General features: G+C 43.0%; 2 protein-coding genes across 2 annotated transcripts; one reads left to right on the forward strand and one right to left on the reverse strand.

Moving 5' to 3' along the window:
* Nucleotides 1-30,895: 30,895 nt before the first annotated feature.
* Nucleotides 30,896-119,274, forward strand: LOC120920365 (protein SIX6OS1-like). Its single transcript, XM_040332402.1, has 15 exons — nt 30,896-31,009; nt 45,533-45,622; nt 61,410-61,597; nt 61,684-61,726; nt 65,548-65,578; nt 73,121-73,197; nt 82,322-82,458; nt 82,559-82,644; nt 88,587-88,660; nt 88,732-88,784; nt 105,806-105,870; nt 107,665-107,861; nt 111,559-111,685; nt 116,563-116,617; nt 118,750-119,274. The coding sequence occupies exons 5-15, from the start codon at nt 65,567-65,569 to the stop codon at nt 118,944-118,946; spliced, it is 1,080 nt and encodes a 359-aa protein (XP_040188336.1). The 5' UTR covers nt 30,896-31,009; nt 45,533-45,622; nt 61,410-61,597; nt 61,684-61,726; nt 65,548-65,566; the 3' UTR covers nt 118,947-119,274.
* On the reverse strand, nt 34,780-37,080 carry LOC120920364 (tigger transposable element-derived protein 1-like). Its single transcript, XM_040332401.1, has one exon. The coding sequence runs from the start codon at nt 36,945-36,947 to the stop codon at nt 35,310-35,312; it is 1,638 nt and encodes a 545-aa protein (XP_040188335.1). The 5' UTR covers nt 36,948-37,080; the 3' UTR covers nt 34,780-35,309.
* Nucleotides 119,275-144,179: the final 24,905 nt, after the last annotated feature.

Below are 144,179 nucleotides of genomic sequence, written 5' to 3' on the forward strand. Positions count from 1 at the left end.
GCTATATAATGCTGATGAGAAAAGGTATTTAGCAGTATATATTTACTAAAATAAATTGCATTTCCATGTTCTGTGTACTGTGGGAGACCAGATATAGTGAATGCAGGGTCCTGGGTTTATAACACGATCACCTAAAGCAATTGTTGACTATGATTTACTTTAAAATAAATGTATTCTTTGCATTAATGGGCAAAACTTTGTCATAACGCTTTTGGTCTGCATCAGACATGCCCTTCATAGTCTTAGAACAGCAAACAGTCAGTGTATATATTATCAGAACTCACCCTCCTTGCAGAACTTTGCATTGACACTCATAAAAAAAAGAAAAAAACCTAAAAAGCAGCTCATAATCTGCTTTTAAAATCTCCAGAACAGAGATAGGTAGAATTCTGCAATAATATTTGCTGAAATACTTGCAACATAAGTAGAATAATTTTTTTGCACAACAACTAGATTTTCACGTTACCATTTATGTGTTAAATCGGCTATTCAACCAATTAAGACTGTAATACTGGCATAAAAATACATATAAAAAAAATGTATTCATACAGAATGCGGTAAAGGAGTTTGAATTTTCTTATGCGCTCCTTGACCTGAACAAAAGCAAACTAAGAACCATCAGTATGAGCTGATCACGCTGTTAAATAAATATATTAGGCCAATTATAAAATTCATTATGGCTTTGTGTGTAGGAAAGAAGCATGTATCCTTGATAATTAAACCGAACAACTAGCAAATACATTTTTTGCCATATACCCGATGTCTTCCTTTTTAAAACAGCCCTGACTTTAGCTATCTGTGAACTTAATTCAGGGCATACATTAAGTAATTTAAAGCATGCCCCTTTCCTTGTGAATGATAAATGTTTAGTAATGTGTTCTGTGCTTTTAAAATTCCGAAAAAGGAACCTTTAAACCCTATATATTTTGCTTTCATTATGTTGCACGTGATTTTATTTTCATAAACCATTATAAATGATTTTAATAGTGTGTAATAGTTTGTGTACTAATTTGTGGAATACAGTAAAACCTTGGATCCAAAGCACTTGTATATCAAAGTGAATTTCCCTATAAGAAATAATGGAAACTCAAATGATTTGTTTAATTCCACAGCCATTTATTCATAAGTCCTTCAGTTTATAGTTCATATAAAAAGATTATAGCAATGGGACCAGGTTGTGTAACCATATAGGCCCAGATCCACAAAGAAATTACGCCGGCGTATCTATTGATACACCGCGCAATTTCTACGATGCCCCGTCGTATCTTTGTTTTGTATCCACAAAACAAGATACGACTAAATGTGGGCTCGATCCGACTGGCGTACGTCTTAGTACGCCGTCAGATCTTAGGTGCATATTTACGCTGGCCGCTAGGTGGCGCTTCCGCTGATTTCTGCGTAGAGTATGCAAATTAGCTAGATACGGCGATCCACAAACGTACGTCCGCCTGGCGCATTTTTTTTCGTCGTTTACGTAAGGCTTTTTTCGGCGTAATGTTACCCCTGCTCTGTGAGGCGTACGCAATATTAAGTATGGACGTCGGGCCAGCGTCAAATTTTCCGTCGTGTACATATATATATATTTTTTTACAAAGATTTCTTTTTTTGGGGGTTGGGAGGGGGGAGTGGACAGTGTCAGTATTTATTTTATAATTTTATTATATTTTTTCCAATTTTTTCATTTCATGAAAATTTCATTTATTATTTCCTCTTTTTATTTGTATTTTTTATTCAATCTTAGGGTGGGGGGCTTTGGTGAGATGTCAGGGGTCTAAACAGACCCCTGACATCTCCCCTTTGGAAAGAGACTGAGGATACAAATTCCCCAGTCTCTTTCTCAGCAGCCTCAGCTCCACTGAAGATGAATAAAGAGGAAACAGTGGCTCCTCTCCATTCATATATGGAAGCATTGTAAACACAGTTTACAATGCTCAGTTATGAATGGACAGAGTCAGTGATCACGACTCTGTCCATTCATAAAAGGAAGAAGCCAGTAAATGACATATTGGGACGGGGGTGGACAGCGCACAGAGGGGGACCGGAGAAGGACGGGGGGGACTGGAGGAGCGCACAGAAGGAGACTGAAGGAGGACAGGGGGCTCTGCTTTATTATTTATTTATTTAAATCCACACAGGAAGATCAGTGATTATAACTTCCACGCCGCCTCACCGATTGTTCCTGAGTGTTCAGGTATCGAACTAGGCATCGGGAACATTTGCAAGTACTCCTGCAAATACTCAGTATCGGGAAAGATACCAATACTAGTATCGATATCGGGATGACCCTAGTTAAAATATGGGTTCTCTCATATAGCTTACTTGCTTGACAGGGACAAGGTTACATTTAGGTATCATGAAAGCTAGAGACAAAACTTCTGCTTTTAATTAATCTGCTTTTAATTTTAGTGATAAGGCCCAGCTACTACCCTTTTGTGTTGTTAGGCAGATAAGGTATAATAAGTATCACTTGTCATGTCCTGTTCATGCACTATGGATTATCTTGTATAACATATGGGGGGTTTTGGGAAGTACCCCCATTGGTGGAAAGAAGTAATATTGTCCATATGTTTTTGTATACGTAAGATGCTGTGACATTTAATAAATTTGAATATTGCCTTCAGCATACATTGGGGGTTATTTACGAAAGGCAAATCCACTTGAACTACAAGTGCAAACTACAAGTGCAAAGTGCACTTGAAATTGCACTGAAAGTGCACTTGGAAGTGCATCCGTTGTAAATCTGAGGGGTAGATCTGCAATGAGGGAAAGCTCTGCTGATTTTATTATCCAATCATGTGCAGGCTAAAATTTTGTTTTTTAGTTTCCTTGCATGTCCCCCTCGGATCTACAGTGACTGAAATTCCAAGTGCACTTTGCACTTGTAGTTTGCATTTGTAGTGCAAAGTGGATTTGCCTTTAGTAAATAACCCCCACTGTGTCTGAGCGCATTATTCCAGAGACCCTCGTGTTATGGTGTAGAATGGAGAACACAGGTAAGAGGCGGCATTACTGAATATTGATTCTTATAATTGGTGTCAGAAGTGGGATTCAAACCTACGCCTCCAGAGAGTGTGAAACTTTAAAGTGGAGGTTCACCCCAAAAAAAATGTTTTAACATTACATTCAGCCGAGTTGTCCTAATGACAATCGGCTGTTTTTTTAATCTTATCCCCGTACATACCGTATTTTCACCGCTGTATGTCTTCTGCGGGACTGGGCATTCCTAATTGATTGACAGGCTTCCGACCGTCGCATACTGCGCGTCACGAGTTGCCGAAAGAAGCCGAACGTCGGTGCGCAGGCGCCGTATAGAGCAACCCGGAAGACATACCCGGAAGCGGCGGTGAAAATACGGTATGTAGGGGGATAAAATAAAAAAAACTGCCGATTGTCATTAGGACAACTCGGCTGAATGTAATGTTAAACATTTTTTTGGGATGAACCCCCGCTTTAAGACAGCGTGAGCAGCACCAGAGCACACTGAGCAGCCTACACTAGCCGATCATGACTATATGTTAAGCAGATAGCAATTAAATTTACCTAGGTGTCGCTCAGTTAAGCAGAGAAACCAAAAACTATGATACACTCATCCTAGCACCTACCTAGGAGGGTGCTACAACTAGATACAATAAATCAAACATGCGTATTTGCTCATGGACTGAGCAGTGTGTAAGCAGGTTGTGTTTATGCTGGCTCAGTGAGTTAGCGGCTGGCCCAGTCTGGGGGAAAGGGTTAAGTAATTTGTGCTCAATTACCAGGCTTTTTGGTCCAAGCCAGCCCACCTGTGATGTAAAAAGGGGAAGGCTGAGGCTCTTGGGCAATTATACCTATAGTGGCCTATAGTATCAGGACTGCTGCTTCTTTGCAGTCCGCTAAAGGCACTGGGGTTTTTTGAAGACATCTAAGCCATGGAGAATACCAGCATGGACTATCACCTCATGGAGGTATGCCTAGGCAGCCACACAACTGTAGTTAGGGTTAGAATTTGGACATTGTTCGTATTGGACTGTAATGTTAAAGTCTCTCCAGTACAAGTTACATTAACTGTTCCAAGCCTGGTCTGAAATTATTAAAGGGGTGCATGTTGGTTCAGGGGTGTCAAAGGAACCTGGGTCTATAAGGCACAAAAGGGCTATGAAGACAAGGAAGAAGGAGTGTAGCGTTAGGTGTAACCAAGCACAAGTTCAAGACACCAAGCAACCAGTTGTTGGGTGTGGTTAAAGTGACAGGTCCTTCAGCAGCAAGGGGTTTGATATGCTGGCTTCCTCCCTAGCAGTCAGTATCCAATAGCAACTGATCTATGGTCTGGTCTTGAGGTAGGGGAAGTAAGGAGTTAATGAGCATGCACGTGCTCGGTGTGACCCCATTCTGTTACATGTAGTGAGGTAACAGATGTATGCTGGACTGTTCTAATAGGAGCGACTCAATCCACAGGGATGCTTACAGCCCACAGCTCTTTGTCCATGCCGCTCCCAGAAGGCTCTGGCATGCTGGGCTTTTGAACAAGCCTCTTGGCGCCTGAACACAGGTGGCCCGCGTTGCACACAGATCACTAGCAACCACTTGGCCCTCCCACTATCCATGTCTCATTTGGACAGCAAAAGCGCGCTCCCGGCGAGCGCACGCGCCGCTGTCATGGTGGTGCCCAGGAGACGAGGAAGGGGGGGAGAGATTACTGGGGGCATTATTATGGACCCCTGTATGCGTATTGTGGCATAGCCTGCAGCAGGAGTTGAGGGGTGTATAAATTTGACCGACTTCACTGAGCTTGTATCCTGGATGGCTATGTAAGAAAAAAACAGGTTTGTACTTACTCCTTCCAGTGGTGAGAACCAGGAAAGACATCCTAATCATAGAAGATAATATACAAATAAAATTATCCTCTTCTTACCTTATCCACACCACAGGAAAGCTACTAAAAGTAGTTCCAGCTTTCACCCATCACGGCGGGCAAGTTGTGCCAACCTTCAGGTTTATTAAGGGTTCTATTAGAGAAAACCTCATACCTGGACCTGTAGAAGACTCTCCCAGAAACTTGTCATGCCACAGATGTATTAGAACACCAAAGTCTGGATCCCAGAGCCCAGACCTCCGCAGAGAGACATTACAGGCAAACCTTGTTTCTTCTTTACACAAGGCCCGGGTACCAACCATCTTAAGCTTTTGATATCGGCCCGAGGAATAGATCTGGTTATAGCTCCTAGGTCTCCACAGCCAGGTCATCAAAAGAGCATGTGACCAATCACCTTAACCACTTAAGACCCGGACCATTATGCAGGTTAAGGACCTTGCCCCTTTTTGCGATTCGTCACTGCGTCGCTTTAACTGACAATTGCGTGGTCATGCGACATGGCTCCCAAACAAAATTGGCGTTCTTTTTTTCCCCTAAATAGAGGTTTCTTTTGGCGGTATTCGATCACCTTTTTTTTTTGCGCTATAAACAAAAATAGAGCGACAATTTTGAAAAAAAATCAATATTTTTTACTTTTTGCTATAATAAATATCTCCCAAAAATATATAAAAAATCTTTTTTAGGCCGATACGTATTCTTCTACCTATTTTTGGTAAAAAAAATCGCAATAAGCGTTTATCGATTGGTCTGCGCAAAATTTATAGCGTTTACAAAATAGGGGGTTGTTTTATTGCATTTTTATTAATAATTTTTTTTACTACTAATGGCGGAGATCAGCGATTTTTTTTCGTGACTGCGACATTATGGCGGACACATCAGACAATTTTGACAAATTTTTTGGACCATTGACACGTACAGGTACATGATTGTGCCCAGCCGTGCCATTCTGCCAACATATATCGTCGGTAGGGGGTCCTTAAGTGGTTAAACACTGGCGAAAAAAGGTACTCTCCATTTGGAAGGGGTTATATAGGGAAGAAACTCATTTTAATTGGGTTTGCCAGTGTCCAATCACCTGTGGTGACTACATAACCCATTAAGTAAAACAATGAGGACATGAAAACAGCACTGCATTAAAGGGGTTTTCCACCTTTTTTTTTTGTTTATTAAAAGTCAGCAGCTACAAAAAGTGTAGCTGCTGGCTTTTAATAAACTGACACTTACCTGCTCCATGGCTCCAGTGACGTGCCGGCCGGGGCTCAGCTCCTTGCCCCCCCTCGCCGGCCGGCGTCTTCATTCTTAGTGTGGGCACCCGGCAGTGACAGCTTTCGGCTTCACGGCCGGGCACCCACTGTGCATGCGCGAGCGGCAGTGCGCATGCGCGAGCGGCGCCGTCCGATTGGACAGGCGCTCGCCTACAGGAAGGGGCTGTGAAAAGGCGATTAAGCTAATCGCCTTTCCAGCCCCTCAGCGGAAGGAGGAAGTGGGACAGGAAGTCCCCTTCTCCTGAAGCCCCCACTCCCCCCAAAAAAAATTACATGCCAAATGTAGAAGCAGTTACAGCTGATTGACATCCTCATCTCTGTTCCTATGAGCTGTGTGAAGGGGGTGCATCCCTTCCCTCCAATCAGCTCTCAGAGCTTTCCTCACTGAGCTCTGCAGAGTCCATTACTCCATCCTCTTTTTTCTGAATGGTCAGACAAACTTTATATTTCTGGACTTTAAATGGCTGTAGAAAAGAGAAGACCGCAGATAAAGAGGTACAACCGATGTAGGAGGATTTGTTTAATCTCTGTGTATCACCTGAAGCCAGTCACTCCTCTGGGTATATTCTGTATAAGGGTTTACAACTGCTTTAAATTCAGAAGGATGGTGTAACAGGCACTCCGTGCGCCTGTTTCTTCTGTAAAGCGTTCCACCGTGGAACACGGAAGTGCGTCGCTCTATACGGCGCTTCTTTCAAATCACTGAATGTATTACAGCTGTCTGGTACCTGTCTCCTGCCTATAAAGGCATTCACCTGGTACACAGACAGCGTTCTATTATTGTCAGCCACGCTACTCATCCCAGTGCCATCGCTCCCCATGCTGCAACACCGCTCCAGGCAACAACTACTACTTTGGTGCAGTTGCACCTACTGCAACACAGAGCCTTTACTGGGGACAACCTTTGAGGCCTTCTTGCTGAACACCCTACACCACGGAATCCCTATTTTCTACATTGAACCCTGCAAACGGATAATTAGCTATTGTATCACTTGTAGTGCTATAGGAAGATCTGCTGCTTGTGTTCCATCTAATACATTTGTTGTTACTTAATATGCCTTGTGGATATCAGCATACTATTTGGGATATACTGCTGTGCTAAGGACTGTTTGCTAAGGAATACCTTAAAGAATCAGCTACCCTGAAATTACCTGTGCAATATTCACCTCATATATGCAACTATAATTACCTGAGCTATATTGCCTCTTATATGCAACTACTATTACCTGAGCTACATTGCCTCTTATATGCAACTACTATTACCTGAGCTATATTGCCTCTTATATGCAACTACTATTACCTGAGCTATATTGCCTCTCATACGCAACTACTAGTTGTCACTACAACTCCTATTTACTACGAGCTTGACATAAGTACAAATCCCTTATAGGCCTTGTCCTAATTGTTTGAACATGTTCGCTCTAACCTTTCTATGCTAGGGGTTGATGATATTTTATACCATCTCCCTTAGTGGCCTAATATATCCCTATATGCTCAAAGTGATATGATGTAGAGAACCCCCAAACTCCTGTTTGTGTGGAGTGACGCCTGGGGTCCCGTACTGATAATCACTTGCATATAGAGGTGTATTGGAATCTTGATCTTAAAGTATACTATATAATTTTAAACACTGAGCTCTGGTCGCATGTTGTAATGCGTCCATCCTTAGTAGCTCAACGCCTTTCTTTATGTGACAGAGAGATGATGTGGAGATCCCCCAAACTCCTGTTTGTGAGGAGTGACACCTGGGGCCCAATACTGAGTTGTCACATAAAGAAGCGCATTGAAATTCTTGCTAACTGCAGTTGTGGTTCGCTCGGTTCACCAGTGCTGTTACAGATGGAAAACCAAGTTCAGTGAATACACCGATTCAAAGATTATTGGAGTAATTTTTTTTTTCATCAGTGTAAATAACATGATGCCTTTCACTTACTTTGTGGAATGCAAGTTTAGTTCTACTGTCATCACTTTATTATTATTATTATACAGGATTTATATAGCGCCAACAGTTTGCGCAACATAAGACTTTAATTAAAATACTACAATTTGACAGCAAACACCATTATTCAACAGCAAAAAACAAGATATAAAAAAAAAGTATACGTTTTATGCTTGGAAAAACCTGAGAAATATCCGGTGTACAATGTAATACCACAAATACAAACTTTGCCACCAGCAATCACATTGTTCAGGAAATCTACGTTAGGAGGCACTTAAGGGTGTGAACTAAGCACATGATCTTTTAAATGCCCAGGGACAGGGTCAGAGACTTTTCAAATCAAAGATCATGTTTTAGCTTCTTTTTACAATTCACATTCATGTATCAGAGCATGTGTAGTACACTATGTGCTAAAAATTGGTGGGTGAGTTTGCAAATGCAGCCAGCCAAGCATTCACAAATAATGTTCTATCTTTACCAACAAGCGTGTAGAAGTTTGTGGATATTTATGGAGCTAAAAGACGTTTGTGGATTTTTATGCTTTGGAGCTAAGTGATGCCTGTGGACTAATCAAAAACATTTTTTAATGCCGCATACAGACGATCAGGCTTTTGCCCGGCCAAATCACATCGGAATTCCAACGGAATTCCATCGGAGAAAAATAGAACATGTTCTATATCTAAACTCCGATGGAATTTGTCAGAATTTTTGGTGAAAAAACTCAGATGGGGCTACACACAATAGGAATATCCGATGGAAAAAGTCAGTCGAATTCCGATCGTGTGTACATGGCATTAGACTATTTTTTTAACTAAGCATTTTTTGGGGAATTTACGAAAAAAATTTAACCACTTAAAGGGGTTGTAAAGACAAAAATATTTTCCTCTTAAATTAAAGTCTGACAGTAGCTGATAAAGTAAAAAGTAATGTTTTGCATTATAACTAGTTTGATACCTGTTGAAATCGAGCTGTTTTATTCACCTCCGTCACTCCTGAATCATTATTCTTACTGACTTCCTGGTTTGCGGTGCACATTCATTCTTGCTACATCGCGGCCTAATGGGAACTACAGTTCCCATAAGGCTTAGCCTCCATGCCTGTGAGGGATAAGAGAGCATCTTCACGCAGGGCTGTAGTCACAGGGAGGGGGTGAGCACATTCTGCTTTCCACCATGCAAAACGGCTCAGGAGCTGGTGGAAAGCAAGAAGAGGAGAGACAGGAAATGGCATTTTCAAACCTGGATTACTGTATTTTGGAGGTCAAAAGGAAAAACGAGGTAAGTGATATTTAAATGCTCTAGCTTACAGCAATCAATTGATCTAATAAAAAACAAACCTTTAGTGCTCCTTTAAGGACCCGCTCACGACTATATACGTCCTGTTTTTAAAGATGGATATCTCGGTAACGGCAGCAGCTGCTGCCACAACCGAGATATCCATCTTTTCCTTGAGCGGTCCTGTAAATGATAACGGTGGTCTCTGCTGCGGATTCGCCGTGAGATCACCGTTCCTTAGGTAGTAAGGAAAGAAGGAGAGCAATATAGGATGGTGTTAAGTTATAATATTCAGGAGCTGTGGTGGCTCAACGCGATTGGCACTGTGCTGACAAGCCATTCACCTCTGCAGCTAGGGTCTCGGATCCCGGTCTCGGCTACATGTGAATTGAGTTTGGTGGTCTCAGCCCAGCTCCCGGTGGGTGTGCTATGCGAGGTAAGCCTGCGCTTAGTACGCCCACCCCCCTCCCACAAAAACCACCACACTTACACACACTCGAAATTGGGTTAACATGCACGCACTTTGACCACGCGGTCTCTAAAAAAAGAGAGGCGAAGGACTAACGGGGCTGGTTGAGCGGGCTAGATCCTCTCACTCTCTTATAGGGAGTCCCTCTACCCTGTTGGCTTCAAAGCAGAGCAGGTAGGGCAGGCTCACGTACCCGCCATTGCCACCCGGGGCATGGAGAAAGATGGCAGATTGCCTCTGGGGGAGGCCTGCCTACTCCCAAACTCCTGCAGTCCGGCTCCTCTTTAGAGTACACGCACACAATACACTTAAAAAAAAAAAAAAAAGTTAGAATATTCAGAAGAATACGATTTAGAATATAATTAAAAAACACTGGAATGTACTACTGAGAGATAAAGTATTGGGAGGTGTTCTCCCTCAGTGTACTTCATTTGTGTACAAAAAAGCACCTAATCTGAGAGACATTTTAGCGCCAGGAGTGTTAGACCCCCCCAACAAAAACAACCAAACAGGTACCCTGACTCCCTTTCTTACAGGCTTTTACGCTTGTGGGAGATGTCTGGCGTGTAGGACCACGAAAGGGAGTAATGTAAAGAAGAAAAGTGAATTTATAGCCATAGCATCAGGAAGAACACATAAAATTAAAGATTTTATAACTTGCTCTTCAGAGGGGGTGGTATACATGTTGGAGTGTTCCTGCAAACTTCAATATGTTGGTCGTACATCTAGACCTCTATTGGTTAGAGTGCGGGAGCACATCAACAATATTAAAAAAGGAAGAATGAAATATTGCGTTTCTAAGCACTTTAGAGAAATTCATGATAGGAATCCCAAACAACTTAAATTCTGGACGATTGAGAAGGTGAAGTATCACTGGAGAGGGGGCAACTTTATAAGACAATTGAGCCAGTGCGAGTCTGCCTGGATATATGAGACCCAAACGCACAGTAGATTTTATTAACCACTTAAGCCCCGGACCAAAATGCAGGTAAAGGACCAGGCATCTTTTTGCGATTCGGCACTGCGTCGTTTTAACTGACAATTGCGCAGTCGTGCGACGTGGCTCCCAAACAAAATTGGCGTCCTTTTTTTCCCACAAACAGAGCTTTCCTTTGGTCGTATTTGATCACCTCTGCGGTTTTTATTTTTTGCGCTATAAACAAAAATAGAGCGACATGTTTGGAAAAAATTCTATATTTTTTACTTTTTGCTATAATAAATATCCCCCAAAAATATATAAACAAAAATTTTTTTTCCTTAGTTTAGGCCGATACGTATTCTTCTACATATTTTTGGTAAAAAATATTGCAATAAGCGTTTATCGGTTGGTTTGCGCAAAATTTATAGCGTTTACAAAATAGGGGATAGTTTTATTGCATTTTTATTCATTTTTTTTTTTACTACTAATGGCGGCGATCAGCGATTTTTTTTCGTGACTGCGACATTATAGCGGACACTTCGGACAATTTTGACACATTTTTGGGACCATTGTCATTTTAACAGCAAAAAATGCATTTAAAATGCATTGTTTATTGTAGAAATGACAGTTGCAGTTTGGGAGTTAACCACAGGGGGCGCTAAAGGAGTTATGTTTCACCTAGTGTGTGTTTACAACTGTAGGGGGGTGTGGCTGTAGGAGTGACGTCATCGATTGTGTCGATTGGGTAACCAGCATGCACCTCTCGATTAGCGCATTCGCGATGCTCCGCCGGCCGTAGCACCGATTATTTAGAAAATTGCCATAACATTGGCCGTCAACAGAGGAAGGTCCCACTGTTGACCTTTAGGCTGCAACATTGATGTGGTCCGCCTTAAATCGCGCCATTTCCTGTCGGGAAATAACACGATTTTTGCTCACAGTACTGCCCACTGACAAGCACAGGCGAGGGAGTAAGTGGTAAGGAGAGTGGCAGATTAGGTGCCACTACATAGCAACAGGGCGTTTCTGGTGAGTAAAAAAAATTCCCCCCAAATGTTTCTTAGACCCCTTTCACACTGGAGCGTATTGCAGGCGCTATAGCGTTTAAAATAGTGCCTGCAATCCGCCCTTAAACAGCCGTCACATTCACTCCAGTGTGAAAGCCCAAGTCTTTCACTGGATTGTTGCGCTAGCAGGACGGTAAAAAAAGTCCTGCTAGCCGCATCTTTGGAGCGGTGAAGGAGCGGTGTGTTTAACGCTCCTTTACCGCTGCTGCCCATTGAAATCAATGGAACAGTGCGGCTATACCGCTGGCAATGCGCTGCTGTAGCAGCGCATTGCGGGCGGTTTTAACCCTTTCTCGGTCGCTAGTGGGGGTAAAACCCCCCCGCTAGTGGCCGAAATGCGCCGCAAATCCGCCCATATCGTCGGCGGTAAAAATAGCAGAGTTTTACCGCCGACGCTATGAGTGGCTCAGTGTGAAAGGGGTATTACTACTAGTAAAGGACTGAATATGCAAAAAAAAATTTCAGGGTGGAACAAATTCATTCCTGACGACGCTATCATTTCCAACCTATCACATACATTATATATATATATATAAATATACAATATATATAATTGATATATTGAAATATACATATATAGAAATATAATATATATAGAAATATATATATATATATATGTATATTTCTATCTATCCACTGTATATGTATGTGTGTATATATATATATATATATATATATATACTGTATATATATATATATATATAATGTATATTTCTATATATCCATTTATACAATGTATGTGTGTGTATATATATATTAGTGGAAATATAGAAATATAGATATTATATATTGTGGCTATATAGAAATATACATATACAGTGATCGGTTAGTCAGAACCATACTTATCCTTTATATATACAACATGTTGATGTCAGTATTTTTTTCCAGGGGGGCACTAATGTCTGAAAACACTATTATTTGATAACACGTCTCTCTATGGGCTCCCTTGTATGTCAGCCTACCCGCCTTTCACACCTCAGCCTCCCTCAGGGAGTCATCCTGCATTTTCCCGCTCAGCTGCGGGCACGGGTCGCGTGGTGTGGGCGGATTCCCGATTCTCTGAGGTGAAGTAGATCTAGTGTGTGGTGACTCGGGCGGGCTCGGGGTTCGCTCCTGATACTTGTTGGCTGTCAGCCCGTGTTCCCCGGTAAAGCTCCGGTTGGGATATCTGGTAGAAGAAGGTGAAATGTTGTGGAGGAGGACGGTGCTATGGAGTGTTATGTGCCTGGTAGTGCATCTCATGTGTGCAAGGAACCTCATAAGGTAGTGAAGTGGGGGGACAGTCTGGACGGTAATGGTGGATTCTCAGGCTGAGGTGCCCGGTGAATGGGGGTGTCAATGGGCTTTTTCACACTGAGCTGGAGCTTACAGAGATGGGATTCCTTCCTTTGGCACCATGCTCTAATACTGAATGAGACCAGTGTGACATATTCTGCTACTTGACCTCCCAAACGTTTACCCCCCCCCCCCCCCCATGACCAGGCCATTTTTGTTTTAACTGACAATTGCGCAGTCATGCATCACTATACATAACATTTATGTCCACCCCCCCCCCACACACATAGCACTTTCCTTTGGTATTCTATCACCTCTCCTGTTTTTTATATTTTTTTGCGCTATACACAAAGAGAGACCAACAATTTTGAAAAAACAAAAAAAATATATTTTTTACTTTCTGCTATAAAACACAGCCAATAAAAAAAATTAAAAAATCGAATTTATTCATCAATTTAGGCCAATATGTATTCTGCTACATTTTTTCGTTAAAAAAATCCCCAGTAAGCGTAAATTGATTGGTTTGCGCAAAAGTTAGGGCCCTTTCACATGATCCGCTTCCGTGTGTCCGTAAGCTCAGCGGGGATCGCTCTGTATATCCCCGCTGAGCCGGCTGCTGACAGGGCGGTCCCCGCACACTGTGCAGGGATCGCCCTGTCTTTTATCCGCATTCCCCTATGGTCCGATCCACAGGCGGAAGAAAAAATAGGACATTCTTCCGTCTGCAAAACCGGATCTTTGCGTTGGTGGGTGATTACGGGTGTCAGCGGATGTTATAATAATTATAATAATTCTAACAGTTATAATAATGGGGGGGGGGGGGAGGGATGAACGCGTGGGTGTTTTTTCCTTTTTTTTTTTCTCTCTCTCTCTTTCTCCTCTTCCCCTCTCTGGGGGGGGGGGGGGGGGGGGTTGGGATACAAAAACACATATCATTTAGAAGGGAATGTTACAATTATAAATAAGAATACACATATAAATATAACATCTTAAACAAACTCAATAAGGGAGGTAAACCTAAATCACAGATAAATAAATATAAGAAGGCACAGAGGAAACATAATAAATATCACAAGTATATAACACTAGTAATACACATATATTAATACATTCTTTAAAGTCACAAGCGCCTTTTTGCGTTCTCCCCCCCCCTTTTTTTTTTTATTTGGGGGGGAGGACCGGAAACCACCATATGGTAAAGGAAGCTAGTATCGAGCTGCCTTTTAAGTATCAAGACATGTTAAAGCGGAGTTCCACCCTAAAAAATCTTTTCACCAGAAATCAGCCGCCCCATTCACAAAGCGCCGCGCCGCGCTGCTCGCACATGCGCAGTAGGAAATGGGCAGTGAAGCCGCAATGGCTTCACTGCATGTTTCCCTTACTATGGATGGCTGCGCCTGGCACACGCTTTAATATATTTTTTGGTGATTCCATATGGCTATGGAATATGCTTTTTATGTTTTTATGTACTTGGGTGCTCTATGTGCGTTCTGAGCCAATGTCAACAGGTTCACTTTGTCCGAATAAAACATATATTTTTTATACCTATACTGTGGTTTGGCCTTTAAAGTCCCATCTGGGGGGTATGTCTCTTTTTCTTATTAAAAGTCAGCAGCTACAGTGTTAGTAGCTGCTGACTTTTAATTTTTTATTTTTTTGACCGGAGCTCCGCTTTAAATGTTATATATGTAAAGAAAAATTGAATAAAGAAGAGATTAAACAAGAAAAGAACAGTTCCATTGCTGACAATAGGGTACGACTTGTCATGCGATTTGACCTGTCAAATCACATGACAAGTCGCAGCGGTGTGAACGGGGACTTAGTTATCCTAAGGTTTTATGCCCACTGAGCGTTTGCGCAGTTCCTCTAAATTACTTTTTTCCTGGTAGGAGAAAAGCTGCTATAAATGCTGATAAAAGCCGCAATGTGCACACGCGCTTATGCGCACTTGCGTGTGTTTATGCACATTCGTGCTTCTGGTGTGAACGTAGTCTATTGGCCAGAATATAAAATTATGATATTTTTTTCTGGCCTATAGAATGCATTAATGTGTTAACGTGCGTTTGCATATTTCTTTCTGCACAAAAGCTCCTCTCCTGAACACGCTGGTGACGTTTTTTTTTTTTTTTTTTAGCATGTGAATGCTCCTCTTCTAAAACGCATGTGTGCATGGACACACAGGCTAACATACAGGTACATATACAGGCTGAAAAAACAAACGCACGCCTGTAAAAGTTGTGTTTTTTTTCTGGCCAATGTGCATGAGGCCTAAAAGTGAGTGTTTATTGGGTGTAGAAATACATGAAGGTCTATGGCATAGTCTAATGACCTAAAGCCCAGGTTCACACTGGGTACGATTTGCTTCGATTTTAAATGCGATTTCACATGTGAAATCGCATCTCAAATCGGTGGCAATTGTCGGCAATGACACCGTCCTAATTGGTGCGACGCCGCATCTGCGGCGCTGCACCGATTTCAAAAAGTAGTTCCTGTACTACTTTTTGCGATTTCGGGCCGCGATTTATATTGACATCTGTGCAGAAACCTGCACAGATGTCTCTTAAAGGATCACTAAAGGAATTTTTTTTTTTAGCTAAATAGCTTCCTTTACCTTACTGCAGTCCTGGTTTCATGTCCTTATTGTTCGTTTTTGCTTTGAAGTAGCTGTAATTCTGCTGTGATCTCCACACTTCCTGGTTGTCTGGCTTCTTATAACCACAGCACTAGGAGCTATTCACGGTGGTCTAAGCTGTCATTACTGTGTGTCTAAAACTCCTCAGAACCAATCAGATTCATTTTAAAAACAAAACAAAACACTGCCCTGGATTTGTTTGTTTTTGTTCTGTGGGTCTCTTTACTTCACATAAACATGAAACCATTTTAAAACCGAAAGTGAAACTAGAGGTACATTATATGATTGATTTTAATCTATTTTTAATCATTTTTAAAAGGAATCAGTTAAATTTTATGTCTCTATACCCTGTAAACAGTCATTTCAGCAAAAAATTTTTTTTCCTTTAGTGACCCTTTAAATCGCGACCGAAATCGGGACTGCCAGCGGGAGTGAAATTGTGCGAGTTCAGCTGAACTCGCACAATTTCACTCCCGCAGCCCAGTGTCAACCAGGGCTTAGTGGAATTTCTCACTTTCAGTCCCCAGAGACCAACAACCATTTATATTTGTCATATTTCTGGGCCGTTATCAGTCTGTGTTACACAATTATCTTCTCCTGTGCTTTTGTAAGGAAAAATTGAAAAACAAGTCCTGTTGGAGCTCATGCACATGGGGGTGTAAGGTTTTATGTTGGATTTTGCTGGCAGCAAGATCCTATATAAAGGCAAGGTGTTTTGGGAGTGCGTGTTTTTGCATGCTTTTTGTTTGTGTGTGCATTTTCGCAATGCATACAAAGGTCAATTATTTCCAATTTAGCTAATGTAACTTTTTGGGCTTTGAGCTTTTCGCCTTTTTTAACCGCAAGTTTGGACACGTTTGTCATGCATTTTGAAGGGCACAAAAATGCGTGTCTGCTTTCCCTGTTTTGGGTTGCAGTACCAATGAATGGCACCGCAAGCACGACACGTATTTTCAGTCATTTCATTAATGCGCACAAAAACGCATATTTTGCATACGCTCATGGAACGCTCGGGTGTGAGTGCCATCAAATAAACTCTGAACTCATACAGACATTCACCCGGTATTTGTCTTTACAAGCTGAGATGCACACTGCTGCTTAGGGCTAACAAATAAGTAACAATGCAAGTAATTCTCCCCTGTTCCTTCATTCATTCTGTGCATGCGCTGCTGTCACATGAATGACTTATTTAGAGCTGACAAGTAATCGTCATTAGTGTGTAATCCGGAGCAGCTACGGCTTCACTCCACATGCAGGATTGTAGATGCTGATTTTTCTTCTTTCTTTCATTTTTCACAGCTGAACACACAGCTACAGAGGTGTTTGGGCCCATAGCATAACACACAGCTGCATTCTGCAAACCCCTTAGACTCTAGACCAGTGGTCTCCAAATTGTGTCCCTTTGCTCACTTTTATCCAGCCCTTGGGGCACTATTCCTCCCACTGACTTAAACAATGGGGCATAATTCCTATCACTGACACCAACAGTGGGGCACTATTGCTAACACCGACACCAGTGGTGGGTACCATTCCTGCCACTGACACCAATAATGGGGCATTGTTACCATTACCAGGACATTTTCTACTTTTACTCGCCAAAGTCCAGTCCCTCTAAAGTCTGAAGGATAAACTGGCCCTTTGTTTAGAAAATTTTTGGAGACCCCTGATCTAGAGAAAGCAGGATGGAGGCCCAGAGTGTACTGAATTGCAAACTCTGAATTTTTTTTCTCAAACTCCTCCTGCTATGCAGCCATATGCCAGTAAAGATGAGAGTACATCACAAGAGTATGTACATCACTTACAATACTGGCAATGTAAAACTGCTTACATACAATATAACCACTAGATCAGACTACCCGATCCCTCTGTCCTGTGACAGGCCTATACAGGTGTATAAAGGGGCCATCGGCATTCTCTTGGGCTTGGCATACCATTTGACTAAGTGTAGAAGTTATACTGCATAAAGCAAAAGTAGATCCTTTTAGAGATAAATGTGTCATGGAGCTCTGGTGATTGATCTATGCGGGGCGCTGTCTGCGCACCGTTATTCACGTGGACTTGCACGGAAAATTGCAGAAACGTTACCCACTTCATTTAAAGTCCCGGGGCGAATCCTTTTGTTTTGACTTTATGCAACAGGGATGGAAGTGTGTCACTGGGGACACCAGACCTTTCCTCTTTCTTCGGACTTGCACGGATTGTTTTCTGGAGAATTTATATAGTGAACAAATTTAGTTTTTATTTTTTTTTGTGATTTTTATCACACATTTGTTCGCTTTTTGAGAGATTTTTGAAAGCGGGCGTAACGTATCCTATTTAAGCTACGCCTCCGCAACTTTGACAGGCAAGTGCAGTATTCACAAAACAAAGTTGCCCGCCTAATTCAAATATGGAACATGTGGGCGTGTTTTATGTCAATGTATTGTGACCCCACGTAAATGACGCATGCTCCAAATTAACCCGCAAAAAGCCAATGCTTTCGACGTGAACGTAAATGACGCACAGCCCTATTCGCGAACGACTTACGCAAACGACGTAATCGACGGAAAATTAGACGCTGGCCCGACGTCCATACTTAACATCGGCTGCGCCTCATATAGCAGGGGTAACTCTACGCCGGAAAAAGCCTAACGTAAACGGCGTATCTGTACTGCCACGGCCGGGCGTACGTTCGTGAATAGGCGTATATAGCTGATTTACATATTCTAGGTGTAAAACAGCGTACACGCCCCTAGCGGCCAGCATAAATATGCAGTTAAGATACAACGGCGTAGGAGACTTACGCTGGTCGTATCTTAGAGAAATACTGGCGTATCTGATTCTTTAAAATCAGGCGCCAAGATACGACGCCTCACACTCAGAGATACAAGGGCGTATCTGGAGATACGCTGTCGTATCTCCTACGTGAATCTGGCCCAGTATAATATATTATTGTTTACATATGATTTACAGTACTTAGTAGCATGGCTTTCTAGTTGTTATATTGTTTGTACCATTGGAAAAGGTACTCCCAATGTACACACAGAAACTTTAAGGGCACAAATTAATAATTAGAAAATGTTATTAACCACTTAAAGACCTCAGGTGTTTTTCAGATTTGGTGTTTGCAAGACTAAAACATTTTTTTCTGCTAGAAAATTACTTAAAACCCCCAAACATTATATATTTTTTTTTTCTAACACCCTAGAGAATAAAATGGCGGTCATTGCAATACTTTTTGTCACACCGTATTTGCGCAGCAGTCTTACAAGCGCACTTTTTTTGGAAAAAATTCACTTTTTTGAATTAAAAAATAAGACAACAATAAATTTGGCCCAATTTTTTTATATATTGTGAAAGATAATGTTACGCCGAGTAAAATGATACCCAACATGTCACGCTTTAAAATTGCGTCCGCTCGTGGCATGGCGTCAAACTTTTACCCTTAAAAATCTAGATAGGCGACGTTTAAAAAATTCTATAAGTTGCATTTTTTGAGCTACAGAGTAGCTCTAGGGCTATAATTATTGCTCTCGCTCTAACGATCGCGGCGATACCTCACTTGTGTGATTTGAACACCGTTTTCATATGCGGGCGCTACTTGCGTATGCGTTCGCTTCTGCGCGCGAGCTCGTCAGGACGGGGCGCTTTAAAAAAAATTTTTTTTTGTTTTCTTATTTAATTTTATTGATTTTATTATTTTTTACACTAAAATATAAAAAAAAAAAAAAATGATCACTTTTATTCCTATTACAAGGAATGTAAACATCCCTTGTAATAGAAAAAAGCATGACAGGTCCTCTTAAATATGAGATCTGGGGTCAAAAAGACCTCAGATCTCATATTTAGGCTTAAATGCAAAAAAAAAAAAAAAAAAGGAAAATTTGTCATTTAAAAAAATGACAGAAAAAAAATTGTCTCTTTAAGAGGCTGGGCGGGACTGACGTTTTGACGTCACTTCCGCCCAGCAGAGCTATGAGGACGGGTGGGGGCCATCTTGCCCTCACTCAAGTCCTCACACACAAGGCGGCAGCATCGGATCTCCTCCGCCGCTACCGACGGCTCCGGTAAGCGGCGGAGGGCGCGGAAAAGCGGCGGGAGGGCCCCTCTCCCGCCACCGATAACGGCGATCTCGCGGCGAATCCGCCGCGGAGACCGCCGTTATCGTTTACACGGCCGCCAGCTGAAAACATGGATATCTCAGTTGTGGCAGCAGCTGCTGCCGTTACTGAGATATCCATGTTTAAAAAGAGGACGTATATATACAGTGGGTGGTCCTTAAGTGGTTAAACATTGTTAAAAATTTGGTACATACATCACCATATAGTATATAATGGTATAACAGAGCTGATTGGAATATAACGTTCTCCTGATACTGTGCCCGACATGTTTCAGGACCTGTGAAGAGTCCTTTTTTCTCAGGGGCATTCCATAAGCAGTTTACTAGCCAACACTCTAAAAAAAAACATAACATACGTTAGGGATCGTGGGAGCATCGCAGGAAGTGGGCTTAGAAACATACCAATCCAGCACAGCTTTTTTCTTATCTGTCAAGTTGGTAAAATAAATAACAACAGCAAGCAACGCCATCCGAGTTACCGTAGTATCCCTTTAGGAGTGTCCCCCTCAGGGCGCCATCAAAGCCTGTGTGGAATTTTGCAACTTATGTTGTTTGTATGTGTGTGCACGAAGGGTAAGACCTCATGCACACTGGACGTTTTTGAAAGTTTTACAGCAGCTGTTTTTGGCAGTAGACGTTTTTTTTCTACAGTCATTAAACTCTCCATCATGTTATCCCATGTGTCCATGCACACATAGGCTGTTATCAGCAGTTTTGGGCAGTGGCCTTTTTGAGCCGTAAAAAAACCCCAAAACTAATGGGTTCTGAGAGATGTTTTTCAGCTGCAAAAACGCTCTAACGCTGATAAACGTTGATAAACACTCAATAACGTTGCTCACCAGCGATTTTTTAACGTTTTTGATCCATGGAATTTTTTTAGATTTTTTTTCTTAAAAAAAAAAAAACGCTAAAAAGTGCTATTGCAAAAAGTTGAATATAAGTTGAAAAACTCACTGCAAAGCTACTGCCTTTTTTATAACGTTATTTTAACGTCCAGTGTGCATGAGGCCTAAAGCGCAGTAATAGCTGCAGCAGGGATATTTTGAATTATTTTTGCACATAGCATTGGTATTTTTATGGTATAAAACTGTTTATATATCTGTCTGCAGTGGCTCTCTAATTATTTTCTAGTGATGTTTTTAAAGTGGTAGTAAACTCTGTTTTACCACTTGTACCTACAGGAAAGCCTATAATAAGGCTTACCTGTAGGCACTGTGAATATCTCCTGAACTTGCACTGTTTAGGAGATATTCAGAGTGATGCAATCAGTGACATCACCGGAGCATGCACTCTGAAGGTCCGGCCTACCGTGCCATAAACAGAAGCTCCCGTACGCGAGGGACGTCATCAGGCCCCCAGCTACTCGTGTAGCCAGAGCCCGTGTACCTGGGAAGGAAGACTGGTTGAAGATGGAAGCCCTCTTAGGGGAGGGCTTTGTTTTAAGATAGGTCTCTCATAATGTGCTAGTATGCGATGTATACTAGCACATTATCAGATTGCCTTGCAGGGGATTTTTTTTTCTTCAACTGCGCAATACTATTGCTTTAAGACTGTTTTGGTATGTTTGATACTTTGTTCTCTATTTTCTCTGAGGCCTGGTTCACACTTGTGCGATTTCAGATGCGACTTGATTTGCACAGAATTGTATGACAATAGAAATCACATTATTTTCAAAGGTGCTCATCAGTGTTAATTTAGTTGATAAAAATATAATCAACGCCAAAATTAACACTGATGAGCACCATTAAAAACACAAAATTAACACTCTTTTAATCGACTTAAATGCTACTAAAACTAAAGCAATTCAGATGACTAAAATACGACTAAATCTAAAATGGTATTTAATCAAAAGTCTATGACTAAAGCTATATCAAAATTTGACAAAAATTATGCTGGTGCTCATTCACATCAATGCAACACATCATGGTGTGATTTTGGAAGTGGGTCCTTTGTTACTTTGATGCGATTTATTCCCCATAGAATATGCCAACCAAATTCAAAATGCAACCAAGTCATACAATTGTACATAATCGCACTGAAAATCGGATCATATCGCAGCCCCACTAGTGTGAACCTAGCCTAAGAGGAGAAGAGAGACCGGATTGCCAAGTATGAATAAGTCCCAAACCATGAAATCTGCTTCCAAGTGTTCTGTATCAAACTATATGAAGTTAGAGAAAAACAATATGAAAAATAGGAAAACCGACAACTTTTATCTTAACATTTTCATTCTATGTGTTAAAAGGAAGCTAGAAACACCTGGTGGTAACTTCGGTAGGAAACGCAGAACATGCTACAAGCTTCTGGCTGCAGATTAAGCTACCATGAAAACATGTTCCCGCTGACAACACTAACCTGGATAGTGTTTCATTAAATAGGATTCCCTGTGCCATGTAGGACTTTCTAAACCACATGTTTAGACATCCTGGTATACAACAGAGATTTATTGGGATCTTAGACCAATTATTTTGGTTCAGTGGCTAAGCTGCTAGATTTTCCTTTAAGCATATTGCTAAAAGACTTGTCCACAGCATGGACAATTCCTGGATGAATCGGCAACTGATTCTATTTAATGCCTGAGTTAGTCTGAACAAGTAGATGTTGGTACTTAGAACCTACTTTTATACTAGGCATAATCACTTCAGATGCAGGATTTTTTTTAAACAGTCTAGCTTCACAAACAACTTTGGATTGTGAATACATCAATGGTTAGTTCAAATCTGTTCATTTTTAAAGTTTATCTCACTATTCGACATTTGCTGATTTTGCTCCCCATGCTCGTATTGTATTTTAAGGTGGCTTACTTTATTTTCATATTTCTGTATCTTAAGTATCACAGTTGAAAATGAATGAGATGGACGTAAGCACCTTTGACAAGCTCCTGTTAGAAGCAGGTATGAAGGATACAATGTATTTGTTTGACATCAGTTTCAGATGTTACTGTTTTAATATGTGAATAAATTCTTTAGTTTTTCAGAGTGAACAAGAATCTCAGAAAAAGGAAAATGCCAAAGAATATATCCAGCGTAAGTCTGAAACAATATTAAAGTGTTACTAAACCCTTCTTTTTTTTTCTACATTTAAATAAACATGTCATACTTACCTGCTCTTTGTAATGTTTTTTTACAGAGTAGCCTGAATTCTTCTCTTCTCGGGTCCCATGCCGATACTCCTGGCCCCTCCCTTCTGCTGGGTGCCCCCACAGCAAGCAACTTTCTGTGGGGGCACCCAAGCAGGTGTGCTCCCGAGCCATTGCCCTGTGGGTCTATTCACACATGGAGCCGCAGCTCGGCCCCGCCCCCTCCTCCTGAATAGCTTACTGGCTGTGCTGCCAAAAGACACTAAGCCAAGGTTCTCGTGGACATTGCTGGATTGAGAGGGAGCTCAGGTAAGTATTTTGGGGGGCTGCTAGAATATACAGTTGCAAGAAAAAGTATGTGAACCCCTTCGGAATGATATGGATTTCTGCACAAATTGGTCATAAAATGTGATCTGATCTTCATCTAAGTCGCAACAATAGTAAAACTAATAACACACAAAGAATTAAATGTTACCATGTTTTTATTGAACACACCATGTAAACATTCACAGTGCATGTGGAAAAAGTATGTGAACCCCTAGACTAATGACATCTCCTAGAGCTAATTGGAGTGAGGTGTCAGCCAACTGGAGTCCAATCAATGAGATGAGATTGGAGGTGTTGGTTACTGCTGCCCTATGAAAAACACACACCAGTTCTGGCTTTGCTTTTCACAAGAAGCATTGCCTGATGTGAATGATGCCTCGCACAAAAGAGCTCTCAGAAGACCTACGACTAAGAATTGTTGACTTGCATAAAGCTGGAAAGGGTTATAAAAGTATCTCCAAAAGCCTTGCTGTTCATCAGTCCACGGTAAGACAAATTGTCTATAAATGGAGAAAGTTCAGCACTGCTGCTACTCTCCCTAGGACTGGCCATCCTGTAAAGATGACTGCAAGAGCACAGACTGCTCAATGAGGTGAGGAAGAATCCTAGAGTGTCAGCTAAAGACTTACAAAAGTCTCTGGCATATGCTTACATCCCTGTTAGCGAATCTACGATACATAAAACACTAAACAAGAATGGATTTCATGGGAGGAAACCACAGAGAAAAACATTGCTGCACGTTTACAGTTTGCACAAGAGCACCTGGATGTTCCACAGCAGTACTGGCAAAATATTCTGTGGACAGATGAAACCAAAGTTGAGTTGTTTGGAAGAAACACACAACACTATGTGTGGAGAAATAGAGGCACAGCGCACCAACATCAAAACCTCATCCCAACTGTGAAGTATGGTGGTGGGGGCATCATGGTTTGGGGCTGCTTTGCTGCGCCAGGGCCTGGACGGATTGCTATCATCGAAAGAAAAATTAATTCCCAAGTTTATCAAAACATTTTGCAGGAGAACTTAAGACCATCTGTCCACCATCTGAAGCTCAACAGAAGATGGGTGTTGCAACAGGACAACGACCCAAAGCATAGAAGTTAATTAACAACAGAATGGCTTAAACAGAAGAAAACATGCCTTCTGGAGTGGCCCAGTCAGAGTCCTGACCTCAACCCGATTGAGATGTTGTGGCATGACCTCAAGAAAGCGATTCGCACCAGACATCCCAAGATTATTGCTGAACTGTAAAGAGGAATGGTCAAGAATGACTCCTGACCGTTGTGCACGTCTGATCTGCAACTACAGGAAACGTTTGGTTGAAGTTATTGCTGCCAAAGGAGGTTCAACCAGTTATTAAATCCAAGGGTTCACATACTTTTTCCACCTGCACTGTGAATGTTTACATGGTGTGCTCAATAAAAACTTGTTAACATGTACCGTATTTTTTTTAGACCATAAGATGCACCTAGGTTTTAGAGGAGGAAAATGAGAGAAAAAAATATTCTGACCCAAATGGTCTACTGAAATATTTATTAAAATATAACAGAATAATAGTTCAACCATGTAAAGTGAACACTATTGGATAACACAGGCTGGATGGGGCACACCACTATAGCTGACTCGTATTAACCACTCACATGCCACAGCAGCTGCGGGATATGGCGACGGCTCACAACGGAGACACAGGCTGGCTGTATTACATAACACAGGCTGGATGGGGCACACCATGAATATGATGGAGGAGGGGGGGCACTGATTCCTGTATGATGGAGGGGGGCAGGGCCGATCCGAGACGGGGTGCACAGGGTGCACTGCACCCAGGCGCCAGAGGGGAGGGGGCGCCAAAGAATCAGGAGCACCGTTGGTCCCGAGTGTGTTGCCAATGAATTATGATTGTGCTTTTCCCGCAGCAGCTGCCCTGGTGGTGAGCGCCGATGTTTTTCGTCCTGGAGGAGTGGCGAGGGAGGGCGCCGTGATCACGTTAAGTTCAGGGGCGGACTGAGCCGAGAGGGGCCGCTTACCTTATTGATAAAACGCCCGCCGCGCTGCCTCAACCTGTTTTACTTTTTTTTTTTCAGACTGTGCAGTGCGGCGGCCGGCTTGCTGTAGCGCTACTTGTGCGTATCTTTATTGTGTATCATGCTTGGCCGGGGGAGGACGGAGCGCGGAGCGCTCTCCATAAGCCGCAGATGATGATGACTGACATTGTGGATTACAAATTAGACTGGCGGAGGCGGAGACTAATGCCCCGCCCACCCCCTTTGTGTGGCTGGCTGTTCATGACTGCATCCTCTCTTGGGAGGGGCTATCTGATGACATGAGGGGGACGAGGAGAGAGAGAAGCACGAGGGGAACCCCCTGCTAGGGAGAGCAGGTACAATTTAATATGCTATTGCAATAAAGTGATCCATGCATGCAAACTCATTAAACAGTCTCTCTTCAGTGAAAGTTCATGTTTTGAAAACTTTGCAGTACATGAACTTTCACTGAAGGTGTTTAATGAGTTTGCATACATGGATCACTTTATTGCAATAGCATGATCTGCATATTAATGAACTTTCAATGAATGTGGTCTGTTTAATGAGTTTGCATTGATTTCAGCATGTGCAAGTGTTCCATGCATGCTGAAATCAATGCAAACTCATTAAAGCGGGGGTACACCCAAAAAATAAAATTCTAACATTACATTGAGCCGAGTTGTGATAATGACATTAGGCTGTTTTTTTTTTATTTCCTTGCCGTACAATACCGTTTTATCTATATTTTTACCGCGGCTTCCGGGTATGTAATCTGCGGGACTGGGCGTTCCGATTCACATGTTAATTGAGTGACAGGCTTCCGACCGGCGCATACAGCGCGTCACGAGTTGCCGAAAGAAGCCGAACGTCGGTGCGCAGGCACCGTATAGAGTCGACTCGCAGTCCGGCTTCTTTCGGCAACTCGTGACGCGCTGTATGCGCCGGTCGGAAGCATGTCAATCAATTAACATGTGAATGGGAACGCCCAGTCCCGCAGATTACATACCCGGAAGCCGCGGTAAAAATATAGATAAAACGGTATTGTACGGCAAGGAAATAAAAAAAAAACAGCCTAATGTCATTATCGCAACTCGGCTCAATGTAATGTTAGAAATGTTTTTTTGGGTGAACCCCCGCTTTAAGGAGGTTGAGGCTGCACGCATTGCCACTGATTAGGCGGCACTCTAAGGCTACTTTCACACTGAGGCATCAGTGTAGCTGTAAGAGCGGTGTATACACCGCTCTTACAGTGCCTCAAAGATGCGGCTTGCAGGACTTTTTTTTACCATCCTGCCAGCTTTGCAGCCGCTATAGCAGCTGCAAAGTGCCTCAGTGTGAAAGTAGCCTTAAGCTGCACTGATAAGGCAGCACTGAAATGCTACACTGATGAGGCCGCACTGTTAGCTACTGATAAGCTGCACCGGTGAGGCTGCATTGATGGGCACCGGTGAGGCTGCATTGATGGGCACCGGTGAGGCTGCATTGATGGGCACCGGTGAGGCTGCATTTGATGGGCACTGGTAGGCTACAATTGGTCAGCAATGGTAGGCTGCATTTGGTGGGCACTAATAAGACTGCAATTGGTGGGCACTGGTAGGCTACAATTGGTGAGCAATGTTAGGCTGCATTTGGTGGGCACTGGTAGGCTGCATTTGGTGGTCACTGGTAGGCTGCATTTGGTGGTCACTGGTAGGCTGCGTTTGGTGGGCACTCATAGACTGCGTTTGGTGGGCACTGATAGGCTGCGTTTGGTGGGCACTGATAGGCTGCATTTGGTGGGCACTGGTAGGCTACAATTGGTGAGCAATGGTAGGCTGTATTTGGTGGGCACTGATAAGGTTGCATTTGATGGGCACTGGTGAGGCTGCATTGATCTCTTGTACCATGTCTGCAGTCTCTGACCATCTCTTGTATCATGTCTGGGGCTCTTTCTAAACAGACTCTCTAATAAAGGCCCTCTCTGTGTCCATTAGAGAGACCTCCCTTCAGGTCCAAGAGTACTCTGCTTCTCTTCCTGTATTTTGTTTATTGTTAAGAGATCGTGGGAGGATCCCAGGGCAACAATGACTCTTTAGGGGAGCATCTCTGTGTTTGAATTGTTGCCATAGAAAATTTGTAAAGGGGGAGGAGTTAGTAAGGTGACCACGCCCTTGTAGGGGCGCCAGAAATATTTCTGCACCCAGGCGCATGTGACCCTAGGATCGGCCCTGGAGGGGGGGCACTGATTCCTGTATGATGGAGGGGGGGGGCACTGATTCCTGTATGATGGAGGGGGGGCACTGATCCATGTATGATGATGGAGGAGGGGGGGGACACTGCCCCCTCTTCCATCATACAGGGATCAGTGCCCCCCTCCATCATACAGGGATCATTGCCCCCCTCCTTATTCATATTCATGGTGTGCCCCCATCCAGCCTGTGTTATGTAATACAGCCAGCCTGTGTGTCCATTGCATAACCCACAGCTGCTGCGGCATGTGAGGGGTTATTCCGAGTCTGCTATAGTGGTGTGCAGCAGCTCTACGCTTGGTTTCCTAGGTCTAAAAGCGGCGCATGCACTGTAGCGTCACCAACGAGCATCTTACACGGCGCAACACAGTCACGATGTGTGGGCGTGCATCCGCGCACTGCAAAGCTTACTGGTGGCTACAATGGCCCCCCCTGTCCCTACTGTTTATTACTGCTGGGAAAAAGATGCCGCAGATTAGTCTGCAACCCCCCCCCCCCGTGAGCTCAAGCTGATCGCGCTGGCTGCCTGCTATCTGCTGACATCTCTCTTGGACCACCGGTATGTTAAAAGGCAGGGAGGGGGGGGGGGGGGTGGACGTGGACATTCAGTATTCGGACCAATAGACCCAGGCACATTTTCCACCATATTTTTGCGGGAAAAAAGTGTGTCTTGTGGTCCGAAAAATACAGTAATTCTTTGTGTGTTATTAGTTTAAGCAGACTGTAATTGTCTATTGTTGTGACTTGGATGAAGATCAGATCACATTTTATGACCAATTTGTGCAGAAATCCATATCATTCCAAAAGGGTTCACATACTTTTTATTGCAACTGTAGAATGCATAAAGGTAAAAAAAACCTTGTGCCTTTACAACCACTTTACTAAAGTATGTGAAATATGAATAATCATAGGTTGCAAGGAACATTGCCATATACCTAGAACGTTTTATATATAATGTGCAACTGGTTAGTGAAGCATTAAGAAACAGATAATTATTTTAATATTTATGCTAAATAGTTTGAATAATTAGGAAGAAACTATTCATCAAAACCACATTCTGTTTGTGACATTAAAAACTTGTTTTTTGTCTGCTTTTAAACTTTTGGACACTGATTTCTCATGTGACTAGCACTCATGTCTTGATTAGATGAAGAAAATATTTTGCCATCCTAAAGCTTTTTTTTTTTTTACTGCAAATACAGCAGTTAGAGCAGAGCTGCCATTGTGGCTTACCTAATAAAGTAGGCACCATAATTTCTTCAAGCCTTTACTACATAGTAGCGAACAAATGATCTGGCTGCCTTAAATGGGCACTACCAACACATTTAACTTACTATGGTGATGGGCAGGTCTAAACAATCCAAACATTTTGCAGGAATACGAAGTGCCCATATCATGCAAGCACATCAGCTGTGGCAGTGTAAGAACTGCATATATGCAAATAACGTCCAAAACGGAATATTTAGACAATGGTTAGATTGTGTTAGCCCACAGTCACTTTCCCCAGCACCTAATACATACAGTACAGACCAAAAGTTTGGACACACCTTCTCACTGAAAGAGTTTTCTTTATTTTCATGACTATGAAAATTGTAGATTCACACTGAAGGCATCAAAACTATGAATTAACACATGTGGAATTATACATAACAAAAAAGTGTGAAACAACTGAAAATATATTTCATATTCTAGGTTCTTCAAAGTAGCCACCTTTTGCTTTGATTACTGCTTTGCACACTCTTGGCATTCTCTTGATGAGCTTCAAGAGGTAGTCACCTGGCACAGCACCCCATCACTCTCCTTCTTGGTCAAATAGCCCTTACACAGCCTGGAGGTGTGTTTGGGGTCATTGTCCTGTTAAAAAATAAATGATGGTCTAACTAAACGCAAACCGGATGGAATAGCATGCCGCTGCAAGATGCTGTGGTAGCCATGCTGGTTCAGTATGCCTTCAATTTTGAATAAATCCCCAACAGTGTCACCAGCAAAGCACCCCCACACCATCACACCACCTCCTCCATGCTTCACAGTGGGAACCAGGCATGTAGAGTCCATCCGTTCACCTTTTCTGCGTCGCACAAAGACACGGGGGTTGGAACCAAAGATCTCAAGTTTGGACTCATCAGACCAAAGCACAGATTTCCACTGGTCTAATGTCCATTCCTTGTGTTCTTTAGCCCAAGCAAGTCTCTTCTGCTTGTTGCCTTTCTTTAGCAGTGGTTTCCTAGCAGATATTCTACCATGAAGGCCTGATTCACACAGTCTCCTCTTACCAGTTCTAGAGATGTGTCTGCTGCAAAAGGTGGCTACTTTGAAGAACCTAGAATATGAAATATATTTTCAGTTGTTTCACACTTTTTTGTTATGTATAATTCCACATGTGTTAATTCATAGTTTTGATGCCTTCAGTGTGAATCTACAATTTTCATAGTCATGAAAATAAAGAAAACTCTTTGAATGAGAAGATGTGTCCAAACTTTTGGTCTGTACTGTACATAAATACATTGGGTTGATTTACTAAAACTGGTGGACTCAAAATCTGCCGCAGCTGTGCATGGTAGCCAATCAACTTCTAACTTCAAATTAATCAATTAAAGGGATACTAAAAGTTCAGTTTTTTTTTTTTTAAAACAAACATGCCATACTTCCCTCCACTGTGCATTTAGTTTTGCACAGCGTGGCTTCGATCGTCCTCTTCTGGGGTCCCACGATGGCTCTTGCGGCTCCTCCCCGCAAGAGCTAATCCCCTCTGGGAAGCTCTCTCCCAAAAGGGTTACCTTGCGGGCACGCTCCTATGTGATACACTCGGTGGCCATAGCCGCCAAGTGTATGACTCGGGCCCACCCCCCGTCGCGCTGTGTCATTGATTTGATTGACAGCGGCAGGAGCCAATGGCCGCGCTGCTAACAATCATCCAATGAAAAGCCAACGAGCTGGGGAAAAGCAATGTGGAATTGCGCCCATGGATATTCCGGGGCTCAGATAAGTAAAACGGGGGGGGGCGGTGACTGCAAGGTATTTTTTCACCTTAATGCATAGGATGCATTAAGGTGAAAAAACACAAAGGTTTACAACCCCTTTAAGCTTTGACAATAAAACATGGAAGCTGATTGGTTTCTATACAGAGCTGTACCAGATTTTGCACCATGCAGTTATAGTAAATAACCTCTATATAATCTTAGCCTGTGAACTTTCTAATACAAGTTTATTAATGTTAAATGAAAAGATGAGGGTGTTTTTGAGGTAATACCTGAGTTCCGATTCATTTAAAATCCGGTTCAAATCAGTTTTACGCTTTTGAGCCCCAAAATTGAGAATGCAAAGGTTTTGAAGTGACATATGTATGACACATTTTGTTTAATCATTGTTCCTGTTTTTTTGTATATTTTTTTTTAAAGCTTAAACTAGTCATTAATTTGTGCATTTTTTTCCCCAGGTTGCATTGCCAAATCATTGCAAGAAAAGCAACGGATCTTTGAATTACGAAAAGATATTAGCTTATGTGATGAAACTATATTGTATTTGCAAAAATACAATACAGAAAACAATGAAAGTCATAATAGGTAAATGTAATTAGTAGAGCTGCACAATTAATCGTTAAAAATATCATGACCTCGATTCAACCCCCCTGACGATCTCCAATGCAGAGTTTGCCGATTCTTTCAAATAACAAGTGGAGAGACTGTGGGCCAGATTCTTAGAGGAGATACGACGACGTATCTCCAGATATGCCGTCGTATCTTTGCGTCCGACCGGTCTTATCTATGCGCCTGATTCTTAGAATCAGTTACGCATAGATATCTATTAGATCTGACCGGCGTAAGTCTCTTACGCCGTCGGAAGGTAACTGCATTTTTCCGCTGACCGCTAGGGGCGTGTATGCTGATTTACGCGTCAAAATATGTAAATCAGCAAGATACGCAAATTCACGAACGTACGCCCGGCCGACGCAGTACATTTACGCCGTTTACGTTAGGCTTTTCCCGGTGTATAGTTACTCCTGCTATATGGTGGCGTAAGTGCGGCTTACCAATGTTAAGTATGCCCGTCGTTCCCGCGTCGAATTTAGAATTTTTTACGTCGTTTGCGTAATTCGTTCGTGAATGGGGCTGGACGTCATTTACGTTCACGTCGAAACCAATTACGTCCTTGCGGCGTACTTTGGAGCAATGCACACTGGGAAATTCCACGGACGACGCATGCGCCGTTTGGAAAAACCGTCAATCACGTCGGGTCAAGCCTAATTTACAAAACACACGCCCACCTCTTCACTATTTGAATTAAGCGGGCTTATGCTGGCCTATTTACGCTACGCCGCCGCAACTTTCTTTTAAGAATACGGCACTTGCCTGTAAAAGTTGCGGAGGCGTAACGTAAATAGGATACGTTACGCCCGCACAAAGTTACGCGATTCTACGTGAATCTAGCCCTTTATCTGCTCACTCAGCTGTCAAAAGAAAATATCAGGGCAGTCTTCAAAGTTCTTAACAGGAAACATTGTAACTAATGCTTCCTTCTTAGATCAAAGGGATTTTTTTTCTTTGTGTAAAGAAAAAATGCAGTCTGCCAAGTTTGTAACAACATGAAACATTGTAACTAACTTCCTTCTTAGAGCAAATGTCTGTGTGTAAATGCAGGAAGTTTAACCACTTAAAGTCTAAGGCCCGGATTCACAAGGGAGTTACGACGGCGTATCTCCGGATACGCCGTCGTAACTCTGAGTTGCGTGGTCATATCTATGCGCCTGATTCATAGAATCAGTTACGCATAGATTTCTATTCGATCCGATCGGCGTAAGTCTCTTACGCCGTCGGATCTTAACTGCATATTTACGCTGGCCGCTAGGGGCGTGTACGCTGATTTATGCCTAGAAATATGTAAATCAGCTAGATACGCGAATTCACGAACGTACACCCGGCCGACGCAGTACAGATACGCCGTTTACGTTAGGCTTTTCCCGGCGTAAAGTTACCCCTGCTATATGGTGGCTTACCAATGTTAAGTATGGGCGTCGTTCCCGCGTCGAATTTTTAATATTTTACGTCGTTTGCTCAAGCCGTCCGTGAATGGGGCTGGATGTCATTTACGTTCATGTTGAAACCAATACGTCCTTGCGGCGTACTATGGAGAAGTGCACACTGGGATATTCCACGGACGGCACATGCGCTGTTCGTGAAAAACGTCAATCACGTCGGGTCACAAGTTATTTACATAAAACACGCCCCCCTGTTCCAAATTTGAATTAGGCGGGCTTACGCCGGCCTATTTACGCTACGCTGCCGCAACTTACGGAGCAAGTGCTTTGAGAATACAGCACTTGCCCGTCTAAGTTGCGGAGGCGTAACGTAAATAGGATACGTTACGCCCGCACAAAATTACGCTGAACTACGAGAATCTGGCCCTAAATCTTTTTCTGATACTTGTTTCTTAAGTTAAAATCAACATTTTTTTGCTAGAAAATTACTTGGAACCCCCAAACATTGTTTGTATTTTAGCAGAGACCCTAGGGAAAAAAATGGCAATTGCTGCAATATTTTATGTCACACTGTATTTGCCCAGCGGTCTTTCAAATGCAATTTTCTCTTTTCGTCCATGGACGGACACAGCTCCTTTTGCCTACCTCATTGCGGTTTTAGGCCTGTCAGGAATGCGTCAGAGAGTCCTCGCTTGGAATTTTTTCCCCCCCGAGTCTTGCGGCTCGTTAGACTACCCTGAGGCGTGTGGCGCTTGATAAGCTGCGGGGTAATTTTTACCTGTCCTCCAGGGCTAGAGGTTTGAGAGATTCTATCCGAATCTGTTCTCCGTCCAAAAGATGGACGGGGTCCGTCTGATTTTGGGCTTCAAGGGCCTAAAATGCCTTTGTGAACGATGGGTAGTTCCGCACTGAATCCATTTGTTTGGTGGTAGCTGCGCTCCATCCGGGGGATTTTCTGGCGTCCTTGGACATCAAGGATGCATACATGCATGTCCCATTTTTCGCAAGTCTCAAAAATTCTGTGCTTTGATTGGGGAGGTCCACTGTCAGTTTGTGGCCCTTCCTTTTGATCTAGCGTCAGCACCAAGAGCTTTCATCGGGGTGCTCGCACTTATCCTAGCTTTGCTGGGACAGCGAGGCTTTGCCATCATGGGCTGCTTAGACGCCCTTTTTCTGAGAGCAGCTTCTGGCTCAGAATTAGTGGAGGATGTGTCTATAGCCATTGTGGACTCTCCGAAAATTCGGGTGGGTGTTAAACATTTTGAAGTCGGGCCTGGTTCCGACTCAAAGTTTAGAGTACCTAGGGTTGATCCGGACTCCTCGTGGCGAAGGTTTTTCTTCCCCTGGAGAAATTGCAGACTCATGAGTTTGGACTCTGGTGCTCTCGGTTCTTCAGGAACCTGCCTTTTTGGAAACCTCAGAGAGATTCTTCTCTTGACACTATTTTGGAAGGTGGCATTTTTAGCCATTACTTCTGTCAGAAGGGTTTCTGAGTTGGCGGTCTTGCCTTGCAAGTCACCATGCTTGATCCTCTATTAGGATTATGTGGTGGTGCTTCCGAATGTGGTTTTGGCATTTCGCCTGAAAGAGGACTTTGTTCTTCCATCCCTTTGTTCTTGGCCAGCGCATCCTAAGGAGGTTGTGTTTCCTACTTTAGACGTGGTACGCGCTTTGAGGGTGTACCTGCCTGCTACGGCTCCATTTCGGAGATCTGACGCTCCTTTTGTGCCGGTGTCTGGTCCACAAAAGGGCCTGGTGGTCTCGTCGACCACCATTTCTCGGTGGATCAGGCAGGCTGTCATACAGACCTATGCTCTTAGGGGGCGGGCGCCCCTTTTCCGGTCACGGCACTTTTGACCAGGGCAATTGGTGCTTCCTGGGTTTTCCGACATTATGCGTCTGTCTCACAGGTGTGCGTGGCGGCGACCCCTATTGTTATGACTTTTGCGCAAACCAATAAATATACGCTTAATGCGATTTTTATTTTTTATTTTTATTTTTTACCAAAAATATGTAGAAGAATACGTATCGGCCTAAACTGGAATTTTTTTTTTTTTATAGATTTTTTGGGGATATTTATTATAGCAAAAAGTAAAAAATATTGATTTTTTTTTTTTTTTTCAAAATTGTCGCTCTATTTTTGTTTATAGTGCAAAAAATTAAAATCGTAGAGGTGATCAAATACCACAAAAAACTCTATTTGTGGGTAAAAAAGGAAGTCAATTTTGTTGGGGAGCAACGTAGCACGAACGTGCAATTGTCAGTTAAAGCGACGCAGTGCCGTATCGCAAAAAGTGCTTATACAGCAACTAATGTAGAAGTTTTGGTTCCTTTTGGCCCACAATGCTATTACAGGCATACCCCGCTTTTACGTACACAATGGGACCGGGGCATGTATGTAAAGCGAAAATGTACTTAAAGTGAAGCAATACCTTTTTTCACTTCTAAATGTGTGCACTGCATTGCAATAGTCATTTACAAGCATAACTGATATGAATAATGCATTGATAACTAAAATAAACACAATATTCAAATAAAAATTGTAAGCTTACCCCATCTCATTGTTGTTGCAAGCCAGAGCAGCTGAGATAATTCATTGTGGTAGGAAGGGTGAAGGCATACAGGTATCTTCTGTTTCACTAGTCAAATCTTCAAAGGCGAGACGCTTTCTTGCTGGCGAAATGGGTGTACTACAAGAAGAAATCAGAGTAGGAGCAGGACTTGATGGTGATGTCAGAGCTGGAAATGGACTGTCAGTTATGCAGGTATCTTCTGTTTCACAAGTCAAGTCTTCAAAAATGAGGCGCTTTCTTGCTGGAGAATTGGGTGTACTACAAGTAGCAATAGGAGCAGGACACGGTGGTGATGTCAGAGCTGGAAACAGACTGTCAGTTGATGATGATCCGCGTGCTGGAGGTTTGAAGTGTAGCTCTCTTTTTCTCCCTGTAGATTTCTTTGTAACAGGCATAAGCCCCTGAGATGTTAGCATTGACTTTGGAACTTCTTTCAAAATCCCTATCATGCTTTTCAAATAGAGCCATGGCGCTATCAAGATGACGGAAAGCTTCAAAGAGAATTTTTGTTGTTAAACCTTCAGGCTGATGATCAATGATCTCAACCCCATCCTGCACATCTTCTTCTCTCTCCTCTTCAAGTTCTAGAAGATCTTCATTGCTGAGGGACTCTGTGTGGGACGCAAGCAGTTCAGCAACATCTTCTGGCTCCACCTCCAGCTCTAACTGCCTTGCCATATCTACAATATTTTCAGTAACAGTAGCTACATGGTCTTCACAGCCTTCTGAATCATCAACTAACTGTGGGCATAATTTTTTCCAGGCCCTTTTCATTGTGGTTTCCTTTATGTCATTCCAAGCATCTCTTATAGTTTTAATGCAATCCAAGATGTTGTAGCTTTTCCAGAATTTGGATAGGACTTCTTTACCTTCTCCTTCTTCTTTGTCTATTGCTGCAATACACTTACTGAATGTTCTTTTTAAGTAGTTTAACTTGAAGGCGGCAATGACGCATTGATCTATTGGCTGCAGTAGTGAGGTAGTATTTGGTGGTAGGAACTGCACTCGAATGTTAGGGTTCAGCTCATCTAGTGTTCGAGGGTGTCCAGGGGCATTATCAACAAGCAGCAAAATGTGGAAAGGGATATTGTTGTCCTTGCAATAGGCTTTCACCTCTGGAACAAAGCAGGTGTCAAACCAATCTTCAAAAAGGGCTGCAGTAACCCATGCTTTTTTGTTAGCTCTCCAATGCAATGGAAGCCTAGTTTTAACGTAGTTCTTCAAAGCTCTTGGATTTTCCCATCTGTAAATTAGCAAAGGCTTTAGCTTTAAGGTACCAGAAGCATTGCCACCTAACAGAAGGGTTATTCTATCTTTAGCTGGCTTGTAGCCTGGCATTGATCTTTCCTGTATTGCGATAAAGGTTCTTGCAGGCATCTTCTTCCAGAATAGACCAGTCTCATCCACATTAAAAATCTGATCCATGGAGTAGCCTCCATCTTGAATAATTTTGGCAAGCTCGCTTGGATAGCTTTCTGCAGCCTTATGATCTGCAGCAGCTGCCTCTCCTTGTATTTTAATGTTATGTAGGTTAGACCTTTTCTTGAACCTATCAAACCATCCACGGCTTGCAGAAAATTCTGCATCCTTTGCTGTCTCACCTTTCTTAGCCTTCAGGTCATTGAATAGACTTAAGGCTTTAGTTTGTATAATTGCCTGGTTGACAGGAACATGACGTGTAGTCTGATTTTCTATCCAAAGTATTAAGAGTCTCTCCATGTCTGCAACAATGCTATCTCTTTTTCGAATTGTTGTTGTGTTAACAGGTGTAGCACTCTTAATTTCTGCAAGAAGTTTTTCTCTGTTTTTTATGACGGTGTTAACTGTAGTCCGAGTGTAGCCTAGCCTTCGGCCTATTTCAGCTTGAGTTACACCTTCATCATACAACTTAATAATTTTAGCCTTCATATCCAAAGTAATTGATATACGGCTTTTTTTGGTACTATCTGCCATTATTCAATGCGTACCTGGCAAGCAATGCTGGGCTGGCTGGCGGACACCTCTGGGCAATGCTGGGCTGGCACCTCTGGGTCTTGGTGCTGGCTGGCAGGCACCTCTGGGCATTGGTACTGGCTAGTGGGTACCTCTGGACCTTGGTACTGGCTGGCAGGCACCTATGTGCCTTGATGCTGGCTAGCAGGCACCTCTGGGCCTTGGTGCTGGCTGGTGGGTACCTATGTGCCTTGATGCTGGCTGGTGGGTACCTCTGGGCCTTGATGCTGGCTAGCAGGCACCTCTGGGCTTTGGTGCTGGCTGGTGGGTACCTCTGGGCCTTGGTGCTGGCTGGTGGGTACCTATAGGCCTTGATGCTGGCTGGTGGGTACCTCTGGGCCTTGGTACTGGCTGGCAGGCACCTATGGGCCTTGGTACTGGCTGGCAGGCACCTATGGGCCTTGATGCTGGCTAGCAGGCAACTATGGGCCTTGGTGCTGGCTGGTGGGTACCTCTGGGCCTTGGTGCTGGCTGGTGGGTACCTATGTGCCTTGATGCTGGCTGGTGGGTACCCCTGGGCCTTGGTACTGGCTGGCAGGCACCTATGTGCCTTGATGCTGGCTAGCAGGCACCTCTGGGCCTTGGTGCTGGTGGGTACCTCTGGGCCTTGGTGCTGGTGGGTACCTCTGGGCCTTGGTGCTGGCTGGTGGGTACCTATGGGCCTTGATGCTGGCTGGTGGGTACCTCTGGGCCTTGGTGCTTGCTGGCAGGCACCTCTGGGCCTTGGTGCTGGCTGGCGGGCACCTCTGGGCTGGCAGGCACGATAGGTACCTGTAACAATGAAAATAACAGTGGGGGGGTCAGGGGCTATGATATGGGTCCAGGGCTGGTAGTGGGGGGGGGGTCAGGGCCAATAGCAGGGGGGGCGTACGGTACTTACGATTATGCAGACTGTGGCTGGTGAACAGCTCTGGGCTGGCGGCACCTCTGAGCAGCGCTGGGATTGCTGACAGGCAATGCTGAGCACCTATGCTGAGCACCTCTGGGCCGACAGGCAATGCTGGACTGGCTTGCTGGCAACGCGCAGGACGTTTTGCCTCTTCCCTCACAACTCTGGGCGGCAGCTCCGCCCTCCAGATCATACTGCAACTGCGCGGCGCGGGAATGTCTGTAATTGCGAGGCACTTTACGTACACTTGCGGGCATGTCCGTACTCGCGAGTGTACGTAAAGTGAGTGTCCGCAAAGCGGGGTATGCCTGTATTATGTAATGTGTTTTTGTGGCAATTTGTGTTTTTTAATCTGCCCAACAACAAATTGGGCCCAAAAAAATGTAAAATGCATTTTTTTTTTTTAAGGCTATTATCCGATTAATCGAAAACAATAATCGGCCAACTAATCTATTATGAAAGTAATCGTTAGTTGCAGCCCTACATACCTGTATAGCTTAAATGATCAGTTGATTATGAGAAAACACTCTCTCATACATTATTTTGTACATAAAATGTCTGCCTATTACTGTATTTGAACAATATTACTGTATTAGAAAGAGTTGCATACAATTTGCATACAATTTGTTTTGCTTGCCTATTTTAGATTTTTCCTTTTACATCTATGTTTCTGTAAATTTGTGATATTGTTTCTTATAAAGAACAGCAGTGTTCTTATAAATGTTATATTATATTTCATCGGCTTACATAATACATACAGTATGTGTAAAGGTGGTCATACAAAGATCATGATTGTCATACAGCATGAATGTTCTGACGCATACAAGTGATTTTCTCGTCATATTTGGAGCACAGTCTACGGTACTTGTGGACATCAGGAAACAGACTTTGAAATACATCTGTTGAAAGTGTTTTCCAACATTATATTAAAGCGGAACTTCAGTAATTTTTTCAACTTTCCATCTATTAAATCCTCTGCCCTTGTGCCGCTTTGCACCTGAAGGGCGCATATCACCCTACTTCAGCCATGGCTCCCATTGAACAGTTCATCACGGTCTTAATGTGCTGTGTTTCCCAACCCGTGCTTCCGGACCAGAACCTATGGAACAGTCTTTAACTGCATGTGCTTCAGAAACAGCTCCTATGGAATAGCCCACAATGGTTTTACCGTGTTGCGCCTCTCAACATAGGCTTCAGAACCGGCTCCTATGAAACAGTCTATAACTGACTTCCAACATGTGTTTCATAATCAATACCTCTGGAACAGTCCTCAACTGTCTTCCAGCATGTGTTTCAGAACCAGTACCTCTGGAACAGTCCTTAACTGTCTTCCAACATGTGCTTCAGAAACAGCTCTTTGGAACAGTCCATAATGGTTTTAACGTGCTGTGCTTCCGAACACGTGCTGCTTTGCTACTGGGTGACACACCAACTTCCGTGACGGCTTCCATGTCACCATTCCGTATATTCTTCTTTTTTCTGACATCTTCAGGGTGTAGTAAAGGCAAGGGGTATCCATTCACTCACCATTCACACACTCAGAGCAGCATATTAACCAGCTTTCAGATACAGAGTCTCAAGGAGGGCCTTTCTTGCCCATCTTACTAGCCTAAAATACACCGTTGTCACACTACACCATGACATAAATCAACCCATTACCATAATATTTACATATATGCATATGACCCATCAAATTACATATCCCGCTCCAAACCTTCTATAACTCTTTACTGTAAATATGGGTCGGGATTATGCAGGCTTGTTCACAGTGGTTTTTCCTACTGCAACTTGGCCTGTCTGCGGTACCTCAGGGATCTAAATTGGCAGCAAAGTCTCTAATTTGTACAAAGAGACCCTACCGTCAATTCGTCCCTCAACTTGCATAGATAAGCAGGAGAGCTATATAAGTTTTGAATCTAACAACACATATAAATCTCAAACAATGACAAAAAACCCACAAAATTCTATCCCTGTGGTTGGATTCCAGTGACCATGCTCAGAGTATATCCTGCACCTCTACCTACTGTTAGGTTCAAGAAATACCCTTGTTTCATGACTGACGTTACATCGGTATCCTTTAGGACAGGCATCACTAAATGGCGGCCCGCGGTCCGTGTCCGGCCCGAGCTGCTGCTCTTTCCGGACCGCGGCGATCTCGCCATTTAGCTGCCGCTTTTGTCCCCAGCCTTCTCCGCTATTTGTTAGCAGAGAAGAGGAGCAGACGGCGGGAGGCGGGACAATCCCGGACCGTGGGCGGGACCCGAGAGGTAGCTGCCTGTCATGTTAGATGGAGGTGATTGGTTGCTAGGAGGCGGTCCTAGCAGCCAATCACCAGTTCGCCGGAAAGTCAACCCGACAGCTCCCGCGCCTTCAGTCCACGACTGTCCCGCCTCCCACCCTCCGCTCTGTGAAAGGTAGGAGTGGAGAGGGAAGGGAGGAAAATGTATGAAAAGCGGGGCAGTGCTGTGTGTGTGTGGAGGGGGGGTCATGTAAAGGGGGCAGTACTGTGTGGGGGGGTATGTGATGGGGTAATACTGTGTGGGGGGATATGTGATGGGGGCAGTACTGTGTGTGTGGGGGGATATGTGATGGGGTAATACTGTGTGGGGGGATATGTGATGGGGTAATACTGTGTGGGGGGATATGTGATGGGGGCAGTACTGTGTGGGGGGGTATGTGATGGGGTAATACTGTGTGGGGGGATATGTGATGGGGGCAGTACTGTGTGTGTGGGGGGGTATGTGATGGGGTAATACTGTGTGGGGGGATATGTGATGGGGGCAGTACTGTGTGTGTGGGGGGATATGTGATGGGGTAATACTGTGTGGGGGGATATGTGATGGGGGCAGTACTGTGTGTGTGGGGGGATATGTGATGGGGTAATACTGTGTGGGGGGATATGTGATGGGGTAATACTGTGTGGGGGGATATGTGATGGGGTAATACTGTGTGGGGGGATATGTGATGGGGTAATACTGTGTGGGGGGATATGTGATGGGGTGATACTGTGTGGGGGGATATGTGATGGGGTAATACTGTGTGGGGGGGATATGTGATGGGGCAATACTGTGTGGGGGGATATGTGATGGGGCAATACTGTGTGGGGGGGATATGTGATGGGGCAATACTGTGTGGGGGGGCAATACTGTGTGGGGGGGATATGTGATGGGGCAATACTGTGTAGGGGGGTAATACTGTGTGGGGGGATATGTGAAGGGGGGTAATACTGTGTGGGGTGATATGTGAAGGGGGACAGGGCTGTGGTGGGGGAGATGTGAAGGGAACAAGCAGCTGCGCACAAAATGAGGTGCTGCACAGAAAACGTGAATGCACTAAAATGCAAAGTGCAATTTTCTGCACATGGAAATTGCATGGTACAAACGCATCATGCAGTTTCCATGTGGCTGCCTTTTTAAAAAGATGCCAGGACCTTTTCCCAGCAGAAACACAGGCGCAGCAGCCCATTCAAACGAATGGTGTGTCGTGCCTGCACCCCTGGGCTGCGATGTAAAGTATCGGGTTAATCGCACAAAACTGCGATGCGGACCTCGGCTGGAATAAAATTTTACTAATCGGACCTCCATGAATTTTAATTCAATACCCCTGCTTTAGGACAAGGAAAACTTGTCTACGTCCTAGATAATACCCAGGTGCTTCCTTCAAAGCAATGATCTCTCCATCCAGAACACAGAGTATTGTGTATTGACCTGGTATGCAGAGGACATCGTAGTCATGCTTTCAACAGAGGGAAATATAACCCTGCCCCCATCTTCCGTACTCTGACCACATGTGGGTCACTTAGCCACAAATGCAACAAGATATAATCCCCAGTCAGTAAGCCCATTGACGCCACAAAATATACAGACTGAGTCTGCACTTCTGTACATGGATCATACAGCACAACCTTTCACAATCCAAACCAGTACAGACCATCAAGGCATTTGACTACCACTTTGGATTAGTGTAAGCGACGTGTTTTGCAAAGTCTTACTGAGCGGTGATGCTAACTCATCAGGCCACTGCCCCTCATAGAGAGACTGTATAATCAGCTTAATGCTGGTCGATAACCTGGCCTGCCGCTGCGTGCACGCCAGAGCCAATGACATATATCTGTCCTATACCATCTCACACTCTCTACCAACCTCTCACCCTGGTTGAAAAAATCTTGAGCCACTATACACTGGGTCCCATTCCCCCCAATATAGTGCTGAATACATCCCTCCTCTTCCGGTTACTCCTCAGAGATAAGCGCCCTGAACCTCACTCTGTGTCCGCACATCTCTGGGAGCAAGCCACTATTCAGAGTATATTTAGCACATATAGGGTACTAGGATTCTATCAACCACTATGAGATGCTGAAGCACCATGTGATGACGGCATACTGTACCCTGGTAGCCAGCGTTTATTGCTGTAGTCACTAGCATTACCCATGCAGGGTTTCAACCTCTCAGGTAAGACATCAATTAGGTGTATCTCCCACATGTCCAGTATCCGAGAGCTTCTCTATAGGACTGCTAAGATTGAGACTACGAGGAAGTTTTCACCCCATTGATGTATCACCTGGCACCCTCTAGTCTGGCCAACTATTATGCATAAGTGTTAGCTTCCTAGGTACCTGCACCATATTCAGTTATGACAATACATCTAAACAAAAAAACATTTCCTTCTTTCCTAATAAAAAACAACATATTTTACAACTCTTGTTCTGAAGGATTGGATATGTTATATTCCTTCCCCAACCTCCAACCCATTGCATTTGTATTCATAGTCCGTTTGCATCCATAAATGACAGGAGAGACTTTGGCAAAATGTTTCACGCGTCCCGTTGTTGGGCAAAGTCTTTCAGATTTAGTATTAGTGCAAAAATTGTCCTTAAGAAAAGAAACCTTATATTTCAAGTATTAATCTGAATCTTTTCTCTCCTGAATCTTTTCTCTCCTGAACGTTATCAGAACAAATTTTCGGTGTGGTATGGCACAGGCAAACTGCCAACCAGATGAACATTCTTCATCTCTGTTCCAGAATCGTCTCCAATTTCGCTCCACCAAGATTCTGGAATTAAAGAACAAGAGCAGAATCAAATTATTATGCCTAATATCTCATAACACAGGAATTTGGTGTTCCTGACTTCTGAACAAATTATCAAAACAACCGTGACTCCTCTCAGATGAACCCATTCTAAAAATGGATCCCCATGGTACAAGCAAAAATCTAAAATAATAAAAAAAATGAATGTGAACGTTGCGTCTCAAAAATTCAAAATTTTAAGCATTAAAAAAAAACAATGCATTATCTGTACTCTAAGATCTATGCACTACTCCCCCTTTCAGGTGGATAAATCGCAAAATATTGGAATTCTTTCCACCTGAATGAAAAGAAAAACAAACAAAAGAAAAACAAAACACAATTCCAGCAGCTAAAATGGCTTCCTAATGTAGCCGGCTGCTAATTGAGGACATAATTCAACGACCATCTAGTCAGTTGCTAATGATCCTTTTCAGGTGTACTAAACCTAACAATTTTTCCACCTGAACAAAACAAAAATAAAATAGATACAACTATAGTAAAACAAAAATAAAAAATATAAAAAAAATGAGAAAGAAAAAAAAATTAACAAAAAAATTCATAATAAAAAAAATTTAAGAAAGAGAAAAAAAAGAAAAATGAATAATAATAAAAAAATGAAAAAAAATAAATTAATAAAAATAATAAAAAAATATTATAAAAATTATAATAAAAAAAAACTTGAAATGAAAATGAATAATAATAAAAAAAATTGAAAAATGAAAATTAATAAAAATAATAAAATTAAAATAATATAAAAAAATTGAAATAATTAAAAAAAAAACACGAAAAAAATATATGAAAATGAATAATAAAAAAATGTGAATAATAAAAAAATGACATGAGAGGAAATTTTTTTTTTTTTTTAAAGGTTAGATTAAAAAGAAAACTGAAAATAAGAGGCTTATCCTCGAAAATATACATATATCAAGGTCCTCTATGATTTTCCAAACATGACTGGCAAATCTCTAACTCACATCTAAATCATTATTCATAGCAAAGAAACGTTAACCCGAAAAATCTCACCATCCCTGCAGCTCTTTAAGGGCTGCTACTATTGTTTCCTCCCCTTTCTATATTTGAATGAACACGTGGCTCCTCCCCTTTATCATAATAGTGACTCCCCTGTCTTAATTGAGTATTATGGACCCTATGCCTAGGGTTACCACATCTCACAGAATACACTTCATAACGCCTTAGGGTAGTTTTGAGGTGTTAAGATCTTATTTTGATATTATTCGCCGCCCAACAATTTTTGGCAATGTGACCCCCCTTTTTACATAAACATTTAAGGGTTGGTCTCCCTGCATGGGCCCTTCTCTGAGTAAAAGGCGATGGAGACCCACATTGTTGCATAACATTACTCTGAACAGACTTAATACTTTCATCGTCCGAGGAGTAATCACTAGCGATGGACTCATCAGATGTCTCCACTGATTCAATACCAGAATCATTTTCTAATACGGTTACCACATTTCTATTTAAATTTTCAACCTTGATTTTTATCATATGACTATTACTTGAATTAACCATAGCATATGGTTTTTCTGCATGTTGCTTAACCTCTGTCTTTATTGTGCACTGGGCATGTGCTGAGGGTGTCTCTACTACTGCACTTTCGGCTAATTCTTTCCTGAGCAGTATTATAATACGCTCATTATCCAACTCTCTCTTATTCAAAGAGGCAATGCAACTATCTTTTTGCTTACAAGTCTTCTCTAACATACTAACCCTCTGTTCCAGTACACACTTCTCATTCACTAATTGTTGAATATGTTTACAAGCATCTGCCTCAGCCTTTTTAGCTATATTCATTATATTGTCTAAGATATCAATGATTTACTCGAGTAAAAGCAAGACTTTCCATTCCACATACCCAACTCAGTTTCAAGGATTAAAAGTTTACATACACCCCTCTGTGCTATATGATCTCATATCATGAGTATATTTGCATAAGTATAAGCTTTTTTGTAATACTCTTTATAATATGTACTGAGTTAGTATGCTGATGTTGTACTGTTCTCACAAAGTTATGTATATTCTCTTTTATTTACTTTCTTTTATGAATAAATATTTATAGATTTTATACATTTATCACTTGTATCGTCCAAAGTCCACTCTAATAGTCCAGACGACTAATTTCCATTTCCATATTATCGGGACGTTGGTACACTCCAACATTTGCATTCACAGTAGTTAGTCACCCTGTGTTTTATGCATGTTTTTGGCTAGATCCACTTAAAAGTACAGAATCACAGTATATATAAAATAATATGCAAAGTGAATGGAGGGAAGTTTCAGAATGGTAAAGATGTTTTTACTACAAATTATATGAGCAGACTGAAGTTCCTCTTTAATCTCTACTGATAAATAAAGAACAGCACTGATCATTACTGCCTCATGGGCTTTAATTGAGCATGAACTGTTTAGCTTTATGTCAGGTAAAAAGACCATTCAACAGATTGATCTTTTAATTTAAATAAATGATCAGATTCCTCAGTATATGGTATCTAAGCCTGAAGTTAAAGGTCAGTTGTATTAGTCTATGCTGTATCTAAAGAATATAAATGTTTAAAATCTTTTCTACACTTAGGTTTATATCTCTCTGCACAGTTCTTAACAGAGAAGAAGCATTACTGCAGAGCCAGTTGGAGAATTTAAAAAATCAATCTGAGAATGACAGGTACCGGCTGCATGTATCTTATAAAATTAAAGGGTTTGTTCACCTAAAACTCATATTTCAGTTTTGACGTGATGCCAGCTGGCTGAGAAAAAACATCTTGTGATCAGACACTGACAGAGAGATCTCTAAAGATACTTGAGGGGCATGTACTGAAGTGGTTTCAGAAAGACAGAAGATTCCAATGAAACATGAATTTTGGTTTGCATGCACAATTTAAAAATCTTTTGGGTGGACATACGCCAAAGTACACATTTATTCTGACAAAAGTTTAAATCATACAACCCGTGTTTAATATAACAACAATAAAACTAGCCATACATTATACAATTTTCCTATTCAATTTCTTTTAGATTTACCAACTATGTAGTTCAAGGGCCTGTCTGATTGCATACAAATGAAAAGTGACCTCATATTACATGGTTTTGGTAAATCTAAAGGAAAATTGTATAATGTATGGACTTACTTTACAGTTTGATAGCAGACCTGTGAAAACTTTTAGCTTATTGGAAATTATGAATAAGGAATGATTACTAGAGTATACGTCTCTTCACAGCCTTGCAAATAAATGTTCCCCTCAGTTGAGAATTTAAAAAAGCAAACATTCATACTCACCTAGGTGGATGCAGCATCAGTTTATGCTGCATCTGTCCACGGCTCTAAAACCACTGATTACTCAGCTCTAGGTCTTCAGCCTGCAGAAAGCTTGCCAGTCACTGGCTCTTTCCTTTGCCCCTCCAGCGTTTACTGGAGCAGTGGGCTGTGGAGGGGGTGGGAGAGACTTGCTCAGGCTCTCATTAGCTTGCTGAGTCAGATGCTGGTCCAGGCGTCTGGGTGAAGCCTGAACAAGTTGATTGATGCCAGCCAACAGCGGGCTTTAGTTAAAAACAGTTTGCAGTGAAGAACAAAGTGCTCTCCTGTGGCCAATAGAAGTATAGCCAAAATAGCTTTTTTTTTAAGGGCAGTTTATTTCAGTTAGGCTCTGTTCACACCTAGGCAACAGGTCAAAAGGTCACCAATATAAAAAGAAGGAAACGCCTGTAATCTGCCAAAAAAGAAGCTCCTGTACTTTTTTGAGCTTCGAGCATTTTGCTTCAGATGACAAAACGCTCATGCCCCATACACACGACCGGATCTATCCGCTGGGATTGATCCGCGGATCAGTTCCAGCAGATAGATCCGGCCGTGTGTATGGCCTAGCGGACATTTCCCAGCGGATAAAAATCCAGCCAACGGATTCCCAGTGGATAAAAATTTCTTAGCATGCTAAGAAATCTATCCGCTGGAATCCAGTCCAGCGGACTGATCCGGTCGTCTGTACAGACTCACCGGATCAGTTCGTCCGCTCCCATCCCTTGCATGCGTCGTAATGATTTGACGCATGCGTGGAAGTATTTACCTTCCAGGGTCGCGCACGTCGCCGCGTCATCGTCGCAGCGACGGCGCGGCCACGTCACCGCAGATGTATTCCACGGGGATTTCGATCTGATGGTGTGAACAGCCATCAGATCCAAATCCGCCAGAGGATTTATCCGCTGGAAACGGTCCGGCGGACCGTTTCCAGCGGATATCCTCTCGTCTGTACGAGGCCTCAGATATGAATGGGGGCCATTGAAATTAATGGGATTTGTCTTGGGTGTTTTTAGAGCTGAGGCTTACAGCAGAAAAACGCCTAGGTGTGAACAGAGCCTTAATAATTGCGAACACAATATTCAGTAAAGTCTGTGTGAATACATTCAGCATGGTATGCTTCAGATTATGGATTGATTTCCAAACTGTGGCCTGCGGGCTGGATGTGATCTCTTGCTAGCATTTACCCAGCTCTTGGGGCAATATTTATCCACTGATAGGAAGCACTATTCCTTCCACCAGTACCAATGACGAGGAAATAATTCTCCCACTGACACCACATCTCAGGCAAATAGGCCCAGCACACTGATGGAGTGTGCTGGGCCATCTACTTTGTGTTCTGTGATGGGGACGTTGAGATTCCCGAAGTCAACTCTTAATTTATCAAGATGTGCTGGGGACACACGGGCTGTTCGATTGACAAGAAGTCGTCCAAGTAATGGATGACTTCTCGAACACTGTGCCTGGTACAACAGTATCCAGATGAGGGACTGTGCAAAAGTGTCGAAGAACCAGGGGCTACTCTTAGAGCCGAAGGTCAATTTGGTCGCAAAGTAGTACGACTCTCTCCATTTAATGCCATGCCAGCACCACAGGGACGGGTGGATTGGCAGGAGCTTAAAGGCATCCGAGATGTCGGCCTTGAAGAGCCAGGCACCCGTGCCTGCTTTTGATAATGGCCTGAATTGCCATGTCTACGGACGCGTATTTCAGGGAGAACTCCTCAGAGGGAATTAAGGAATTCAGGCTTGGAATATGTGAAGAATGAGTCGCAGACAGGTCGTACACCAAACTGACTTTATTAAAGAACTTGCCCTTGACAAGCCCAATAGTGCTAACTCTCCAGGTGTTGAAAGTGGGCTGAGTGAAAGGGCCTATGACGAAGCCTCGCTCTAGCTCAGCCTGTAACAACTGGTCTATGGCCTGTTCGTCAGTGGCTGCTGAGCAGAGGTTCCTGCACTCGTGTGTTGTGTGGGGCAGAGAAATGAGACCGGTATGAAATCCTGCTGTGAATCCTTGGATAAGGAAGGTGGCAAGAGAGAGAGTGGGATGTGAAGTGATGTATAGGCCCAGCCATAAGATATTTACTCGGCCTAGTAGGGACTTTGTCTGCTGTTTGACTTGGTATAGGCTTTTTGGATGCGCTCTGTGGCATATGACACAGACGTGGAGCAGGTGGCATTGGCTGAAATTGCACGAACCGTAATTGAAATGATTGAAGATGGCTGCCCCCCTGCTGTCTGAACGGTGCTTCCGAACTTGTCCACCTTGGGCTTCAGTACGGGGGCCGACAGGCACTGTAGTGCAGTTGAGGTGGAGGGGAACTCGAGGGGGCGACTGACTGCTGCGTTGGCGCACCAGGTGGGGGTGTGGGTGGAGGACTGGCAGGTAGCGCATAGTGGTGAGCGCAGGCCGGCGAAGTGATGGCAGAACAATTCTGTGTCCATGACACTCCAGTCTGTGTCTAACTGGAATTGTGAAAGCCTGGCTGCTGCCTTGGCGATAGTAGTCGTAATATGAGAAGCCTCCGTAATTGTAACCCAGATCCACCACATTGTGCAGGTACAGGTCCAGCTCTTCCCTCCTGAGAAGTAGTGAGGGGTTGACTACCTGGCTGGCCGTGAGTATGTGACTGGATCGGATGGTGGTACGTGACGGTGAAATGATTTGCCGTGAAAGAGGCACATATGGTGTGCAACTAGTAATTGACTGGAGCGTGTGCTGAAAAATGAGGCAACAACTGGGGCGCACCGAGATGAATCGGTGCATTGTTGCTGCGAATAGATTTGAATCGGGCGCGGGTTGAGCCAGTAAAAATAAGTGAAAAACAAAATGATTGCTCATGACAGAGACGCAAAAATTCTCCTTTTTTTTTACTCTGGAGCATGCGCTGAAATGAGGCCAAAACATTTGGGGCACGCTTGAGGCGAATCTGCGCATGAGGGCGCGCGTGGATTCAAATCAGATGCATGACTGAAATTAATGACATACTTTCCCATGACAGAGGCATGAATCGGTGCGCCGCGAGTGCTACTAACAAGGACCGGACTCTGGAGCATGTACTGAAATGAGGCCAATGACAACTGGGGCACGCTTGAGACAAATCTGCACATGGGAGTGCGCGTGGATTTGGACCAGAACGTGATGTGTGACAGTGAAATGAGTGACACAACTTCCCATGACAGAGGCACGAACCGGTGCGCCGCGGGTGCGACTGGCATCGACCAGACTCTGGCGCATGTACTGAAATGAGGCCAAGGGAAAAGAAGGGAGAGAAAGATCAACCACTGGGGCACGCCGGGACGAATCGGTGCATAGCAAATGCGACTAGATTAGAGTCGGAGCGCAATAGGTGACAGTGAAATAAATGAGAATGATTGCCATTACAGAGGCTTGCATCGGTGCGCCGCAAGTGTGACTAACAACGACCGGACTCTGGTGCATGTACTGAAATGAGGCTAAACAACCGGGGCACGCCGGGACGAATCGGTGCATGGCGAATGCAACTGGATTTGAATCAGAGCATGGTGCGTGACAGTGAAATGAGTGAAATTATTGAAATGGTTTGTCATGGCGGAGGCACGCATTGGTGCGTGTAGTAGTACGATATAGAAAACAAGGGTTGTAAACCCTCCCTGACGAACATGTGCGATGCAGACGTGACTGGATTCAAATCGGGGTGTGATGCATGAAATTTGACGAAATGTTTGGTGTGACTGTGGCTCAAGTTAGTGGCTGATGCTTGCGGCTACGTGCAGGGTTTCTATGCGAAGACTAGTGAATTTGGTGACACAGACATCTATGCATGAAAATGAAATGTCAATGAAACCCTACCTGCGACAGCCGAGCCAGACACGTTGTAAAAAAAAATTCAAGGAACACTTTGAAAACATTTTAGATCTCAACGGGCAAAAATCTCATGCTGGATATCTATACTGATATGGACTGGGTAATGTGTTAGGAATGAAAGGATGGCACATCCTTTGATGGAAATGAAAATTATCCACCTACAGAGGGCTGAATTCAAAGACTCCCTGAAAATCAAAGTGAAAAAATTATGCAGCAAGCTAATCCATTTTGCTAAAATTTCATTGCAACAATTTAAAATGGTCCTCAGCAGTTTGTATGGCCCCCAGGTGATTGTATGCATGCCTGACAACATCAGGGCATGCCCCTAATGAGAAGATGGGTGGTGTCCTGGGGTATTTCCTCCCAGATCTGGACTAGAGCATCACTGAGCTCCTGAACAGACTGAGGTGCAACCTGGCGGAACCTGATGGACCGAAACGTAATGTCCCTGAGGTGTTCTTTTGGATTTAGGTCAGGTGAGCGTGGGGGCCATTCAATGGTATCAATTTGTTCATCCTCCATGAACTGGCTGCATGCTCTCGCCACATGAGGCCAGGCATTGTCGTGCACCAGGAGGAACCCAGGACCCACTGCATCAGCGTAGGGTCTGACAATGGGTCCAAGGTTTTAATCCCGATACCTAATGGCAGTCAGGGTGCCATTGTGTAGCCTGTAGAGGTCTGTGCGTCCCTCCATGAATATGCCTCCCCAGACCATCACTGACCCCCCCACAGAACCGGTCATGCTGAACTATGTTACAGGCAGCATAAAGTTCTCCGTGGCTTCTCCAGACCCTTTCACGTCTGTCACATATGCTCAGGGCGAACCTGCTCTCATCTGTGAAAAGCATGGGGCACCAGTGGCGGACCTGCCAATTCTGGTGTTCAATGGAAAATTCCAATCGAGCTCCACAGTGTCCAGCAGTGAGCACAGAGCACACTAGAGGACGTTGGGCCCTCAGGCCACCCCCATGAAGTCTGTTTCTGATTGTTTGGTCAGAGACATTCACACCAGTGGCCTGCTGGAGGTCATTTTGTAGGGCTCTGGCAGTGCTCATCCTGTTCCTCCTTGCACAAAGGAGCAGATACCGGTCCTGCTGATGGGCCTTTTACGGCTCTGTCCAGCTCTCCTAGAGTAACTGCCTGTCTCCTAGAATCTCCCCCATGCTCTTGAGACTGTGCTGGGAGACACGGCAAACCTTTTGGCAATGACGCGTATTTATGTGCCATCAAGGAGGAGTTGGACTGCCTGTGCAACCTTTATAGGGTCCAAGTATCGCCTTGTGCTACCAGTAGTGACACCGACCCTAGCCAAATGCAAAACTAGTCAGAAAAGACGAGTAGGGGAAAAAAATGGCAGACACCTCCACCTGAAAAAAACATTTCTGTTTTGGAGGTCGTCTCATTATTGCCCATCTAGTGCACCTGTTGTTAATTTCAATTAACAGCAAAGCAGCTAAAACTGATTAACAACCCACTCTGTATACACCCCCCCCCCCCTCTGCTACTTTACTGACTAGATCAATATCCCAGGAGTTCTGATTCAAAAGTTTTCCTGTTTTTTTGAGCAGTGTGTATATATATATATATATATATGTATGTATGTATGTATGTGTGTGTGTGTGTGTGTGTGTGTGTGTGTGTGTGTGTATATGTTATACTCTTTTATATCAGTATATATCACTTTTTAAAAAATTTAGCAATTTTAAATTTTTGAGGGTTTACAATAATTTCTTTGTAGCTGTGTGGTACTATACAAGGATAAATTATTGTTTTAGGTGTGGGAACACATGTCAGTGCAGGCAGCAGCCTATAAGTATTCAGAAATATATATATATTGATTGGATAATTGCACATGGATTGATTAATACCTGTGCTGTGCTGACACTATACTCATTTAATTATTTCCACGTCTCCCTAGAACTGTACATTTTGATAACAGTATTTGTATCAATGCAGCTGTCTGAATACTGAACACCATGCCAATATGATATTTATTTATTTTTTATGTACAGTTCATGAAAGCTATAAGTTCTTTCTCTGAAATCCTATATTTTGAAGTTATTTTGAAGTTGTACCAATTATTTTCCTCAATTTGAGACATGTCCTATTTCATTCTATAAAATATATAAGACTGTGCAATTTAAAACCTTTTTTGGCATGGGTCATCAGTGAGTCTCAGGAGGTTGATTGCCATAGAGGAATTGATGCAAACCACTCAGAAGCCTCTTCACTAGGGTACATACCTTTTCAAGTGAAAGGGAAATTGAATCCCAAGAGAGGCTGGATTTATTATGGAAAATGTATTTTTTTTTCTTTGAGTGGGCTACAACGATATTGAACTCTTAACATTTGCAATCAACTTTTGAAAAGCAGCGATTGATCCTAAAAATAATAACCGTACACTGGACAAGAGTTATGTACTGACACAGCACTCGTTTGTACACATGAGGACAAAGAATTGGTTTAGATCAACTAGGCTTTAAAAGTTTTCTAAACTTTGAAAACAATGGGATGCAATTTCCTACATTATGGTTTGAGATGCAGAACAAACAGTACATTTGAGCCAAGTTATACTTCAAAATTACTTAAAGGAGAAGTATAGTTTGTTTGGCTGTACCTCTCCTATTGATCACAGGAGTGCAATTCGTTTTGACGGTTTTCAGCAGAAAACTGGCTGAAGTCTGCTCTCTGCTGATGTCACAGAAGTCAGTCAAGGCACAGCGTCATCATGGCAATAAAGTCTGGATCCGCCAGGTGCCTGAACCGACACCCAGCTCAGCCTCTCAGCAAGCTGCTGAGAGACTGAGCCAGCCACCCCCGCCTCCTCCACAGCCCAGCGCTCCAATGAGTGAGAAGGGATCAGAGCAGAGAGCTGTGACTTAGGTGTACGTTTATCAAACAGAGAAGAGCTGAGATCCTGATGATCACGGGTGATCTCTCAGGTGTGCCAGTTTATGAAGCTGAGATGTTTTTCACTTCTCATCACAAGACACACCCTTCTGTCATTAACTTTTACACAGATGACCAGTTTATGAAGGTGAGATCTCAGGATCTCACTGGCTATCTCTGTAAAATATCTCCGTCCCAGATTCTCCAGCTCAGCAAAAGCAAGCTTAAAGGGTCACTAAAGGATTTTTTTTTCCATCTAAATAGCTTCCTTTACCTTACTGCAGTACTGGTTTCATGTCCTCATTGTTTGTTTTTGCTTTGAAGTTGATGTAATTCTGCTGTGATCTCCACACTTCCTGCTCGTCTGTTTCCTTATAACCACAGTACTGGGAGCTTTCTCACGGTGGTCTAAGCTGTCATTACTGTTTGTCTAAAACTTCCCAGAACCAATCAGATTCATTTTAAAAACAAAACACTGCCCTGGATTTGTTTGTTTTTGTTCTGTGTGTCTCTCTACTTCACAGAAACATGAAGCCAGTTTAAAAGTGAAAGTGAAACTACAGGTACATTATATGATTGATTTTTATCTACTTTTAATCATTTTTAAAAGGAATCCCTACTTGGTCATCCATGAGGATAAGGTGGTGCTGCGGCCGCAGCCGTCTTTTCTCCCAAAGGTTGTTTCTGCTTTTCACATTAATGACGACATTGTGTTACCATCCTTGTGTCCTCGGCCGAAAAACCCGAAGGAGGCCACGTTACATTCTCTGGATGTGGTTCGGGCCCTACGTGTGTACTTATCTGCTACGACTCCATTCTGGAAGTCGGACTCACTGTTCGTGTCGGTGACGGGTCCTAAAATAGGTCTGGCGGTCTCGTCGGCTACCATTTCTAGGTGGATCAGACAGGTTGTGCTTTAGGCCTATGCCCTGAAGGGGCGGGCGCCTCCCTTTCAGGTTACTGCGCATTCGACCAGGGCGATCGGTGCCTCTTGGGCTTTCCGTCATCAAGCCTCTGTGTTACAGGTGTGTAAGGCAGCGACCTGGTCGTCAATCCACACCTTCTCAAAATTTTACAAGGTCGATGTGAGTGCATCTTCGGATGCCTCCTTCGGCCGCAAGGTGTTACAGGCGGCAGTTTAAGGTTCGAGTTCCTCCGTTGAGAAACTCCGGTTTTTGTTTGGGGTGTAACTTAATTTTCTGTGTTATTTTCCCACCCCTCTAATTTTTTTGACACTGCCTGGGGACGTCCCTAAGTTCAAAGGCTGCTGTGTCCGTCAATGAACGGAAGAGAAAATTAGGATTTTTGTACTCACCGTAAAATCAATTTCTCTGAGTTCATGGACGGACACAGCACCCACCCCTCCTTTTGTTTGTACTGCTTGTTACGAACTGGAGCTGCTGAGGCAGAGTGTGGGTTATACCCAGGGGACCACGCCCCCTGGGAGGAGCTGTACTGAGGAAAGTGTTTTAACACTTAAAGTGCTGTTTTCTGCCTAATCTCTCCTGGAAGGAAGGATATAATACCCTAAGGTCAAAGGCTGCTGTGTCCGTCCATGAACTCAGAGAAATGGATTTTACGGTGAGTACAAAAATCTATTTTTTGCGATTCAGCACTGCATCGCTTTAACTAACTATTGCGCAGTTGTGCGACATGGCTCCCAAGCAAAATTGATGTCCTTTTTTCCCCACAAATAGAGCTGGTGGTATTTGATCACCTCTGCTGTTTTTATTTTTTGCACTATAAACAAAAATAGAGCAACAATTAAAAAAAAAAAAAAATGTTGTACTTTTTGCTATAATAAATATTCCTAATTTTTTTTTTTTAAAGCAATTTTTTTCTCAGTTTATGCCGATATGTATTCTACATATTTTTGGTAAAAAAATCGCAATAAGCGTATATTGATTGGTTTGCTCAAAAGTTATAGCGTCTACAAAATAGGGGATAGTTTTATAGCATTTTTATTATTATTTTTTTTTTTTTTATTGTAATGGCGGTGATCTGTGATTTTTATCATGACTGGAACTTATGGCCGACACATCGGACACTTTTGACACATTTTTGGGACCATTGTAATTTTTACAGCGATCAGTGCTATAAAAATGCACTGATCATTGTAAAAATGACACTGGCAGTGAAGGGGTTAACCACTAGGTGGCACTGAAGGGGATAAGTCTGTCCTAGGAAGTGATTCTAACTGTTAGGGGGAGGAGCTACCAGTGACATGTCACTGATCACTGTTCCCGATCACGGGGAACAGTAGATCAGTGACATGTCACTAGGTAGAACAGGGGAATACCTTGTTTACAAAGTCATCGAGTTCCCGACCTGCGAGCATGCTCATGAGGCACGTGGCGGACGCGCCTGCTGGGCGTCAAATTTAAAGGGACGTACAGGTACGCCCATTTTCCTGCCCGTGCCATTATGTTGACGTATATGTGTGTGCGGCGGTCGGCAAGTGGTTAACAGAGAGGATTGTATTATCGTATGATAATTTGTTTAGCAGCAGGAGGGGAAGGGGTGGGGAGCAGAGTGGTACTGTCATGAGTTGACAAGCAGGGGGGGAGGGGGAGAGGAGGACAGAGGAGAGCTGCTGATGATCGAGGCACGTAAACTGACCATCGTGTCAGGGCTCAACAGCCATGATGAACCATGGTCAGTTTACAGGGGGGAGGGCAGAACCAGGCAGGTTCAGCCAGATATTTTAGGTGATACAAGGTTCCAAATTACACGGCACAAGCACTGTGCTGCATATTTTGCGGCAGGGCGGCCAGGTTGCACGAACCGACATACCTGTATGCTGATCCGTGCATGAGATACAGTGGGCGCGTGCCCGCCTGTAGCATGCCTCCACAAAACAAGTCGGATCCCCATTCTGACAGGGGACAGCACTGAGATCGGCTGTTCCTAGTGATCAGGAACAGTGATCTCTGTGTTATGCCAGTAAGGCCATCTCCCACACAGTTAGAGCACCCAAGAAACACAGTTAACCCATTGATCGCACCCTAGTGTTAACCCCTTCCCTGCCAGTGTCATTTATACATTAATCAGTACATAAATCTATCCCATAGTTTGTAGACGCTATAACATTTGGTACAAACCAATCAATATATGCTTATTGCAATTTGTTTTACAAAAAATATTTAGAAGAATGCACATTGGCCTAAACTGGTGAATAAATTTGTTTTTATGTATTTTTTGGGGGGTATTTTTTATAGCAGAAAGTTGATTTTATTTTTATTTTTTGTTTAAAGCACAAAAAAAATAAAACCACAGAGGTGATCAAATACCACCAAAAGAAAGCTCTATTTGTGGGAAAAAAAAGGACATACATTTTGTTTGGGTACAATGTTGCACGACCACACAGTTTTCAGTTAAAGTGACACAGTGCCCTATGCAAAAAATGACCTGGTCATTAAAAGGGGTTGTTCCGGATACTTCGGAAGGCTGTTGGTGGTGTGGGGAGGAGTGTGGGAGGCTACTACACATCTTTTGACCTTGCTTCAGAATTAAGAGCTTCTGGAGAGAGGTCCGGAGGATTACTCAAAAATTCTGCAGCCACAAGATTTCTGAAGATCCGGCTTTCTTTCTATTGCATGATTCCAAAATTTCTGTTAAGACGTATAAGAAATCTATTCTGTTTCATCTTTTGAACCCTTATCTGGAAGCAAATACAACCCCCCCTCCCCCTAGTGGGACTGTGGCTCAAGAAGGTGGAGGAATTGAACCGAATAGAAGATCTGGTATGGACCGCCTGGCAGAAACTAGATAAATATTTGAAAATGTGGTCTTTATGGAACCTCCTTTATAAATTCAGAAGATGGAAGGACTCTCATAGATGTGAGTTCCACCAGTTGAAGGAATGGAGGTATCCCACTCTTGAAATTCGAATGGCTCATAGGTGGATTTTTTGGGGGTTTATGGGCCAGATTCTCGTACTTTTCCCCGCGGCCATAGCGTAAGCCATTTACACTACGCCGCCCCAACTTACTGGAGCAAGTGCCATATTCCTCAAGCACTTGCTCCGTAGTTTGCGGAGGCGTAGTGTAAAAGGCCCGGCGTATCCCCGCGTATTTCAAATAGGGCGGCTTATATTTAAATTAAGCGCGCCCTGTTCCGATCGAACTGCGCATGCGCCGGGCTAAAAATAGCCCAGTGCGCATGCTCCAGTTCTCGGCGGAAAACGTCAATGACGCCGACGTGTGCGTCATTGACGTAAAGTCGTATTCAAGATCGACTTACGAAAACGACATACCCGACGGGAAAAGACGACGCGGACCCGACGCCATACTTAACATGGCATACGTGGGACTGGCGTAAGGTTACCCCGCATATAGCAGGGGTAACCTTAAGCTTACGCAAACGACGTAAGCGACGGTTACGCGACGCAATTTCGTTCGGGAATCGGCGTATCAGGCTCATTTGCATAAACAAATGAGACCTGAACGTAAACGCCACCTAGCGGCCGGCGGCGAATTACATTTAAGATCCGACAGTGTAAGTGACTTACACCTGTCGGATCTACAGCGTATCTATGCGAAAATGATTCTAGGAATCACTTGCATAGATACGCGGGTCAAAAAAGAGAGATACGACGGAGTTTCCTGAGATACTCCGTCGTAACTTTTCTGAGAATATGGCCCTATGTTTTTATCTTTGTTTTGTGCTGTTTTGTTTGTTTAGTTTAAAAATGGAAGGGAGGAGAGGGTTAGACATCTCACCACGGCCTGTTTTTTGGGGGATTTGCGGTTGAGTCCTTAAAGCGTAACTTCAGTAATTTTTTTCATCTTTCCATCTATTAAATCTTCAGACCTTGTTGTAGTAAAACATTTTTTTCTTAAACGGCCCACTTTCTGTTTCTTGTCTGGTAAAAAGCCTAGGCTTATGACATCATGCATAGCTCTCTCTCTCTCTCCCTCACTCTTGTGATAGTTTGCCAGAAAGGGAGGGGGGATGAGTCATAAGAGGGCCAATGAGAGCTGGAGGTGTGCGTCTGTCTAAATCCAGGAAGTGAACAGGCAGCAGCTTCATCTGCCATCAGTTAAAGTGGTTGTAAACCCAATAAAAATAAAAAAAACCTGCAAGACAAAGGAACAATAAACTAGATGCATAGCATACTAGCTCATTATGAATTACTTACCTTAGATCAAAGCCCCCACAGCGGTCCTCGTCCCCACCTCCGGTGGCGACATCTTTCCCAGGTATCATGCACGGGAGCCGCCGGTAATGGCACACGTACTGAAGCAGCGGCACATAGGTGCCACTGCGTCAGTTTCCTTAAGTGCGCATGTGCCAATGACATCGGCACATGCAGGGGAAGGTGATATCTCCTTATCATAGGCGTACCTGTAGCATAAAGTGGTTGTAAAGGGTTTACAACCACTTTAAAATTGATGCAGCCAGACTTAGTGGAGGGAGCTTTCTGCAGCTTATTTGGCAAGTACAAAATCACAGTATATACAGTTGTGCTCGTAAGTTTACATACCCTGGCAGAATTTATGATTTCTTGGCCATTTTTCAGAGAATATAAATAACACAAAAACATTTTGTGGTTAGTGTTTGGCTGAAGCCATTTATTATCAATCGACTGTGTTTTTACTTTTTTTAAATCTTATTGACAACAGAAACTACCCAAATGACCCTGATCAAAAGTTGACATACCCTGGTGATTTTGGCCTGATAACATGCACACAAGTTGACACAAAGGGGTTTGAATGGCTATTAAAGGTAACCATCCTCACCTGTGATCTGTTTGCTTGTAACTAGGGCACTTTCACACTGCCAGCACCTGAGCGTTGGCGGTAAAGCGCCTCTATTTTTAGCAGCAATTTACCGTTGTTTTTGCAGTGCTTTTTGCCTGCTTTTAACCCCTGCTAGCGGCCGAAAAAGGGTTAAAAGTGCCCGCAGAGCGTAGCTGCAGTGGCGCTGCCCATTGATTTTACCGCTCCTAAAGCGCTGCAAAGAAGCTGCTTGCAGGACTTTTTTTGATGTCCTGCCAGTGCACTGGACATTTCGCTATCTCTCCTAGACGCCTTTCCTCCTGGCAGCATTTATGCAGAAAGAAGATCAATGATTGTAAATGCATGTAACACATTTAGGCAGTGGCGGTTGGTGCTCAAAATTTTTGGGGGGCGCAAGCAAACTGAAAACCCCCCCCCCCCATCAATTGCAGCCACTGTTCCCATCAAATGCAGCTACTGTGCCATCAAATGCAGCTACTGTGCTCATCAACTGCCGCCACTGTGCCCATCAAGCGCAGCCAATGTGCTTATCAAACGCAGCCACTGTGCCCATCAAACACAGCTACTGTGCCATCAAACACAGCCACTGTGCCCATCAAGCGCAGCCACTGTGCCCATCAAACGCAGCTACTGTGCCCATTAAACAGCCACTGTGCCCATCAAACACAGCCACTGTGCATCAAACGCAGCCACTGTACCCATAAATTGCCGCCACTGTGTCATCAAACGCAGCCACTGTACAAGCAAACAACTGTCAGTTAATGTAACGCAGTGCCGTATCTCAAAAAATGGCCTGGTCATGAAGGGAGGTAAAGTGGTTAACAAGTAGTAAATATAAATGGATATTAACCACTTAACCCCCGGACCATATTGCTGCCCAAAGACCAGAGCACTTTTTGCGATTCGGGACTGCGCCACTTTAACTGACAATTGCGCGGTCGTGCGACGTGGCTCCCAAACAAAATTGGCGTCCTTTTTTTCCCACAAATAAAGCTTTCTTTTGGTGGTATTTGATCACCTCTGCGGTTTTTATTTTTTGCGCTATAAACAAAAATAGAGCGACAATTTAGAAAAAAATGAATATTTTTTTTACTTTTTGCTGTAATAAATATCCCCCAAAAATATATAAAAAACATTTTTTTTCCTCAGTTTAGGCCGATACATATTCTTCTACATATTTCTCGTAAAAAAAAATCGCAATAATCGTTTATTGATTGGTTTGCGCAAAAGTTATAGCGTTTACAAAATAGGGGGTATTTTTATGGCATTTTTATTAATATATTTTTTTTACTAGTAATGGCGGCGATCAGCGATTTTTTTTTCGGTACTGCGACATTATGGCGGACACTTCGGACACTTTTGACACATTTTTGGGACCATTGGCATTTTTATAGCGATCAGTGCTATAAAAATGCATTGGATTACTATAAAAATGCCACTGGCAGTGAAGGGGTTAACACTAGGGGGCAGGGAAGGGGTTAAGTATGTCCCTGGGTGTGTTCTTACTGTGGGGGGGGGGTGGCCTCACTAGGGGAAACACTGATCCTCTGTTCATACATTGTATGAACAGAAGATCAGCATTTCCCCTGCTGACAGGACCGAGAGCTGTGTGTTTACACACACAGCTCCCGGTCCCCGCTCTGTACCGAGCAATCGCGGGTGCCCGGCGGCGATCGAGTCTGCCGGGCACACGCACGGGAGTCGGGGGCGAGCGGGGGGCGCGCACGCGCCCCTAGTGGCCGCTCGAAGAACGGACGTATAGCTACGGGCTCTCGCCCAGGAGAGCCGACCTGCCGCCGTATGACGGTGCGCGGTCGGCTAGTAGATAAACAAGGTTTGCCGTGTCTTCACCTGTAAAGAACTGAAACCTAATGCTAAAGGTTGTAGGATGAGGGATGTGAGATGAGGGATAAGGGTTGATATATGAAAAAAAGAGTACAGTAGCATTTGTTTTTTATCTTACCCAAGATGAACACTGAGGTGGCTTTACTAAAGGCAAATAGCCTGTGCACTTTGCAAGTGCAGTTGCACTCATTTTCCGAAGAGCATTGTAAATGTGACAAAGCTCTGCTGATTTCCATCATCCAATCGTGTGCAAGCAAAATGCTATTTCTTTAATTTTCCTTGCACCTGAGTAGGCATACTCTACAAAGCAAAGCTTTATCGGTGTAACTGCACTTGCGAAATTCACAGTTTATTTGCTTTTAGCAAGTCCATCCCTATAAGTCCTGCTCATAGTGCTGTTTCATCCACTGCAGCATCTAAAAAAGAACTAAATAATTTGATCCAGTAAAAGGAATATGTCCAGCACCATGAATCTTTTACGCACACAACCCTAAAGTCAGCTAACTGTAACAATTTTAACAAATCTTTCAACCGCAAGTTCTATATGTCTAGCAGCTAGATATGTGTATTATATTATGGCATGTGGCATTGTTATAATTATGTATAGTATTTTTTCATTTTAGTAAAAATATTTATGCTTCTTATCTGTGTTGATGTGCATGTCTTTGGAAATGATAGTTTTCCAACACTAAACACCATCTCTACAACTGAAAATTGTTGAATCCATTCCCAGAGAATCTCTTTAATAATAAAAATTGTATAGATAACACCCTTTCTTAGGTTATGCATTGTATATAAAACAGGATGTGATGATCCACTTAATTGGTTTTACAGAAAAAAATACCAAGACGCAGAGAGTAAGGGCAAAGAACGTTTAAATCAATACCAAGAACAGTACATGGAATCCACACTTGCAAAAAATTATCACTCAATCAAACAAGATCTTGACAACAACCAGAATGTGATTCTAAAGCTTGATGAAGAAATGATGACAAAAGAGAAACGTGTGGTGGATGCTTTGGGTATTTTTTTTTTTTTTTCTTTTTCTTTTCCTTATAGTAAATGAAAACATAAGTGTAATTTTTCCTTTTTTTTCTTCCTTTCCCAGAGCCTATACCTTTCAAATCTTATAATGACTGGGGTTTGCAACTGTATCCTTTTATATTGTGAGACTTTAGTATCAATTTGAGCTGGGTACACACAATCCAAATATGCGCTGGCTCAGTAGGAAGCAGCTGACATTCGGACAGTGTGTACAGCTGCTCTCTCTGCTTCTCGCCACAGAAAATCGAATGATGAAAGCACTGCAAGTGGGCCTTTATTTGTAGGCCAAGTCAATAGGGAATTTGGTGAACAGTCGAAAAGCTTGTTGCATATACTCACTTATGGGAATTTAAAGCGGAGCTCCACCCAAAAGGGGAATTTCCGCTTTAAGGACTCGTTCCCCTCTCCTCTTGAACAATTGTCACCTTTGAGGACCGGGGGGAGGTACCCGATTTTGACAGGTACCCACTTCCCACAGCACTCGAAAATGGAAGTTCTCCTCTCTCCCCCCTGCAGTCTTCTGGGACACTAACAGGTACCAGAAGACCGCATCCACCATTCACGATGCGCAGCGCGACTCGCCCATTCGCAGTGGACACCTGGCTGTGAAGCTGCAAGCTGTCCAGCCGTGTATCCATAGTGAGGATGCACATAGTGAAAACAGTGGGTGAGACCGACTGGGGTGAGCACACCACTGGATCATGGGACAGGTGAGTGGTCGTTTTTTATAAGTCAGCAGCTACAGTTTTTGTAGCTGCTGACTTTTAGTTTTTCCACAGGTGACTGGAACTCCGCCTTAAAATGAAGGCATTTTCTATCTCCCCTGAATAATGATTGAAAAACTTGGGACAGGAAATTTGGGGGCAGCTCTTACCTCATTATTACATATATCATCAACAAAGATGTTTTAAAGCAAGCCCATTTTTTTAAAAATCCATACATGTATGGATACCCCTATTTTTTTATTGCAGCTGATTTGATGTACATCCGACCTGTAACTAAACAGAAAATAGTGGGCCAAATGTATGAAAAAAAAGTAAGGGAACATGGAAAGGTCACCCATAATAACTAATATACTTCCTATTTAATTAACATCCCGCAATATGGAATAAATAATTTATTTTTGCTACACAGTCTATAATCATCTATTTTTCAAAGCTATAGATCAATGAAAGTGGTATTAAACCCAAAAGCAAACATTTTATTATATTTCAGCTTACCAGTCCTTAGATGTGATGGCTGCATTTGTTTTATTTTTTAGGCTTTCTTGCCTTTAGTTTTACCACATCCTAACAGGTGTCGGTTAACAAGAGAATGTAAGGTATAGAACAATCAAAGCAATGTCAAGTGAAAATAAGAGAAAGAGAGGCAAACTGGACAAGAAAGAGGATACAGGAGGGGGTCCAAAAGAAGGTAGGGTGGGGCAGAGAGGAAAAGGGAGGGGGAGTGTACCTCCGAAGCTTCCAGGTGTCAGACCACAATCTAAGCAGACATGCTTAGACGTGCTAAGGTGCTACTACCCAATATGACCAGTAGATTGTTTAGAGCAGAGGACTCAAACTCAAATTCATTGGGGGCCGCATCAGCAGTATGGTTGCCCTCAAAGGGCCAGTTGTATCTGTAGGACTATGTATCTACTCTTTTTATTATCATTGCGCTACGTACAGAATGGAGGGGTCAGGATTGTGCTACGTACAAAGTGGAGGGGTCAGGATTGTGCTACGTAGAGAGTGCAGGGGTCAGGATTGCACTACGTAGAGAGTGCAGGGGTCTGGATTGCGATACGTACAGAGTGGAGGGGTCAGGAGTGTACTATGCAGTGTGCAACATCTCATTATCACACCTCCTCCTGGGTTCTGACCTATGCACCCAACCAACAGTTTACGCAGCGCTTTACAATATTAAAGGGACACAATACAGTTATAATACAAGAGGAGTAAGAGTGCCCTGCTCGGAAAAGCTTACAATCTAATAGGGATATGTTTCATATTGCCCAGGTCTGAGCAACCCCAAAACAGTTTGATGGGTAAGTGGGTAAACATTTTGCTTGTGGTGGAATGAAGTACCAGCATGATATCATCTTGAATGAGTTTTCTAACGCTACCACAGTGCTGGATGATTTAGAGAGGGCTTTCTACATGGCATTCCAGTCCTTAGGGGTTTGAGCAGCATCAAAGTCCCGTTTCCATTTGGCTCAATACAACTGATCTAGCGCATCCATATTGCTCTAGATCAGTGTTTCTCAACTCCAGTCCTCAGGGCGCACCAACAGGTCATGTTTTCAGGATTTCCCTCAGATGAAACTGCTGTGGTAATTACTAAGGCAGTGAAACTGATAAAATCACCTGTGCAAAATAATGGAAAGCCTGAAAACAAGACCTGTTAGTGCGCCTTGAGGACTGGAGTTGAGAAACACTGCTCTAGATGATGGAATAGAGTAAGGAGATGAGGCCCTGGTGGTGGGATTTGTGCGGTATTTGGACTCAAAAGCATTTGTGGTTACGGACCAGTCATGGTTCCCGGTTAAGAACTCCAAAAAGTGGCAAATTTGTAGATAATTACTCTGTTCAGTGTTAGGTATATCATTAGAGTCCAGGAGCTGCTGAAAAGAGTATATGAAAAGACAGCCAAATACTCCCAGCGCTCAGTTTTCTTCGCCAGAGTGAAAGCCAACCAATGTCACATTACATGCATGGTCTAATGCTCGGTGAATGCAGCCCTCCTTGGATAGGAATGTCCCATGTAGAACTACAAAAACAAAGAAGGGGAAGGCGCAAACCCCTAGTGCATTATCCAAGTAAAAATTGAATATATTGATATAAAAAACAAACAATAAAAAGCATACTCACAAAGGTGCATAAGTATACAGCAGGAGGGAGGGAGAGACTGGGCTGCAGGGCAGTATTCCAACATAATGACCACAAACACACCTCCAAGATGATCGCTTCCTTGCTAAAGATGCTAAGGGTAAAGGTTATGGACTGGCCAAGCATGTCTCCAGACCTAAACCCAATTGAGCATCTGTGGGACATCCTCAAATGGTCTCTAACATCCACCAGCTCTGTAATTTCATCATGGATGAGTGGAAGAAGACTCCAGTGGCAACCTGTGAAGCTCTGGTGAACTCCATGCCCAAGATAGTTAAGGCAGTGCTGGAAAAAAATGGTGGCCACACAAAATATTGACACTTTGGGCCCAATTTGGAAAGGTAGGGACGTACATGTACGCCCATATGCCTGTACGTGCCATTCTGTGGACGTACATATACATGCGGCGGTCGTTAAGCGGTTAACTTAGGGGTGTACTCACTTTTGTTGCCAGCGGTTTAGACATTAATGGCTGTGTGTTGAGTTAGGGGACAGCAAATTTACACTGTTATACAAGCTGTACACTCAGTACTTTACATTGTAGCAAAGTGTAATTTCTTTAGTGTTGTCACATGAAACGATATAATAAAATATATACAAAAATGTGAGGGATGTACTCACTTTTGTGAGATACTGTATATAGGATAATAAAACTATTTACATTAATTGTATATGCCTTAACATGCACTGGTAGAGCTCAATTAAAGAAAAACACAAATGAAATGCTTGAACATAATTCTAAAGTTGTTTGTGAAATTTCAGAAATTACAAATAAAGTGAATGAACTTAAACAGAAGGTAGAGCATATAAACAAGGTAATAGCAGTGAGTTCTACAGTCAGCAAAAAATATTGTTGGGGACTATAAGTTGGGTGAATGGAGAATAAGCTACTGCATCACCTGCTTAGCTCTTGATAGTAGTAGAAATGCAAAGTTATACTCATTGCAGCTTGTGGAGAGAGTAGTGCATGCATAGAAGTTATAAGATCATTTTTATGTTGTGCCTTTTCCTAGATAAAGCTATAATATTAAATGATTCTAAATACCTAAATACATATCCAGGTAAAGTGATGAAAATCAGATGTCATTTAAGGTATACAAATACAGGACTAAACCAACTAATTGTGGGGGGAAATAGAATCTGGCTGTGTTAGATTTATAATTCTTTGCTTCCCCAAATACAAACTAACAGTGGATATATCTAAACATACCTCTGCCTGTGTTGACATAAACATGCACCCTCAGAACATAAAATATTGCATGTTTATGTGATTATCTGTGTGTAGTATATATACATACATACATATAAAAAAAGACCCACACTCTTAGGCAGCCCATAGATCATAACATTTTATTTTCTTCCACCACAGGTAGAAGGAAATAAAATCACTTGATTCCCCCATCATTAGTTAGTGCTGATGGGGGAATCCCTCCTGCTATACTGTGATAAATAAAGTTGAATGAATCTTTCGCACTACCACGTGCGTAGGGTGTATAAAAAATATATATAAAATGGAATGAAATAAATGCAATACAATGAAAAATAATTTAATGGAAATTGCTGCTAAATCTACAAGTGTACATGTGCACAAAAAACAGGATACAAACAGATAATGATCAGTGCGACTCTAAAGTAAACGTCTGACTCTATGAGTGAGACTAATAAAGTGTAAATAACATGTAAATAACATAAGTGCTAAAGTCCACACTAATTCTGGATCCAAAAAGGGACCGTAAAACCAAAATAGTTTTAAATCCCAGGAACTCAATTGAGCAAAAGAAGTTCTAGATGATATGCAATGGGTGTCACAAACCTTCTAACTCGTGTATCAAACGAATCTTCCATGAGTTATCTTTTTAAGCTATTTTACCTCATTTTAATATGTGTCATATAGCTACGGTTTTATCGGTTTACTGTAAAAAGACTTTTCCAACCTCATCTCCGGTAGGGGTTGCATATTTATTATGGTATTTGGTACCGACATCGTCGTTTGCACCTTCTATTAATTTATTGGTCCTAAGACTCATTATAGATATAACATTCATGTCATTATACTATTATGAGTATTCTCCACCAAGAAAATGACCATCAATATGATGGAGACATCTCATGATCTTAAACTTCAAAAAAATGGCCGCCATAGTTTGTTTTTAAGTAACCAAGAAAATGGCCGCCACCATAACGGAGACAATTACTCAGAGAAAATGGGCGTTTAGTCACTTCCTGTTTTAGCAAATAAAAGGAAACACTAGACATCCAATCCGGTTCCTCTGATGAAGTCACATGAAGTGACGCTGGAAGTGGCCACAAACGCGCAGTTTGCACTATTTTACCAGTTTTTCTTCGTTTACATGTAAGAGCCCATTTGGCTATTTAATAAACTCATTATAAAATGGTTTTACACTATGAGAGATTTTTTGTTTATCTTTTAATTCATACATTGGGAGACTCATTGGCATCTTCAAATTTAGATATCCACATTACCACCAGAAAGTTCCAACTACACCACCAGAAGCATGGACAACGTGTGGAGACTGATAGCCGCTGTTGCCTTGGATATCTAGGAAATCTTGAAGGCTCTGTGTACTCTGGTGTGAGGTGAGCGCTCTGTGAGCATTTATCATTATGATAACCCATGGAAGATTCATTTGATACACGAGTTAGAAGATATGTGACACCCATTGAATATCATCTAGAAGAACTTCTTTTGCTCAATTGGGTTCCTAGGATTTAGAACTATTTTGGTTTTACCATCCCTTTTTGGATCCAGAATTAGTGTGGACTTTTGCACTTATGTTATTTACATATTATTTACACTTATGCTGGCCATACACTATACGAAAATTTGGCCGAAATTCGGTCATTCAGACAGTTCTTTCGTTTTTCGGCCAGTTAATGGGCACAAAATCGATAAACCATGGGCAGCGGGGTGTGCTGTCAGTGCTGGCTCTGGGCTGTGAGAGAGAGACTCTCTCAGCTCAAAGCCCTGCAACCACTAGGAAGCCACAGTCAGGCCTCTTGCCCCCCCCTACAGTGGCATCAGATTGGCCGGGGGCAATCGCAACCCCCTGCTCAGTCTGCCCCTGCCTGGAACCAGCACAATATTTGCTGTAGTCAAGCATTAAATATTTTATCCTAATCCTAAAGTACAGGACTCAGGCTTAGTATTCATATACCCTAGGTCAATGTTTCTCAACTCCAGTCCTCAAGTACCCCAAACAGATTAGTTTCACTGCCTTAGTAATTACCACAGCCGTTTCCTCTGAGGGAAATCTTGAAAACATGACTTGTAGGGGTACTTGAGGACTAGAGTTGAGAAACATTGCCATAGGCTTGTTAGGTGATTTGACACTGCCGGACACGTTCCTGGGAGCCTTCCCTATAATCCCACTCCATTTTTTGGGTACTTTTTAATTTTTTTGCTGGTGTGACACCTGGACCACACGCTATGGGGGCAGCCTGTAATGTTGCATCCCACAATAGCAAGATAGAAAGGACCTCCAATCCCTCAACAAATACCTTGTGCATTGAATCCACAAGGTCGATAATTGCCTCTCTGAGACAAGGGGAATACCCGGCATCCATACACATGCAATAATGTGTTTTCTGTGCTTTGCAGTAGAAGACAATTATTTCTAGTTTGTCGCACCACCTGTTCCATTTACCCAATTTCATTTGCGAACTCTCCAGCACAATATCTTGTCTACATGGAACAAGCATGCTCTTTCTCTCGACCTACCCATGCTCCTGTCTTAATAATGGGGAAGTCTTTCCTTCAATTTTTCTACAGATGCTAATCTTTCAGGCTGGGTTAGATGTTTAGGTCCCTTGTGGTCCAGGGAACATGGTTCCTGTCCTTCAACATCCTGGAGCTCAGAGCAATAAGAATGGCTCTGCAACAATGGACTCCCCTCTTCCCCTTCTGCAAGGATGGACACCCAATGAGGGTGTAATCAGACATTGCCACAGCTTTGGCCTATATCAACCAACAAGTGGGCATGAACAGTCTTTGAAGACAGCAAGCCAGATCATCTCATGGATGGAGACTCACTGTCCACCAATCTCTGTAGTCCACATACCTGAAGTGGACAGCTAGAAAGTGGATTACCTCAGCCACCCCACCTATATTATGGGCCCTTCATTCCAAACTTTTCCACCTGATATGTCAGATGGCGGACCCAGGATGTGGATATCCTGGCCTCCATATTTAACAAGAAGCTACCTCTGTTTGTGGCCTGGACCAAAGATCTTTTTGGCACTTGCATTGGATACCTTGATAATCAGCTGGTCTTAGGTTCATGCTAATATATTCCTTACCTCCAGTGCACATCTTACCTCATCTGCTCAAAAAAAATAGAGCAAGAGAAGAAGTAACTGATTCTCTGCACCAAACTGGCCCAGAAAAAACAGGTACACAGACATACTTAGACTATTAGGAGACAACAGGGCGGTGGCGGGTATGAAGGCTGGCCTCTAGGGATGGAGGCCAGGCCTGGAAGAAACCACTGCCCAGGGGAAGTGATCAAGCTCCAAGTGAGTCTCATCTATCAACATTCTAGAGCTACGGATGGAATGTCTGGCTTAAGGGCCTGGGCGTTTAGGTTGCAGGGTTGGTCTGTCAGAGTACAATCCGACAATGCCACACCAGTGATATACTTTGTTTACCAAGGAGGCACTAGAAGTCACGCAGCCAGAGGGAAGTGAGCTATGTTCTGGCTTGGGCAGAGGAGCTTGTACCTTGCCTATCGACAATCTTCATTACATGAAATGGAAAATTGGCAGGCTGGTTTTCTGGAGCCGTCAACAATTGTTCCCGGGAGAATGACCTCTACACCCGACTTTTTTCTGACCAAATGCCAGAGAAAGGGTACCCCGGACATAATATTTATTGGTGTCCAGGTTCAACAAGAAGTTGGAGAGCTTTGTGTCAAGGACAAAGGATCCATTTGCATGCGGGACAGATGCGTTAGTAACCCCGTGGGACCAGTTGTCACTGGTTTATGCTTTCTCTCCCCCCAGTGCCGCGACTACCGTGGCTTCTATGCAACATCAGAGGGGAACGGAAGCCAGCCTAATATCTCTGGCATGACCCAAACGACCTTACGGTGCAGGGATCGCAAGGGTGGTAGTAGAGGACCCAGGGTCCCTTACATCTTGTCCAGACCTACTTCGCAAGGGGGGGTATTTCATCCTGTCTTGCAAACATGGGAATTAATGGTCTGGCTGTTTTAGCCCGCATTCTTGAGGATCAGGGCTTTCAGAATCACCTGCAAATTACCTTGATTCGTACAGCAGAGCTGGCATTCAGGACCATGTATCATAAGATCTGGAAGGCCCATGTTCCTGGTGTGAAACCAAGGGGTGGCATTCTTGGAAGTATGTCATAGGTAAAATTCTTGCTTTGCTACATTAGGAAAGGAGATGGAGCTAGCCTTAAGTTCCATCAAGGATCCGATCTCGGGCCTTGTCAGTATTTTCAAAGGCTGCTTGCTTCGCACTCTTTGATCCGGACCATTATACAAGGGGTAACGCGTATAAGCCTGCCAGTTAGGTCGCCCTTGTGCCCGGGGGATTGAGTCTAGTTTTGTCGGCTTACAAGGTCAGCACCTTGGGCCGATGCACCATATTTCCCTTCATCCTTCTAACAAGGGAATTGGTGTTCTTGGTTGCGGTAGCCTCCGCAGGAGAGTTTCAGTATTGGCAGCTTTCTTGGTATAGAGCCATACTTAATTATTCTTAAAGGGGTTGTAAAGGTAAAAAAAAAAAATCCCTAAATAGCTTCCTTTACCTTAGTGCAGTCCTCCATCACTTACCTCATTCTTCGATTTTGCTTTTAAGTGTCCTTATTTCTTCTGAGAAATCCTCACTTCCTGTTCTTCTGTCTGTAACTACACACCATAATACAAGGCTTTCTCCCTGGTGTGGTGAAAGCCTCTTGAGGGGGGAGGGGGCGAGCAGGAGAGTCAGGACGCTCTCTACTTTGCAGATAGAGAAAGGAGCTGTGTGTTAGTGTGCGTCCTGACACTCCTGCTCGCCCCCTCAAGAGGCTTTCTCCACACCAGGGAGAAAGCCTTGCATTACTGTGTGGAGTTACGGATAGAAGAACAGGAAGTGAGGATTTCTCAGAAGAAATAAGGACATTTAAAAGCAAAATCGAAGGGTGACGTAAGTGAAGGAGGACTGAACTAAGGTAAAGGAAGCTATTTAGGGAAAACATCTTTTACCTTTACAACCCCTTTAAGGAAAGGGTGATGGTAAATCCTCACCCAGCCTTATTTGCTAGAAGGATCTAGTTTTCATTTGGGTCAAGATGTTTCTTGACTTCCTTTTTTCCAGAATATTGTTCTGCGGAAGGAAAACGTATTACCTTTCTCTAAATATAGATGAGAGCAGTTAAAAATACATCTGGAGGTTTCAGATATAGGAAACTGATGTTTTGTTGTGCTGCCAGAAGACCCTAGAAATGGGCAGGCAGCGTTCAAATCAGCTATTAAAATGGTTACACTCTCTTGTTAGAGTGAGAGCAGTCAAGTTGGTTTGTGCAAAAGTTAAAGCGCCTACAAAATAGGGAATAGATTTATGACATTTTTTTTTTTTACTAGTAATGGTGGCAATCTGCAATTTTTGTCAGGACTGCGATATTGCAGCGGACAGTTCGGACACTTTTGACACTATTTTGGGACCATTCACATTTATACAGCGAACAGTTCTATAAATATGCACTGATTACTGTATAAATGTGACTAGCAGGGAAGGGATTAACACTAAGGGGCGATCAAGGGGTTAAATGTGTTCCCTATTGAGTGTTTCTAACTGGGGGGGGAGGGGACTGAATGGGGGAGCTGACCGATTGATGTCCCTATGTACAAGGGACACACCATCAGTCTCCTCTCCCTGACAGGATGAGGATTTCTGTGTTTACACACAGAGATCCTTGTCCCCAACTCTGTAACTGACGATAGCGGGTACCTGGTGGACATTGTGGCTGCCAGACACACGCATTGGCACCCGTGGGATGCGGTGGGCGCGAGCGCCCTCTAGCAGCCTAGAGGCGCGAGGACGTCATATGAAAATACGCCGGTATTGAAATGTGTAAGAACCTCCTCTTTTTACAGCTCATTTACATCAAGATATGGCAAGATATCAAGGTATATTCTTTGTTTCAGTGATTTAGAAGATATGGAGTTTTCAGGGAAACGCTAAAAGTACTCTTTTTAAGTCCCAGTCAACCAGTACCAAGTAGAGGTTTTACAGGAATATCAAAAAGCAGCAGTTCCATATTGTAAGATATATGAACTCTTTGTATTCATAAACTGATGATCTCTGTATTCATAAACTGATAATTACTATGTGAACGCTCAGAACCCCATGTTATCCATAACAATTCTGACAAATTGCTAAAAAAAATCAGCTCCGCTGTTTCTTGTGGATATAAAAAATGTTAATTCAATAGTGTGTAATATGTAGTAGTATGTATTTAGTATGTAATTCAAAATGTAACTCAGTAGTATATTAACTGCTGTATAGTATGCATTTTTAAATGTAGGAAAAGGTATAAAAAAGTATATCCGCTAAGCCTGCATAATAAATCATCCACTGTGACATTTCTACAAATTTTCGTACTTCTGAAAAGTCCACCATGATATATTATATATAAACACACATGTGGCGTTCAAATACTTACATTCTTGAATCTAATGCCGGGTACACACAATAATTTTTCAGCATGAAAAAACGTTGTTTTTAAAAAATGTCATTTAAAATGATCGTGTGTGGGCTTCACATAATTTTTCAGGTTCTGAAAAACTGCAATTTTTTTTTCCGAACATGCTGCATTTTTTAACGTCGTTTTAAACAATGTCATTTTTCAGGTTGTAAAAAATGTGGGCTAAAACATTAAAAACCCACGCATGCTCAGAAGCAAGTTATGAGACGGGAGCGCTCGTTCTGGTAAAACTACCATTCATAATGGAGTAAGCACATTCATCACGCTGTAACAGACAGAAAAGCACGAATCGTCTTTTACTAACACAGAATCAGCTAAAGCAGCCCAAAGGCAAATGGAACTTCCCCTTTATAGTGTTGAACGTCACCGCGCTTTGCTAGAGCATTTTTTTTAAACGATGGTGTGTGGGCAACGTCGTTTTAATGATGAAGTTGGATAAACACTGTTTTTTCTACATGCTGAAAAACGTTTTTTTTTTTCATGCTGAAAAATGATCTTGTGTACGCGGCATAAGACCTAAACTTGCTATAAGAAAAGAACAAGAAAATTCAATTGGCTGTAAGGTAGCCTGTACAAATATGTTTACAAGGGCATTACTAGTATACACTGGTATATTCATACACTGGCCAGATTTCTCTTATATTGCTGACTGTGGATTGATTTCTATATAACATTGTTAGTGTTCCCAAAGAAATCAACGGCAACCTTGAACTTACTAAGCTTATTGCTTACCTTTCTGGTAAAAGCACTTTAGTTACTCATTTTTAATGTATGAATTTCTGTTACCCTAATCTTGAAAGTGCAAATTATTTAACACTAGATAAAAAAAAAAGACTTCTGAAGAAATATCTCTAATATTCATAAAACGGATATACTGCATGAATGTAAACGTTATTCTCACTTTCCAGCATATTGAAAACATTGCAAACCAGGATAACAACAGACAAAAAAAAGTTCCAGATCAAGCAGCAACGTTCCAGCATAGGTGAGTCAAGGTGTTTTTCACTTACAGATGTGAAATTTAAAAATCTCTATAGACCTGTACACACAATCGGATATCTGATGGAATCTAATCAGTCTTGCATACACACTATCAGACTAAATTCCGACCGTGCCAAAACGTGGTGATGTAAAAAAACACTACGACGAGCCGAAAAAAATTAAGTTCAATGCTTCCGAGCATGCGTCGACTTGATTCTGAGCATGCGTGTATTTTTCTCCGATGGAGTTCCACACAGACGATCGGATTTTTCTATCGTTTTTTTATCCATAAGAAACATTTAAAACATGTTCTATTTTTTAACAAAAAGACCGATGGGGCCCACACACGATCGGTTTGTCCATTGAAAACAGTCCATCGGTCTGTTTTCATCAGACAAACCAATCAAGTGTACACGGCTTCAGAGTCCTAGAGCAGTGGCGTAACATCAGATATACAGTAGCTCAGGTAGTAGTTGCCACTTGACCCAGAAGTCTTGGGCATAGCTGTGCTGTTATTCATGGATGCAATCCCTCTATCACCACTGCCTTTGTTACACCAATTTATTATCAGACGATACTTTAATGCTTGTAGTGTAGCTTTGTTGGGACATTTGTGCGTGTTATGGGTGCTAATGGCAATGGTCCATCCCTATGGAACCCTAACCCTGAAGACGCCTTCAGCCTGGACTCTACATAGGGACCAGAGATATGGACCAGGTAAGACAGGCTCATGCTGTATCTCTGACCATTACTTGAAAAAGTAGGATTAGGTTTATTCACTTTATAGTGTAAACTTTTCAAATTTGGCACTAAAATTCAATTACTCAAAGCTTAGTCTCCGGTGGATGACCAGGTGTTACATCACGCCACTGGTTGCACATTTTAATTCCACTTTTTCCTAGAGAATTTATAAGGTACTCAGGTGCCTCTTCCTACCCTTTCACCACGAGTACTTCTCTACAGGGCAGTCTACACCCAGGTTGCTGCGTACTCTTTCCAGATATGCTTAGCCTATATTCTTTACCCTACTCTGTAGATACCTCACAGGGGAATACCCTCATCTCTATACTGGAAACCAGACAAAAAGGATCCATGGCGAAAACTCCCTTCTGAAGACCCACACAACACTAAACCTCAGAGTAATAAAGCTTCCCTTGCACTAGAGCAGAACCTACATTTTAACACTGGTTTCTGCATCTGACTCTAGTTTTATTTCAGGCACACAACAAATGACCTAGGCAGTTGACAAAGGCAGATTTTTCTGCATCTGTGTCTCAATTCCCCAGACAACTAACAGCTTTAACATAGCCATCTCTGTCCAGGGCTACAAAATGCAGAGCCCTTTCTCCAGCTTTTCCGCCTCTACCTGAGTCACATCCTGATATGTCTGACCTTAGAGGAGTCAGATGCAGAAAGGAATGAAGAGGACCCTGAAGCAGTGTAATGCCTCGTACACACGATCGCGATTTCCGACAAGAAAACCGTGTTTTTTTCCAGCAGGAAAATGGCTGAAATTTGTATTGCATACACACGGTCACACTAATCCGACCGTAAAGAAGGCAGTGACATGCAACACGTATGACGGCACTATAAAGGGGAAGTTCCATTCCAACGGCGCCACCCTTTGGGCTTCTTTTGCTAATCTCATGTTAGTAAAAGCTTGGTGAGAGACGATTCGTGCTTTTCAGTCTTCATGCTTTTCAGATCGTTTTCTGCTGTTCAATTTGTTCTTGTGGGTTCGTATCTGTTTTTCAGTGCGTGTAGTGAGTTCGTATCTGGTTTCCAGTGCGTTCTTGTTCACTCGTTTCTGATTTTCAGGTCGTTTTTCATAGGTCTTGCTGTTCAGTTCGTTCTGACTAGCCGGTCGTTTTCTAGCCATGTTTGCCCGTACATTCTCGTCGTAGTAGAGTTTGTGCTGTGCATGGGCTTGGTGCTGGGCTTCTTGTTTTGACCCAAGCTCAGTCCATGAGCAGGGTGATGATGAGTTCATGGACGAATTGGTTGCTCCAGCGTGATCAATTCTGTCACATGCCTTTGCTGTGGGAGATCCAGGAGAATAACCCTGATGATGACGGACCCCGTTTTTCACCATCTGTTGGCTTTGCTGTCCCCCTATTTTACCAAGCAGGACACCTGCATTCGGCAAGCCATCACTGCCGTGCAAAGGCTAGTTGCCATGTTGCGGTACTTGGCAACTGGGAGAAGTCTGCAGGACCTCAAGTTCTTAAAAAGCATCTCCCCCCAGGCTCTGGGGATCATTATCCCAGAGACCTGTTCTGCCATCATCCAAGTCCTGTAGAAGGACTATATTAAGGTAAGTTTTCTCCTTTAACATCACATTCTATGTATTTAAATGAGTTGTAAACAAAAAAAAAATGTCTGCTAAAATGTCCTGCTGTATCGTATAGAGCCACAATAGTTTAATGATTCGTTTTTTAAAAGAGTAAAATGCTATTAAATTCATTCATATCTCTTACCTGCTGGTTTCGAGTTTCGTTTCTGCAGTAGACTTCCTGCTTCTCGGCCCTCGTTCATGTGAGCGACATCGCCGTCATGCTGGGAACTACATTTCCCAGTATCCTTTGCGCATCGCGCATGCGCAGTTCAAAAAACAGGGCACAAGCGCTCTGTAATATTTTTTGAATAATCCGCCCACTATACCGCCCAACGATCATTATTCAAGCTATTCAACACACCCACACAGACAGACACAGCGATACACTCCAGAATCCAGCAGCACCAACAGAGAATTTTTTTTTTTTTAAGATTTATTCTACATTTATTATCAGCAACTGGCGCATTTGAAATTTAATTTGAAGTGAAGGGGATGAAACGAAACTGATTCAAAGGGAGGAGGTGCTGTGGGGTTTTAGACACACACTGCTCACACCTCCTTGAAGTCTCTGGATCACGTAGAAAGCGAGCCTGACGCACTGTTGTAGTCCATAGTACGGGGGCCAGCACGTTGGTGACCACAGAGAGAAAGCTCCCAGTACTGTGGTCATCAGGAAACAGACAACCAGGAAGTGTCCAGAACAGAGAAGAATTACAGCAACATCAGAGCAAAAACGAACAATGAGGACATGAAACCAGGACTGCAGTAAGGTAAAGGAAGCTATTTAGCTAAAACAATGTTTTCCTTTAGTGACCCTTTAATGTATGCTAATGTATTGTATTTCTTTCACATTCCCTAATTACCATGATTGTAATATGCTGTGAATGTCCCCTTTGTCCTCATGCATGCTGTAAGCTTTTAATGCTCCTTTTTTGGCCTCCATTCATATTTCCCTTAATGCTATCCTTGGCCCATACACACCTAGTCACTTTAACAATGTATTTTGTCAGCTCCATTGTGGTGCTTTACCCTAAACACCCCTTAAAATGTGTACAAATGTTACTGTTGCCCTTAAATTCAGGCAAAGTGGCAGAGGCTTTTTTTGAGGGCCCATACTCAGCTAGAACCCCCCTCCCCCCTAAATTTTTTACAATGGGCCATCAGAGGGGGTGAGGTAAGGTGAGGTGATAAGTGGGCCTAATATTTTTGTCTTTAAATACTTCAGATAAATGTTATACTGATCTTGGCCAAGAATGTTTTTGTATAATCTGCTTGCAATGTTATGTGCAAAAGTACTAATATATTTTTTTATTGTTTGACTCCACAGTTTCCTTCCACGACACAGGAATGGCAGACTGTGGCCTCCTAGTTTGCCACGTGGTGGGATTTTCCCAACTGCGGAGGGGCAATAGATGGGAAGCATGTCCGCATCGTCCCACCACCCCATTCGGGGTCAGACTATTTCAACTACAAGGGGTTCCATAGTATTGTGATAATGGCGGTGGTGTCAGCGACATATCATTTTTTATATGTGGACGTGGGGAAAAATGTCCGGATGTCGGATGGTGGAGTGTTTTCCAAGACCGAGTTCTCCCGACATCTCCAGACTGTTGGATTGGGATTGCCACCTGCGGAAGACAACGTGGAAGGACTCCCGTTTGTGTTCGTCGCTGATGAAGCGTTTGGGCTTGGAAATCATCTAATAGGACCATTTCCCCAGGACCAATTACCGGCTGGCCAGAGCCAGAAGAGTGGTCGGGAATGCATTTGGCATAATGGCCAGCCGGTTCGGCCTATTTCATACATCCATCAATATGGCAGTACAAAATCAACCACATTGTCATGGCGTACTGTGTTCTGCACAATTTTCTACGTAAACATGCTCCAAATTATATGGCCTCAGTTGGGCCTGAGACCGCAATTCAGGACCTTAATCCTATCTCGGCCATGAAAGCTTGCCGTACTGGCTTGCCCCCCCAAAGCGCCCGTGATGTGCACCAAAAATATGTGGACTATTTTACGGTAGGGGGGGCCATTGCTATATCAGAAGATTTTTGATTTCTTTGAAAATAAAAAAAAAACTTTTGAACTGAAATCATCTTGAATTTGATTTATTGCTTGTGTTTCTTTTAGCTGTCTCCTAGGTTCTCCTAGTGCACTTGTAGTGCCAAGTGTTTTTTCCTTAACCACTAGGGGCCGTGCTATAGTCTTTTTTCTTTTTAATTCTGTCTTTTTTTTTTTTTTTAACAAAAAATAAAAACCTTAGAAGTGATCAAATACCACAATGATTTTTTCCCCTTACCAAAACTGGAATAATTACATTTTTTGGACAAGTTTCACACATGTAGACACCCCAAGTATCCTCCGGTGGACCTCCCTGCTCGCCGACCAGTGGGTCTGCAAGGTGGTCACTTCTGGGTACAAGATAGTTTCTTTCCTATCCGCCAAACAGATTTTTTCCCTCAAATCTTTCTCTTTCCCCGACTCGTCGGACTGCCTTAATGGGGGCAGTACAAGACTTACTGAGGTGCGGGGTAATTTTGCCTGTACCACTACAAGAAAGGTTTCAGGGATTCTACTTGAATCTGTTTGTGGTCCCAAAGAAGGACAGAGTCCATCCAATCTTGGATCTCAAGGCCCTCAATGCTTTTGTAGGGGTTCGAAAGGTCCGGATGGAATCAATTTGTTTGGTGGTTGCTGCGCTCCATCAGGGGGATTTTCTGGCATCCTTGGACATCAAGGACGCATACTTGCATGTCCCCATCTGCACCAGGCATCAGAGGTTTCTGTGCTTTGCGATTGGCGAAGAACACTATCAATTTGTGGCTCTTCCCTTTGGCCTAGCGTCAGCACCAAGAGTGTTCACCAAGGTGCTCGCCCTATATCTGGCTCTGCTGAGACAGTGAGGCATTGCTATCGCGGGCTACCAATCTTCTTCTGAGAGCTGCTTCTGGCACAGAATTAGAGGAGGACGTGTCTATAGCCAGTCAGACCCTCCGGGAATTTGGTTGGGTGCTGAACATTCAGAAGTCGGTCTTGGTCCCGACTCAGCGTCTGGAGTATCTAGGATTAATTCTGGACTCCTCGGAGGCGAAAGTCTTCCTTCCTTTGGAGAAGTTGCGGACAATGTTGGCATCCCACAAATGGGCGTCTCTCCGTTTTTGCATGCGAGTTCTGGGCCTTATGGTAGCCTCCTTTGAGGCAGTACCGTATACCCAATTCCACACTCAAGTCTTGCAGAAGGAGATCCTGTCCAAATAGAACAGATCTCCATTGTCTCTGGATCGTCAGGTTCATGTAAGTCACCTGGTCAGGGCTCCCCTGAGTTGGTGGCTGAGATGCCGGCTCTTCAGTCCGGGAAGTCATTCCTTCCTTTCCATTGGACTGTGATCACGACGGACGCCAGCCTCACGGGTTGGCGGGGAGTCTGGGGGGGCCAGTTCAATGCTTCTGAGCATGCGTCAACTTGATTCTGAGAACTACACTACACCAGGGAGAAAGCCTTGCATTACTGTGTGGAGTTACAGACAGAAGAACAGGAAGTGAGGATTTCTCAGAAGAAATAAGGACAGTTTAAAGCAAAATCGAAGGATGAGGTAAGTGTAGGAGGACTGCACTAAGGTAAAGGAAGCTATTTAGGGAAAAAAAATTGTACCTTACAACCCCTTTAAGGATCGCATTTTTGTCTGCTTGTGCACAGTGCATTAAGGTCTGTGTGGAAGTTGGAGACATCCTGTAAGGACATTATTCTATAACATAGCTTGGTGTCATCTGCAAACACAGAAATGGTACTTTTAATCCCGCAAACTATAGCATCTAAAATAAGTTAAAAAGTTAGGGTTCCAACACTGAACCTTGGGGCACACCACAATAACCTTAGACCATTTAGACCGGGTTCACACTAGTGCGACACGACACTCTTCCTACTTTGGATCCGATTTTGCCCTCCGACTTGAAGCCGACATATGTTTGACTTTCAATGAACGGGGATCCGACTTGGATTCCTGCCAATACCAGGCACTGTGTTTGGTATGAATCTTGAGGGGGAACTCCACGCCAAATTTCAAATAAAAAACTGGCATGGGTTCCCCCTCCAGGAGCATACCAGGCCCTTGGGTCTGGTATGGATTTGAAGGGGATCCCCTACGCTGAAAAACGGCGTGGGGGTCCCCCCAAGATCCATATCGGACCCTTATCCGAGCACGCAGCCCGGACGTTCAGGAAAGGGGGTGTATGTATGTTACATTTAATCCTGGGCATGGTAACCAGGTGATGTCACCCGGTGACCCCGCCTCTTATGACGTCACAGTTCCTGGGCATGATGGGACTGTGACGTCATAAGAGGCATGGTGCCTCTTGCCTATATAAATAGGCCCCATGCCTATATAAATCATTGAGCACCGGGCACATGGCATTACAGCGGACGAGAGCGTTGTGTCATCATCGGGACAAGAGAAGAGGGAAGAAAACGGGGAAGACCGGGCCACTGCTAGTAAAAGAGCTGGAAGAAGATAGCGTAGGAGCCGGGCAGAAGGCAGAAAGCACCGGATAGCGCGGAAAAGGCACCGGAGAGCGGGAGAAGAGCCTGGAGAGTCAGAAGAGACCCCCGAAGTCGGAAGAAGACCACCCGGAGCTGCCTAATAAATGACTTTAAAAACCTGTGTAGTGTGTCTTTTTTCCTTGACACTTTTCTTGCAGGTGAATGGGTAGGGGTACCATGTACCCTATACTCATTCACATAGGATGGGGGGCCGAGATCTAGGGGCTCCTTATTAAAGGGGGCTCCCAGATTCCAGTAAACCCGCAGACCCCGAAAACCAACGGCCAGGGTTGTTGGGAAGAGGCCCTTGTCCTCATCAACAAGGGGACAGGGTGCTTTGGGGTGGGGGGGCCGCAGGGCACCCCCCTGCCCCAAAGCACCCACCCCCTATGTTGAGAACGTGCGGCCTGGTACGGTTCAGGGGGGGCGCTCGTTCCCCTTTCCTGACCGGCCAGGCTTCATGCTCGGATAAGGGCCTGGTATGGATTTTGGGGGACCCCCACGCCGTTTTTTCGGTGTAGGGGCTCCCCTTTAAATTCATACCAGACCCAAGGGCCTGTATGCTCCCATGCCGTTTTTTGATTTAAAAATTTGGCGTGGAGTTCCCTCTCAAGATCAGCAGAGCACAAGTCGCATGACAAAGTCGTGGAAAAAACAAGACGGCGTTCCGACTTTGATCTGACTTCAATCATATTCAATGGGCTGAAGTAGGATCAAAGTCGGACCAAAGTAGTACAGGGAGCATTTTCAAAGTCGGTCCGACACATGTCCATGCTGTCTATTGCTTAAAATAATGTTTTCTTGGCCTTATTTTTGTATGTTTATGTCTACCTTTCTAATCTTTGTAAAACACCTTCAATAAATACTTTTGAAACAGAAAATATAAATTGCTCGAAAAAAAATTTTGTTTGTAGTTTTTTTTTAAACTCACAAGTATTTTCCTGACGATAGAAGTTAAACTAATCGGTGTATAGTTTAGGAAACACATTTGCCTAGTGCCAATCCAGTGGTTCCTGTCATTAATCCCTTCCTGCTGACAGCACACATTTATACAGCCTCACAGACGTGGGTCTTTATCAGTCTTTGTACTGGGAGCATGTCATCAAAGGGCTGGGTCTCTGAGGGCCAGCATGTGTCGTCATAGGGGACAGAGTCACCCGATGATGTCACCCGGTGGCTCTGGCACTATATCACGGAGCGGGGGTCTCACTGAGTCCTGTAGTAGTCGACTATGGACGCCGAACTCAAGACTCGTGAGTGTGCCCGCAAGGTCACCCCCGTGGGAGAGCGCTTCCCAGAGGGGGTTATCTGAGGCGGGGAGGAGCCAAGACCGCCACCTTGGGACCCCAGAAAAGGCCTCCACTGTGCAAAATGGAGGTGCACAATGGAGGTAAGTATAACATGTTTGTTATTTAAAAAAATAAACCTTTACAACCTTTAAAGTTTATGTGTGGCAACTATTATCGATAATCATTTAAATAAATGATTTTAGATCGTTTCCAAAGAAAGCCCTATTCAGTACCATGATATGTTAAACATATGTGTATATATAAGTCCACTTTGTGTAATAAAAATCCACACTGCAATCTCTCTGTAAAAAACGTCTTCCATAGTATATCAGATCAGTCCACCTGTGTGCTGTGTGCTTGCACTCCAAAAAACACTCAGATAAGTGCTCAGTGATGGACACCTTGGTAACTCACTCACCTTCTTGCCTGGACTATGTAAGCATATGTAACTGAACAGCAAGAGGAATGCTTTGTTCATGCTTTTAAAAAAGAAAAGAAACACAACACACAGAATACAGACAAAATAGTTTTAACAGTTTATTAATTTTTTAAGAAAGTCAGGAACGATTTTTCAAAATTGTGTTTGGCTCTTTGTTACACCATCTTTATTTTCGATCATATAAAGTAAAAATACTTGAAGGTGATACAACATATATAATTCCCCATTATTTTACTTCTGGGTCCAGCACCAATTGTATCTTTTTTTGTCCTGCATCCTTGCATTTTATGATTTGTAACAGATTTTTGCATGTGTTTTGGTGCGCTGCTTTATTGAAAATGCTGCAATTTGGTTTTTGTGGGTGCCGAAGTATATGGCTAGCCCATTCAAAATTAATGTGCAGCATTATTGCAGCACACCCTAACACATAAAATAATCTTTGCTTCGGAAGCAGTTTATGATGACAGGTTTAACGTTCAAAGTTTTTACAATATTTCAAATAATGTTGCTCTTATTTCCTAAAAGAATTCTTACTGAAGGAAAAACAAGCCTAACCCAATCTGCAGAAAAACGTTCATACACACTGCATTTTCCAAACTTCCATCAAAAACTTGCTCCACCTCAAAGAGATTTCAAATTAGCATCACAGCCAAATGGACAAGGTATATTTTATTATTCCATGTGTCCTTGAGAGTGTATTTTTTTTCTTAACAGTACCTATTTGCATTAAGCTCATAAATATTACTAGAATTTTTTTTTAAGCAGGTAGAGGTGAAAAAGAAAATGACTCCCCCAATTGCAGCAGCACTGTTTTAAGCCAAGATCATTGTATGGAACAAGACAACCAGGTCTTTTATATTTTTATCTGAAATAAAAAATGAATATAGCATATACAATTACTACACAAACCATATCGTAATTGAAAGCTATTAAAAATTACCTTTCTTTTTCAATCTGCAGCGCTGTAATTTTCTGTAAAATGCAATATAAGATGGCAACCTGGAGATGTTCTGTACACAGATGGTGTACAGAATTCCCCCCAGATATGTAATTTCCTGCTTGTGTGATTGGCTCACTGATTTTCCCAGAAATATGCACTGAGAGACAAGTCAGATGTTGCGCATTTCCTGCAACAAAATATAGGATTTTTATAACAGCTTACCTGTAAAATCCTTTTCTCTTTCGTCCATGGATGGACACAGCTTCCTTATACTCTTGACTGTAGGGTTATGTTCTGTCTATTAGGAGAGGACTAGGTAATAGACGGAACATAACCCTACAGTCAAGAGTATAAGGAAGCTGTGTCCATCCATGGACGAAAGAGAAAAGGATTTTACGTTGAGTACAAAAATCCTATTTTCTTGGAGTACATCACAGGACACAGAGCCTCATAGTAATTACTACGTGGGTTATATCTCACCTTTAAAAGCAAGGGAAGAGGCGCCTCTAAGTGTAGATGTTTTAAGCAACTTAATATGTAAATCAGTACAGGCAACTCACATTTGGTGAAGTTCAAATAGGCATTTGTACATAAAATCTTTAGGAGAAGTCATCAGGGCTGTCACTTTTGGTCCTCCTTCTGCTGGGCGCTGGGCTGTGGGGAGCTGTCCTTCACCGCTGTAAGGTGTTGAAGCCGGCGGCGGTGGGGAAAACTTACAAGCCAGGCAGGAGGATGGAAAATATTCCAGCAGAACGGCAGCAGTGACGTCACTGGAATGCGACGCATTTCTTGAGCGGGCGTACTGCGATGACACGGCAGTCGCGCTCCTTTATCAAGAGTCTAAACGAAGAAATTTGTAAAACGCATCAACCATGCTCCCCTCTGTGCTGTTATGATGCTGTAACCTTGATAGTTTTTCATGGTGGATGTTTTTATACCAATAAAGCAATTTTCCTTAAAATGCCTGTCGGATCAAAATCGCATCAATTAAGATGAGGATCCGACTTAGAGGTGACTTCTATTAAAGTCTATAGCAGGGGTCTCTAAACTTTCTAAATGAAGGGCCAGTTTACTGTCCTTCGGGCTTTAGGGGGGCCGGACTGTGGCCACTGGAAATCGAAAAATTTCAGCATCAGCAGGAGTATACAATGCCCCATTTTTGGTGTCAGTGAGAGGAGTAATGACCCATCGTTGGTCTCATTGGGAGGAACTGTGCCCCTTTGTTGGTGTCATTAGAAGGAAATTGTTGCTTATTGTTGGTGTCATTAGAAGGTAATTGTTCCTCATTGTTGGTGTCATTAGGAGGAATTGTGCCCCTTTGTTGGTGTCATTGGGAGGAATTGTGCCTCTTTGTTGGTGTCATTGGGAGGAATTGTGCCCCATTGTTGGTATCATTAGGAGGAATTGTGCCCCATTGTTGGTGTCATTAGGAGGAATTGTGCCCCATTTTTGGTGTCAGAAGATTAAATATTGCCCCAAGGGCCACCTTTTCTAAAATTAGAGCGTCTTGTAGTGCTAATTAAGACTAATTAAGCTCTCATTGACTAAAATGGGATTTCACATGTCACACGACTTGGGGTCTCACAAGTCGGATCCCAAGTTAACCAAGCCTTAACCCAGAGAACCTGTCTTTATCTAGATTTCTGGAAGAAAGCAAAAGATTATTCGTTGATAGCTTATATCACCACACCACTGAATTCTAAATACTTACTAAAAATCTGTATTCTAGTTGATACCCTAAAAAACATCTTTATTAGTAATGCTGGCAACAATTAAAAGCACAGGAGTATGAGCAATACCAAGATGCGGGGACATACATAAGCCTAAAAATAATGATTTACATATTATCCACATAATGATGAATGAGATTGTTTTGAGCCTCTTGATTCCTCAAGCCCTGTGCTCCTAGGACACTGCCGTCACTGTGCTGTCATACTGATTTGACACTCTTTATGCCTGCTAACAGCATGTTTTCAGCTTGCTGAGTAAGCTGCTGAACTGCAGTTCTTTTATTAATGTGAATATTGTTATTAAGTTGGTTCCATAGTTTTCAAGCAGCTACTCTGGGTATCAACTATATAAACAGAATCTAAGACATTTGCAGAGTATGCATGTTATATGATCATGTTTAGAGTGTAAGGAAATACATTTTTTTTGAAAGTTTCCTTACCTTCCCCATCCCCAGATCCCATCTCATTGCTCCATGTAAATGGGGATCTACTGTAATGTGTACATGCTGGCTACACCACATAGTAAAAGAAATTGCCTACAGTCAAAAACCCCAGGTGCTACAAATCAAAAGAATCAAGCCCACTTAATAAATGATAAAGGGCACATACTGTCATGTATATAACCTTCCCTTCCCTGCTCATAACGACTATACCCCCTTTGTCTGAGGGTTTGATAGTGAGCTGATGTTGGTCAGCCAGTTGTTTCAGCGCAGTTTTTTCTTGATCTGATATATTATCAGGACTGCGGCATCTTTTTAGTCTGGTAATGTCTTTAGTAGATATAGCTATGAAAGCACTGAGGTTGGGATTTAGGCTTATCGGTGGGAACTTGTTGGATTTCTTTTTGAGCAATGATTTGCCCGAGAGGCCAGCATTTGAAGGAGTTATTTGCTCTTCCAACAGTGCGTCCTTTATCAATGAGGTCACTATTCGTCTGTTCATCCAGTAAGGAGATCATTGGAGGTCATTGATGGCCTGTTTCTCTCTAGTGGAGAGTTCGTTTGTGGGTACTGGTTTAGCGTAGAGACCTTTTTAGAATGAGTTTGCGAGCAAACAGGTGCAAATCCTTGATTATATCGAAGGTATCCAAATTTGTAGAGGGACAAAAGGTTAGTCCTTTTTGTAGGATGTTTGTTTCGTCCTTGGTCAAGAGAGCAGAGGGGACAGGCGGCGTCATCATTGTGCTGCGCACCTGCGCAGAGCAGCGAGAAGGAAGCGGCGGAGACATAGAGTGTATGGGGTGCCCGAGGAACTACAGGGCTCAGCGAAGAACTGATACAAACAAAGGTACCGAAATCTGAGAAAACATCCTGGATGGCAAATGTGATTGTATTAAATACACTCATGGCAGCATACACTGGAGAGACAAAAGAGAAAGAAAGTGGGGGCCACTGCAAAAATTGAAGCTTCTTTAAAGCTTGCTATAATGTGCCAGTATACTTCCATGTGCCCCTGAGACCACCAGAACAGGGTTCCCACCATAAAGCTCATTTAGAGACTGTACAGGAGGGACTTCCAAACAGGAGAGGCTTGAACCTGCTGGGGCGATGTGCGGTAAGAGGCATTACTTGCGTGTCCGTCCAATCCGTCAGGTGAGGATAAAAAAGAGAATGATGCGGGGCGTCTCCCCTTCAAATTTATAGCTAACCAATCCTGTCAGGTTGTGGGGGCAGAGTCACAACCCAGTGTGTGCTGCCATGAATGCGTCAGGAAATATTTTTACTGATCAAATGTGTTATGCACCAAAGTACATGTAAAGGAAACTAATAGAAATGTTTTTTTTGCCACTAATGAGTTGTCATCGCCCTGTTTGGTTAAGAAAACTTTCCAATAGGTAAATTAAAGTGATTGTAAACCTTTTTTAAAAAAACAAAAATAAAAAATAATAATACAACTCTTAGGCCCCATACTCACGAGCAAACATGTCTGCTGAAACTGGCCCGCAGGCCAGTTTCAGCAGACATGTTTGGTCGTGTGTGGGCGCGAGCGGGCCGAATTCCAGCAAACATTTGCCCGCCGGGCCTTTTCCCAGCAGACAAATATTCCTGGACTTGTTTTAAAACAGTCCGCTGGAATTCTGCCCGCTCGGACATGTACGGTCGTCAGTACAGACCTACCGTACATGTCCAGGCGCCCGCCGTCCCTCGCATGCGTCGAATGACTTTGACGTATGCGTGGTAGCATTTTAAAGGCGGGCCGCCCACGTCGCCGCGTCATTGTCGCGGCGACACCGCGTCATCGACGCGGCGACACCGCGGACACGCCCCGCGTATTGTTTACGCGCGGACTTCTGTACGATGGTGTGTACAACCATCGTACAGAAGCCCTCTGGCAGACATGTATGGTGAAAACGGTCCGACGGACCGCTTTCACCATACATGTTTGGTCGTGAGTACCCGGCCTAATACTTACCTAATCTGTGCAATGGTTTTGCACAGAGCAGACCTGATCCTCCTCTTTTGGGTTCACCCGCTTGGGTTGCCGACTCCTCCTCTTCTTGTTGTGCTACCATAGGAAGATGCTCCCTATTGTGGCAAACCTGCAGGCTCAATCCTGAGCTGCGCTGCCTGCGTCCATTGACAGAGACAGGGCGGCCAATGGTTCCCACTGCCATCAGTTTGCCCTGTAAGGAGAGAGCTGCTGCTCTTAGAAACAGCGCTAGATCGGGCTTGGGTAAGTAGCTGGGGAGGAATCCTGTTACCAAGCTATCATCCGTGGCACAGAACGACAGATCGGACTAAAATAATTCACAAGAGGTCTCTCAACTACCCTGTCAGAAGCTTCTCTCATCGGACTCAACTTTCCCAGAATATTCCTCCTTTTTTGTGGAAAAAATATACTAAATTGTATATATACATTTACAAAAATCCACCCTGTGCTGTACCCTAAGAATGCATCATATAAAAATACAGCACGTATAAAATAATTTACATGGCTTGACGTATTGAGGCAAAAATGTCCCTAAGCTCCCACATCATTCATGACACCGCTGTACCACATTCCTCCTTCTAATGCCCCATGGTCTGCATGCTGGCACATGTCTCCCTTTTTTAATAGAAATCCCATAGGGGTAAATTGCAGTGGCTATTTTGGGACAGTTTGAACTACATTGCTAGCAAGCTGCATAGAATGGTTCATCCTCTAGTGGCAGAAAACCGTTTGTATGAAAAGTTGAACATTCTGCAACGTAATAGGTAAAAATTCAGGTTTTTAGAGTGACACAGTACTGCAGCCCACCTACAAAATCAGCAGCATGGCAAATATCTCTTTGGTGACCACATTGAGTTGTTACCACTAAAAAAGTAGAAGTAGTAAATCTTCCACTGTAGATGTGTGTTCTGGTGGCAACTGTCTGAGAGGACATTTCCTTCACGTTGGAGACATTTCTTTCTCCCTCTACTGCTTTTTCAACGGAACAGGAAGTGAATAAACTGACAGAGCTTTAACTATTCTATAAGGTATACATAATGAAAACAAAGGTTTGGCTGTAGATATACTTTAAGTAATTGAACATATTCCTTTATATCTAAACTACAACTAGCCAATAGGTATTCCAGTGGTTTATAAGATAGAGCATATGAGTTAGGATACGATACTTTGGTTATAGAGGTCTAGAACTTAAAAGCTGATACATAGATGTTACCACCTTTTTTGGAACAAGATATTACTCAGAGAATCATGCACTGGATCTATAAATTGGGATCCATTAAAATTAATGCAGGAAGTGCCAGAAATACAATGAACAGAGCACTTTTAGTCCTGATTCACATCTATGCATTTGTTGTGCTTTTTGCATTTTGCAGATTTGCACTACAATCCATTTAACATGGTTTCCTATGGAACACGCTCTGTAGTGCAAATCTGCAAAATGCAAAACGCGGTAAAAATGCATAGGTGTGAATCCAGCCTAAATGCAGGACTACAACACATGCTTTGTACAAGAAAAATGTTGTGTTTTACCAGTACATATCTACTTTTATACCCTTGCACAAAGAACAGCAAAGAAATATATTTTTCTATTTTCTTCTCAATATTTGAGCGTTGCTTTTGGAATCTGTGTAATTCTGTATAAATTATTAACATAAAGTGTAAAGCTGTACATGCTGCATTATTTTCCTAGGAGCCATTAATTAATGATGAAAATGAAAAGAGCGCATTTCCAGCAACAAGGTTGCACCATCAAGTTCAGTTAAGGTACTAGAAGTACATATTTTGCATGATCTATACATATGTATTATTTTTTACTATTTCTCCATATTTTTAAGGTTGGTCGTTCCACAAAAGCAAATTCCTCAGAAGATGGTTATCAAAGAAGCAGGTAAACATTTTTATATTATATGATTTCCTGTAAACAGCGTTATCACCATTTCATATAAAATGTGACAACAAACCATATAGAAAAAAGTGCTCATATATACATAACAATAAAGTGCTGTGCTACTGAATAAATAATATAAACGTAATAAATTCATAGGGGCAAACATAAATAAATGATGTGCAATAAGTCCACAAAATATAAAGTAAGTTCACCCCTCAAATTTTTGTAAATATTTTATTATATCTTTTGCTACAATGTAAAGTAGTGAGTGTGCAGCTTGTATAACAATCTAAATTTGCTGCCCCCTCCAAATAGCAGGATTTTTAATAACAGCTTACCTGTAAAATCCTTTTCTTTGAGTACACCACGGGACACAGAGCCTTAATCATTAAATAGTGGGTTGTAGGGGTCATTAGAGGTGATTGAACACTGGCACAACCAAAGAGAACAAGTTCCCCTCCATATAACCCCTCCCATACAGGAAGTACCTTAGTTTGTGTAGCAAAGAAGTAAGGATCCCATAAAAGAGGGGGACCTCTGTGTCCTGTGGTGTACTCAAAGAAAAGCATTTTACAAATAAGCTGTTATTAAAAATCCTGCTTTCTTTATTGTACACCACGGGACACAGAGCCTTAATCATTACATAGTGGGACAGCCCAGAGCAATGCTCAATATGAAGGGTGGGAGACACAGATCAATCAGGTCGCCAATGGACAAGAAGCCCTAGACCGCTGCCTGCAAAACACTATGCCCGAAGGTGGAATCCTCACGTCCTCTTACATCTATCTTATAGAATTTGGTAAATGTATGTACTGAAGAACAAGTTGCAACTTTACAGATTTGAGCCATCGAAGCCTGATGATGCACTGCCCATGAAGCACTTATCGCCCTGGTCGAGTGCGCCTTAACAGGAAAAGGAGAAATCTAATTTCTTAAACCATAAGCTTGAATAATTACTTGTCAAATCCACCTAGCAATGGTGGATTTTGATGCCGGCTGGCCCTTCTTGGGACCATCTGGCACAATGAACAAAACATCTGTTTTACGTATCTAAATCGTAGCTTGCAGATAAAGTTTTACTGCTCTCACTACATCTAGAGAGTGAAATAACTTTTCCCCCACTGTTCGCGGTTCAGGAAAAAAGGAAGGCATTCATTCAATGTCTTGATTTAAATGAAACGCCGACACCACCTTTGGAAGAAAGGTAGGATGAGGGTGTAGTACAATTTTGTCTTTGTGACAAATTAAATAAGGCTCTTTACAAGAAAGTATAAAACAAAAAATGCAGCGCTGGGTGAAAAAAGTGAATGAGATGATGTGAATGTAAATATTGCAGAAAGACAAGGAACATTTTTTTTCTGCCCATATCAGAATCTGATTCACCTCTTTCTGAGCATCCTGGCTCCGGGTGCCTCCTTGGTGATTGATATAAGCTACTGCAGTAGCATTGTTGGATCTAATCTGAACAGGGTGGCCCTGTAACCTGCATGTCCAGGTTCTGAGGGCTAAGTATCATGCCCGAATCACCAGTATGTTGATGGGCAGCCTTTGAACCATTGGTTTATCCAATATATTATTTTAATTTAATTTATTTTTCATTTTTATGGTTAATAGGATCGTTTAATGTATATGGTTCACTAGGGGTTTAGGAGTCATTCACTTTGTATACTTATCATAGTTGGATCTATGATTTAACTATGTAGATTGACCCTATTATAGTATTTTATTTTGAATTACAAGTAATTGGACTATCTGATTCACGCATTGTATAATTACAACGTATGTATATGTTTTAGCATTTATCTGGTGCTTGGAATCGGGACTTAGCCCCTCCCTCCCTATTGACTGTTGGACATTTAAGTCCAGTCGATTGCGTGACCAGATACGCTTCCTGAAGATGTAATTTACGAAACGTCCGTCGAGGCGCAATCTGGTTACGCACAGTCACGCCAATTCCACATCCGGTTCAGCTGGTTTCTGAACGTGGAACGCACGCCGGACCCCTCAGGACCGGAGGCCATCTCTCCTACACTGCTACACGCTCAGCCTCAGTGCCGGGACTAAGGCACCGCTACAGTAAGGAGCCATTTGGCATCTTTAATTATTTTAAAAAAAAAGTATTACACTATTGCAGTCCTTTCTTTCATCCCATATATCCCTTGATATACTGTTGGAAAACGTCTGTTTGATCGAGAATCCTTGGTGCTGCGAGATTCATTACACATGTGTGTAAACAGGCTTTATTTGACTTCTTTTTAACTAAAGGGTCAACTACTATTGGTAAGGTGCCATCTTTTACTTGATCACGTTGGGCGAACTGCTATACCTAGTTGGTGAAGGTGGACTCTTTATCTTGAATACCTTGAATACTTACTTTCATCACGCAACTTGTTTGTATTTACAATCAACCACTAAGGCAACTCTCTTTTTGGATTCAGAGTGGTGGACTTATTGGAATTTTTCACTATTTTGCTTTTTGCATGCATTGAATTATGTATGGACTTTAAACATTTGCTCACTTTATGTATTATTAGAGGTATATACTTATGGTTATTTATCAGGATTATATAATGTACACTAGTTAAACACTTTAATGAACTACTATATAGCGCCCCCTACCCTCCAATTTCACTTCTTAATTCAGGTCACTGATTTTTGGGGAGCAGCTCTAATTAATGGTTTAAATACCTTTGTTAAGATATACTTTCACTATATTCTTCTTATTATTTTATATTTTTATTTTAATTTACCTGTGGCGCGAGATTCACCAAACTACAATGTCTGGTCCCTGCAATATGGATGAAAATTATCGAGAAAAATAGCATGGGTTTCCCCGCCCCCCTCCCCCCAGGTCATTACCAGCCCCTTTGGCCCTATAAACGTTGAACAGCAGTATACAGGCGGTGCAAACAAGACAGAGGGCCAGATCCACGTACCCTGGCGCATATTTCCGTCGGGCGTAGCGTACCTAAGATACACTACGCCGCCGTAATTTACTTTTTTTTTGGAATCCTCAAAGAATGCGTGCCGTAAGTTATGGCGGCATAGTGTATCTTTGGCGGCGTAAGGGCGCGCAATTCAAATGGATGTGATGGGGGCGTGTTTTATGTAAATACGTCTTGACCCGACGTAAATGACGTTTTTTTTTCAACTGTGCATGCGCCGTCCGTGGGGGTATCCCAGTGTGCATGCTCGAAATTAACCCGGAACAAGCCAATGCTTACGACGGTGACGTCATTCTACGCAAATCCCTATTCGCGAACGACTTGCGCAAACGACGTAAAAAATTCAAAATTCGACGCGGGAACGACGGCCATACTTAACATTGAGTACGCCTCATATAGCAGGGGTAACTATACGCCATATCTAGCTAATTTGCATACTCAACGCGGAATTCGACGGAAACGCCACCTAGCGGCCGGCGGAAAAATGCACCTACGATTCGACGGCGTACTAAGACGTACGCCTGTCGGATCGAGCCCAGATGCAGTCGTATCTTGTTTTGTAGATACAAAACAAAGATACGACGCGGGAACTTTGAAATTACGCGGCGTATCAATAGATACGCCGGCGTAATTCTTTTGTGGATCTGGCCCAGAGACTGTAGGTTTGTTGTTAAGTAGAATCTGTTTGTAATTTTGAACTGGTACTTTTTTAAAGTGTAGCTCCAGCCAAAAAATCTATTTTTAAACTTTTTGGAAAACATGGAGAAGGGTTATCACCCCTGTAACATTTGTTTTGCTGTCTGTGCGCATCTGTTCAGAAGATTGCACCTCACTTTCTGTCCCAATGACAAATGTTTTTTTGAAAATTTGTTTTTTATAGTGATAAAGCATCAGTGGACAGGAGACACCTCTTACAGAAGAGAATTTCCCTTCCTAGGGGTAGGAGTCGTTTGTAAGTTGGATGTTTGAAAGTAGGGGCCTGCCGTATATACTCTGCAGAAATTTGGGCCCTAGGTGTTGCCACAACACTGTAAGCCCTCACAGTTAGTCTTGGTGGGCGCTGGAACGCCCTGCTGTGAACTATTATATCAAGAATTGTAATTACATGCCATTGTTGAACAGTGGTAGAAAAATTGGGCCTTTGGTGCTGGCTTTGGTGCCACAACACTGTAAATCTTCACAGTTACCTTTGGTGGGCGCAGGAATGGGCCCTGCTGTTAAATATTAGATCAAGAATTGTAATTACATGCCCCTGTTGAACAGGGACAGAAAAATTGGGCCTTTGTTGGTGGTGGTGGTGCTGGTGCCACAACACTGTAAGCCCTCATAGTTACTCTTGGTGGGAGCAGGAATGGGCGCAGTGAAAATACTTGCTGATCAGCCAATGCCTGTGGTATTAATATGAGAACAACAGCAATTGTATTCACGTAGCTTTAGGTGCACACTGTGCAGTGGACACAGACAGTACACCACATGAAAGTACTTGCAGAATGATCCCCTGCCTGTGGTATTAATATGAGCAGATCTCTGCCTGTAGGAATTAATATGAGAACACCAGCTTTATGTAGCTTTAGGTGCACACTGTGCAGAGAACACAGACAGTACACACACCACGTAGCTTTAGGTGCACACTGTGCAGAGGACACACAGTACACCACGTGAAAGTACTTGCAGAATGATCCCCTGCCTGCGGTATTAATATGAGCAGATCTCTGCCTGTAGGAATTAATATGAGAACACCAGCTTTACATAGCTTTAGGTGCACACTGTGCAGAGGACACAGACAGTACACACAGGGCCGGCCTTGGGCCTGTGAGAGCTAATCCTGTGCCCCCCCCCCCATCATCACCCCTCGCCCCCTGGTCACCTAAACATACACAAAGACGAAAAAAATATCAGTTTGCTGCGGACCAAAAAAAGGGTCCTGTGTGACTTTTGTCCCAATGTCGGACATCGCATATATGTGAAACGGCCCTAAATATACATTGGTTTATGCATCATTACATGTGTTTTTTTACATTTGATGTTTCTACCAGAATCTCACTGTCACAAAGATGTAAATTCAAATACAATTGTCAGTTCAGTTGTGACCTACCTATCTAACTTCACGGCAGTTGGTACTGACTCACTGGCACACCGAGTTCACAGACACTTGACTGTCTGTCTTCCCGGGCCTTCTCAACACCACGCTGTGGGCTGGGGAAGAAGATGAGATCAGAAGATGGAGGGACAGGAGGAGGTGGGTGGAGCCAGCCAGCCTAAATCCACTAGGCACGGAGGAGGAAGAAGGTAAACCCTCCTCCGCTCTGAATGCTGGAGCCTCGGATGGAAAGCGAGGCTAAATCTACACTGGAATGACAACTCCCCTTTACTTTCCCCTCCAGAGTTTTTTGCTCCCTTGCGGCTCTTTGTAAGGCTTAAGGAAGGACCCTGAGGTGGAACATCTTATTACTGCTGCTTGTGCGGGTGGGATGTGTACTGCACCAATCACATGTCATGAATAGGGGAGGTCAGCAGGGATATCCCACACACACAAGCAGTAGAAATAGTAAGATGCTCTGCCTTGGGGTTCCTTCTTAGCCCCTGAAAAAATGTGAGTGAGGGGCTGGGAACCATGGGGTAGGGGAGTAGGAGGGGGAATGAAAAAGGGGGGGAGTGGGTAGGAGATGGGGATTGGGTAAAGGAGAACTGGAGTGGTCAGGGGAGAAAGAAAGATAATAGAAAGAAAGAAAGATAATAGAAAGAAAGATAATAGAAAGAAAGATAATAGAAATAACATAATAGGAAGAAAGAAAGAAAAATAATAGAAAGATAATAGAAAGAAAGATAATAGAAAGAAAGAAAGATAGAGGGAGGGAGAAAGATAGATAGAAGGAAGAAAGATAGATAGATAGATAGATAGATAGATAGATAGATAGATAGATAGATAGATAGATAGATGCAGAAAGATAGATAGAAGGAAGAAAGATAGATAGAGGGAGAAAGATGGATAGAAGGAAGATAGATAGATGGATAGATAGATACAGAAAGATATATAGATAGAAGGAAGATAGATAGATGAAGAAAGATAGATAGATAGAGGGAGATAGATAGATAGAGGGAGATAGATAGATAGATACAGAAAGATAGATAGATAGAGAAAGATAGATAGAAGGAAGAAAGATAGATAGATAGAGGGAGATAGATAGATAGATAGATGGAGAAAGATAGATAGAAGAAAGATAGATAGATAGAGGGAGATCGAAAGATAGATGGAGAAAGATAGATAGAAGAAAGATAGATAGATAGAGGGAGAAAGATAGATAGAAGGAAGAAATATAGATAGAGGGAAGAAATGTAGATAGAGGGAGAAAGAAAGATAGATAGAAGAAAGATAGAGGGAGATAGATAGATAGATGGAGAAAGATAGATAGAAGGAAGAAAGATAGATGGAGGGAGAAAGATAGATAGAAGGAAGATAGATAGATAGATAGATAGATAGATAGATAGAGGGAGAAAGATAGATAGAAGGAAGAAAGATAGATAGAGGGAAGAAATATAGATAGATAGAGGGAGAAAGATGGATAGAATGAAGAAAGATAGATGGAGGGAGAAAGAAAGAAAGATGGATGGATAGAAGGAAGAAAGATAGATAGATAGATGGAGAAAGATAGATAGAAGGGAGAAAGATAGATGGAGGGAGAAAGATAGATAGAAGGAAGATAGATAGATATATAGATAGATAGATAGATAGATAGATAGATAGATAGATAGATAGATAGATAGATAGATAGATAGATAGATAGATAGAGGGAGAAAGATAGATAGAGGGAAGAAAGGTAGATAGATAGAAGAAAGATAGATAGATAATAGGGAGAGAGAAAGAAATAGGTGAAGAGAGAGAAAGAAGGGAATGAAGGCCACCACTACATCAGTGTACTCACTCAGAGGCAGGAGGGACTGACTGGATGGATGGATGCATATCAGACTCCTCCATCTTTCCTTTCTGTTTGCACTTTGCTGTGCTTGAAAATTCCCGCCCACATCACTTAGGCTGCAGAACAGTGTCTGCCGGGGAGAGTGGGCGGGGCAGACACAGAAGGAGAGGAAGAGAGGAGGGGGAGGAGTAAAAGCAGCTCCTCTCCTCTAACTGGCTGTATGGGCAGCAAGGGGAGTGGAGAGATGTCAGAGCTGGCTGTGATACGCCCAGCTCATCTCTCTCTGGAGCTCTCAGTGAGCTCCGATCCCCCTACTGATCTGTCCCACTCGCGGCCGGCGCTGTGCTGGTGGCAGAGCTTGCTGCGAGCTGTGATGGCCCGTAACGTTGGTATTTCGACGAACGGTCGAACAAATACGATGTTTGAGACGAACGTGAGTTCGACTCGAACACGAAGCTCATCCCTACTAAGCAGTAACTTTAAGACTCAGGCTGGGCTCACATTGGTGCGAACACAGACATTGCATGTGATTGCATGTGAATGTGCGCATTGCTGTGCAGATCACATGCGATGTCTGTGCAATGCAAATTCTGCCATACAAACTGCATGCCTGAAATCGCATTTGCTCCAAAATGGTGCAGGACCCTTTTTTTGGTCCGCACTGGAATCAGATTGCACACTCATGCAATCCCATTCCTGTATCATTTGACAGTTCGCACTGCAATTTGCGAACCGATCTGGGGGTGTCATTAACTTTCTATTGATGGCCACAGTGGTTCGAAGGGGGCAGTGTGGGACATGCGATGTGGGAATCCAAACAGGAATCGCGCTGGTTCCTGTATTGCGAATGTGTGAACTGAGAATAAAACTTGATCCTATAAGCCATGTGTATATTTTGACACAGATGAGTGTCTTGCTGCAGTAAGAGTTTTAATATAGTTTTCTTAACCTACAATTTGTATCTCTATTGTTCCTCTAACTTAGACCACTTAAGACAGAGCATTACCAGAGTTATAGCGTTAGAAACACAGGCATGCACAGGGGGTGTGCCTGGGCACAGCCTAATCACCCCTGGGGCACATATGCCCCCTGATGATACTTCACCAAAGCCCCCCACAACAGGGCTCCTAAAAAAAAAAAAAAAAAATGTTTTAAATAAAATTGTAAAAAAGAATATATAAATAACACTGTTAAAAATACACAAAAAAATTGGAAATACTGAAAACACCATCCACTGCCTTCTGTTTTTTACATGTATTTACAACAGTGTGTGTATGTACTGTATGTATAATATATATATATATATATATATATATATATATATATATATATATATATATATATATATATATATATATACACACAGTATTAGCCGGATTCAGTAAGACTTACGACGGCGTATCAGTAGATACGCCGTCGTAAGTCCGAATCAGCGCCGTCATATCTTTAAGCGTATTCTCAAACTGAGATACGCTTCACTGTTGCTAAGATACGACCGGCGTAAGTCTCCTACGCCGTCGTATCTTAGCTGCATATTTACGCTGGCTGCTAGGGGCGTGTACGTGGATTTACGCCTAGAATATGTAAATGAGCAAGATACGCCTATTCACGAACATACGTACGCCCGTCGCAGTAAGCTACGCCGTTTACGTAAGGCATTTTTCAGGCGTAAAGATAAACCACCAAAAAGATGGCGCAGCCCATGCAAGGTATGGACGTCGGAAGTGCCGTCGAATTTTACGTCGTTTGCGTAAGCCGTACGTGAATGGGGCTGGGCGTAGGTGACGTTCACTTTGAAAGCATTGAGTATTTCCGACGTGATTCTGAGCATGCGCGCGCATGCGCCGTACAAACGGCCCTCATTTACATGGGGTCACGGCTACTTTACATGTAGCACGCCCACTACCTGCCTAATTTGAATTAGGCGGGGTTACGCCGGGCCATTTGCGCTACGCCGACGTAACTTAGGAGGCAAGTGCTTTGTGAATACACCGCCATACGTGAATCTGGCTAAGAATGTATATATATATATATATATTTAGACACACACACATATATATATATCTATATATATATATATATATATATATATATATATATATACATACATACACACACACACATGAATGTTTGAGCTTTGGGGTGCACACCCTAATGCAATAGGCTGCGCACACCTATGGTTAGAAAGAAAAAGCTGTGTATAGGATTCTATGAAAGTTTCTGTCAGTTTTTATACTTATCAATTGATCTTAGCAGCATGTTGTATTGTGTATGTTTATAGCACAGCTTTGGCTTATAACATCGTTCTGCTGCACAGTCTGGGATTTTATGCCACTTCAAGCTTTTCCCGAGCATCTGAACTTGGCAGCAGAGTAGTTACTATAGCAACTTCTATACAGCTAGTTTTTAAGCACTGCCTACAGAGAAGAAGAGGCAGAGAATGACTAAGCGAGCAGAGACAGAAGGAAAGGGCAAATAGACATAATAAGCAGTAAAAAGGGAACCAGTGTCTGTGATGGCTGATGTAGAAGCAAAAAGGCTACAGAGTAAGGTCAAAAAGGAAAACATAGACACATATAGAAGAGAAAGGCACTGAAAGTAGAGAAAGTGAGAGAGAGAGATACACCAATAGTAGAGGATAAATCTAAAAAGAGACCATAATAATGAAGAAATAGTGTAAGGCCGCGTACACACGGTCGGTCCATCCGATGAAGCTGACTGATGGTCTGATGTGCCTACACACCATCAGTTAAAAAACCGATCGAGTCCAACGCGGTGAAGTAAAACACGACGACGTGCTGAAAAAAACGAAGTTCAATGCTTCCAAGCATGCGTCGACTTGATTCTGAGCATGCACAGGTTTTTAACTGATGCTTTTGCATACTAACCGTCGGTTTTGACCTATCGGTTAGGCGTCCATCGGTTCAATTTTAAAGCAAGTTCTCTTTTTTTTGACCGAAGGATAACTGACCGATGGGGCCCACACACCATCGGTTTGGACCGATGAAACGGTCCTTCAGTCCGTTTTCATCGGTTTTGACCGACCGTGTGTACGCGGCCTAATGGGTGGATGCAGGTCTGAGAGGGTTGCAGAAAAAAACAGTAGACAAAAAGTAGGAAAAAAATAAAATAAAGGTTAGATTTAACAAAGAAAGCCAGTTTGACATACAAAGAAATGTAGTATATGTACTATATATAGACTGGGTGCAGGAAAGAGATAGAAATAAAAATACATACTAACAGACTTTGGCCAGCAGACCAATTTAGGGGGCACTTGTAGTGCTAAATGTCAAAGGGGCAAAAAATCTTTAAAAAAAAAATCAAGCTTCTTGTATAAGCCATTGAAAATGCTCCCTTTTATTTTTTCATTGGATGTTATGAGTCCCTCAGAAATAATGAAAATAACAGTCCGATAGCAAAGAAAACGTATAAAAAAACATAAATGCAGTTCCTCTATAATATTATGGACAATCATGTCAAAATCAATAGTTCCCTATGAGAGCCCATTGATTTGAATAGAAGTCATGCCGTGTACACACGACCGTTTTTCGGGTTGTAAAAAATGACATTTTTTTATGTCGTTAAAAAAGACTGTGTGTGGGCTCCAGAGCATTTTTCACAATGTAAAAAATGGGCATTAAAAATTTCGAACATGCTCTAATTTTTCACGTTGTTTTTAACGTTGTCATTTTTTACGTTGTAAAAAATGGTCGTGTGTGGGCTTTAACGACGTGAAAAAAACGTGCATGCTCAGAAGCAAGTTATGAGACGGGAGCGCTCTAAAACTAGCGTTCATCATGCTGTAACAGACTGAAAAGCGCGAACCTTCTTTTACTAACACGAAATCAGCAAAAGCAGCCCAAAGGGTGACACCATTCGAATAGAACTTCCCCTTTATATTGCCGTCGTACGTGTTGTACGTCACCGCACTTTGCTAGAGCATTTTTTTTTTCACGATCGTGTGTAGGCAAGGCCGTTTTAATGATCGGGTTGAAAAAAACTTTTTTTCTAGACCATTAAAAACTGCATTTTTTACAACCCGAAAAACGTTCGTGTGTACGCGGCATCACACCAGAAGGATCATGATGATGGTGCTGTTGAGCGCATTAGGCAGTTCATTGAGCTTCCTGTCATTCAGTAACTGCCTGCTTGGAGGTACGGGCAGACAGCTACACAGACAGTCTGCCAGACCGTGGCATTACACGCACAATCTGCTGATTGTGGGTGAAATGCTTTACAGGTTCCTAACACAAAAGTAATAAATGCTTATTTTTTTACCTGCAAAAAAATGTGCATTTTATTTTTATTTTTTGTAAAAGTGAACTTTAAACTCTTAATTATGAAAAATCATGTGTGAGTAATAATCAGAAATTGGGGGGGGGGGGGGGTTATTTACTAAAGGCAAATCCACTCTGCAGTACAAGTGCACTTGAAAGTGCGGTCACTGTAGATCTAAGGGAAAGATCTGAAATGAGCTCTGCTGATTTTATCATCCAATTATGTGCAAGCTAAAATTTTGTTTTTTTATTTTCCTGGCATGTCCCCCTCAAATCTACAGTGATTGCACTTCCAAGTGTACTTTCAGTGCTACTGTGTCAATAAAAAAAACATGCAAACATGTATAGCACTTTAAATTAGTGAAATAAAGTCCATAAGTATTGATACACCATGCTTCAAAACTTGTGACTTATAATAAATAAATAATCCTCCAAACTACGGAATATTTCAATAGCATTTTTATTTATTTTTTTCTAGTATAATGGCGGCGATCAGTGATTTTTAGTGGGACTGCAACATTACGGTGAACAAATCGGATACCTAACTGACAGTGTTGACACTTTTACAGTGATCAGTGCTAAAAATATGCACTGTTGCTGTACTAATGACATTGACAGGGAAGGGGTTAACTGTGTGCCTAGCTGGTGCTTGCTAACTGTGTGGGGGTTGCTATGACTGAGTGAAGCTTAGCAGGAACACAAGATCTCTTTTTTCCCATGTCAGAACGGCAATCTGCCTGGTTTACGTAGGCAGACTGCAGTTCTGCCTCGCTCAGGAATGATTGTGGGTGGCTGGCGGACATTGGGTCTGCCAGACCTGCTAATTGGCTCCACCTCTGTCCAATCAGCCCCTTAGTGTCTTTTGTACAAAATGATGTGCAGGTAAGTGATTTTGTGCAATGGAGCCAACCTGCCACAGTACAAGTACGTTAGGCGGTCGGCAAGTGGTTAAATTGAATAGATTAAAATGTTATTAAATGGTTAAAATAACCATAGTGTCTTTTGAGTGATATGCAGCGCAGCGGTGAGATAGATTGTGTCCCCCTAAGGCCTCTTTCATGCGGGGGTGGCGGTAAAGCGCCGCTATCGGCCGAGAAAGGGTTAAAACCACCGCAAAGTGTCTCTGCAGAGGCGCCCCATTGATTTCAATGGGCAAGAGCGGTATACACACAGCTCCTTCACTGCTCCAAAGATGCTGCTAGCAGGACTTTTTTTACCGTCCTGCTAGTGCACCGCTCCAGTGTGAAAGGGCACACTGGAGAGACAGCAGCGGCTGTTTCAGGTCGCTTTGCAGATGCTATTTTTAGCGTTATAGCGCCTGCAAAGCAACCCAGTGTGAAAGGGGTCTAAAGCCTTTGAGAATAGTGATAATATGTTCACTTCTTCTGATCTGCAGTGCTCTCTTGTGTATTGCAGCCTGCATGGACACTGCATGAGGTAGACAGCATGAGTTGTAGAGCATGTAATAAACTCATTTATGTTGTATACCTTTTTTGTTAACTCGGACAAGAAAGTTTTAGTTCTCACTGTATTTTTCCCACTGCATTTACACATGGGGCACTTTTTACAAGGAAACCTAAAAAAAGGGACAGTCATTCTGGCTGATTTATTATATGGGAGCTTTTCTGAAAATGACAACTGGTAGCACAGTGCCTAAAATTCTGTCACTTTTCAAAATATTCTATTGTTTCTTTGTTTTTTTTACACTGAAATACTGTTCTATAAAAGTGGTAAGAAAGGACCACTCAAATTTGTTCATTTCTATGCCATGAATAAATTGGCCACACTGAGAGCACCCTTTCCACCCATTGTTACTCCTGTTCTTTGTAAAATAGTTATGTTGCATACAAAACCTGAGAAGATCAAGAATAAAATACCTTTTCTTTCTAGGTAGACTATTATCAATATTCATAAAACATTTCATAATTAACCAGACTTATTATAGAAGGAGTTACAGAAATCCACATTCCATAATTTTCTACAGCATACGGTATCAATGCATTTGGCTATGAAAAAATGCTTTTTCAGGATATATGCTGTAATAGAAATTATTCACTCAACCCAGTCTGGAGCTATAACTATATACAGTATATATACAGTGAGTATAGAAAATAATCACATTTTGTTGCTTTGCAGCCTGGAATGAAGATAGGCAGTTTTTGTTTTATCCAGCTGTGTTTACTCAGTGCAACTTATAACATTCAAGTCTAATGCCGTGTACACACGACCGTTATTCATGTCATGGAAAAAACAGGATTTTTGTACTCACTGTAAAATCCATTTCTCTGAGTTCATGGACGGACACAGCAGCAATTGACCTTAGGGTTATCTACCCTCCTTTCAGGAGATGACTAGGCAGAAAAAAACAGCACTTCAAGTGTTAAAACACTTCTCAGTATAGCACCTCCCAGGGGGCGGGTCCCCCGGGTACATCCCTCTCTCTGCATCATGCAGCCCTAGTTCGTAACAAGCAGTACAAACAAAGAAGGGGAGAGTGCTGTGTCCGTCCATGAACTCCTATTTTCTCTTCCGGAGACTCTTTTGGCATGCGACTTGTACTCTGCTGATCTTGAGGGGGAACTCCACCCGGAGCATTCTGGCACTGTGACGTCATAAGAGGCCTATATAAATCACTGCGCACCCGGCATTACAGCGGGAGGGAGCATCGAGTCAACACCAGAAGAAAAGAAGAGGGGAGAAGAAGGCGCTGGAAGAAGACTGGGCTGGCCGCCGCTAGTAAGAGAGCTACAAAGAAGATAGCGGCGGCGCAGCCTGGCAGAAGGCACCAGAGAGCGGGAAAAGAACCTGGGAGCACGGAGAGCAGAAGAAGAGAGCGGAGAAGACAGAAGTCCCCCAAAGTCAGAAGAAGACCCCTGGAGAGCGGAGAAGTCAGAAGAAGACCCCTGGAGCTGACTAATAAAATATTTTAAAAACCTGTGTAGTGTGTTAATTTGTTTTGACACTTTTCCTCCAGGTGAATAGGTAGGGGTACGATGTACCCCATACTCATTCACCTAGAGTGGGGGGCCGGTATCTGGGGGCCCCCTTGTTAAATGGGGCTCCCAGATTCCAATAAGCCCCCCGCCCGCATACCCAGACAACCAATGTCCAGGGTTGTCGGGAAAAGGCCCTTTCCTCATCAACATGGGGTCAAGGTGCTTTGGGGTGGGGGGGCCGCAGGGCGCCCCCCTGCCCCAGAGCACCTTCCTCCCCATGTTGAGGGCATGCGGCCTGGCATGGTTAAGGAGGGGGGCGCTCGCTCGTCCCCACCCACTTTCCTGACCTCCTGGCTGCTGCTCGGATACGGGTCAGGTATGGATTTTGGGGGGGACCCCCACGCCGTTTTTTCGACGTATGGGGGTTCCCCTTTAAATTCGTACCAGACCCATGGGCCTGGTATGATCTTGGAGGGGAACCCATGCTGTTTTTTTGTTAAAATTGGGCGTGCAGTGTCCCTCAAGATTCATATCAAACACAGTGCCTGATATTGGCAGGGATCCAAGTTGAATCTCCGCTCATTGAAAGTCGGACTTCAAGTCGCAGGGCAAAGTCGGATCAAAGTAGTATCCTGTTCATGATAGTCGGATGGATGTAGAATCAATGTCGCAGAGCAAAGTAGGATGAAAGTCGTGTAGTATAGTGTGAACCCAGACTGACTGTAGGTCTGCTGCACATTTTCCTTGATATCACCAGGGGGAAGAGTGAACAACAGGCAGGACAATTACTAGAGATGATAGAGTGGTGTAACTCCCAAGATAAATGGTCAAATCAAACAATAGACAGTGGCAGAGTTAGCAGGCTGATGGTCAGATGAAGCACAAACAAACCAATCCTAAAAGAGGGTCCAGGTTCTAGTCAGGTAGAAAGAGCACAACCTGGCAATAACATAGATTCAGGGCAATTTTCAGGATAAGCAAAGACAAGCTGAGCACATAAGCAGTGCAAACACAGGGGGCTAGATTCACATAGATTAGCGGATCTTTAGATCCGCGTAATCTATGTGATTTACGATCCGCCGGTGCAATTTTGCGAGGCTAGTGCAGTATTCACAAAGCACTTACCTCGAAACTTGCACCGGCGGATCGTAACTCCCCCGGCGGAATTCGAATTCCGCGGGCTAGGGGGAGTGTACAATTTAAATCAGGCGCGTTCCCGCGCCGATTTAACTGCGCATGCGCCACCAGCGAAATTTCCCAGTGCGCATGCTCCAAATAACGTCGCTAGGACGTCATTGTTTTCAGCGGCAACGTCAATTGCGGCCATCCGTATTCCAGACCGACTTACGCAAACGACGTAAAAATTTGAAACTCGGCGCGGGAACGACGGCCATACTTAACATTAGCTACCCCTCATATAGCAGGGGTAACTATCCGCCGAAAAAAAGCCGAACGCAAACGACGTAAAAAAAAAACGACGGGCGGGCGTTCGTTTCTGAATCGGCGGTTCTCCTCATTTGCATATCCGACACGTAAAAGACCGAGGCGACACCTAGCGGCCGGCGGGAGATTGCAGCCTAAGATCCGACGGTGTAAGTCACTTACACCAGTCGGATCTAAGGGAGATCTATGCGGAACTGATTCTTATGAATCAGTCGCATAGATCCGACCGTAGGATCTCAGAGATACGACGGCGGATCAGGAGATCCGCCGTCGTATCTCTTGATGAATCTGGCCCAGGGTTTTCTTCCAGGGCATAGACCGTTAAGCTGACAATACACTGGTGGATTTTCAAACAAATATTCTTACAAACTTTTATACAAAGATTCTCGGTACATTGGATGAATGTGGTTCAAAAGTAGTTCAAAATGTTCTCTGCTTTTAACATTCAATTTTGGAGAGAATTAATTTTCCTGAATGAAAACCACATTCACTGTTACAAATTTGTTCTTTCAAGAAGAATTTTCCATTCGGCTCCTTCAAATTTTCTTTTCACTTTGGTCAAATATGAACGTTGATTTGGTCCAATTGGATTAAATGCTCCTAAAACTAAAAATTCAGTCTTAAAATTCAAGTCAGAAGAGCTTTTTCTCAGTTCATAAGCAATGAGAAATACCCAGCAGTCTATTAGGCACCTCCCTGATAAGAGCAGGTGTGCTCTGCAGAGAGCTTAGCTGCAGTGCTTAGTAATGACCAACAGATGGTGAAGGCTTAAAGGAGTTGTAGAGGGAAAAGTTTTTTTATCTTAATGCATTCTATGCAAAAAAAAAAAACTTCTGTGTGTAGCAGGCCCCCCCAACACTTACCCTGAGCCCCTTCTCTATCTAGCGATGTCCACGATTCTCTCGGCCATCCGGGACTCTCCCCCTGATTGGCTGGGCACAGCCGTGGCGCCATTGGCTCCCGCAGCTGTCAATCAAAGTCAGTTAGCCAATCGGGAGAGAGGAGGCGGGTCCGAATGGCAGTTGTGTGTCTGTATGGACACACAGGGCTGCAGTGTGGCTCGGATGACCCATAGCAAGCTGCTAGTCTATGGGGATACTTGTCAGGAGGGAGGGGCCAGTAGCAGAAAAGAGGGACCTGAGAAGAGGAGGATCCAGGTTGCTCTGTGCAAAATCAGCTGCACAGAGGAGGTAAGTATAACATGTTTTTGTTTTTTTACGCAAGACTTTACAATTACTTTAAGGCTGCATTATTTTCTGTATTTTTTATTTTATTTTGTCTTTGTTTGTATTTATTTTATTTTTAACAATGACTTTACTTACATGCATGTCATTAGTAATCTTTTGTCATGTTTGTATATATATGAATTACCTACTTTTTTTTTGGGGGGGGATATAAAATGTATTATTTTAGGTATATTTTGAATGCACTTTATTGTGAAGACTTTATTGTATAGCCATTATTAACAGAACAATATTGATTTCAATGTGTTTTTATTATCAGAAATCAGAAAGGAACAGATTGCTTCTGTCTCAGATACATCTAAGGATTCAGGTTACTGTTCTCAGGTATAGTATGATCGTAGCATATACTCCTTCCTAGCCAGGGATTTAAGGGCCACAAGTGCTTTTAGATGTTTATTGTGTGACTTCTTGGCCAAAATCACTGTCACACTCGCCTGTTTCAGACTGCAGTGCCAGATTTTTCCCTCTGGGTGCAGCTGCCAGCTTCCAGCCAATCCCAGAGGTGACGCTGCTTTAAGAGGCTAGCATGTGGATTGCTCTGTGTTCAAGCAGTGTCTACACAAGTAGTCAGACCCCTGTTTCTATTCATTGTTTTCTGTGATTCATTGTATTGCACCCATACCCTTTTGTTCTTTCTCCCTGTATTCCCCAGTGATCCTTTCTAAATTTCCCTCTGTGTTCCTTGTACTTTCAGGCTTATGTAGCCTGTGCCCCTCGTGTTCCCTTACCTGTTTCCTAACTGAGTTATCCTGTGCATTCCTTCCTGCTTTCTGTCTCTCTTCTCTTTTTGTCTGCCCAATCTGTTTCTCTGTGTGTTTGTCAATTCCTTGTTAGGCTGGGTTCACACTACGGTTTTCCCGTCCGTCAGCCGCATACGATTTCAGTATTGAAAATGTACGGGCCCGGACGGGAAAACGTAGAGATAGACAATGCATTGCAAATCGTATGCACTCAGATGCATCCGGGTGCGTACGATTTGCTGGCAAAACGTTTTTTAAACGTACGCAAAACCGTGTTCAACCACGGTTTTGCGGTCGTTATTAAAACAGTATGGCAAACGCATACGTTTTCCTTTAACATTAATGTCAATGGAAAACGCACATATGTGCGGTGCCATACGTTCCCGTCCGTTTCAGCCGCATACGGTTTTTCATATAAATCGTATGCGGCTGACGGACGGGAAAACCGTAGTGTGAACCCAGCCTTATATTCACCAGAATTTCCTGTCCCTAGTGCAGGGATCCTCAAATTACGGCCCTCCAGCTGTTCCGGAACTACACATCCCATGAGGCATTGTAAAACTCTGACATTCACAGACATGACTAGGCATGATGGGAACTGTAGTTCCTGAACAGCTGGAGGGCCATAGTTTGAAGACCCATGCCCTAGTGGGATCGGGTTCCCGATTCATGACAGCAACTAGTGTTTTCCTGCCTAAGCACTTACTTAGATCTGTTAAGCATTTACTTGGGAACAGTAGGAGTGTTCCTGGACTTACAGCCCTGCAATAAGTGACATGTGGCTTGAGAAAAGCCTGGGAACAGTAGTGTTAGTGCATTTATCCAATCATATATTTCATCCACGATAGCAATCATGTGTTGCCGGGGTCAAAGTAATCTGCCTTGAGGTCTTCAGAATCAACAGTCCAGGAGCCTGTAGCTTAGAGTAAATGGCAAAGAAACTGGAGCTTTTTTTTCCGCGTCCAAAAGCTGCTCCAAAGATGCTGTTTGCAGGACTTTTCTCAACGCCCCGCCAGCGCAATGCCTCAGTGTGAAAGGGTCCATTGAGATGCATGGAGAGCGTTTTATGAGTGCTATTTTTAACGCTAAAACGCTGTAAAAACGCTCCAGTGTGAAAGGGGTCTTAAGTTTAATATTGCTTTATGGTTACAGCCAAAAAATGCTGGATTAATTTAGGTATGACTTTACTGAAGGCCTGGGTGTGAAGTGCATGGCTCACCACTGGTTTACACCACTGACATACAGTATAATGTGCTGAACATGTGCCCTTGCGATTAAAGTAACTGAACCTGCATTAAACAATAGATACAAACTGAAATTATATGCGCAAAATGATTAAGTAGACAGTGGGTTGTTAAAAATGTATTTAAATCCGCAGGCTGAGCATGGAAGTTCTAGGGAAACTGAAGATCTGTCCAATGAAAAAGTATCTGAACATGATGTTTTCGCATTGCCAAAGGTTCCATCTTTTGCTGTACCTGAAATACTTTCTCCTGCAACAACTGCATTTGTCAAAAAAGTTCACTTTGGCAATGGCAAGAAAGGACAAGATTTCTATAAATCTTCAGATAACAAGTATGTATTTATAGTGGATGTAAACCCTTCATATACCCAGTGAAGTGAACAGCCTCAAATGATACACAGAGATTAAACAAATCTCCCTACATAAAGTTTACATGTATATCTGCTGTCCTAATCTTTATATACTGTTTAGAAAGTGCACACACCATGTTAGAATTTCCTCTTCCTTATTCACCTGTGGGTGTGGATAATTTCTATACACTGTAGAGATTGTGAGACAGCGGATTGGAGAAAAGGCACACACCCCCTCTCCACACATGCAGTGCTTGCCCATGAATAGTTCAGCTTTGTGCTAATCTATAGCTCCCTCCCTGACACAAAGTTCAGGCCGCCATCTCTGAGAACTTGTTAGAAGTTATCATGCTGATTACTAGGGATGAGCCGAACAACCCCCGGTTCAGTTCGCAGCAGAACATGCAAACAGGCAAATCATTTGTTCGAACACGCGAACACATTAAAGTCTATGGGACACGAACATGAAAAATCAAAAGTGCTAATTTTAAAGGTTAATATGCAAGTTCTTGTCATAAAAAGTGTTTGGGGTCTCGGGTCCTGCCCCAGGGGACATGTATAAATGCAAAAAAGTTTTAAAAACTGTATTTTTTTCGGGAGCAGTGATTTTAATAATGCTTAAAGTGAAACAATAAAAGTGAAATATTCCTTTAAATTTCGTACCTGGGGGGTGTCTATAGTCTATATATGCCTATAAAGTAGCACATGCTTCCTGTGTTTATAACAGTCTCTGCACAAAATGACATTTCTAAAGGAAAAAAAGTAATTTAAAACTACTTGCGGCTATAATGAATTGTCGGGTCCCTCCCGGCAATACAGATCAAAGTCATTGAAAAAAAAAAGCGTGGGGGTCCCCCTCAAATTCCATTTCAGGTCTGGTATGGATTTTAAGGGAAACTCCACACCAAAATAAAAAAAAAATGGCGTGGGGTTCCCCTAAAAATCAATACCAGACCCTTATCCGAGCACACAACCTGGCAGGCCGCAGGAAAAGAGGGGGAGACGAGAGAGCACCCCCCCATCCTGGACCGTACCAGGCCACATACCCTCAACATAGGGAGGATGTCCCCCTGTTGATGGGGACAAGGGCCTCATCCCCACAACCCATGCCAGGTGGTTGTGGGGGTCTGCAGGCAGGGGGCTTATCAGAATCTGGAAGGGAAACTCCAGATCCCGGCCCCCCATGTGAATTGGTAAGGGGTACATTGTACCCCTACCATTTCACAAAAAAAGTGTGACAACTCTAAAAACGACAGAAGACCGCTTGGGACAAGTCCTTTATTAAAAATAAAAAAACGATTCCAGTGATGTAATCCATTCTCAATCTCCAGTGATGATCCATTCTCCAGCGAGAAACGACGCACATGATACCGCCTATACCAGAGGCACCCGGCCGAATGACACACAAGCTGTTTGACAGCTCTCTTATAACCGAGGGCGGGGCCATTCGGCCGGGTGCTTCCGGTGGAAGTGGTATCGTTTGTAGCGGTGGGTCTGGGACCTGGGATCGTAGAAGGATTACGGCGCTGGAGTTTTTACTTTTATTAAAGGACTTGTCCCAACTTGGTGTGTGTTTTTTTTAACATTTTGACCCTTTTTTTGTGAAATGGTAGGGGTACAATGTATCCCGTTACCAATTCACATAGGGGGGTGGGATCTGGGGGTCCCCTTTGTTAAAGGGGACTTCAAGATTCTGATAATTCCCCCGCCCGCAGACCCCCACAACCACCGGACAAAGGTGGGGATGAGGCCCTTGTCCCCATCAACACGATAGAAGACAGCTTGGGACAAGTCCTTTATTAAAAATAACATCCTCCCCATGTTGAGGGCATGTGGCCTGGTACAGTTCAGGAGGGGGGGGTGTTTTTGTCCCCCCCCCCCTCTTTTCCTGTGGCCTGCCAGGTTGCGTGCTCGGATAAGGGTCTAGGTCAGATTTTTGTGGGGAACCCCATGCCATTTTTTTTTATTTTGGCACAGAGTTCCTCTTAAAATCCATACCAGACCTGAAGGGGGGAACCCCACGCCATTTTTTTTTCTATTTGGTGCAGGGTTCCCCTTAATATCCATACCACGGCCTGGTAATGGAACCTTTTTTTTTTTCAATGACTTTTATCTGTATTGCCGGGACCCATCAATTCATTATAGCCACGAGTAGTTTTAAATAACTTTTTTTTCCTTTAGAAATTTCATTTTGATTTATTGTTTCATTTTAAGCATTATTAAAATCACTGCTCCCGAAAAAACATCATTTTTTAAAACTTGTTTTGCATTGATACATGTCCCCTGGGGAAGGACCCAGGTCCCCAAACACTTTTTATGACAATAAGTTGCATATTAACCTTTAAAATTAGCACTTTAGATTTCTCCCATATACTTTTAAAGGGTGTTCCGCTGCTTTTCAAATTTGCTGCGAACACCCCAAATTTTTCGCTCCTCGGTGAACGGGCTCACAGCCAATGTTCGAGTCGAACTCATGTTGGACTCGAACATAAAACTCATCCCTACTGATAACAGAAGAACTGAGCAGGAGAAAGCTACCTTAGCAGGGCATGAATTGTGATAGATTGATTGAAAGATAAAAAAACTCTTCAGATATATGTGCTCAGCTAAAATTTCATGAATTGGGTTTACATCTACAGTACTTTAACCACTTAACGACCGCCGCATGTACATAGTTTGTAGCCGCCCCCTCACGATCGCTCCCCGGAGCTGAAGAACGGGGAGAGCCGTATGTAAACACGGCTTCCCCGTGCTTCACTGTGGCGGCTGCATCGATCGTGTCATCCCTTTTATAGGGAGACTCGATCGATGACGTCAGACCTACAGCCACACCCCCCTACAATTGTAAACACACACTAGGTAAAACATAACTCCTTCAGCGCCCCCTGTGGTTAACTCCCAAACTGCAACTGTCATTTTCACAATAAACAATGCAATTTAAATGCATTTTTTGCTGTGAAAATGACAATGGTCCCAAAAATGTGTCAAAATTGTCCGAAGTGTCCGCCATAATGTCGCATTCATGAAAAAAATCGCTGATCGCCGCCATTAGTAGTAAAAAAAAATAAATTAATAAAAATGCAATAAAACTATCCCCTATTTTGTAAACGCTATACATTTTGCGCAAACCAACCGATAAACGCTTATTGCAATTTTTTTTTACCAAAAATAGGTAGAAGAATACGTATCGGCCTAAACTGAGGAAAAATGTTTTTTTTTATATATTTTTGGGGGATATTTATTTTAGAAAAAAGTAAAAAATATTGATTTTTTTTCAAAATTGTCGCTCTATTTTTGTTTATAGCACAAACAATAAAAACCGCAGAGGTGATCAAATACCACCAAAAGAAAGCTCTATTTGTGGGAAGAAAAGGACGCCAATTTTGTTTCGGTACAACATTGCATGACCGCGCAATTACCAGTTAAACCAGCGCAGTGCCAAATTGTAAAAACACCTCTGGGCATTTAGCTGCATATTGGTCCGGGGCTTAAGTGGTTAATTTGAGAGCATGCACAATACAGTGTTAATCATAAACATTAAAAATCAAAAGTGCGCTTATTCATTAACATCACAATCAATCAAATATTGAACATGCACTAATAAATTGTAGCAGTGTTCTTTGAAAATTCTCTGACTTTTTTATTTAGTATTGTTTTGTGTTTATAAATTTGGTTGTAGGTATTCAGCACCAATGGAGCAAACAGAAAAATCACCATATTTTAACCTGTTTAAGACCTCTACACCCAAGACACCCAGCTTTGGCACTTTTGAATCTCCATTTAGATCAATTACATTTCCAGATCAGGTAAAACACAATTATTTAGTGAATAATCCAATCTTTATTGTGCAATTGCAAACTTTTATTTGAAGCCCACCATCAGAGAAAACTTATTTTCAGTTTTGAATAGACTCAGAAAGAGTAGTACATCTGGTCAGTTTTTTTTGCTGTCAGTGACCTTGTTAGGGGGATTTTACCTCACTTCCTATCCCTGTGAGAGCAAGACAGGAAAGCAAGGACGTGGTTTTCATCAGGACCCGTCTTTCAGCCTGCACCACTTATAGTAAACCTCCTAGTGGTTGACAGGAAGATATAAATGTTCATAACTCTGTTTAGTGCAGCCTCTCACACTATTGCCATGGACACTACCAGGCAGCAGATAGAAGAAAACGATAATGCATAGATACAATACAAATATTAGTAATTAAATATCTCCGCGCTCAGGACGTGAATCAGCTGCTGCTTCCCCTTAAAGCCCCTGAGACCAGGGTCTAGGTATTTGTGTAATATAAAGGAAAAAAAGGTGGTGATTGGCGCTGCTGCCCACTGGGATAGTGGTGTGGTACTCAAAGTGCAAGGTGCATTTAAGCAATAGGATTAAAAAATATATATACTGCTTGCACTGATAAATCCTCCTCGTAAGTCAGTTGATGCTTAAATCAAATAGATGCTTCACATTGTAAGTGAATATAGACAACAAATAACCACATGGTATATGTAAATGACTAGTTACGCCGATTCACGAACATCCACTTTGCCCGTCGCTCTAAATTTACGTTGTTTCCGTAGAGATACGTCGCGTAAAACTAAGCATGCCCTCTAGGTGGCCTAACCAATGTTAAGTATGGCCGTCGTTCCCGCGTCAAATTTTTAAATTTCACGTCGTTTGCGTAAGTCGTCCGTGAATGTCGCTGGACGCCATTTACGTTAACGTCGAAACCAATGACGTCCTTGCGACGTCATTTAGCACAATGCACGTCGGGAAATTTTAGGGACGGAGCATGCGCAGTACGTTCGGCGCGGGAACGCGCCTAATTTAAATGGTCCCCGCCCCATTTGAATTAGGCGGGCTTGCGCCGGGCGGATTTACGCTACGCCGCCGCAAGTTTACAGGTAAGTGCTTTGTGAATCAAGCACTTACGCTGTAAACTTGCGGCGGTGTAACGTAAATGGGATACGTTACGCCGCCGCAGCGTAACGTATTTCTATGTGAATCTGGCCCAGAATTCCCTGTATAGAGACCGTTTGAAATGCCCTGTGATGAGATCCTCCTAGTGTCCTGTAATAAAATCTCCTATTATGGGCTGTATCCTGCCCAGTGCATACAAGGAAGAAAAGCAAGTATAAATAGATACACAGGGGCAGATTCACGTAGAGCTGCGTAAAATTGTGCGGGCGTAACGTATCTGATTTACGTTACGCCTCCGCAACTTACACGGGCAAGTGCTGTATTCTCAAAGCACTTGCTCCGTAAGTTGCGGCAGCGTAGCGTAAATCGGCCGGCGTAAGCCCGCCTAATTCAAATTTGGATCAGGGGGGCGTGTTTTATGCAAAACTACTGTGACCCGATGTGATTGACGTTTTTTCGGAACGGCGCATTTTTCCAAAGTACGCTGCAAGGACGTCATTGGTTTCGACGTAAACGTAACTGACGTCTAGCCCCATTCACGGACGACTTACACAAACGATGTAACTTTTTCAAATTTCGACGCGGGAACGACGGCCATACGTAGCATTGGCTGCGCCTCATATAGCAGGGGCAACTTTACGCCAGGAAAAGCCTAACGTAAACATGGTAACTTTACTGCGTCGGCCGCGCGTACGTTTGGGAATTCGCGTATCTAGCTAATTTGCATACTCGACGCCGAATTCGACGGAAGCGCCACCTAGCGGTCCAAAAAAAAATGCAGTTAAGATCCGACGGCGTAAGAGACTTACGCCTGTCGGATCTAATGGATATCTATGCGTAACTGATTCTAAGAATCAGGCGCATAGATACGACGGTACAACTCAGACATACGACGGTGTATCTGGAGATACGCCGTCGTATCTCGGTTGTGAATCTGGGCCACAGTGTCTTTGCTTGATAGATGAAATAACAACTCCAATCTATGATGTGATCAGAAGACAACAGTTAAATTAATTTCCATCTCCGTTAATGTGACTTTTGTGAGTGTCCTGGAAACCTGGTGGTACTTCAACAAATCAGGGTGACTTTTGGTGCTCCCCCTTTAGTTCCCCACTCACCACATCCAGGTACCCCTGCAGGGGTGTCAGGCAGTGAGTGGATTCTTTCTCTCCTCCTCCTGCTCCGGTCAGGGTACAGGGATCCCAGTCCACCACTATAGGCTCGCAGGTTATGCCTCCCAGGCTCTGTCCCAGTTCCAGGTAGCCTCACAAAAATGGAAAGCCTACTCTCATAGTGTACTTCCGATTATTTTATTTAAAAAAAGTTTTTTTATCATTAAAAAATATGGTACAGACCGCCTCAAATGTATGCAAAGTAAGGTACTTTAAAAACGAAAAAAAAACAACCAAAAGTTATCCCACTCGCTGTCCTAGGTACGCTGGGGGCAGCGTGCACTTCACTGCCCTCCTCCAGAAAACCAGACAACCGGTAGCGACGATTGACGTGTGGGATGCGTACACCCGGCGCTGTTTCGTCATGTGACTTTTTTAAAGGTGAACCTTTAAAAAACATTTTCCACCTTTAACCTCCCTGGCGGTATGATTATGTCAGATTTTTGATGCTGAAAGCGGTACCATTATTTTGCATGGAAATTTGGTGTTTTATATTATAGGCCTGTAATTCTTAGGAATTAAATCTGTCCAAACAAGAGCCTAGTAGACATCCCAGGTATGATAAAGTTTGAAACACAAAATCATAAATTATAATAAATAACTATAAATAATTATAACAAATAATAATGTAATTATAATAAAAATTATTCAATAATGTAATCAAATCAAAAACACTGACATTTGCTCAGTTGCAGAATTGTCGCTGTCATTACTTTCAGTGTTTGATGACGAATTTCCCCACAAATGGACAATCTCCAGTTTCCAGGCAGAAAGAACAGTTTTTATAATATAAAACTGCATACAGGACACTGGAAAGACCACTAGGGACAAAGGGGATGTGTAATTATTTGATACAGTACTGTAATCTGTAAAAAAAAAAAATAATAATAATATGGTTACATAAGTGTGCAAACCCTTAAACTAATACTTTGTTGAAGCACCTTTTTATTTTATTACAGCACTCAGTCATTTTGGCACAACTTGACTGGGTAATATTTGCCCATTCAACTTTGGAAAAATACTCCAAATCTGTCAGATTGTGAGGGCATCTCCTGTGTACAGCCCTCTTCAGATCACCTCACAGATTTTCAATTGGATTCAGGTCTGATCTATGGCTGGGCCATTCCAAAACCTTAATCTTCTTCTGGTGAAGCAATTCCTTTGCTGATTTGGATGTATGCTTTAGGCAGTTGTCATGCTGAAATATGAAGTTCCTCTTCATGTTCAGCTTTCTAGCAGAAGCCTGAAGGTTTTGTGCCAATATTGACTGGTATTTGGAACTGTTCATAATTTCCTCCACCTTGATTAAGACCCCTGTCCCAGTTGAAGAAAAACAGCCCCAAGGCATGATGCTGCCACCACCATGCTTCACTGTTGGTATGGTGTTCTTTTGGTGATGTGCAGTGTTGTTTTTGCGCCAAAGTTGAACCAAGTTCAACCTTGGTTTCATCAGACCATAAAACATTTTCCCACATGCTTTTGGGCGACTTCAGACATGTTTTTGCAAAATTTAGTTGGGCTTGGATGTTTTTCTTTGTAAGAAAATGCCTTGCCACTCTACCCCATAGCACAGACATGAAGAGTACAAGAGATTGTTGTTACATGTACCACACAGTCAGTACTTGCCAGATATTCCTGCAGCTCCTTATTGCTGTAGGCCTCTTGGCAGCCTCCCTGACCAGTTTTCTTCTCGTCTTTTCATCAATTTTGGAGGGACGTCTAGTTCTTGGTAATGTGACTGTCATATTTTCTCCACTTAAAGATGACTGTCTTTAGTGTGTTCCATGGTATATCTAATGCCTTGGAAATTCTTTTGTACCATTCTCCTGACTGATACCTTTTAACAATGAGATCCCTCTGATGCTTTGGAAGCTCTCTGCGGACCATGGCTTTTGCTGTAGGATGCGACTAAGAATAAGTCAGGAAAGACCTACTAGAACAGCTGATCTTTATTTGGGGTTAATCAAAGGCACTAAATGATGGCAGATTTGTACTGACTTCTACTTAAACACAGCTATTCTGAACACATTTACATCCCCAGTTGTAAGGGTGTGCACACTTATCCAACCACATTATTATTTTTTATTATTTTTACTTCCCCCCTAAAAGATTTCAGTTTGCTTTTCAATTGAGTTGTACAGTTTATAGTTCACATTAAAGGTTGAAAAAGTTCTGAAATTATTTATTTTGTCTAATTTTTGTACATCACAGAAACCTGACATTTTAACAGGGGTGTGTAGTCGGTTTATATCCACTGTATTACATGCATGAAAAATACTGAGATATAAGATAATAAGCACACTGAAGACACTTTGGACTTTATTGATATTTATGTAGAGCATGGAACTTTACATATAATTATTCTTTTTTTTTTTTTTTGTTATTCATGTATGTAAAAATGGACACATGTAGTATATAAACTGCACTTTTTTTATTGTTAAAATCAAACAATAAGTAAAACCCTGAAGCTGAAGTATCAATCTAACGTGGCATAGGAAATGCAAAAATTATTCAGACACTAGTTTTTAAGGCAGGATGGTTACAATAGGTTAATTGTGTTTTATAGTAAGGTATAAATTACCATTATTTGTTTTTATTTTCAGGGTGGAAGCCGTTCACCCCTGAACATAGATACATCATCACCTGGGAAAGACTTTGGTTAGTATGAAAATATTAGGATATGTTTTTTTAAATGATTACAGCCTTAAGAGGAAATGTCCCTTGTGGCAGGCTTAAAAAAAAAATGGTGTTAACATTCTTATACTTTTTTTTCAAAACAACAAAAATAAGGTTTTACTCCCTTCATGACCAGGCCATTTTTTGCTATTCAGCACTGTGCTACTTTAATTTGTAATTGTGCAGTCATGCATTACTGTATGCAAATGAAAAAATATATATCTATATATATATATATATATATATATATATTTTTTTTTTTTTTCATACAAATAGAGCTTTCTTTTTGGTGATATTTGATCACCACTGTGTTTTTATTTTTTGCTATACAGAATAAATGAAAAAAGGCTGAAAATTTGGAAAAAATAAATACATTTTCTCATTTCTGTAATAAAACATTTCCAATAAAATCTACCGTATATGATTTTAACGCTACATTGAACCCTACATTAGACAAACTGTCGCCCTCACCGTTACCTACCACAGCTCCAACCCATATTAGATTCTCCCGACTTTTTAATCTCACCGACACCAGCCGTTTTAAATTCCCACTCAACCGAGCTTACTCCTGTTTCTCAACTACCCATGACACCATATCCCGTATAGATTTTATATTTATTTCCAATACCCTTACTCCAAGATTACTGGGGGCTGAATTTGCCCCCAGACTACTTTCCGACCATAACCCATATTGGATTAGCCTCTCTGTCCCATTAGACAAACCACCCCGCACGTGGCGCCTGAATCCGTTTTGGCTCACCCTGCTGTCGGAGGATGACGAGCTTAGTAACAGTTGGAGAACCTACTTTTTTAGAGAATGATGGATATCATTATATCATATAGTATGGGAAACCTTTAAATTACATGCACGCCTGACTCTGACCTCCTGTATCAACAGGCTTAAGGCTAATTCATCAGCCGCACTGGATGGGGCAGTGCGGGATCTGTCCTCCTCTGAACAGGGATACATGTCAAACCCTTCTCCTGCTGGGGCTTCCCAACTTAGGTTACAAACCAGGGTGGTCAATCAGCTACAGCAAGAGACGGCCCGGAAAAAACTTTTCTTTGTCAGACAAAAATATGTATGAACATGGGGAGAGAGCGGGTAAACTGTTGGCCTATCTAGCACATAGTGAGGATAGACCCCCTACTGTCATTTCACTTACTGGCCCTAACGGGGAAAAGATTATGGAACCCCAAGCTGTCACGCTGTGAAGAGCAGTGTGCGCCCGAAGCGTGTGTTTGCCAGCGTGGCTACGGGGAAGACGAATCAATGAGAGGGGGAGGGATCTTGCATCCACTGTCACATGACCGACGGCGTCGGCTGGATACAACCAAGCCTCACTCCGGAGACTAACACAGCCTTGCGATGTGTAAACCCCAACTTCGCTTCGGTAACTGGATAGACATAATGCAGAAAAAGAGCCATAGGCGGAGATCTACCACATTACCTCGTGACGTCAAAACAAAAGGTTGAGACTGCGAGGGTCGCATACCATTGGCCACTACATGGGAAATGGGGAGTGTTATCATTGCCATACGACCTAGTGTTGGGCGGGGAAGTAATCAAAGGGGATGTCACTACTACATGTATATACACGGACCGTCACCTCCTAACCTGCCCATGTCGTATGCTCTGAATACTCCCTCCCAATGATCTGCAAGCCAAAATGGAGCAACATTGTGGAAACGAATAACCGCAAAAGCTGTTTATATTAAAAGACACAAGTATAAATACACATCAAAATATAAACATATGTATATGAATCACATTCATATGCTGAGACTGGACTCCCATTCAATTCTGTAAATACTACAATAACAAACTGTGCATATAGGTATGTGTATCTAAATATATATATATATATATATATATATAATGTTTTTTTTTTAGTTTACTATAATTGCAATACACATTGAAGCTGGCCAACTGTATTTTTCCACAGTAAACCCTGTCTAGCCATTCTCTATTCTATGGTGCAAAATGCCAAATACTTAAGTTGCCTAAAGCATACTTTAGTGGACATTTTTGCAGTCTGCAGCGTAGAGTAAAAACTAGCCACAGAGGGATTATTTTTATTTACTGATGTGTATATATATATTATGTTTTTCAGAAAGCATATTTGGTGGAATGGAAGGAGATGACAACTTTGCATTTCCATTCACCTCAAAGTCCTCACAGAGTTCAGAAGAAGACAAAGATAATTTTGAGTTTAAGCTACCATTTGGGCAAGATATGAGACCTTTCAAAGACTTTTCACTGAAGGAGCCTGAACAATCACAAAGTAAAATGGCATTCACATTCTTTTAGAGTAAATTAATTTTGTCTTCTACAGGTTGATCTGTTAAAATACATGTTACATACAGTTATTATCATAGAGCAGTTTAAAGTTAAATACTTTAGATCAGTGTGCATTAAACCCAATCTACTGGCTTGAATGCCATTGGGGTGTTCAGATACTTTTTTAATGTGCTGCTGAACACCTGCTCTGCAGGTGTTCATTAGCTATCTAACTGAATCTTTGCTACTTTATACACTTCCAGTGCATTGAATACAAGCATAAAATACTTAAATTAATTAAATAATTTAAAGTGTTAATGTACTGTAGTGCAATGAAATACTATACACTAACACACCTTCCCTAGCCTTTCTGAGATAAACAACACCTTTTTGTAGGATTGTTTTCCAGGTGTCTACAGTCTCGAAAGATTATTCTGTACAAGTCAATGGGTGTTCAGTGCATACAGTGGCATCACATGGTGGTCACCTCCCCACAATAAATAAGGGGGGGGGGCTCTGTGAACTGTGATGTAAGGGGGGCCTCAGATGTGAGGGAGTCTCTGGTTACCTCTGGCCCACAGAGATCCCCTTTACCCCAGAGTCTGCAGACTTCCCCTTGAAACCAGTGTGCCAGATAAGTATTTCTAGAAGGGGGGCAGGTCAGCCATGGCAGCCCCCTCACAGCACAGTGTCTTTTACCTTATACGAGCCACCCCCCTCCCCCAGTATGTGTGAGCATTGCCCTCCCCTCCATGGGACTACAAATCCCAGCATAGCGGGCTGGGATCCCATTTTCAACTGCTCCCCAGTACACAATATGACTGAGCATGGCTACACTGCAGGAGAGGTTACCCTCTCTCCCTGTTTTCTGCAGTGCCACACACACACTGCCACTGCCAGGGTCTGTGCCCCTCCTCTCCCACTCTTTCCTTACCAGACAGTGACATGTCCTCAGTCCCAATTCCCGGCTGGTCCTCCTCATATTAGTTGGTTCTGTTGTTTCCGTTGTTTGCAGGGAGGAAGCTGGGAGGCGGGGCATTCAGAGGCAGAACAGGGAGGAGGAAGTTACATCCCCCTCCTCTCTCTGGGCCTGGGCTTGCACTTGATTGGTTGCAAGGACCGCCTAGCATTCGAGCAACCAATCATTTTCACAGCAGTGGCGGTGCTAGGGGGATGTTTTTGGATGGCTGGGAGCTGCAGCTCCAATAGCCCCTATGTTAATCCGGCCCTGATGGGGATGACATCATTGTCGGATATCACTTCCTACTTATGGTGTCACTCCTCTGGCGGGTGTCACCCGGTTGTGGCCCGCACCCCCATAGCAATGCCACTGAGTGCATAGGCAAGGCCAGAGTTGAAAATCCTTTGACCTGAAAGGAAGAAAACAAAGCCTTGGCTCTGGCCCGGTTACAATAAGGTAAGCAAATAGCTGGAAGGGGGAGGGTTATTGTAGTTTTGCTTAGAAAGAATAAAGTTTAAGACAAAGTTACTAAGTTCAGATGCCTTGGATTTATGTGCATGGTTTTCCATAAAAAAAGTTTTTGGAAATGTATGAATTTTAGAGAGCTATTGCTTGTGGGTATTGCAGATTGGTAGTCCAATAGACCAGTAGTTAGTTGTCATTTATGAGATATTCATACGTTTGCATTAGTTTGCTTTTATAGGACTTTTATAGAACTTAGAAAACACAGTATATGTTCATGCAGGCTGGCCCCATAGCCGTTTTTACAGTATTGTAATCTAAAGTAACTAGTTAGAAATATCTTATATAAGTTTAAATACTGTACAATGCTCAGGACTTCCAAATGGATAGTATTGGTAGAATAACTTATTTTCTCTTTGTATCTTGTTATATGAAGGTCAATAAGAACAATTACTTCCTTTGAACATACCATAATAAAGTTTATATTTAAGGTGCATTTGCTTATATTTACTTATTTTATTGTTTTTTAACATATTTTTCTTTCTTAACTGCTTGCCGACCAGCCGCCTCAGTTATACGGCGGCAGGTCGGCTCTGCTGGGCGAGATCACGTAGCTATACGTCATCTCGCCGAGCAGCTAATAGGGGCGCGTGCGCGCTGCCGGAGGCGTGCACGCGCGCCCCCCACTCGCCCCCGACTTCCCCGCGCGTGCCCGGCGGGCGCGATCACCGCCGGGCACCCGCGATCGCTCTTTACAGAGCGAGAACCGGGAGCTGTGTGTGTAAACACACAGCTTCCGGTCCTGTCAGGGGAGAAATGCCTGACCGTCTGTTCATACAATGTATGAACAGCGATCAGTCATTTCCCCTAGTGAGTCCACCCCCCCTACAAATAGAACACACCCAGGGAACATACTTAACCCCTTCCCCGCCCCCTAGTGTTAACCCCTTCCCTGCCACTGGCATTTTTATAGTAATCAATGCATTTTTATAGCACCGATCAATATAAAAATGCCAATGGTCCCAAAAATGTGTCCGAAGTGTCCGCCATAATGTCGCAGTACCAAAAAAAATCGCTGATCGCCGCCATTACTAGTAAAAAAAAATATTGATAAAAATGCCATAAAACGACCCCCTATTTTGTAAACGCTATAACTTTTGCGCAAACCAATCAATAAACGCTTATGGCGTTTTTTTTTAATATATATATTTTTGGGGGATATTTATTATGGTAAAAAGTAAAAAAAATATTATTTTTTTTCAAAATTGTCGCTCTATTTTTGTTTATAGTGCAAAAACTAAAAACCGCAGAGGTGATCAAATACCACCAAAAGAAAGCTCTATTTGTGGGGAAAAAAGGACGCCAATTTTGTTTGGGAGCCACGTCGCACGACCACGCAATTGTCAGTTAAAGCGACGCAGTGCTGAATCGCAAAAAGTGCTCTGGTCTTTGACCAGCAATATGGTCCGGGGCTGAAGTAGTTAAGATGGCCACTCATGTTACTATACTAATTCACAACCTCAACAAGTAATTCAGTTTGAGGGCCCACCAGGAAGGCTACCAACCTCCTGAAGTGAAATTTGCTGACATGACACAAAAACTGACAGGGCCAATTTTTTACTGACATGTCACAAAAATATTACTGACCGAGCCACGTTTTTACTCACAGGTTAAAAAGTTATCCCGAATGACTGTTTTTAGAGCAAATATTAATATTTAAGCTACAAACATGTAGCTAGTGAAAATATCAATGTCATCCTTCCCTAAGCTATTTATAGATCACTGTATCTCGAGTCTCAAGTTATGGTCCATTAGTAAATCAGCTACTATGTCTTCCTGTGTGAACTGTTCTGTCTGTATAGGTTATGAGGGTATGCATATTTCAGACACAAAATAATTGCATAAAGTTAGGAAAGTCACCTGTGGTTTTGTTTTCTTTTTCTTTTATTTTTTTTACAGATTTAATAAATTAGTGTCTTCTTACCTCATGGGCATGTGGTATATACTGTACATTCTACAGGCATCTGGTTATCATTTAGCTATGTACACTGAATGTTTGAAGTTGTGGCAGTGATGTGATCCCTATTTTTGTGACAATAGTGACAAAACTACATTTTAATGCGCTTAGGCATTGCAGAAAAAAATAAACCTTAAATGCTACTTACTGTAGCAGATTGAAATGTGTAGACTTACTGTATTATAAATTGTAATCTCCCCACTACATGGTTGATTGCACGGTAGCACGAATTAGTTAATCCTCTTTGGCCAATGAAATAAAATAAGGATTAGTTTTTCATTTACTGCTACTGAGTAGGTCATTAAAACCTCATAGACACTAATGAGTCTGAACAGGTGATTTGTTTCCCCCCTTAGAGCAACAAGATATGGTCAGAGTTGCATCCTCATTCACTAAGTTAGCTGCTTTAAGATAATGAACTGCTTGTGGGCATAGAGAATCAACCAATAAGGTCAGAAAAAATAAAGCAAATGTCAAACCACAAATGTATTTCTCACCAAGAAAAAAATAACAGAGACAGCCAGAGACAGCTTATTTAGAAACCTATGTCCTCCCACATTAACAGGTTGATTTCAGTGTCTCAAAAAGCATACAGGTCACATAAGCCATAAGAAATCAAGCCGATATTCTTGGAATATAGGCCGCGACCTTTTAAATCCACCTTGCACCTAGGTTGCTTCAAGATTAGCATCTCTACTTTCAGACTAAAGGCTTTATGTACTAATTATTTTCAGAGATGGCTAAAACTGTTATTTTTACTCTTGGCAGTCACATAGTTACGTAGTTGCAAATCAAAGTAACCTTTTTTTATTTTGTGCGTGTGTAATATGAATATACACCTTGTAGACACATAAGGCCTAATGTATTAAAAGAGAAATGCACAAGGGGCAGAGAGAAATCGCTGTAAAAGTTCACATGTGCATCCAGACAATTGTGCACCCAGCAAATGAGGTCTAATCTAGTTAGGCGTACAGTCTTGTTGCGTGCATACATTGCATTATGAAGAAAGGAAGAGGTACAGCGCAAATTCTAGTGTATAGAAATTCTGATGTGATACCAGAAAATTCCTGACGTGACACAAATAAGTGAAGGTGACACAAAATCGTAAGCTCAATTGCTATGCATCACTGAAACTAAACAACTGACTATAAATAAAAATGCACGTGAAAAGCAAAAATAACTTGTAAATGAAAACAATATATGAATGTGTAAAAAATCTGTGAATGAATGAGATTGTGCAAGCAAAAAAGACTACAGGTGAGGTATTAGTCCATATGCTCCCAGATATCTTAAAGAAAACTTCTTTAGAAGAGTGAACTTCACAGCGAATGTCTTCAGAGAAAAGGATAGTACAGGGCTGACACAACCTTCCACCAAGGCACACCTGAGTGACAAAACAATGCCCTTACCAGATGTGGAGACCACAACGGTGGTTAGACTGGACCCGGGTATATTTAGAGTCACCCAAATGACTGTATGTAGCACACTGGATCTGCTTCAAGCTATTTCCCATCAGTCAGAACGGAAGAATGGCTCAGATGCAAAAAGAAAAGAAAAAGGGCCCATAGTGCAACTTTGCAAAACAATTTAATGATCAAAGTAAAATATTGCACTTACAGATAGGTGGAGAATCATAAGCCCAATAAGGTGCACAAAGTGCGGTTTCAAAAGCTGGATCTCGGCGTCCTCTATGGCTTCCCCTTCCTGGGTCAGTTCAGGTTAGCGTGAAAAACGTCAGAGTGCAGGCCACGCCTATGCATTTCGTCATACGTGACGTGGTCTGGGACTGGCTGCTGTCGTTTGAAATGCTTCTGGAATCAATCACACTTCACTGACTGGTGCATTGCACCATCAGTTCACCACTTTCTAACCTGTAGTTGACCTACTTCAAAGCTGAACCAACCTGCATTGAGCTGCTTTTGCGTTCCTTTTTATTTATTTAGGTATAGACGCACTTTTGACGCTAACAAAAGCCTGCCCACGAAGCCCTTATGTTTCCTAGCTGCTTTTTTTAACCCTTCTTCCCCTGATTACATGCAAAAATGCTATATAAACAGAATGAAAATGTATACAAGTTTTTTATTCCTAAAGATTAACACCATCTTAAGTTTCTACTTTGAGGGAAGGGCTCACATTTGCTAATAAGATAATACAGGCAGTCCCCGAGTTAAAAACAAGATGGGGTCTGTAGGTTTGTTCTTAAGTTGAATCTGTCTGTAAGTCGGAACAGGTACATGTTTAAAGTGTAGCTCCAGCCCAAAAAAATATTTTTAAGCCTTTTGGATAGCATAGAGAATGATTAACACCCATGCAATGGTTGATTTTCTGTCTATTCCCCTGTTCAGAAGATTTCAACTCACTTTCTATCCCAATGACAATTGGATTTTGAAAATGTGAATTTACCTTCCTAGGGGTAGATTTCCTCTCACTTCCTGTTGTCTCCCTCTGTTTGTAAGTAGGAGTCGTTTGTAAGTCAGATGTTTGTAACTAGGGGACCGCCTGTATAGGCAAAGGGTTATTTTAAAAATGGACAAGTAGTGAGGTAATATAAGGTTATGTAATGGAATATAACCTGATCTGCAGTAATATTTCTTACTGTAATGCCGCGTACACACGATCAGCCCATCCGATGAGAACGGACCGATTGACCGTTTTCATCGGTTAACCGATGAAGCTGACGGATGGTCCGTCATGCCTACACACCATCGGTTAAAAAAACGATCGTGTCAGAACATGGTGACGTAAAACACAATGACGTGCTGAAAAAAACGAAGTTCAATGCTTCCAAGCATGCGTTGACTTGATTCTGAGCATGCGTGGACTTTTAACCAATGGTTGTACCTACTAACGATCAGTTTTGTCCTATCGGTTAGGAATCCATCGGTTAAATTTAAAACAAGTTGCCTTTCTTTTAACCGATGGTTAAATAACCGATGGCGCCCACACACAATCGGTTTTGACCGATGAAAACGGTCCATCAGACCATTCTCATCGGTTGAACCAATCGTGTGTATGCGGCATAAGTCCAATCTCTCCAACTGATTCTATAAATATATATTCTTACATACAAATTTATTGCATATCTGTAAATTTATGGGATATGCAACACATGCAGGTCACTGTCAGTAATAAATATATCCTCATATCATACCTATTGGCACATTGCGAGATGGGTCTTCATATGTGTTATCTGTCGTTGGTTTGTTACCTAGTTTGTCAGTTACTATGATGATTTTGACAAGGGATTGCTGGTAGCATAGTAAATTCTTCCAGGGCTTCAAAACTAGTTACAGTGTTTGTTCATAAAACCATATGAGCAGTGACAGCTACTGGCCAATCCACTATCAGACTTGATTTAAAAATCAGGAGACTAAATAGAAATTCTTAACATTTAAGTTATACAAATATCATTTTTAGCTTGCTAACGTAACTGTTTTTTTTTATAAAAATAGATAAATAGCAGTTTCTCTATACATTTTTTGTTTAAGCATACTTATACTCCCTTGTTCTCTTGTCATGTAAGCTTGAAAAAAAAAATATTATTTTTTTCAGTAAAAAATTATTTGATAAAAAAAAAGCAAACTAAGACTGAAATGCCAACATAAATCCGTGCTTGCAGTCTTGCTGGGATTATTTTTTATTTTAGATAGAGATGCAGAGGTTTAGAACCCATGTTTATCTTTCACCTCTATCTGAGACTCCGTTAGATTTCTCCTCTCAGGCCCCGTACACACGACCAGTTTCCTCGGCAGAATTCAGCTTCCGACCGAGTTTCTGGCTGAATTCTGCCGAGAAACCCGGCCGTGTGTACACTTTCGGCCGAGGAAGCCGACGAGGACCTCGGCGAGGAAATAGAGAACATGTTCTCTATTTCCTCGTTGTTCTATGGGAGCTCTCGGCCCGCCGAGGTCCTCGGCGGCTTCAGGGCTGAACTGGCCGAGGAACTCGATGTGTTTGGCACGTCGAGTTCCTCGGCCGTGTGTACGGGGCCTCATACTGTCTTGTGGCAATGCTTTTTTTTTTTGCTATTGAATATTTTTCTTTATTTCAAAACCTTTATCATGTTGACAAGATTACACGAGTTTGTTGGGAAATCTCTCTAACATAGCCCCTAAAAGCAATAAAAGCACAAACGGTTTCTAATCCTCTCTCACTATATCCAATTAGAAAGATAAAAAGTTTGTATGTGAACTTTAAATAAAGCATAATAGAAGGTTTTTAAAAAAAACGGAGCCTTCTGGAAGAAAATCCTGTTTTGAACTTCCCCATGTGCAAGTCATGTGACAATAGTTCTAGGCAGTTGGTAGTGTAATCGCTGCAGATGGAAGGTTCAGAGATGCTGAATCTTCTCATCAACAGAGATCACATAACAAAATACCTAGGCTTCTAGTCACATGACCATCACATTGAGAGTTTAAAGCAAAAGTTTCTTGGGGATAGGTAAGTTTTTTTTGTTTGTTTTTTGGATAGTGTAAGGGAGGGTTATAACTCCTGTAATTTTTTTTCTCTGTTCATGTACCATTGTGGAGATTTACCTCATCTTCCTGTCCCAGTCAAAACAGGAAGTGAGAGGATATCCCTCCAAAGTGAGGGAATCTCTGGTTGTCACCAGGGTCACCAGAAGTAGTGTCCCTGGTGGAAGATTTCCCCTTGGTTCCTGTTTTGAGGATAACACAAAATTTGGTATTTTCTTTTACTTTTACTTCATTGATAAAGGTAAACAGAACAAATAGAGAGGATGATTCTTCCTAACGGGGGCATAGACAGCAATGAAAACCTGGCAGGTGTTTTAATCCCTCTACATTCAATCTGAAACAAAAAAGTTTTGTTATACTTTAAGTTAGACTGCACCATTAACAAATTAAAAAAAAGAAAGCCATCCACAATATTCAAATGGACTCCAAGAGTCATGAAGGCATTCACAGAAACAAAATTAAGCCTTATGTAAATACCCTGTTTTAATTTTAAAGTCAACTATAGTAAATCAGAACTTCTCAATATATCTTTATCACAAACAAATATGAAACGAAAATCAAAGAACTTTTCTTTTAAGACTTGCCCAGTCTCGGTTCGATATCCAGGGATTAGTATACCAGCTTCAACATCACAATTATACTCCTTAAGTTTTCTCCCTATGCTTCATAAAATTCAAATGGCTTGGACATCTTATGCATTTAAGAGACTTTCATGGTTCGGTAGAATTAATACCCTTAAGATGGATATACTTCCTCGCCTTTTATATTTGTTTCAAACGATTCCAATCTATCTCCCGGCCTTCTACTTCCGTAAAATCCACCGGCTATTTTCCAAGTTTATATGGAATTCAGCCCAGCCTAGAATTAGCTTTGGGACACTATCCTTTCTGAAAAACCGAGGTGGGGTAGGGGTACCAGATGTCTCTATCTATCATAAAGCAACCATATTAACATGTATTATTAATTGGTTACGTCACTCCTCATCTAAGCTATGGGTACAATTGGAAGGTCACATAAATCCTATAGATCTCTGTGCCCTTCCGTGGGCCTCATCAATTCTATGAAAAGGCCTCTCAATTCCAGCAGATCTTACTAGGCAAACACTACACATATGGGATCGCATTATACCCATCTATAGAATATCAAAACAAGTGAGCCCCATGACCCCCTTCTTTGGAACACCGGATTTTTTACCAGCCTTACACTCAACTGTGTTTGGCCCTTGGTATAAACAGGAACACAGAAGAATTGCTCAGGTCCTTCCGTCAGATCCATTAATAATGGTAGCCTCTTCATCTACGATGCTTTCTTATAATCCCACTCAGTGGCTACAAAGGCATCAAGCTTTATGTTATATACGATCTATTCCATCAAAACAAGATATTTATGCTAAACCAACTGCTTTTGAATCTCTGCTTTTGCAAGAGGAGCCACTATCACACTGGGTCTCTGCATTATACTCTATTCTTTTGATATCAATCCATTCAGATCTTCCCCCATATACACGGAAATGGGAAAAAGACCTCCAACAGACTTTAACTCCGGATTGGCAAAAAAGCTTTATTTTGACTCATAAAATGTCAATAGCTACCAAAACTCAAGAGAAGGGATATAAATTGGTGAGTAGATAGTATAGGTGCCCCTCTAACCTCCATCAATTTAACCAGGATATATCTGATATCTGTTTACGTTGTCATGATTCAAAGGGAAATATGATCCACATCTGGTGGGACTGTCCCCCAGTGAGAAGGTTTTGGAAACATATCTTTGATTTATATGGTAAACTAGTGGATACAACTATCCACGCATCACCCAGAGTGGCTCTCTTAACTATGCTTCCAGAATCTTTATAGAAAGCAAAGGAGGATGTGCATAGCCACTTCCTCGCTGCAGCTAGAGCAGTCATTCCACGACATTGGAAGAGAAGAACAGTTCTCTCATACTTGGTCCGTCTGGTCCAAGTTTCGACATTCATTGGAGTTTCTATATTGGGTTAAGGGAAATTCTACCACTGTTTAGCTATGTTAGAGTGATTATAATTGTTATTGCTTTCATAACTCCCCCCCCCTTTTCCTCTTTCTTCGAATGTTGGATTGCTTATACTATAATCCAGGCATGTCCAAAGTCCGGCCTGCGGGCTAATCGCGGCTTGCGGCCCGGTTTGGAATGGCCCGCCTGGTTATCTACACATATATATCTTTAGTGGCCCCCGACTATCTCCCAGCGCCGGGGCCACAAAAGATATATATACCGTATTTATCGGCCGATCCCCGCTGCCTGTCAGGTGAACGAGTGCCGCCGTAATAGCCCGAGCCGAGTGTACTGTGTACTCGGCTAGGCTTGGCGCCGCTCATAGTTCTGCGAGAGGAGCCGAGTACAGCCAAACACACAGGGCATCCGGCTCCTATCTCGGCGGCAAAATTTAAAACAAATAAGGCACGGCTGGCTGCAGATGGACACTTGGGCATGACTGGCTGCAGATGGACACTTGGGCAAGGCTGGCTGCAGATGGACACTTGGGCATAGCTGGCTGCAGATGGACACTTGGGCATGGCTGGCTGCAGATGGACACTTGGCAGATGGACACTGGGCGGTGCTGTTCGGCTTTGCTGTATTACATGTTTTTTAACCATTTAACATGTCTGCCTAGTCCTCTCCTGATAGACAGAACATAACCCTACTGTCAAGATTATTTGGTGCTGTGTCCGTCCATGAACTTTAGAAAAAAGGATTTTACGGTGAGTACAAAAATCCTATTTTTCGGATCAGCAAAAAAAAGACAAATGCAAATTCCGCCATCTTGCTACACCCCACACTCCTGCACAGTAATGATAGAGTGAGAAGGGGGCAAGCGGACATCTTGTTACACCCACCGGAGTTTTAGATTTCACAGTTATTTTCAACACAAAACGGAGTTTATACTGTATGCTTAAATACAGTATTTTTAAATCCGACGGACTGTTTAGATGTTAAATTTTAAAAGCAGCAGCAAACCTGCTGACCTTACATGGTTGCGAATGTGACAGAACACCTCTGATTTTCACATTTAAACAGTCCGTCCGTTTACAAATCCTGTATTTAAGCATATAAGCTTTGTTTTGTGTTGAAAATAACTGAAATATAAAACTCCGGTGGGTGTAATAAGATGTTCGCTTGCCCCCTTCTCACTCTATCATTACTGTGCAGGAGTGTGGAGTGTAGCAAGGTGGCGGCAACAATGTGACGAGACAGCGGCCGCCACTGGGTGGACCAAGATGGCCGCCGCTCCGGAGCTAGGCCGAAGCCGGTGCCTTTCCTATGGCCAAAGCCCGCAGATCGCGTGTGCACCGACCCGAAGGTGTTGATCCGTACGGATCATGGATCAATGAGGGTCCGTTGCACCCCTAGTATCTACCCTCCAAGATTTTGGATTTGCTCAATTCCACTCAAAAGAATATTCACAGAGCGTTAGACAAGTCTAGTCTGCCTCTGGACAAGGTGATTTGGTTACATCCCCAAGCAAAATTTCTTTGATTTCTGTCCTCAGCATTGTTAGCAGCAAATTCTTTTTTCTCCCCTTACAATGGCAGATTGTCACATTGGTTGTCAGTCTTCTGGTTTCTATGCACAGCTGCATCAGATTTTGCACTCTCCAGTTTTCCAACCCCACTGACACAAAGAGCAGTCTAGGGGGTGTCTTTTTGTCGTTTTATTGTTGAATAACTTGGATGGGGTGTAGGGTAGTATGGGATACTCCAGAACCACTAACAAACAAGAGGGCACTCTTCTCTATGTTCTAAATTTTAGGAACAGTTCTGCTTGGCTCAGAAGACAATCTTCCTGTGAGAGACTAGTAGAGGCCAGGGGTATGTACTCCTCAGAAGGGGAACTACCTGACCCAGCTTTAAAGGACAGTCCTCTAATGAGAAACTAGAAGAGACTAATGTATGTACCTCTCAGGAGAGGAACCATTTAGCTCAAAGTCTTTCCGTCCACGTGACTAAAGGGAACTGGTTGCTATGTACCTCTCAGGAATAATAAGGCCCAGCAAACCCAATAGTACACAGTCACATGGGTCTTGCAGCAAAGCATTACTCACGGGGCCAAAGGAGTAGCTGTTCCTATTCAGATTTCTCCAGGTGCCTTCTAGTGAAACTATGAGGACTGGATTCTTTGTTGAAGGTTGGGATGTCTAATACCCTCTCTGCCACAGCCAGGACCTTGATAGACAGCAATTTGAAACAGCAGACAAGTTGGGGGTAGGGGGAAGCCACCCCCCACCTGAACAAATGGAATTTTTGGACAGCAAGCCACTGCTGCTCCATTGAATACAGAGGAGCCAAAAATGACTAAATTTACCTAACATCCTAGCAACCTAACTAGGAAGGTGCTACAGAGATTTTCTGAGAGTCAGAGAAAGTTCATTCCATCTCAGTTTCGCACTCTCGAAGGAAAGAAAAATCAGGAAGACGCTCCTTGTTACCCAAAACTGTAACTATAACATGCAATCTTGCAAATTAATACATTTTCTTGCAGCAGGCTCTGAGATTTCTCAATGTATCGTCAAAGCATATATTAGTAATGCCGTGTACACACGATCGAAAATTCAACAAGAAAACTGTGGATTTTTTTCCGGCTCAAACTTGTGTTGCATACACACGGTCACACAAAATTCCGACCGTCAAGAACGCAGTGACATACAACATTACAACGAGGCGAGAAAAATGTTCAATGATTCCCGAGAATGCATTAAATTGATTTCAAGCATGCATGTTTTTTTTGTGCATCGGAATTGCATACAGACGATCGGAATTTCCAACAAGAACTTTTCCCGTCGGAAAATTAGAGAACCAGCACTCAAATTTTTGCTGTCGGAAATTCCGACAGAAAAAGTCAGATGGAGCCTACACACGGTCAAATTTTCGGACCAAAATGTCACATCAAACTTTTCTCGTTGGAATCTCCGATCCTTCACACCAACCAATAGGAATAGGAACCAAGCAATAGGCTACACCGCATCACAACACGATTTTCCTTGGGCATGATTAGGTATTCAAATTGAACACAGCTTCACCTTATTTACTAAGCTTAGAAAATAATCACTGCAAATTGAACAGTCTCTATTTTGTTATTAAATCAACTAAGCAACAGTGGAGGCTTCTCTGAGCTCCTGCTGCCATTGTAGCTTACTAAACCAAACACTGCATCTTACATCTTTAAAAACAGAACCTCGCCGACATATGTTTTTGAATAATCACAGCCAAGTCTGTCCCCTGCCTACTTGATAGACCTTGTCCATGACAATCTCTATGTTTTCACAGTCACTGGATTGGCTTAGTGTTCCAGATGCTCTTTTCAATTTAATGGTAGCAAGTCATCAAGATTGTATCAAACCAGGACAGTTGGCTTAGTACTAGCTGTTCATTTGTTTCTAAAGCATAGATACTAAACCAGCTGAAAGTTTTCCATTTTCCCTCAGCAACAGCTGTCCCACAGCAACAGAGTTAATAGCAAGCAAATCTTTTAGACAGATGTTGCTCAGCACAAGACAATGGCAGATGAGGTTTTATGCATTCAGAAAGGTTTCCATACACAGATCAATAAGTCCTTGCAATGCATCTGAATTAAGTATTATTACTAGTACTAGTCCCTTTTATTGTGCATAATTTATAGGAACATTTATAAGCAGGTGCTGATAGTTCATTTTACACTAACCAGGTATTTTGACATACTAACACTGGCAGACAAGTAATAATGACAATTACTGTTGGTCTCAGCAACAAGATGATACATTTGAGCATGTCTAACCACATATTGTTTAAAGTGAGAGATCTGTCCATACACATCCAGCTGTCCTGTAATTTTTACAGTAAGTAAGCAAGTACACGCTAAGTAAATTGTTAATCTTTGACATTAGATCCAAAACAAACAATAGCTTGCCATTCAAACAGTGCTTACAGATAAAGGTTATAGATTTAAGAAAAATACTCTTCAAATGTACATGGTGTATTAATTCTCATAATTACAATTAATGTAAAAGCAGAATTGTGACCTGGGAAAAAAATACAAGTTACCACCACTCCACATAAAATTAGAATTAGATGTTCCAGATTCGGTACCAATGATTAAAAGCTCCTTGGGAAGTATGTAGGTGGAACCTGTAATTATTTAACCACTTCAATACCAGACACTTTTACCCCCTTCCTGCCCAGGCCAACTTTTAGCTTTCAGCGCTGTCACATTTTGAATGATAATTGCGCGGTCATGCAACACCGTACCCATTTGATGTTTTTTTCGCACAAATAGACCCTTTTTTAATGGTATTTAATCACAGCTGTTTTTTTAATTATTATTATTTGCTGGTTTTAAATGTTGTGTCACAAAGGAAAATTACACCCTTAAAATTATTACGTGACTAATACATATGCTATGGAGTGATATTGAAAGTGTCTATAAAAATATTGGCCAGGGGGCGTGGCCTGGACATGGCTGAGTGAAGACGCACATCTCTGGAGCTCCCGGCCTCGTCCTCCTCTATACCGGCCACAGACCCGTAAACACAGGCATGCAATCTGCCAAAAGAGGAAAAAACAAAGGCACACCCAGGCGGACCCGTTCGAGCCTTAAGACGGGAGATTTACATCATTATTTTCACCCTAACACGCCGAATTCACCGGGAGCAAGAGTGGCGGCACCACGTGGCACCCCGCATGGCGACTCGATAGAGGACTCAGAGCAAGACCTCTGGACCTTCCACCCGGCTGACCAGCCAGCTGACCCCACCACGCCCGAGACATCCGGAGGAGACATGGCTATGTCTTCCTCCACTGCGGAGCCGGGGAGCGCGGCGACAGAGCGGGAGATGCGGGAGATACGAGCACTCCTCCAGGCCCTCCCTACCCGCTCCGACATAGAGACACTCGTGCTCAGGCTAGAGGATGCCCACCGGCGGGACTTCCAGGAGGTTCGGGCGGAGGTGTCCACCCTCACAGATAGGGTATCCGCGGGAGAGGGTTCCCTGACAACCCTGGAGCAGCGCGTATCCGGCCTGGAACGAGACAGAGACCTCCACAGAGAAGCGGCAATCACACTCCAACTGCACCTCGAAGAGGCCGAAGATAGGAGCCGCCGCAACAACCTACGTCTTAGGGGCATACCGGAGTCGGTGGAGGCCGAAGACCTGGACGCCACACTGCTGCGGATATTCCGAGACACGCTGGAGAACCCAGAGGAGACGGTGGAGATTGACCGCGCACACCGCGCGCTAGGCCCGAGAACAGACGATCTAACCAGGCCCCGAGACGTCGTGTGCAGACTCCTCCGGTTCGCGCAGAAGGAACGCATCGTCAGGAACGCATGGGACCGGGGCGAGATCCGCATAGGAGACGCAGAGATTAAGATCCTGCCGGACCTCTCGAGAGCAACCCTGCGCCGCCGTGCGATGCTGAAGCCGGTGTTGGACATCGCCAAACAACGCGGCTACACGTACCGCTGGGGTTACCCTCTCGCGGTAACTTTTCGGAAGGATGGAGAAGCCTTCACCGTCCAGACGCCTGCAGACCTCCCGGCCCTCTTCGAGTACCTGGGTACAGACCAGGTACCAGTACCTGATTGGCTCCAACTTCTACCGCGGACCCAGGGACGTGGAGGACCCTCAAGATACAGACCCGGCAGGGGTGCCCGCCAGCAAGGTCGTGGTCGGAGACGGCAACGTGCGCCATCAGGAGAAGCAAACCGTGAGTAGGCCGTAGGCCACAATCACCCCACTCCCGGTACCCCACGCCTCTACGTTATGCCGGAGACACTCTCTCCCCCCCTGCCAAGAGATTAGACTTATGATGCCAGTGGACGGTTTGTAGCCGGGGAAACCCACACATTGAGACCCGATACGCGAATGGAGGAGGGATGTACCCTGAGACGCAGATTAGTGAACTGGTCACCCACCTCAAGCATCCCCTCCCTGGGCTCCCGCGCTGTTAGAGCGTGCCCTTACCCCCGGTCTCCCGAGCAGGAACAGACGGAACTCGAACCCTGGAGCTGCCAGAATGGTTGCACTCCCCGCCACCCACAGTGGAGACCCCCCCCCTCTTTACTTACTGAAGATGGCCCACTAGAGCTTGGGGGGAACGCCACCATTCCCAAGATGGAGGAGTCTCGGACGCTACAAGGGCACTGGAGACGCTAAAACCTGGCAACCCACTGGGCACCCGCGCTGTTAGAGCGCGCCCTGAACTGTAAACCGACTACGCTCCATCCCATCATTGCCAACACCACCTACTGACCGCGCAGTTGAAGGCCGGTCCACACTGCTTGATAGACCCAGTCCTGGACACACTATTTCAACCGAGCTACCCATACTAGTAGGGAGAGGGGGAATGCTGACCCGGGAGTGTCGAGGATATCCTCCACCCTTGGGAGAGGGATTCGTTCCTAATGTTAGAGAATGTATAAGGGACGGGGATTTGAGGCGGCTCATGACTTGGGCCGGAGCTGGGAGGGGGGTAATACGCTATGAGATCTGCGAGCCACGCGTATGTTGGGAGGAAGGGAACGGTCTGTTGGATAGATGGCTCGGGGTGGAGGGAGATACTGGCAGTTTGAGAACGTGGTATAGGGAGAGGAGGGGACACGAGGTGATCCGGATGTGCGGTCTGGTAACTGGTTGTTTCCGGACCCGCTCATCTCTGAGATTGCTGGCGGGTAAAGTGGGATTTAATGCTCAACACGTTCCGTTTTACACGGCTCTTATTATTTCTGTTCATACTTTATGCTGAAAGAATCGGTTTTTTCTTTCCTCTTATTTTCACTAAACCAATACTGTACTACCATTGATTGCATTACTGTTACTGTTACTGTAGACCAACAATTGACTAGGCCGTGGGGGATGGATGGAGCCGGGAGCTCGCGCCACCGGCTTTGTCTATCCACCGACCCACATAGGACTGCGCTCATACGCCAGTTTAGCACTGGTGAGCGTGCTAGCTGTTTAAAGCTATATTAGTTTTCTCCCAGACCACACCATCTGGTGCTGGCCACTTTTCTATTTTCTCCCCTATTCTTTCCTCGCTCCCCATCTGGGGACACACCCAACCCGGTGAACCACTACACCCGAACTACTCAACCCACCCACCCCCCCCCTCCCCCTCCCCTGCCCGCGGACATGGACACCCTGACAGTATTCTCACTAAACGCCAAAGGCCTGAACACACCCGAAAAACGCAAGATACTGCTACATGACATCCGAGCACAGAAGGCAGACATTGTCTTCATACAGGAGACACATTTTAGGGAAGATAAACTACCTATACTGAAAAGCAGACACTACCCCACGGTATATCACTCCTCCTATACGGAGGCGAAATCCAGAGGTGTCTCGGTCCTTATAGCGGCCGGAGTACCCTGGACACTAAGTGAGGTAAAAAGGGACCCTGAGGGACGCTTTTTGTTCATAAAGGGACAGATAGGCACATCAGTGATCACTTTAGCTAACCTGTATGCCCCGAATGAACACCAGGTAGACTTCCTGACCAAACAACTTAAGGTCCTGACACGTTTTACCGCTGGACATCTGATTATAGGGGGAGACCTCAACATGCCTCTATCACCACAAGATGACACGTCCTCGGGTTTATCCTCCATGACTGCTAAGGCGCGTAGTAGAGCACAGGCAGCGCTTCATCAATCCCAGTTGGTGGACGCGTGGCGGTTGTTCCACCCAGGTGAAAAAGACTTCACCTTCTTTTCCAGGCCACACCAAGTCTATTCCCGAATCGATTATTTCCTGGTGCCACATAGGAACCTGGGTGCAGTTAGAGGGGTCACCATAGGCCCAATTACATGGTCGGACCATGCTCCGATCACATTGATCTACGCCCTGACGGATCATTATTCCGAAAGGAGACACCCATGGCGCCTGAATGAGTCCTTACTACAAGACCCTGACATCATAGCAGATGTAACGAAAGAAATGACCAACTACTTCACAGACAACACCACCCCCGACAGCAGACCAGAAGTAGTATGGGAGGCCCATAAGGCGGTTGTGCGCGGCGTCCTTATCAAGCACGGTGCTAGGAAGAAAAAATTAAGGACAGAACAACTAAATAACCTACTATCTAAATTACAAACACTAGAGAAGCAACATAAACAAACCCCCACGGAACAGCGAGGAGTAGAGCTAGACACAGTACGTAGACAGATTACAGATGTCCTGACATACAAGGCAAAGGCCACGCTCCAAATCTGTAGACATAAAGTCTATGAGGCGGGGAATAAGTGCGGGAAGATGCTGGCGAGATCCCTACGATCCCAGGCCGGAGCGTCCTACATTCCACACATAGCTGACCGTGAAGGCCAGAAGACATCACTACCACAATCTATCTCCGAGGTATTCAGAGAATACTATGGAACCCTGTACAACCTACCCTCGAAGCGCCGGGACACCGACATAGCCGCGATGCGCGACTACTTATCCTCGTCAGACATGCCGACACTACCCATAGACACCAGAGACCAACTAGAAGAACCCATTACCCTTCCTGAACTACAGTCGGCCCTGAGCAATACCAAACCAGGCAAAGCTCCGGGACCAGACGGGCTGACCGTGACTTACTATAAGACGTTCCTCCAAACTCTGGGACCTAAGATGGTATCACTGTTTAACATGCTGGGTGCTGGCGGGAAGCTTCATGTCTCCACACTGGAAGCACAGATAGCGGTCATACCTAAAGAAGGAAAGGACCCAGGTCAGTGTGGTAGCTACCGACCTATCTCGTTGCTAAACGTAGACCTCAAGCTCCTCACCAAAATCCTGGCATGTAGGATTCAAAATCACCTCCCGAACCTGATCCACTTAGATCAGGTGGGCTTCGTCCCCTCTAGAGAGGCGAGGGACAACACTGCCAAAGTCCTGAACCTTGTCCACAGAGTAAGCACCACCAAAACACCGTGCGTCTTCATTAGCACCGACGCCGAAAAGGCGTTCGATCGCGTAAATTGGCAATTTATGTTTCAGACGCTATCGCATATCGGATTGGGCAGTAAGATGCTCAGTTGGATAGAGGCGACATATACTGATCCATCCGCTAGGGTTAGAGCCAATGGGGTCCTGTCCGGACCGTTCCAAATAAGCAATGGAACACGACAGGGTTGCCCCCTGTCGCCACTGCTGTTTGCCCTTACGCTAGAACCCTTCCTACGTCGTGTTAGGCATAACCCGACCATCTCCGGAGTTAAACTGGGAAGGGGAGAGTACAAGGTGTCCGCCTACGCGGATGACCTGCTCTTCTCCTTAGTTGATCCAATGGTGTCCCTCCCTAGTCTCATGCGAGAGTTTGAAACATATGGACAAATATCTAACCTTAAGATCAACATGGGCAAGTCGGTGGCGATGGGAGTGGGAATCCCGGACTCATGTTTGACGCGACTCCGCGGCAGCACTAAACTACAGTGGACGGACACAGCCCTCCACTACCTCGGCACACACATTCCCCCGACCCTCGCCCAAACATTCCGTCTAAACTTCCCGCCACTACTAAAAGCTGTCCAAAAACTACTAGACCAATGGACCACCGGCCTTCACTCCTGGTTCGGGAGATGCAACATACTAAAAATGTCCATACTGCCAAAATTCACATACCTTCTCCAAGCCCTCCCCGTACATATACCAGCAGATTATTTCAAACAAATCCAGAATGTATTTAGGACCTTTCTGTGGGCCGGAAAACACCCCCGGATACGCAGATCGGTGCTAACTATGCCCAAGATATACGGGGGGATGGCCATGCCTGACATCCGGGAGTACTACCATGCTGCCCATCTCAATCGCCTCATTGACTGGAGTCGACACAGGGACATAAAACTGTGGCCTCACATTGAACAAGCCCAGAGCGAGACTCCACTGCAGACAGCCCCGTGGTGCCTCGCGGCACTCCCCAGACTGGTACGCGACCATCCGCTGATAGGCACCACGATTAAGGTGTGTGCTAAACTATTAACCAGAACGGGACCGACACAAGGAGTTTCACCCTTATACCCGGTGCTGGGCAACCCAAACTTCCAGCCAGGGTTAAGAGATGGGAGTTTCCAACACTTGAGGGACCAGGGAATGTATAGGGCCTCCCACTTTAGCGTGACCGGCCGCTGGAGGACTCTGACAGAACTGACAGACCCGACTGGACACTATAGCCTAAATTTCCTGGCAGCAACTCAGCTTCATCACTTTCTTCGCTCCTTGCCACTCCCCGACACAAGGATGCAAACACTGACACCTCTGGAGGAGCTGTGCTCGGGCACTGATGCCCTACCGCATGCCCTGTCCATCTTATATACCACGCTCTTGACGCCACCAGACGGCTACCTAATCCCATGCATAGTCAAATGGGAACACGACCTACGCTGCTCATTCTCGACAAAACGGAAACAAAACATATTAACCTTTACCCATAAATCTTCCATCTGCACAAAAGTGCAGGAAACGAACTATAAAATCATGACACGCTGGTACCGCACTCCAGCTCTCCTCAGTAAGCTATACCAGACAACGTCCGAACTGTGCTGGCGCTGCCAGAGCGAAACGGGTACGTTACTACATATCTTTTGGTCCTGCCCAAAGCTGAAACCCTTCTGGTCAGAGGTCAAAAAGATCTCCCAGACGTTTACGGAGCGACAGCTCCCTGACGACCCAGCCCTCTATCTACTACACGCTACTGACATCCCGACCCGAGTGTATAAGAAGTCGATTCTCAGACACCTCTTTGACGCCGCCAAGGCCTGCATTCCACTCTGCTGGAAGTCCCCCGAACCACCGACCGTGGCAATGTGGCTACGTAAGGTGGACGACATTGGGAGGTTGGAAGATCTGACCCTATCAAACCAAGACAGACAGGAATCCTACAAAAATACATGGCAACTATGGAACGTACACAAATACTCAGACGAGGGACAGTCCCTCAGAGGCCTTCCGCCCTAGGGCTGTATGCGGCTAACAGCAGCCCCAGCCTGAACGGAGCGGAGGACGAGGACCCAAACCCAATATAGATGATTCTGCAAGACAAACGGGCCTGGAGATGCGGGTGTCCATGCCCGCGGGCCCCCCCCCCTCCTTTTTTCTTTCTTCTTTCCCTTCTCTTTCTTTTTCTACTCTCATTCCCATACTACCCTCGGGCGCTGGTGCAGTCCACCAGCCCCCCCCTTTTTTTTTCTTCTACCTCTAACTACTATTTCTTAGAAAACAGGAAAAGATGGACGTATCAACGAGTCATGTTTATAGGGCTTAGAGGAATGTGACTGTATAACTGATATGCACTTGACTTGCGAGCTTACGCTCACCTCTGTATGTTGCACTTTTGCTGTGATCTGTACGAGATCGCCCGTTGTATCGTATAAATAAAGAATTTTGAAAAAAAATATTGGCCAGGCTGGGGGCAAACTTGGCCCCCATGGCTACCCCTTTTTGTTGGAGATAGAACTCTTTATCATACCAAAAGTAGTTGTGTCTTGTAGCAAACTCCAGAAGGTCCATAATGAATCTCTTCTGGGTATTAGAAAGGTCGTTTACCCTACCCAAAAAAGACTCAACAGCTGAAAATTCCATGGGCTATGCATGTATATAGGGAGGCAACATCTGCCGTTACTAACAAAATGTCTTCGCTGTATCTAACCTCCTGTAACCGAGAGATGGTATCACGTGTGTCTTTTAAATAAGATGGTATCGCCTGGACAATGGGTTGAAAATAAAAATCTATATATTTACCCAAGCGGGAAGTAACTGAATTAATGCCGCTTATAATGCCGCTTATACTGTTTTACTCCCAGATTCTCATTATACCATCAAGCCCCTCCAGTGGTTCATGTTGTGCAGGACTTGTCCTTACTCGACGATATGCCAAGTACCATGGTGTTATTATGCATATGTAATTTGTAATATGTTTATGCGATTTTGTGGATGCAACTTTTGTCATTCAGTATGCTCTATATTATATCACAAGGCATAATAAAATGCTCTTTGCGAAGACTGCTCTTTGTTATACATCTCTCATTCCAAGTCCCCAACTAACTCCCCCTTTTGTGTTGGAACCAAATCAAGCAATACTGTATACCGTATATGCTTACTCCGTATGGTGATTGATTGGCCTCATTTAAAGTTCCGCTGACCAAACTCTGTCTTTTTTTCTGTCTATTTAAGCGCAGGTGAGATGGGGGTCCAGTGTATGCCTCTGTAGAAGTCTTTGCAGACGAAACCGGTCGGGTACACTGGTCCCATCCATCTCCCACTGCGCAATTTGTATGACATTTTTCTATTTTCAATTTGTGGATTTTTGGCTGATGTGGATTTGGATGTGGTGATTTTTGGATTTCAGTGTTCGTTTTTTTGCAATTTTAATATTACATTTTAAGCTTTTTTACACTATGAGGAGTTTTTCTCCTTTTTCCCTGTTTGGAGCTTGTTTTAAGCACAGCTGAATTTATCCATTGGAATTTGGATTGGAGTTCCATATCTGGCGGCAGTCCTATCCAGACGCAGTTTAAGGTGAACCACGTCTAGCAGTGACCAGATAGGGCAATCGGCCCAATACGCCATAGTGACCCACCGCTGTACGGTGTGTTTATGGGTCTACGTATTCCGGTAAGGGTATTTCATCTTTTCTGAGTTCCTGGTATTACATCTTTGAGGGGAACCTTCCTTGATGACCTCACGGGGATTGTTTCATTATCACTTTCCACAGTGTATGGACACTTATTAATTATTTGAAGTGAATTGGTTGTTTCAGGTTTAACCCTTGAACTTCACAGGACTGCTCATCACTTCGATGGAGTACACTTACTGTTTATGAACACTCAGTTACAAGGATACTCCATTTAGAGGGGAGTCCTTGCTTTGGACACTTTCAATATCACTCCATAGCATATGTATTAGTCACGTAATAATTTTAAGGATGTTATTTTCCTTTGTGACACAACATTTAGAACCCGCTTTTGGGGCGGGCTCTGTATTGGCGCTGCACTTAATTTACCTATTTTTAATACAATATATCCTTTTGTTGTGTTGGCTGCCCACTTTTTTGGTTATTTTAGGATTAGCCCAATATATTCACTTTTTATATTATTATTTGCATACAATTTTGAATTTGAAAAATACCTTTTTCTTTGTTTCTGTTATAACATTTTGCATATAAATAATCTTTCTTCGGCATTTTAGGCCAAAATGTATTCTGCTACAATTCTTTAGTAAAAATAACCCAAATCAGTTTATATTAGTTAGTTTGTAGGAAAGTTATAGAGACCACAAACTATAGTATATATGTCTGAAAATTGATCAATCCTGATGTACTGAAGTCTCATGCGACCCGAAAACACCAGTACAGTAGAAATAACTCCCAAATTGCCCCGTTTTGGAAAGTAGACAGTCCAAGGTATGTCAAGTTTTTTGAAGTTGTGTTTTTTTGTCACAATTTTGGGGAAAATGGTGAAGTGAATTTTTTTTTCACAATAAAAATTTTGTTTTTACATAATGTCACCAGTGCAGTACAGTGTCGTCATATAACTGGTGTGGCGGTGATCAGGGACACTGACTGGTAACAGTGTATAAATAAAAAAAATATATAATTTATTTTCAATTTTGTTTTCTGCAGTGAAAAAATAATTCATGTTTATTGAACATATTTTTTTAGATTTTTTTTCTTTTTTATTATTATTTTTTCTTCTTTTTGCATTTTATTTCTAAATACAGTGACCAGAGAAATACAGTGTTACCATAGTGAACTGATTGTTAGATAACAATAAATTACTTCCCTCCATGTCTGTCACACTATAAAACAAATATAATGAATCTTCTTTTAAAAAGCAAATTATTTTCTTCTGTAAATATATGAAGAAACAGCTGCATCGCACACACACTCAGGTGCTAGCACATATGTTTGAACAGCACCTTCCGTCTCCTGAGAGTCTCTACCCCCTTGGGCACCCTAAAATGCAAATCTTGGCCATTGCAGAGAAAGTTGAGGGCTGGCATGCCTCCTTTTGCCACTCTTTACTGGCTCCCACAGATCTGATCTCCTGAATGGCTCCCACTGAGTGCAGGATGGGGATAAGGGAGATGCAGATGCCAACACCCCAGCTTAATACAGAAACAAAAGTAAAGATGGTGGAGAATTTAAGGAGGGGGGAAAAGATGGGGTGGGGGGATTGCACGCCAAGGTCAGCAGAAGAGGAGTGAAAGTGAGATGTGGATGGAAATGCAGAGGTAGGCACTTGTGGAAGAAGACTGAACACTGCACTTTGTGTGTAGTGCACCCCTGAACTCTGCACTATGTACATAGCGCAACCCTGAACTCGGCACTCCTTGTGTAACTCCCCCAGATCTCTGTACATAATGCACTCATGAAAAAAAGCCCTGCTGCCTCCACATTTCTGTAGTTTAGAAGGCAGGCTCTGTGAATTCTGTGACACAGCAGTGCCTACTTACAGGGTATAGTGAATGTGTGTGTCACATAATTAAAATAAGTAAATGTGTGGGGCTCTTCACAAAGTAAATGTACTAACTTACGATCATTTAGATTATTAAGAGAAGCCTAGAAATAATTGAAATTCAATCTGGAATGGAATATGATTTTAAATTTTGACCATAGACACGCTTTAAATTGGATCTGGTGGTTGGACCATCCAAAGCTACATTTTCTTACCTTGATGGTTCCAACTGCAGAATTAGTTAATTGTAAAAGTGAGAGGGTATTATTTATATTGTTACTGCATTTACAAACAGTTGTATGCTGTCCAGTAAACCATATAAAAAATAAATACTTTAGCTTGCATTCCCCTTAAATGACATGTTGAGTTTTGTTGCTATGTACTTTAAAAGTTATTACTGCTCTTAGTCTGGAAATGTTAAGATAGAATTGTGGCTAGACTATGGACATTTAAATATTTACATATTCTTAAAGTGGATGTAAACCCGTTTTTTTTTTTTTTGTTTGTTTTTTGCTGTCACAATGTAGAGTAAAATATTTCTTATCATCTGTGCCCAGTCTTGCCATAAAGAGTTAATCCAGCTCTGAGCAATCCTCTTTTATTGTTCAGTGAAATAAAAAGGACTTACAGAGAAAAACCTTAGTCCGTTCCGCCCCCTTGCTGTGAGTGACAGATTATTTACATAGCTCATGCACTAGCCTGGAGACAGGCATTATATTTTAATTCCCACCCCCACTCCTTTTCTGAAGTCATGTGGTTACTTTTCTGGATTTTGACTGGATGTTTGTGATCATAGCAGAATTCAGTGTAAGTAATACATAGGACAAAATGCATGTTGACAAGGGGAGTGTAGAGGTGGGCGGGGAGTCTACTGACATCATGACTCCACCCACCGAGCTCCA

This window comes from Rana temporaria, chromosome 13 (genome assembly GCF_905171775.1).
Source record: "Rana temporaria chromosome 13, aRanTem1.1, whole genome shotgun sequence".
In the NCBI taxonomy this organism is placed as follows: Eukaryota; Metazoa; Chordata; class Amphibia; order Anura; family Ranidae; genus Rana; species Rana temporaria.

Excerpts from the sequence above, each read along its gene's own strand:
- LOC120920365 (XM_040332402.1), top strand. Across the intron at positions 73,198-82,321 it reads GCAGCAACGTTCCAGCATAG|AATTCTTACTGAAGGAAAAA; the intron begins GTGAGTCAAGGT and ends ATTTCCTAAAAG. Across the intron at positions 82,459-82,558 it reads ATCACAGCCAAATGGACAAG|CAGGTAGAGGTGAAAAAGAA; the intron begins GTATATTTTATT and ends TTTTTTTTTAAG.
- LOC120920364 (XM_040332401.1), bottom strand. The coding sequence starts at position 36,947 with ATGGCAGATAGTACCAAAAAAAGCCGTATATCAATTACTTTGGATATG.